Source organism: Gymnogyps californianus, chromosome 8 (assembly GCF_018139145.2).
Source record: "Gymnogyps californianus isolate 813 chromosome 8, ASM1813914v2, whole genome shotgun sequence".
Lineage (NCBI taxonomy): Eukaryota > Metazoa > Chordata > Aves > Accipitriformes > Cathartidae > Gymnogyps > Gymnogyps californianus.
The window spans coordinates 3,218,784-3,362,962 of record NC_059478.1 but is presented as its reverse complement, the minus strand read 5'-3'; the positions used below and the strand labels follow the sequence as shown (position 1 = coordinate 3,362,962).

At 40.6% G+C, this 144,179-nt stretch overlaps 4 protein-coding genes across 6 annotated transcripts; 2 read left to right on the top strand and 2 right to left on the bottom strand.

The window, feature by feature from the left end:
* The first annotated feature begins 23,415 nt into the window (after nt 1-23,415).
* On the top strand, nt 23,416-47,589 carry RNF2 (ring finger protein 2). 2 transcript variants are annotated; one of them, XM_050900893.1, is made up of 7 exons: nt 23,416-23,462; nt 41,016-41,104; nt 41,478-41,638; nt 42,874-43,089; nt 43,908-44,180; nt 45,318-45,489; nt 46,444-47,589. In XM_050900893.1, the coding sequence occupies exons 2-7, from the start codon at nt 41,018-41,020 to the stop codon at nt 46,543-46,545; spliced, it is 1,011 nt and encodes a 336-aa protein (XP_050756850.1). In that variant the 5' UTR covers nt 23,416-23,462; nt 41,016-41,017; the 3' UTR covers nt 46,546-47,589. The 2 variants fall into 2 exon arrangements, with proteins under 2 accessions (XP_050756850.1, XP_050756849.1); XM_050900892.1 differs by lacking the exon at nt 23,416-23,462 and adding an exon at nt 35,141-35,198.
* Nucleotides 47,590-51,374: 3,785 nt separating this feature from the next.
* TRMT1L (tRNA methyltransferase 1 like) lies at nt 51,375-72,532 on the bottom strand. The gene is given in 17 exon segments (XM_050900891.1): nt 51,375-52,439; nt 52,442-52,578; nt 52,701-52,827; nt 53,250-53,309; nt 53,991-54,157; nt 54,949-55,027; nt 56,395-56,585; nt 57,849-58,061; nt 58,994-59,240; nt 60,328-60,407; nt 61,484-61,607; nt 63,488-63,617; nt 64,170-64,234; nt 65,294-65,407; nt 67,250-67,360; nt 68,516-68,668; nt 72,390-72,532. Coding segments are annotated over 17 exon segments (2,301 nt in total). The 5' UTR covers nt 72,517-72,532; the 3' UTR covers nt 51,375-52,263.
* Nucleotides 72,533-72,779: 247 nt separating this feature from the next.
* On the top strand, nt 72,780-112,727 carry SWT1 (SWT1 RNA endoribonuclease homolog). 2 transcript variants are annotated; one of them, XM_050900889.1, is made up of 19 exons: nt 72,781-72,950; nt 73,851-73,925; nt 77,407-77,465; nt 79,036-79,789; nt 81,141-81,206; nt 81,334-81,390; nt 82,034-82,163; nt 82,299-82,400; nt 83,980-84,168; nt 84,734-84,827; nt 86,115-86,251; nt 87,087-87,238; nt 88,506-88,644; nt 89,786-89,931; nt 91,359-91,567; nt 93,256-93,384; nt 104,295-104,361; nt 105,263-105,327; nt 112,547-112,727. In XM_050900889.1, exons 2-19 carry the CDS (start codon nt 73,860-73,862, stop codon nt 112,650-112,652), a joined length of 2,667 nt encoding a protein of 888 aa, XP_050756846.1. In that variant the 5' UTR covers nt 72,781-72,950; nt 73,851-73,859; the 3' UTR covers nt 112,653-112,727. The 2 variants fall into 2 exon arrangements, with proteins under 2 accessions (XP_050756847.1, XP_050756846.1); XM_050900890.1 differs by lacking the exons at nt 104,295-104,361; nt 105,263-105,327; nt 112,547-112,727 and adding an exon at nt 94,537-94,625 and having other exon boundaries at nt 72,780-72,950.
* Nucleotides 112,728-114,871: 2,144 nt separating this feature from the next.
* Nucleotides 114,872-126,310, bottom strand: IVNS1ABP (influenza virus NS1A binding protein). The gene is made up of 14 exons (XM_050900672.1): nt 126,151-126,310; nt 124,672-124,798; nt 124,162-124,331; nt 124,000-124,075; nt 123,051-123,224; nt 122,528-122,653; nt 121,035-121,142; nt 118,772-118,898; nt 117,987-118,211; nt 117,703-117,824; nt 117,393-117,519; nt 117,173-117,304; nt 116,834-117,007; nt 114,872-116,330 (listed from the first exon to the last, which is right to left on the bottom strand). Exons 2-14 carry the CDS (start codon nt 124,780-124,782, stop codon nt 116,077-116,079), a joined length of 1,926 nt encoding a protein of 641 aa, XP_050756629.1. The 5' UTR covers nt 124,783-124,798; nt 126,151-126,310; the 3' UTR covers nt 114,872-116,076.
* Between the last annotated feature and the right edge of the window lie 17,869 nt (nt 126,311-144,179).

Sequence of the window (144,179 nt, the reverse complement as noted above, 5' to 3'; positions counted from 1 at the left end):
TCTGGGCACATGCTAGTTGTACCGAAGTATAACGGAGCAATTGTTTAACTACCCTGAGGAGACCACGTTCATCCAGAGCATCACTAAAACAGCGTTTCACAAGTCTATAGATATCTCAGCTGAGAATATAATACTAAATCCAACAGCACTTCTAGAGGTCAAATGTGAATCAGACTCTATTATCAATATATTTGGTTGTTAAGCTCTGCTTGAGCGCTTTGCACTTGCTCGCAGAGAGGTGGATGCTGTGGTTTGCTCGCTGCACACCTTTGAGCTGTGTGAGCAGACAACGATGAGGAAATACTGTTTACTGTCATGCATTTTAAAGGCGTTAACTCAAAGAATTTGGCCTCCGCTGAGTGTAGCGTATCTTTTATCAAATGTATTTGAGAAGCCTTTCATAATGTACAGTCACATGTAATATGCAAGTCAGCTCCAGGAGTCTGGAGAGATAAACTATGGAAAATTCATGAGCCGTAAACTGGATTGCTATTCTGTCTCGTCATTTAGCAGATGGAAATATGCCCAAACCCAGAAGCTTTATACCCAAGAACAGATGTCAGTGTGCATACTGAATGGGAAACCTCCCTGTCTAATTACAGCTAGGGTAAAAACAAAATGAGAACTGAACAGTTTTTTAATTATAACATTTATACTTCTGTAATACCTGATCCCCAAGATCCCCAAGCATTTCACAAATGCTAGCTAATTAAAGACCATAATGTTCCTTTTAAGATAGGGAAATGCTGTGTTTTAATGGCAAAGTCTGTATCTTAAGCATCTTAAAAAGATACCATGAGAAATGTGAGCAAAGTCAGGAACAGATATAAATGATTCTATTTCTATACTGCTTAATAAAAAAACCATCCTTCTCTAAGATAAGAAATTGGCCATGTTAGATTTTAGTCTGATGTAACATATCTGCACTGCAGCTATCAATGATAAAGTAATACCATCCAAACAAAAATACCACTGGAGGCAAAACAAATATTTCCCCACTTTTTCCTCTACGAAATTCTGATCTTTGAGGGTTTTTTTCCCTTTACTCTCCCAAAGAGTTCCTTCTCTAAACACCCGTTTTGTACTACATTGGAAAGGGCAACGTGATGGAGCTCTTCCATCCCATAGAGGAAGTGAACTCATGAGTGAACAGGACCAGGAGAAGCACCTCCTCCCCAACAAAGGAATGAAGATCTGTCTCCGCTGCCTCTGTGACTTCACTTGTGGCAGCCTGACATCAGGAGAGAGGTGGTTTCTTACATCACCAGAGTCCAAGCTTCACTCACAGTCTGTTCCCACAAGGCAGCCAGTGAAAGTACTGGGAGCTCTCGTACCCAAAAAGTGCAGTGCACAGCCACTACACTGCCTTATTTTGTATCAGCCTCCAACTCTCTTTTGGGAGGGAGGGAAAAGGAGGTTGTCTCCACAATCACTTCTTTATGATCTCCCTGCAGAGGGAACTGTAATGTAACCCTGATGTGGCACAGACATAGACATGACAACGAGATCCATCCTCAATGCAAACGGGCATACCATCGTAATAAACTTCCAGTGGTTGTTAGTCAAACACACGGTCCTGAACGCGACCACAGGGCTGACAAACTGCAGATGTGTCATCAGAGAGACTGATAAAAATCTTTGCCACGTTGTTGGCTACTTCTCCTGTGTACCACCACTCGTCTAATTGTAAATAAGACATGCCAAGGAACCAGTTGCTTTGACGTGCTGCATAATACCACTTGACTGTGCCCGTTGCTTTAGGGGGAACCGCAGGGTTCATCCTGTGTGTACTCTCCCACAACCTTCTCGGTTGCCTCAGAAACAGTTTGTTATCAAACAGAAGCATTTAAGTGAAATGCATCTGAAATCCATCGGGAGAGAAAAGTAATTATCCAAAACTACCTCACAAGATTTCTTCAAGGGAAAGTAGCCATTTTAAGACCGCTGACTTCTGTAAGCAGGACAACAAGGTGCTGTTGACAAGACAGCTGCAAATAAATAAAACCATCGCGGATAAATAATAATTATCTATTGCTAGAGGAAACTGTTAATCATTATTGTCTGAAAGCCAAAACCAGGTTGCAGAAAGTAGTACCGAGAAGACATGTCAGAAGATAAAAGCAGCCCTTTTCTCAGGACAGGCTTTTCGTTGAAATATATTCTGAATTGCTTTCATCTAAGTAACACAGAAAAATGTTATTCTTATGAGTTATTTTCAAAAGGTTAGAAGGAGGTCTTAAAATCTAGCTGCAAAAGATACTCTAAGAGAATCACAACTGTTCTGGCTGGAGAGCCAAAAATAATATTGTGATAAAATAGCATTAAAAAAAGTTAGAGTTGATTGTGCTTTAGCTACTACCCTAATTCTGAGAGACCAGCAAGAAGCACTGAAAACCCACAAACAGAAGAGTGGATTTTAATAGATTCTTAATCACAGAATCATGGAACAGCCCAGGTTGGAAGGGACCTCGAAAGATCATCTGGCCCAACCTTTCATGGGAAAGGGAGCCTAGATGAGATTATCTAGCACCCTGTGCAATTGCATCTTGAGAAACTCCTGCGATGGAGACTCTACCACATCCCTTGGGAGGTTGTTCCAGTGAATGATTGTTCTTACTATAAAAAATTTCTTTCTCATATCAAGACGAAATGAAAAAGCATGATGTGGAGACAGTATATGAAGTGCTACTATGTTCTAGGGAAGAGATAAAAATGGTGTTTATGGTCATTATTCAAAGAAAGAAATCAGATAAACCCCTTATTTTTGTAACTTCAGAAAGTATGGATGACAGTCTGAACTACTCTTGAAGGAGGAAAAGCAAGGCAAAGGTATATTTCAATAGCAGGCAGTATCTTGGTGGTAAAATTATACAATTTGTATCTCTATCTTTCACTAGTTCTGTGAAAGAACAGGGTTTAAAAGGTGGTGTGGGTCAAAATGTAATCAGGCCACTGGGTACACAACCTAATGCAGGAGGAGGCTTTGCTGGCTGCCTTCCTCACTCCTTATTTTCTTCCCAATTATTTGGTTTTGCCATTCAACATGTAAACAACATTCATTTGAATACTCATTGAATACCAGTGCTCATAAAATACCAAATTGTAAATAACATTCATCATTTTACCCTGCTTGGTTGCAAATTGTTCATAAATGTCAATTTTGTCCACAGAAGTGAATCTGATTCATAATCTGAGAGATTTTTGAAACTTTTCAGCAATGAAATGTTCTCATAATGTATTAATGGTGACATGTCAGAGTTCAGTAGTTCTCCACTCGCATTTAATAAATATCTATATATACACCTAGCTCATGGCGAGGTAAGGCTAGACGTTAGCATTCCTACAAATCTAGAATTTCCATCCTTGGTATCCAAACAGCACACATCTTGTTCCTCAAAAATAAATACTTTTTAGTGGAAAGGTAGAAAACTTGGGGTAAAACCTCTTTTTTCTTAGTTATCAAAGAGCGAGGTGGGGTCACAAAAGCTATGCTGTAAATGAGGGCTAGAAGATTTTCCCTCTTTTGACACCTGAGATTCTTGAGTTGGAGGATTTAAGCAGCTGGGCCTTAAAGACACTAGATAAGCAAAACATAAGAATGATGCTTACATAGAATTGCTTCTCAAAAATTAGGAGAATAGTGCATTGCCAATGGTATACACTCGAGAGAAGGTATGTTCTTTTCTTTCCTATCCTATCCGTAAGGGCCCTTCAGTGTGTCTTAGGTTTCCAGTTCACATGGAGTACAACCAAAAACTTGTAAATATATTCTGAGCAAGTTATACTCTTTATAACAAAACACACAAGCTCTTAGTACTTAGGGCATATTACCAACTTGCATGTCAAGGCTGCTTTTTAAAAACAGGTTCTAAAATTGATTTATTACAAAGAAACGGATTCTCTCAAGTACAGCTCTAGACAGCGGCTGTGGAGAAGGAATAGCATTCTGCACACCATAAGTACTTAAGTAGAAAAATCCTCTGAAACCAGTGACCTCACAAGAACGAGAGACTTCGCCTTACCTTAACTTTGAAATCATTTATCTTCAAGCCCTGTGGTGAAAAAGTTCCCCTGGTCTTCTCTCCTTCCCTCTCTGGTTTTACTGCCCAAGTGCTGTTGGCCCTGTCACCTGCATGTCAGGAGCCTAATGAGAACACTGTTTTAAGCTTGCTCTTTTGATGTCAGCCTTGTGACTCTTTGAAGCTGGAGTCTGCTTTTGGAAGGCTGGAGGTGCAATGCTGGATCTAGAAGAACAGGAAAGTAAGGAGATGCAGCAAACCCAATACAAACGGGAATTGGTAAGGAGGAAACTCTTATTGTTAGGACGTGACATGGGACTAAGGGCATTTGGGAAAGGCATAAAGACTCTGAATAGGGATGTGAAATTCAGAATCTAAGATGTGACTCTTGATTTTATTTCCTATAAAATAAGGAATCCTAGAGCTGAGAATCACCTCCAGCTGTTGCATACTCCATTTGCCTGTCCCAGTGGCCAAGTAATTACAGGGTTTTGTATGTATGTAAATTAAAATAAATTACATGTGTTGAACTTGTCTTGTTTACTAAATACACAAATCATATTTGATAAATTCAAACACCATTTCCTCTCTGCTTAGTCACTAGGTTATGAAATCTGTTAAACAACACAGCTAGAGGTGATCATTCCTGCTCTGCTGCCATTAGAGGCTGTATTTTAATTAGTTAGGACATTCATGTCAAAGCAGCTAACGTACAGACCTTTGCAAATTAATTGTTGAAGCAAGCTTCCTCATTGTCAAATAAGACACACTGATTTGTTCCCTCACCTTGAAACAGAGGTGGCGTATAGAAACCAGTAAATAAAACCACGGTTGACTGCACTTCCACTGGCTAGTCCTCACACAGCTACAGAAGAGCAAACAAGAAGGCACGGCTCAATCTGTTGATCTCAGCAGAAAATCCAGGATAAAAATCCGTCTGTTAGAGATCCAATGGATTCTTTACTGCCTCAAATGGGCAGCCACACCTGCTTGGGAAGACAAAAAGAAAAACCTTCATAAGTGGTGGAAATGAGTTTATAGGGTGGGATTTGCAGGAGGCAGCATTAAAGGCTTTCAGCTCAGGTAACAGAGGAAGGCTCAAGGCATCCCGCTGTCTTTGAACAGACTTTAGTGAGGCAAGACATCAAAAGCTAGAAATTAGACATGTCATTTTTGCTTCTTAATTAAGTAAATTGTAGTGTGACTCTACTTAGAGGAGTAAGAAATTCTGTTTCCATTTGATTAACAAAGATGTGACCGAAACTTTCTTCCCAAGTGAGCTGATGTTCATGTATTATTAACTACCCTTCAAAAGTACAGCAGACATATGCTGCAGAAGCTGAATGATCCTGCAGACATGATTAACGAAGGAGAGGACTAAATCCCCACGACATCTGGATTTGCTTCTTCTGGGCACAGATGGTTTTGGTTGCTTTTTATTCCGAGTATATTCATTAAGACTAAGGACGGGGTTTAAACACAGCCTTCCTGTTCCAAGTCTCCATTTTCCATGGAGAACCTTCTCATCGGGAGCCTATCCAAGAAGGCATATGTAGTGATTGAAATGGGATTTGCTAAACCATCTTGCACACTGAATGGGCTGCAAGAGTTCAAAAGGAGGTACACAAAGGAAAGCTGAATAGTTTGGATTTTTGATATTTTTTCCCTCTCTCTCAGAAGTGATTGTCTTGTCTGCTTCATTTTCTTTCTAGATGATTTTATAAAAACCTTAGCACTCCTAGGTTTTTAACTTACAGTAAATAGACCCCAAAATGTTTACAAGTTTTTCTGTTCATTAAGTTTAAATGCTCAGAGCATAAGTCCATCCATCCAAGCCTAGCTTCTGACATGGGAAAATCACACAGCGATAAGCCTTCACAACAAAGGACACAATGTACTAATCATGTCAGTGGGTGAGGTACCCGCTGATCCTCGTAATCCTGTTAGCCTCGTGCTCCTCTCCAGCTCATCTGCAGTCACACAAGAATTTGCCCAGACAAGAGAAGGACATCACCTACTCGATGGCACCAGCACATCCACGGGGCAGGTCCCCCATTCCTGCTCTGTCACGATATGTTTGTTAATGGCGCAGGATCTGCCACAGTAAGGCTGACTGGTATATAAATTGCAACAAGCATCTTACAATGAAGCAGGAAGCAAGAATCTTAGCAACTAATTATTACCAAGATTTATTTGGGTAGTACTATCTTGACACAGAGTTTTTGATTGTCCTTTAGGAGAGCAAATGTAATTAACTGGTATATTACTTAACCTCTGCACTGACTTTCTTACGCTTACTGTGTTGCTCTTCTAGTTGTTGATGTGGGTAACAAGTAATCTGCTTTTTTAGCTTGTTACCTGGCTTGGGTTCTCTCTAGCTAGCATCTTTACAGCAGTTGCTGTATCTTGTGAAACTTACGTATGTCCATCTATAACAAAATGGGTTGCATTAGCTTCGCTTTATTATACATTCTTCTGTGTTAACTCATGCTAAAAAAACAATTTTAAAAAAGAGAAAAGTAAACTCCTGCATTATTGTTGTGCAACTCATATACACGTCAAGTGCCTAGCCAAGCTAGCAGTGTCTGTTACATCTCTTAAAATAGTTAACATTAATTTGTATAACACCAAACACCCTGGTTTGCTGTAGAAGCAGTGCAAAATACAGTCTCAATCCATGGAAATTAGAAAGTATCCAATATCTCCTTTTGCTCTAAATTGAGCATTTTTATATAATAGCGATCTACTTAGAATTGACAAACTCTATTAAATCACTAGTAAGTCTGGTTTTTTTCAAAGCAAGTTAAATGTCAATTTTTATTTGGCTTTTATATGAAAGCATAATGCTTATTAAAAAAATTGCTTGCTTTCATATACACATCCATCATTGCAAGTCCAGCTGTTTTCCTGTACTGTATTGAACATAACGGCATATTTACTGCATTAAAGCAGCCCTCTGCAGAAAAAAAAAGGATCATTTTATTACTTTTTTTGATGATGTTTAGCAGAAACCTATATTCTCCTAGTTATCTATGCCGTTCAACTTTACCAGATTGGTTTTGACCGCAGTCGGTTGCAATAATGTTTGTAAGTGAAATGCAACTATTGCTTTTCCTTCCTTTTCTATTTCATAATAAAGTCAGTATTTCCGTAGGCACTGGAATCCTCATTTGCCTGACATGAGAGAAAATAACAACATTCTTCTGTTATCCCAACTTTGAACCATGACGATTAGAAGTATTATCATAGATCACAGAAAAATCTAGGTTGGAAGGGACTTCTGGAGACCATCTGGTCCAAACTTCTGCTGGAAGGAGGGCCATCGAGTTAGGTTGTCCAGGGCTCTGTCAAGCCAAGTCTTGAATATTTCCAGTGAGGGAAATTCTACCACTTCACTGGCAACCTATTCCAATGTTTAATTGTTCTCATAGTGGATTTTTTTTACTTACATCCAGACAGAATTTCTCCTTGAAGCAACTTGTTTGTATCAGCCTTAATGTGTTTTCCCTTGATGTGTTCAGATACGCAAATTAGTGCTTGCCTGTCTAAATAACCAACAAAAGAAACAGCAGTGGCCTTGTTTTATTTCTGATGTCGTGCTGGATATTTAGTAATTGAACTACCTGAAGGCTAGCTTTTGTCCAAGTCTTTCATTCCCCTTTGCACAGCCTGCATAAGTACTGGACAGAATTGGGTGGTCTTTAAGTACTCTGTCAAGTAGCAGAGAACCAAGGAACACAGAAGTGGGCAGGAGGTTGAAATCGAGGGCATTAATGTCCTACAACAGCCACCCACCCCACTTTAAAATGAAGTTTTTCAAGGACTTTGCCTATACAGTATAATTGAGCTGTAGAAGTCCCAGCCACTGCCTGAAGGCCTGTATTCGACCCTCATTTTGTGCACATACATCACCGCTGTAGACTGAAAGCATTATGCAAAACTAACCTTGTAGTCCTGCCAACAATTACCTGTTACTTGGCACACTGCCCAGAATAAAATCTTGCAAAATTTTAGACTCTAGTCTCCATTTCTCTGGTATATTTCTATAGGTATTTAAACAACTGCCAAAAAAAAAAAAAAAAAAGAGACGATAAAAATGTTTAGATTATGGAATAAGCATGCATAATGGTTTGGCTACGGTTCCCTTCTCTTTCCCCAAATACTTGAAAGAATAACAAGAGGAAATACTAAAAAGAACCAGCAATCTAAACAAAGGTTGTGAGGTCAAGCTCTCACTTGCTCCTCCTGCCTTCCCTTTATCGCTGCTAGCCACTTGGCTGCTGGCTCTCAGCTGAAGGGATTGGTTGCATTGTTAGTCCATGAACAAAAACAATAAACGACAAAAAAAGATTCTGTGGGTGCCCGGAGATATCTTGAGCTGTTCCAGGGTTTTGTCTCGTGCAAAATGAAAATGCTCTGAAAACAAGGAAAAATAAACTGAAGTTCATGTACATGAAGTACATGAAGTACCAGCCTTAACTCTGGTCACCATCAATGGTAGTTATCACTAGAACAAGTTGCACAGATGACAGCTATGTCAGATGTATCTGCAAGGGATGGTGAGGAAAAGCGCCGCATTAGCTTGGCAGGACTGTAATTGCAGGTATTGGGGAGGCAGCGGTGGAGGAAAGACACAAAGATGAGTTACAAAGATTTTCACTAGTGGGGCACAAAGGTCTTCCTGCCAACAGGTTGTCATAGCAGTGAAATAGGAGAGAAGTTTGAATATGTGAATTTAAAGATAGCCCAGTGGAAGTTTTGCATCAAGTGGCAACCTGCACAGATAGGTGAAGGACTGCAAAAGTCCACCAAGCGTGAAGATGTTTCTAGGAAGCACACTACATTTGAGGATAGGACAGGTATAGGTAGCTGCCACTCAGTGCAGTCCACGTAAATGCTGGATTTGGTACTGCAAAAGGAGCCGGTAGACCCTGTCTGACAGTGGTCCTGTGTCCTGTTTCCTGAATGTTTCTGCTGTCTGCAAAGTGCAGGCACCTCGTACTGCTACAGCCCTGAAAATAAACAGAGACGAAGTTGTAACCTAGTCGCATGTTGCCTAATTCAATATTCTGGGAGCACAGACAGCCAACGCTAACTGTATCAACTTACACTCTTTGTAAGTGAATTTTCTAGCTTAACAAGGAACTAGTTCACTGCAGAGACTGGTATCACACGGCTGTAACTGCAGTACGAGTGTGGCACAATAAAAATAAAGGAAGCGATACAGTTCCTACTGGGTTTGCTCTCACACATCTAAAGATTATACTTCTAACTGATCAAAGGCTGGAGTTGCAGACATGAATGACAAGAATCAGATTTTCGCTCGATATTCATATATCCTGACTGTTGCAATGCATGTTGAATGCACTAGCTACCAAAATCATGGGTGCTCAGTTGTCCACTCTAACTCTCTAAGGTTATGCAAAATATAACCTCAACCAAAACTTAAAACTAGCTGTTCTCTTCCTATTTTATTAAGAAGTTAGCACACCAAAAGTTAGTCCTTGCTATCTGGCGCCCTCTCCCGCACGTTTACTTGTGTAGGCTGTGCTGGTTAGAGAGAATCTCCCACAACCACCTCCTCCTCTAGTAAGGTCTCTCAGTACAAAAGTCCCTCCTGATCCAGCAAACCTTACCTCCCTGTTGTTCAGATACCTAGGTTCTGGCCACTCATTACACTCCAAAAGGCTCCCAGGCAACCTTAACTCTTCATCAACAAAGCTATCAGGCAATTAGTTTTCCTTACAAAGCAAAATTATTCCTAGCATCCTCAACTTACCATAGTCCAGCTCTCCACTGGTTGCCACTGGTTTATTGACAACAATTACCCTTACCACAAAACGCACTGAGCAGGTATCAGTGTCTTTACCTCCTCAAGGTAATCTCTCTAACTCTTCTACCTTTCCCTTCATAGAGTTCAGCTGAAGTTGAAGCAAACTGATCTGAGCGTCACTGCCTCCTCACCATCACCAACCACCTCCAGCCTTCTTGCTACTCCATCTCTGTAGTAAGGCAGCAATAGCTGCGTAGCAGTGATTGTCCCTGCACTCGGTAGAGGCAAGAAAAAGCAGTGTCTCTGTTCCAAATCTGTTTTGCACAGAAGGACCACTGCGTCTGCAACAGAGGAAGTTCAGAGAGGTGTGACTTGACCTCTGCCTCCTGGCGGCAGGTTCTCTGGTCATCCAGTTGAGACTGTTATAATCTGAAACAGTAGCTCTGAGATGATAGAAATTTTGCTCCACGTATGGGTGCTCTTCCCCTAGTGTGAGAGAGAATGAACCCACCTCTTTATCTGGAGATGAGAATCTATGGTCCCGACTCCCACAAAAGGCAAGGAATGGGGCACAAACCCTGAGGAGTTTCAGAATTCATATAAGAGGAAACAATATGGGGCTAGCACTTAATCACCACATTGCTACATTCTCCTCTCACGGGCTGATTGCCAAACCACTTTCTCTTCCGATTCCTTCCTCCCTGTTGTCTTTTTTACACTCTGTCAAGTCATTCGCACTGCTTCCTCATCCCCGCTCAGTGTTCCAAGACTTCTCTTTGTCATATTTTTCTAGTTTATCATCAAAAATCTGCAAGAAGCTAAGAAGAAGAGAAACTGTGTCTTAGAGAACAACACAGAGAATGCTTTGACTTTTGGCTAATGCTTTGCTGCTATGTTTACTGTATTTGATCTGTTTTAGAAGGCTTTTTACTTGTAGGTTGGGGATGAGAAGTAAACGCCTGTTTTCAGTAAAAATTCATAGATACTGTCCATTTCTGTAGGCATCTGAAAAAATCTTTCTGCAGGGTGGCATCTTTGATTATTCTCTGATCAATGGCGACACAATACTACTGTAAATTCTTTCACAAGAAAGTACATTAAAAACTTGTTTTCAGCTGCTTTGTGGAAACGGGAGTGTACTCTATAGTTTCTTTGTCCAAGAACTCTATATCACTGACTTCTTTAGACACAGATTTTTTTTTTCCTATAGGCTTCTTGGACCAGTGCTGAGTGACAGGATGAAGCCTCCTAAAAATGCACTTGTAATTTTTGTTTGTCTGACTAACCTACCATGCGATGTTATGTTATGTCTCCTAGGTGAATAATATAGTGTGGCTCCAACTGTTCCTGCTGGAGGTAAGTGTTTAGGACCAGGACATGTGCTAAGCCTGGAAGTTTGTGAAAGCTATTTCTATACTTGTGTTGTGGATTTAGGTCGTCCCTCCCCCCAAAACCTCCTGATGCACACCAACCCACTAGACTTTTGCAAAATAAACCACTGAAAGTAGTGGGAAAAGGAACCCACAAAGTTTCATGAACTGAAACCACCTACTGTATGATTTACTTCAGCATACCTGTTCCTGAAACAGAGTAGGCAGTTCTGTAAAGAATACAAAAGAACGTAACAAAGCTTCCAACAATGCCTACTCTTGTATGGTAGTAAATGGTTTTGTATCTATTGACAGTTTCCTCCCACTACCACTTAGCTTATTACTAGTGATGCCTGGAACTCCTTTCAAACAGTATTCTTTAAATTGTTTCCAGGGTTTGAAGTAGGCTTGTTTTAACTTTTCTTAAGGAAGCGTTCTCTATTGTTGCTAAATTATTACCAAAAAAACTGACTTTTGTGGCTCACGGAAAAAAACAGACGTCAACTTTCTCCCACCTGCTTCCACTAACTTCAAGGTGTTTCAAAATCTTTAGCTTTGACCTTTGAGAAAATGTAGTATTCAAAGCGACTCATGTTCTTTTTGAAAGTAGGTATGATTTATGCATCTTAATCATGTAGATACTACGGAATCACTACCTGAAGAGAATCACTACATTCTATTTCCTTCCTTCCTTCCTTTCTTTACCCTCATTTTTTTTATTCTGAAGTTGTAATTGAAACAGTTTAAAAAAAAAAACCAAAACACAACAAACCCAAAACTAATGAAGATCTGTTTTTAAGAACTTACAATCAGGTTTTTGTCTTTCTGATTAAATCTGTCAAATCATACCTTCTGCAATTTCTCTTCCTTAGCTTTCTAAGCTCAACTTCAAATTGTATGGTAGCTTACTTTTACAAGTTTGGACCCAGGCAGAAATCTAGAACTTCAGCTTTAGCGTACTCTATACATCTAACTTAGGGATGATTCAGAGGACCAAAGCTATCTTGCTAGCTTAGTCCATTCAGAGGCATGTGAAGACAGAGGGGGCAATTCAGAATACCTAAAGTAGGTGCTTAGAGCACATTGTGTGGAAAAAAATCCCAGCTTAACGTTACGAGTACAAAAAAAAAAGCTTCTTTGGCCTGTTAGTCACCCTTGAGCATTCTCTATTCTGCATTCATTGCAATGCCTCTCTTTTCCAGTCAGTCACATTGGCTACATAATAGAAGAGTTCTTTAGTGCTTCTAATTTTTATTGTCATTGTGTCCCACTGTTATGTTAATTAGATTAAACCAGACTCCCACTGAGGCTGTAACAATGATAAACATTGTAGTAATCTGTCAGCTCTCTCTGACAGCACTTTCGATGGCTTTGTAAATGTGCTGCCCCAACAGACCACACCGCTGTGTAATGTAAATAATCTGTTTTGATCACGCTTGCTCACATATGTTGCAATAAACAATATAGAAAAATAAATTCATAATGACTGGGAACCTGAGGCACATTATCAATCTTTCCAATCAACTAACCACGAAGAGGGTAATGGAAACAGAATAATTTTAAACATGTATTAATACTGCCATTTTTTAACGATACAATGCAAATATTGTGGGGAATTATCTCCTGTCAGAAGTTTAAAATGACTGTACATTAATACTTATCGTTTTCTTTGTCTGGAAAGATTGGCTTGTTCCATTTTTCCCTCTTTGCCTTAAGTAGGTTGTAGCCTTTCCACTGCTTGTTCTAAAGATAATAATAAATTCTGACAACTTTTAACATAGACCCTCAGTTCTACGGGATTTCACTTCCATGCAGTTAACTTCTAAATCCATATTCTGACAGATTTCATCTGAGAAAAAGAGAACAATGCAAGAGTAAGTGCTGAACTGCCTTTCTTGTCTTGCTGTATGAAGACATTCAGCAACAAGGCACTCCTCATTATCAGACCATATTGAGAAGTAGGGTGGACTTCATAAACGCAGGGTCTTTACATGTAACATGGAAACCATTATAACAAATAGTGATGCGCTTCTCACTAGCCTTTTGCCTCATTTAACTGAATCCAAAACGTTTAAGTCTTCTGTATCCAGCGTGTGTGTGTGCATGTATGGACATACATATCTGCTGTGTTCATAAACCTGTATTACACATCTCATTTCTCCTCTTACTGCAAATTTGAACCAGATGTGTGAGGCTGTAGAGAATAGGTGTAGGCTATTTTTCTCTAAACTGTGTTCTTGCTCGTCATTTGGAAGGCAAAAATTTTCCAAATAGCAGAAACACAGACTTTAAAAACAAGTAATGACATACAGCCAAGATCTCACTTTTCCATCCCTTAGCCTGAAAATAATGAAAGAAGAGTGGAGGTGGAACCCAAAAAGGAAGATTATTTCTTCTTTAGACCTCTACCCTAACATAATGCCTGCCCCCAGCACCTATCAAAGTCCACTACAGATCCCTAATTCATAAGGCTGTTCAGAAGTTTATCTGACAATTGTTATCTTTGTCTTCAGGTGTGGGAGCCGATTCACAAACCTTAAGTGACTTGCTTAGGTTCACATAGGCAGTCTGTAGTACAAGTGGAAATTGGGCTGGGCCTCCTTGGAAAGAAACTCTCTAACTGCAAAATCCTATTTAATATGTTGGACTGAAATGTGAGTGTGTGCAATATGTATTCCCACCCCCAAATAAATTAGAGCTCAGATCTATGTGCCCCAAATTCAAGGGCTGTCCAGACTATAGCAGCAGGACTGTCTTTGAGTTAAACAACTCTTAGTGTTTATGAGAAAAGAGCTGTGTTACAAAGAAGTGGGCAGAATTGCTTTGGTGAGTCACATGCTGACTTGGAACAAGAACACAGCTGGCATACACCTATTTTTCACAATTTCTTGAGGTCACTGCTGAAGTTCAAATAATGGAAAAACCAGATGAGTTAAAAGAAAACCTCTTTGAATTATATTTGAAACACATAGCTCAGGGGTAGTCTTGCAAAATTTAACCAGCCTCTGAAAAGTATGGCACAATCATCTGTTCAGCTTCTCCACTTATAGAAACTAGCCCACACTTGATGATACAGTCGCATGGGGATCGCCTGCTTTGACCAGCTACAAAACAAGGTAAGTCTGTGCTATGCGAAATCCTTTAAAATAAGGTATAAGAAGAGGGAAGGAGTAGTCATTCATTTGCTGTAAGCGGTGCTTAAGCCAGGGATGACTAAAACTGTATCCTGATGGGGTTTTTTTTCAGGATTTTTTCCCCCTCTCCTCTTCTTTGCCTGCTTCTGTCCTTATCCTTGACTGTCCATTTAAAAATATACTTTTCTTCATCACTTTTTAAATGGCCTTGTAGAGATAAACACAACAGACCAATACATCCTCATACTTATGTACCTCTTGCGTGCTTTTCAGTGCAAGCATAAACCTTCAACAAGTTCAGCAAAAGTGCTCTTGGTTGGGCCATTCACTGGCAGAAAAAACCTCTGTATTTGCAGAACTAATAATTGCAGGGAAAAAAAAAAATCTATATTTGATTGTATCTGTTTCATATAGCTACAATTACAAATGTGACTAAACTTATTTGTGCCCTCCTTTAGAGAGATCTTTGCGTATGCTATGAAGACAGAGTAAGATACTTCGTTCTACTATTGTCTGATGTGGAAAAACTCCGCAAGAGGGCACCAGATAGTCATCTTAAATATCATCCAGGCAGCTATTGATAAAAAACTGTTACTTGCACCTAATTCGAGATAATAGCTGTATTAACCAACTACAAGTTAGGCCTTCAATATAGAAACATTCAGTGGCAAGTTCAGTGTTTCCATCTACACTCAGCTTGTAGTTTGCTGCTTCTGTTTTGGATCCCAAGGAGAGCTTGTATGCAGGCATTGCTTCTACCTACAAACATTGCCCCGTTTCTAATCTTACTGCCATGCTGTCTCGTGTCACATACCTAAAATATTGCACATACCTAAAATATTGCCTAGAGCTCTAGGATGAGAACAGCGATTGTTAAATTTGTTTTCCAGGGCACAGCACAGTTTTTTCACCACAAATGAGAAGTTCATCAGTGCAAGAGACAGCTTTATTATGGGTTAGTCTCAGTCTGTAGAGCTATTCCCCCAAACAGTACCACCGTCCATGCTTCAAAGGCCTTTGACCTTCTCTTTGCAATGCGCATATATAGTTATTTTAAAAAAAACCCACACAACTATTTCAAAACACTGTGTACAGAATTTCCCCTACGGGAAATGACATTCGATAGGTGTTAATCACACTTGTTTCCTTACTGCAGAGGACAGGACATTGCAAACAGATTTGCTGAATCACAAATTAAAAAGTTGTAAAAATGGTTTTATCATGTCCCTATTTCTGTTCAAATTACCTCTGCTAGGCACGGGAGCTGAAGCATTCTGCATTATTCTTTCCCCTGAGACTACTTAGATCCTTCTGAAAGTAAGTGCAAAATCTCCTCAACTATTTTGAAGAAACAAGAAGGTAAAAAACAAACTAAAAAATTATCTCTTTCCCCTCAATCCACTTATTATAATGCAAAAGGTAAATAAAGTAGTAAAAAAGGAGTTACAGGAAAAACAGATGCAGCTTGGCACCTAGCCTGGATTCTGTCTTATTTACTGCCCCTTTTGCAGAGAAAGGTGACCACAGGAATAGCTTCTATTTCACTAAAGCATTTTGAAAAGTCATCCTTTAGCAAATCTAACAGAGAAATGTTAAAAGTCTTTAAAGCAGATTTACAATGATTCATTTGTAATTATTTTGAAACAACTGCTTAATTGCAGAAGCCCCTGCACAGCACATGAAACTAGCCTTGGCCCCTAGCTGTGACACTAGTGAGAAGCGTGTTATGGGATGGCAGGACTTTGTCCCTCAAGAAGAGAAGAAAGGATTAAGAATCTTTATTGCACGTGGCTATGAGAGAACAGAAGAAGGTCAGTGACAGTTTCCCAGTCACACACACACTCTAATCTCCTTCAAATGGGAACAAAAATGCTCAGTGGGAAAGTGAAGAATACTCCCAGGCTAGGAGTATTAAGTCTTAGAGCAGTCACTCTGAGAAAAGAGTGGAGTTCTTTTTCTGGTTTTGTTTCTAGACATATTCTTAATTAGACAACTCATTTGACTTAGCATTCAAGAAGAACAACATTTTATTGCTTTCCTAGTTGCTTATAGTTACCACTCTTTTGTCTTTATCTCCCGCTCTGGATTTCTGGGAATGGAAGGGTATCCATTAGCTTATCTTTTGTAGCCTGAATTTTGAAGTGTATCCGTTAGCTACACGGAACAGGTCATAACGCACAACATCCCACAAGTAGAAGAAAATCACATGTGTTCAGTGTGTTACTCTCATCCCTTGAAATAAGCTGGACAAGAATAAATTGTGTTATCAGAGATTAAATCACTAGTGAATTCAAGGCAAAAAAGTTCAGTGTACTCTGAAAGTATAGCTTAGAGGACAAGCAAGTAGGACCAGACAGCTAGCTTCACGTGCAAGAATCTACACCAGAATGTAAACTAGCAACAGTCAAGTCACACCTATGTTAGGGTACCTGAACGGCTGTAAACACTGTCAGAAAGTTGCTACTTTGGGCAGATAAACAGCTTCTATCTATTCAGTCCTAATTTTCTTTGGCAGCACATGCAAGAAGAAACAATGATTACCTTTGGTTTTGTTGTGGCTAAACAATAAGTTTTAGATAAATGGAATGAATTCTCTTCTCTTACCGTATTAAAGGGATAAAGGAAATGTCTAAAATAAAGTTCCCACCAAATGAAAATATTTTTAATAAGCTAATTACCTGATTAAATAATTATATTCTTTGTCGCCCTGCATTTCTACACCTGTTAATATACTGTCTTAAATATCAAATTCAGAATTAATACCAGCCATTAAGTGCATGCTACCCCACTCCAGAAGTCCAAATTAAGCATGTCTTTACAAATGATACCTCTAATTATCCAGCTTTGTTATTTCAGTCAAATGTCTTAATATGCCTTAAAGACATTTCACAAACTAAGGAGACATAAAATGTCAATTCAAAGTAGGAATATTGTAAAAACATTGTGTATTTTCGAGCACAAGCCCTAAGGCTATAGATTTTGTAAATACGTTTTTTTCAGTCTAAGTGAGTTTGGGGTTTTGCCTTTTGAAACGTTTAAGAATCTGAATTTCATATACTAACTTTTTCCTTTGTATGGCCTTTTCTGTAATTCGGGGGTGTGCTATTTTGAACTGTCTTTCATTTTTTAAATTGGCAAAATCTTTTGATCACTGCCTGAAACTTCATTTTATGAAATAGATAATATTATCTTGCAGCTGCTCCTGAAGTTCTTGGCTAGTTTTGACCTCTGTTTTTACTTTGCTGATATGATTACTTTCAGAACCATGCAGTTTAATGGTGTTATGAAAACACTGTCTGGAAAATACTAAATATTTCTGAATTACTACCAGTTACTGATACCACTGTAATACTGTTGTTCACCAGTTGTGGTTGTGTGATTGTTTGGCTTGTATCTACACTGGAATACTTCATGCCCATACAACTACCAAAGCTATTAGACTATATTGCCAGTTAAGAGTTGAGATAATTTTTTTCCTACACTTTCTCTCATCTTTGCCTTCTTATAAGCAATTTGCATTAGAGAACTTGGCCTGATACTGTTTCCACTGGTGAAAGATTTTATGCCCCTTCTTGCTCGAAACCTGTTGCCATTCTGCACGCTGTTTAAGAAGTGCATTGCAGTCATGAGTTTTTTAAGGCTTTATTAGGGTCAGACACATCAACATTTTTAGGATACTTTGGAGGGGAAAACAAGTCTCTGACCCTTCCTAAAAAAGATCCACTGTTACTATCTGCTCCCATCTCTGCTACTCCTAGCTCATTCAGGACTTACAAACCGCTATTTTTAGCAATATCTTTCCCTCTTGGGTCAGCATTGATTGTCCAAATGCTGGCTACATATTGGTTTTCAGTGACTTTTTTGAAAGCAAGAACTTAACAATGGTGGGGCCTGAATACTGAAGATCCTGTAATGTCTCATGCAAAACTTCTTTTCCAAAGGAATAAAGCTGACAGAATCCCTAATCTGTGCATTTTGATCCTTAAGTAACATGGACTCTGCTACAATTCCCATTTATTCATGTTACCTCTCTGAGTAGTTAATATGCTACAGCTTCTCCTTCCCACTTATTTTTGTCTACAAGTCTCAAAATAAAGCCACAGTCTTTTCAAAGTTCTGCAAATATATTACCAGGGTATTATCCTACCTATCAGTCCAGGAAATTAATACAGATTATAGCAGAGCTGACTGTTTCTGAAACACATTGACTTATTTTCATCACCTACACAAACAAGCATCCCGAATGCGTGACTCACTACCGAAACAGATGATAAGCCTATGTCTCCAGATGTTTATTACTGCTGAGCATAACCTACTACACCGTTAGGAAGTACATCCAAAGTAACTCCTTACACTTATCTTCAAGATGCCCATTTGAATGTTGCATAAGGTGATGTAACTTCTGCCTTGGCATGAAAGGTACCTTCCATCACTGATTACTTTGGGTCTAGTAAACTCAGCTACAGCCCTACTTCAAACAAAATGCCTTCATGAAAGTGAACTATCACTTGATGGAAGGGCTTAATTCCTGCCTTTACCATACCTTTTTGCAACACTCTTATGATCCAGAAACGAGCTTTTCCTCTGGATTGCCACTGGACATTTTCACCAGATTGTTACAGCTCTAGCAAGAGGAAGAGGTACATTGCAGTTACAGCCGCACTGCAGCAATGTCACATCAGTCCATCTACCTGTGCCAACGGCGCCTGTCAGTTCAAGATGCCATTGTCAAGCAAACGTTTCTTGTTAAGGTAACTTAGTGTAGTTTTGAAGCTGGAATAAACACTAGTATCACATGCAAGTATACAGAAGGTTTTCTTGTATTCTGAACTTCCTCTAGAATGTGACCTGCCACAATAAAATCTGTGCTGAGCCATCTTGTTTAATTTCCCTCCTTTCCCATTCATAATATTGAACATTTTTCATTAAAGATCACACAGCCTGCTTGCCTCTGCCTTATTTTTGAAGAATCTAAATCTTAAATCGGAGCAAAAACATCAATTCTGAGTCACTGTTGGTTCAGAAGAACAACCTCAGTGCCCTTTCTTCCTGCCTCGCTTATATCTGATTTGGTCCTAAGAAAGGCTGCTTTGGATACACTTTGTAACCTGCACAAAGGGTAGATGCCTCAGAAATCTCTCTTGCTGTGTTTGACAGGGGCAGCCAGCACGGGAAAAAGGATTGAGTATTTTACTAATGCTAGGGCAGACAACTCTCTCAGCCTACCTGGGACACCACCAATTACCTGCCACCAAGCCACTGCCCATTTATTTTTCCCTTGCTATCATTTATTTATACACTCATCTTTCTTGACCATAATGTACCACAGCAGAGTAACGCACCAACATGGACATTTCCTCCTACCTTCTCCCACCTTTTGTGTATTATTTACAGCTCCCTGCCTCCAGACTTTTAAAACGCGAGTACTTTATTCTCTTTTTTCTTCTCTCTCTATACTGGTTTCTAAAAGGCAATGAATGGGTGACCTTCAATCACTTTAACAGGTAATAAATATTTTACCTGGAAGGAGGACATGGAAACAGCATGTCTCAGTTGACTGGAGTAATTTTCTTTACTATTATTTTGCTGCTGCAAGGAGCAGAAGAAATGTTTCCATTACACCAGGAACAGTGGAAACCACGAGCTGATGAAAGCTTTTTCAGCTATCATGCTGTATGGTTTTTCTACCTGCTGCAGAGAAAGCTGCAAAGAACAAAAACGCTCACAAATGCAAAGGTTTGAAATACAATATTATCCATATCCCAGGCCTCCTTGTCTGCACTGGGAGTGCAGAATCACAGGATGACGGGATAACTTGGGCTGGAGGTGACCCTGTCCAACCTCCCACCCAAAGCAGGTCAGCTCTGGGGTCAGACCAGGTTGCTCAGGGCTTGATCCAGTTGGGTCTTGAAAATCTCCAAGAATGGAGATGGCACAACCTCTCTGGGCAAACTGTGCTGCTGCTTGAGTGTCCTCACGGGGAATAGGTCTTCCCTGCATTCAGTCCAAACCTTTCTTGTTTCAGTTTATTGTCACCTCTCACCTTGCTCCCTTGCAACACTGAGAAAAGCCTGGCTCCATATTCTCAATAACCTCATAGTAAGGGGTTGGATGCTGTAGGGTCCCCGAAACCTTCTCTGCCCCAGGCTGACCAAGCCCCACTCCCGTGGCCTCTCCTCCCAGGGCAAGTGCTCCAGACCAAACCACCCTGGGGGCCTCCCTGACCTCGCTCCAGTTTGTCAATGCCTTTCCCGTACTAGGAGCCCAAAACCAGACGCGGTATCTGGATGTGATCTAACGAGTGCTGAGCAGAAGGGACTAATCTTCCCCTTGATCTCCTGGCCATGCCCCTGTTTGTGCCACCCAGGATGCTGGTCCCAGGGCCTTCACCGCAGAGGCAGTAGTGTCCTGGCTCCTGCGCCGAGCAGGGTACCTGGTATGGAGCAGAACTATGCATCTGCACCACATTTTTTCCCCTGAACAGGAAACCTTCTTCATGTTGATGTCTTGGCAGACTAACAGCCTGCACTTGAAAAGCATTTGGCGGTCTTTTTTTACATCCTTAAAAGTAGCAAGAACACTACATTGCAGAGAAGATCCATGGTGCTACTATTAAATGGTAAATTCAGGAAATATAAAACAAAATCAAATAAATATTCTTCTAAATATGGTGAGCTGGACACCACTAGCACAACGTAACTCTGTTGAATTTCTTTTTGTCTCCCTTTCAGCAAAATGTTCTTAAAAATATTTATAGTTTGTTAATTTACATGCCACTGTATAGTTTTGCATTTTACCAGATGCTTCCAACCCACCTTGCACTCCATCTGCCTTTGGAGATCTGCCTTCCTTACAACTGCACGCTTTCATTTTGCAAATCTTATTTTTGCAGCATTCAATGACGTAATATTCATTTAGCTTTTTTCATCTCAAAAAAATTGTACTAACAGTGGTACATTAACATAGGAACTTCTTCACTCACCGCAGTACTGCAGACAATTAACAAGTGAAGCAATTTTCACCGAACGACACTTTCTGGTACAGCAATAGCTTGACAGATGACGTCTTCCTTTCCTCGGCACTGATGAACAGGCTGAAACATCAGAGAAATTTCAGTCATTAATTCTGACTAGTTTCATTCTAAAGAGAGGAACTCTCTTTTTCTCTTCTGTACCAGCTTTGAACTTTAACATTTAAAGAGCTCAACACAACCCACTTAAGAAAAATCACTCTTTAAAAAAAACTAATCAAGAACAAAAAAGGGCTGTTAAATCCTGTCCCCAGTTGACTCCCTCTGAGATTTAGCGAGACATTTGATCACACTTAGAAAACAGAGATGTTATTGCTGACTACCTTATCAAGCTCTTGTGAGGATTTAATTATATAGGTTGCGGTGTAGGTCACAAGGAGCGTGGGGGAGTGAAAGCCACTACGTAAAAATAGTTGCTTAGGACGACCAGGAATAACCTGACATAGGCTAGAATTTCTTAAAAATATGTGAAATTTTGCAAAGAGGGAAAAAGTACAAACCAGGACTTTGTTAATATCCCAATTATGAAAATATTAACTGTAAAACTCTAGCAAAACTTAAAATACTCCATATTGAATTGCTTTAAATACTCCATACTGAATAATCTTAAATGATGTTGCTGCATCATTAAAGACTGAAGTATTAATTCAAATTTACGTCTCACAAGGTGATCTCTGTTCACTTTTTACTCACACCATATTTAATTACACTAAGCGTATTGCTTTGCTTTTGCTATAAAACAGTTAATGACAAGACCAATAAAGGCACCACTGAAGACCCAAAGCTCATAAAAACTATCTTAATTTAACAAACATTAAAACGCAGACACCAGAAGACAAATGCTTATTTCACGTTACGACCGCAGAGCGGGCTTGAGACACTTGAAAACATCTAATGTGCATTTTTGTATCTTAAATACAAGCACACCGAGTCTTGCTTCAGTCTCTGACCCTTGTTTGAGGAGCGTCAAGATGGCAGCATGCCTTTACGTTGGGCTTGGTGCTACACTGCCCCAGCCTCACGGTTCAGTCCGGCCCGGGGGACCAGCTTCGTCTCACGGCCTACAAACGGCAGGCACGTTCCTCTCTTCAGAAAGGCGGCCGAGAGCAAGACCGGTCAAGAGCTGTGGAGTTCAGAGTGCACGTTCAGGGAGAAAAGCCCAGCAAAGGCCAGCCAGGGGCCACGCGTTTGGGCCACTGGGTCCTGAGGCTGGCGGATGCACTCTTGCCCAAAGACAATTTAATAACCTCACTCCATCGCTTCACCTGGCGACGAGACGCAAGCGGCTGCTCGGGGTCAGTCCAGACTTCAGGCAGGACACCACCGCCGCCGCCATCCCTCCCGCCTTGCTCGTCACGGAGGTTCCCGCACTGCCTCACGCCGGCCCGCCAGCTCCCGGCCGGGCACCGGCACTGCGGGAGTCTCAGCCCCGCGGCCCCCGTCCCCTCCTCGGCGGCGCTGAGTGGAAAATACGAGATCGCACCGATCGCCCACCGCGGCTTTACCTCAGGGAGCGCGGCCCTCATCCCCCCGCCGACCCCCTCCCACCAGGCGACACCGCTGGCGGCGGGCGCCGCTCCAGGCCCGCGGCGCCGGCTCGGGGCAGGGGGCCGCGGCCGGCTTGAGGGCTTAGCCCCGGTGCGGGCCGTTAATGGAGAGGGGCCGTGGCGCGGGAGAGCGAGGGCCGCGGGCTGAGGTAAGGGAGGGCGGCGGTGGGGAGCCCCGCCGGGCTCGGTGCCGCATCGCCCGGCGCTCGGGACCAGCGGCGGGGGAAGGGGAGTGGGAGAGCGGCGCTGGCGCTAACAGCGGCGGGGAGCCGGGGGCCGGGCGGCCCCAGCGGAGGTGTGGGGAAGGCGGGGAAAGGAGCGAGCGGCCCCCAGCCGCCGCCGCGCCCCGGCGGGGAGGGAGGGGAAGGAGGGCGCTGGGCGGCCCGGTCTCGGCAGCCCCATCCGCGCTCCCCCTGCCCAGCCCCGGCCATGAATATGTAACTCCCCTCTATTTCCCGAGCTCCATTGCGGAGGCTGCCGCTCGCCATATTGTGCTGCTGGGGCTGCGGCTTCACCGCCGGCGAGAGAGGGCGACGGGAGCGAGCGGCGCAGTGAGGCGCGGCGGCCTGAGGCGGGAGCCCGGCGGGCGGTGAGCGCAGGGCGGCGGGCCGGGGCCGGTTCCGCGGCCGGGGCGGCTGCGGTCGCGGTCGCTGCCGCCGGGTCTCTCCCCCTAGTGGGGCAGGGCATGGTGCGGAGCCGCCGGCTGCGGCGAGGTGCCCGGTGCCGGGAGCGGTGCCCGACCCTGGTGCGGGGGAGGCGGAGGAGGGGCTGCGCCTCCCTGCGGTGGCTGTTATGCGGGGTGGGGGTGTCCCGCAGTGGGCTCCCCTCCAGGCTGGGCGGGGGAGGGCTGTCCGGGGACGAGCCGTGGTCGGGCTCCCCCGGCCCCGGCTGGGCAGTCGCCACGCAGGTGGGTGCGCTGCCCGCCCCGGCGTCGGGCAGCTCCGCTCGCCGTGAAGCCCTCCTGACAGGCTGCCCCCGCCGGGCCGGGGCTGCTCGCCCCCCCGCCTGCCGGCCCCGCATGCTGGGGGGGGGGGGGCTGCCGGGGCCGGCGGTGGGGCCGCGGGACGTGCCCAGACCCCTTCTGCTTCCCCCCCAGCCTGGCACCTTCGGCGTTGCTGCAGGGGCGCGGGGAGCTCCGCAAGCCCAGAGCCATCTCTGGGGGGGCCGGCGTTTGGCCGCGAAGCCCGGAGGTGCGGGAATATATATATATATGCATGCGTGTGTATATGTATGTGCACACGCACACTGCAAGCTGCAGGGAGAGGTACCACACGCAGCTCTCTATCACAACCGCATACCGTTAACACCAACCCGGAGAGCGAGGCATTGCCAAATGCCTTACTTGGGAAGGGAGAGCTGATTAACAGAGTCACGAGCTGTTATTGTTGGTTTTATAAATTGCCCCTGCTTAAAATACAATCTTCAATACGGTTTATTGCTCTGCATTCCCCGTCTTTTGTTTCTCTTAAAGCCCGTGCGCATCACCGTGCTGAACAGTATTTGCAAGGTGTGATGCTGATAAACTGGTACTGGGAACGACGTGACTGCTCTTGTGAAAATGTCATCGTTTCCAACAGGGCATCAGGTGGAGAAAGACGCTGTATCGGGAGCTGTAGATGTGTCTTCTCCCTTCACACTCGCTCTCACTGCTTCCGATATGAATTTAGCACTTGTTTCTTGCCAACTTTTATACTCTGTGGTAGCTGGCTCTTCGAAATCATTTGCTTCCTTGGACCCACCCCATGGCATAGCGTATATGTGAAATGAATGCTCTGAGCAATATTCTTCTTGGGATTTTTGTGAAGCTATTTGTTTTTTAGACCCTCTTCTGTGGAAAATAATTGGATCAAGTGCCTAATTCCATAGAAATCCAGAGGACAGCTAGTGGAGAAGGATGATTTCCAGTATGATAAATCATAATCCAGTCCTGTTTGGAAGTGGTTATAGCCCTATGTAATAACTATGCATTGCACGCAGGCTTTTAAGGATTAAAGGAAATCGCTTGCATTTGAAAAAATGTGACTGGTGTGCAGGTGAAATTATTCTTGCTTGGGGAAAATTCTTTAATCAAATATGTGATTCATTCAGTGACAAAGACTCAATTTGTCACAGGAGTTCCCTGCAGAGGTACTCTCATTTGTATTCATCTATGTTTTCATTAAAAACTTTTGTAATGAGATAATTTGACATTTTTATACATCATGTCAAGCTCAGAGCTGGCATTCAACTTGTCAGCTACGACAGAGGCGCTCACTTTGAAAGCAGCGGATATCGATAAGCAGTATATTTTGCATTAAAAGATATACTTGTTTGAAGGATTAGCTTTGTCAGTTGTTTGGAGATGGGAGGCATTTTCACTGGACAGATGTTAGCGTAAGGTGCAGTTTCGGGTAGCAAGCTTTGCGGCTGGATCTGACTGTTACGGTGCGCTTCAGTGATGATACTTAAATAAGTTTAGAACATCTTTAGACCTTATTGACCCTGTGAGTTGTCATTTACAATGTTTAGTAAATACCCTATTGTTTTCTGCATTCAGCTTCATAATAATAATGGGACACAGATTTTGCATTGGAGGAGTTTTTTAACTTCTTCAGTGGCTAAAATTTTGACCTTTGGCTTCAAAGCTTTGAAACACCAGCGCTGCTGCAGCTGCCAAGAAAAGCACTGCCTGTCATGTCTTAGAGTTGAAATAATACGCAAGCGCCAGTGAAATAAATTGCATGGGGCTCCCTTTATCAATGACACTTGGTGTTTTAAGAGTGATGCATGGTAATGGGTTGAGTATAAAGACTTGGTTGGGCATCTTGGGTGATTAGAGCAGAATTCTGGCATTTTCAGGGCTGTGTTACCATGAAATAGAAATATGGTTGGCACTTGTAGGAAAGCCATCAGTCTTATATGTGAAATAGATGGTGGGATACGTGAATTTCTTCAGCTTTCTTTAAACGTTTCTCTTTCCCTTACTGAACAAAAAGAATGCAGTGGGGGGAAAAAAGGCATGGGGAAAAGGGAGCTTCAAAAATGAGACAGAAGTCTGCAACTACTCAGTTGTATTTTTCTTAAAAGGAGCACTGGATCTACTGTTACTGAGGCATCAGTTCAGAGAACATGCATGAAAGAAGTATCAGAGTAAAAGGATTCCTTCCTTTTTTTTTTTTTTTTGCTTAAATACCCTTTATGTATTTTTACTGAATATATCAGCAGTTTTATAATGATGCAAATAAAGAGGAAAGAGATTGGAGAAGGGATGACGTTGAACCTAAAGTTGGTTCTGCTTGTTGGTGAAAAAACCTGGCCTTTGAAGCTGACCTTAAATTCTTAATTTTCTGAGGAACGAGCAGCGTTTGATATTTTGGAGCTGTTTAGACCTGTTGCAGTGGAGAAATATTTTAGGAATTATCCCTGTCTGCTTTCCCCCCACTTCTGGATCATGGAGCTCTCTTGCGAACAGCTGGGAGTTAGCACTAGTCTTCTGCTAACTAATTAAAAACCTAATCCATTCTTTACTCTTCACCGCTCAGGGATAAAATTAAACTATTTTGGATGATTACTGGGTTTAAACTGTGTACGTATTGCTCCTGCAGTACTGTTTACGAAATGTACAGTTTTATTTGAGAGGGTGTCCTTAAAACACAAATTGTTGTTAGCTGTCACCCAGCTTTAGATGAAAGCTGTCTGGTTGCCAAATTAACAATTTTGTTTCTATATATTTATTGTAGCTATTAAGTCAATCATACATAAGATGACTTGGGTCTTTCTTTTTGTCTCTCAAGTGTTGTGGGGGAGTTTATTTTCTGTTTATTAATAACCAAGCCGTCTTTTGTTCTCATGAAGAAAATTATATCACTATTGGTTGTGGCTAGCTTCACTATGATAACTGGTAAGTGGATGAGAATTTTTGTGGCTAACATAGCTCTGGAAAAAACTGAAAACCAAGCATATTGCTTGATCTGATATTCTCAGAATTTCTCCCACAATATAAACTCATTAGAATACTACTGCTTACTGCCATTTATATTAATAAATGTGATGGATAGTAGGTATGTTGTATGCTGAAGGGAAGGATAACAAAGTGGCTCACTTGATGTGATCCCAGTAGCCCGGGGAGAGCAGTACACGTGATTTACAGGCTTGAGCTTCTACGATGTTTCTTAAAATTTGCTTAGAAGCATCTTGGATCCTGTAGCACTGTAGCAAAGCAGCCAAAGCAGTAGTCCAAGAAGCTGATGAGCAGGCTTTCATTTTTTCTGCTGGTGAAATGAAAAATAACAAACCCACGTTGGTTTCCCAATGGAAGCGGAAGCAGATCTGTGCTGGCTCCTAAAGCATTGCAGTTCAGGGTCTAGCGTGGTCATTTCAACGTGCCTTCAGTTTTACGCTGTCTCGGCAACTAGATGGTGAGCGAGCTGTTCTGCCCTGGGCTCAGGAGGGGCATCCGAGGGCTGGAACAGCCACCGCAGTGCAGTGAGGGGAGCAGGAGGTACAGCTCCGAAGAGTATTCTAACAAATTAACTATGGAAGTAATGTATCAGTTCTGTAGCTTCTGTTTATTAGGATCCTGTTAAAGTTATCCTCACGTTTGCAGTTGAACAGAGCTCAGGTTTTGATGCTGTCAGTGCCTGACACCACCACAACCGTCAGGAAGGAACATAAAAGCTTTGACTACACATACCTCTGGCAGGATTTTTTTTTATCTCGGTGAGCACAGTGTTGTATTAAAACTGCAAAGTCCTGAAGGTGAAATTGAATCGGTGTGTTTCATTATCACCACCAAAAGTGGGTTGAGCTGTTGGGTAAAAACGAGCTGTGGGTTTTTTTTCCTCTGGTGTAACTGTAGCTATAGAAGTGATTTCTACGAGCACAGTCATCAGTCAAGGACTGCGTTTCTCCATGTTCCCAATATAAAAACTGAAAGTAGAAGGCTAGTTTTCTAGAGACCTAACCTTTGCTGCTGAACTAGTAACAGCACTTGTGGAGATGGGAAAGATAATTTGAATTGTAGTGCAATTATGTTCATAGGATTTCTATTAAAATGTACGGCAAACTAAAAGGCTAACAACAGGGGTAGTGAAATGATCAAACTTAACCTTTATTGATTGAAGCGGTTGGTTCTCGCTTTCAGCAGCTGTTATTTCAGGGAGACAGCAAGAAATTGGTTAGCCTCAAAAAATGTGCCAGCAGTGCTGTGAGGGTAAGAAAGTACTGTAAAAACAAAAGCGCTGGTTTTGAAGCATAATTCTGTGGCAAGGGGGTACACTCCACCATAGCAGGGTACGTGGTGTTTTGCTACAGTCACATCCATGTAAATGTGGTCTGTTACTGCAGACTGTGAGGTCCAGTGTACTACAAACATGCTACTAGACAATGAATTTAAAAAAAAAAAAAAAAAGTCTGATTAAAAACTTCCTAAGGCAACGTGTATCATTCCTGGCCTGTTTGTATGTATTTAGTTGCTGTGACAGATTCAACTTCTCTGGAGTTTGAAGGTTTACTTTTGTTTGCTCCTAAAAGTTTTCAATCCTTATCCCTCCTACTCTCATCTGATACAGCACTGAAATGAATTTTAGGCAGGATTTTAGAAAGGCATTTTTGCTTTTCTCCTTCACAGTCGGTTATTGATTCTGAAGTCTAAGGTTGATTTAACTCTAAGAGCTTAAGAACTTCATTAAGAACTACAGTAGCGTGCTTCATAATACGAGAAACTGCATAAAATTTGACAAATAACAGAGAAAACGGCAATTCTACTTGGTCCCCCACAGAGTTCTGCTTAATGTTGTTACTTCACAGGGCTAAATTATGGCTTAGTAATGGCTGTTTTGCTTTTTATGTAAATTGTAGGCGAAGGTCTCTGGCAAATTTTAGGTCAGGTGCTTGGCTGATTTATTGTCCCACATGAGGAGTGAAAAGCTACTGTTCCTGTAACAGTTTTGTTTTCACTCCTGGCAGAAGGTGTTACTGTTGTATCATATTTTAGTACTCACTTTGGACACGGTATAGATGGTGTGAAAGGGTAAGTACCAGGATTTTTTAGCTTTAATGATTAAAATAATCCTACTACCTGTTGCACTAGGATAGTGGGCAATGTTTGCTTTTTTTTTTTTTTGTACCAAAACCTGAAAAGTTTTCTACTTAATCCCTCTAAGACAAAAAAATCCAAGCTTTTTAGTTTAGGAATAGTCTGGTTTTGGAATGTGATGAGTTTCAGCATTTATAGGTATGACAGCTAGAGGAAGACGGGTGAATTCTGGACTACCTGGAGGCAACTAACATGATACAGAGAGAGCTCTCTGCAAATGTTGTGGTAATTTTGTGTATTCCAGTTTTTGTAGCTCAGGAGGTGTCCAGGAGGGGTATGATACAGAACTGTAAATAAGAAGTTGAACACTAAGGACTGAGTTATCGACAATAATGGAATGATCCAGGAGGCAGTGTGAAGAGGCCACTCATGCCCCTAGCAGGGAATATAGAACTCATTAGAATAAACTCGAATTTGAGCATCAGCTACATAAGAGCAATGTACATGAACATAAAGTGCTTATATGCTATTATACTTTACTGCTATAAATATACAGAGAAGCACCAACTTAAAATCACACACTTCTGTCATGTCCAAAAGTACGTGACCGTTCTTAACACTGTGATAAAACAGCCTTGAGTATGATCAAAAGTTTAATTTGATACTTTTTTTCCTTAATACTCGACATCTAAAACAGGAGGATTATCTCTCTTTGGTCTCTTCTGTGAGCGTTAGATTCATTGAATTCCTCCATAGGTGTACATATGTATAGCAGATGGTTTGTATGAGGTCATAGCACAAATGTTTCTAAAGGCCAGGATGAGCAGCTTGACGGCCAGATTGGAAATGCTGCCGTACTCCATGGATCAATTCATTTCAGGTCTGGTAAATTGTGAATGGCAATTAACTGAAAGATCCCACGTCTTAAGGCACCAGGCAAAATGCTTGCTTCCTTAGGAGGATCAATACAGTGAAGAAGCTGTAAAAGACCATGTGCTAGCAAGCTAGTGTGTTTCAGACATGCCAGTATGGGTTTGGTTTTTTTTTTCCCCTCTGTCAGATGTCATCTGTCGGTAGCCTACTGGGCATTTCATAATCACAGCATTAGGTCTTGTTACTTGGTTTTCAAGGAAGGATTTTTTTTATGTTGAAGAGAAATGCCTATTAAGTTCATGGGGCAGGTTGTGGGAAAATGGGAGTTTAGGACTAGTTATCAGGAAAACTAAAAACTCGGAACTAGTGTGACTGAGAGGGACAATCGTGTTGGGAAAGTGTCTGTAGTGTTACCGACTGTCGAGGCTGTTAAACTGCGCCGGTACCTTGAATTTCTCTGCATTCCTCAGTTTTATTGGCTGCTTTGGGACATTTTTGAGTCTGTGGTCTTGAATTAATTATACAACTTTTCTTTTTTTTTTTTTTTTTTTTTTTTTCCCTCCTGGCTGGTAGAGCTCTAGGGCAGAAATGAGGTTGTCTCTCTTTGCTAACTGCTCTTTATAGACTGACAAACTTTGGATTTCTCAGTTTGACCATCTGAAAATGCAGAGCTTTATGATACTTGCTTTGGGAATAAACGCAGCTTCCCTAATTTTTATGTACTTCCAGTGCTGAGTGCCATAAAGTAACTTCTCATGTAGTCGAGTCTCTTCTGGATGAAAAGCTTTGCTGTTGAAAGTAATGGGCTAAGAGGAAAAAGTATGAGTCTTTCTAGGGTGACCTTTACAATGGATTTCAATGAGCTTCACATTTTGAGAAATCTAGACTCAATTTTAAGTGGCAAATGAGAGAATCTGACAAACTGTCTTAAAGATTGTGTGCTTTCAAGCAGCCTGTAGAAATGCGTACTTACAACTTCTCCTAATATCCATTCTGATGACGCAATACTATAGAGAAAAGGAGAATACGTTATTCTTTCATCCAGAACAGGCTGGATTTGTATTTTAAATGTAGAACTTGGCACAACCTTGAGTGTGGGGAACATCTGGCACTCATGTATGTACAAATAATTTTATTGTATTAGTAACTTCTTCATTGTGCTAGTCGATCAGTTATCTAACATTCAGTGGGTGTTGGATGTACCCATCTGAAAGTAAAATTTGTGTTTCATTTTAATATTAGTTTTCTGGTTTTGTTATAGTTAAATTGTTTTCTCGGCCATAGTGGGGCTATATTGATATAATTGATCAAAACATTTGAATGTTAATCTCTTCATTTCCTTCTGTAAAGAAAGTAGGAAAATAGGAGGGCGAGGAACCAGATGGAAACATTGTTAAAATGGGATTGTCAGGATGGGTATCACGTTGTGTCTGTTTCTCAGTGTGCATCATGCTATCCTTCAAGTGTAACTGCAATTGGAATGACTTAAGGTAGGGAAAGGGTAGACCTGATTTAAGTTGTTTCATCACATTAAACATCGACCGTAACATGCACCGCAGTCAGATTGCTTGCATTAATATACATTATTATTTACGGTAATGTGTGGCCTCAGGATAGTCCCCAACCGTTCTTTATTTTCATACATTTTTCTTCAGACTTAGTTTCTGTTTATTTTGTTTACCTCAAAAACAGGTTTCCAGGTTTACTTTTTAAGAATGAAATACAGAACCCCTTAAAAATGGAGCTGGGAAAAAAGGAGAGAGGATACCTAACTATGTGAGTGCCTTGTGGCTAATAGCTTTCCTAAGGTACGGGCTATAACGTCAGCCTTCAAGCAATCACAAATGCAGTCTTTGTAGCATTATTCACTTGTCCAGGGAAGAGTGTAAGGGCAGCAGTGGAATCTGCAGTGGAGGTAGCTCTCTGGGTTGACAGGATCTTTGCTCTTGCAGTAGGTTTGAAGAGAGGTGGAAGAGTGGAGGCTTCCTGCGGTGCTCTGGAGGCTTTGGGTCGTTGCAGGGGGACGTAGGGGTAACAGTGCCTTTCCTTGGGGTGTTTGGGAAGGAACTGGGGGAGGACTGTGCTGGCATTTGTGAGGGTTTTTTGGGGGAGTGAAGGTGGTGGTTAGGCTTGTAATGATGCGACAGTTTTAAACACACGCTACCGAAGCCCAGTTCAGGATCCAAGGACGATGCCCTGACAAGAATCTGATTCCTTTCTTATTTCCCAGCAACACTGTTGCACCTGGAGTTGCTGGTGTGCTGGTTTCATCTCTTTCATGGAGCATATAACAACAAGCTGTAGCTATGTCTCTTCTCCCTCGTTTTTTTTTTTCTAATTCAGTATTTCTATCCCACAAATATAGTCCAAGGACGTGTTTGTTTGCAAGCTGTTATATCGTAAGGGTGGAAAGCACGGTGTAAATACTCATTATGTGTTATCAGATTTGACTTCTGGAGCATGTAATTGCTATTTGAAGTTTCAGCTTCATAGGTTGTATTAATTTGGCATCTTTAATAGTCTTTTAATTGGCTTTGATTGTGCTTTGCAGATGATAGACTTCTAGTTAATGTGTACGAAAGTATTTTAAACACTGGCTTTGTGTAAGCGTTGCTAACCACTCATTTTTAAACGTAGTAGGCATTTACAAAGGAGCTCGCTTACATTACTGTAGAGTATTAACTGATAAAGTGGTTGGTAATAATTTTGAAATTAGCCCATGGATGTACTTTTAGGCGTCCTGTGGTAGTAGGTGAAACTATTCCCTTGATAACATTCATTTTGTAATCTACATCTGATTCTCATGAATTTGCAGATTGACTACTAATCTGTCACCACTTACAGCTCTATTCTAACAGCTACAAATGCTAAATTTGGGCAGATACCTTCAGCTCTCAAGAGGCCTGCTTTTCAGTAGGTGGTCAAAACCCAAGGCATTTTTGCTTGCTGTTGGTCAATTTAAGTGTACATACAGGAAAGAGAAACTGTATTCTCAGAAAACATTTGTGTGGTGTTTTGGGGCTTATTTGTTAATTCTCCAATTTAGACAAAAATACCTAGTTGTGAATTTTACTGCTGATTCCACAAGTTCTCGGAAGATACTTAAGGAAAGGGTTCTATTTCTTACATATGTGGTTATATCATGTGTTTACAGAGGAAACTCCCATCTTAAGCAGACTTGCTGGATATTTTTATAACATACTAGGTATCTGAAGGCCCAATTCCCTTGGTGCTGTTTTCACACAGTTCAAACAAATGGATTCCACTTTGTATAAAGCTAGTGGTCACTGTAGTCCCAGAAAAGCCTTCTGATGTTTCTTTTGTGGGTAAGGAGGATGTTCATATAATCATATTCAGCCCCATAGATTGTAAAAGGGGTATGGAGTAGGAGAAGGTCCTGTTCAGGTTTCTTCAGCTTTTTATTATGGCAATGCTTTATTGGCTGATCAGTGTTAGTTGCCGTTGGCTTTGCTTGGCTGTGTCACTTTCTCTACAGCAAAACTAAGTATAAATGTCTCTGATAGTGAGATAACCCCATGATTAGAATAATTTGGGTTGGAAGAGATCTCCAGAGATCGTCTGATACAACCTCCTGGGAAGAACAGGGCCAATTAGATCAGGTTGTTCACAACCACGTCCAGTCAAGTGTGACTGTCTCCAAGAGTGGACATCCCACAACCTCTCTGAAGTGACCTTTTAGTAGTGATCCTTTTGCTGTGGCTTTATGCTTTCAGTATAGAAGTAGTTTCCCCTATGAATTTTACTGCTGGACGCTCACCAGTTTATTCTGTCTGTTTGTATGCCTTTTGCCATGGCAAATACTTTCTCATTTTGGTTTTGGTAGCTTATGTAATTGTTGCTTTATGTCTGGCTCATGGTATGAGTCCACAGCACAAGCTCCTAAAGATTTTAAACGGGGTTTTAATGACTGTAAGAGATGATAATGGATACTGAATCATATCTTATCTCTTAGATGTCTGCAGGACTGACAACTTGAACCTTGCATGTTGGAGGTAAGCTGCACTACAGAGGCGCTGTGTTTTGATTGCAACTCTGAACATGAATCGATGAGGTTGAATTTGTTGTTAGCATAGATCATGACTGATTGTGTCAAGAGAAGATGACTGCACACATGGCTAATATAATATTGAATTCAATTAGCAAATATAAAGAAGTGAAAACCTTCCCAGTAAGGGACGTTGTGACATTGAACTTGATATTGGGAGGACAAGGACTGATAGCTGAATGAACTAAAAACACTTTTACTAAAGAGACATTCCTCTCTCAAGCTTATCCCCTTTTGAGATCAGTATATAATTATAATGAGTGCAATATAAACTCACCGAGAGACAATTTGAGGAGTGGTGACAATATGAGTAACCAAGCAGAAGAGGAAGGGGAGGCACAGACAAATGCACTGACATAGTTGTTCAGGATCATCGAGCAGTTAATTTCAGAGCTGGGAACAAAATGAGCTCCAGGCCAGAACCTGATTCCGCTGTCTCCCAGGGATTTTGAGATCCAGAGGTGGAAAAAAACTTCAGAAAAGAGTGAATACTAAAAGTACTAGATTGTAACAGAGTACTAGTTGTCCTAGATTACAACTGGATGTAAAGCAATCTGAGCTGCCGGTGAACTGCAGTGAAGATTAATTCCTTCAAATAGTGTCTATCCAGAAATGTGTTGGGTCTTTTTTTTTTTCCAAATCAAGCTCTTAGCCAGAAAGTAAAAGCAGAAAAAACTTAAATTTCAGAATGCTTTAATTGAATAAATTGAAATGGATGATTGAATTGAATACTTGTCAAAACATGCAATTTGTCCCTAATACTAGTTACAGTATCAGAGAGAGTAAAACGTAAAACTCTAATCCTGTTAAGCTTCCAAGTAACTGCACTATGATACCTGTTTTTAAAAGAACTAATCCTTTGGAAAAAAAAAAAAAGGGAATGGTTGAAGGTGCTGTTGAACTTGGCATACCAAATAGAGGTCTAACTCTCTTACTGTTTTAAGTCTAAATATTTACCTTTTAAAACTTGGAACAAAAATCAGTTGATTTCTAAGGATTTAATACTGTGTAAAAATGTGTGTATTATTTTTTTTAAAGAGCCTGATGCAATTTTTTTCCTGAAGAGTGTTTTTTCATGAAAGTATCAGAGATCAGTACACTGTTTTGAGTTAAATAGCAGCTGGTACGGTTATGGCCACACCTGAGCTGGGTTTGTGGGTTATCTCTTTCAGCTGCTTGGTACCATTCCACCCTTTCTCAGATCTCAAGGTGTGCTGACACAACCACACGTGCAGTTGCTCTTTAGCCTCTGCCTGGGCTAAAATAGGCACTGCAAAGCGTTTTGGAGAAGAATTCAAGTTGTGAGGGATCTCTGATGGCATCCAGTAGAAAGTCCCCCGCTCCCTGGTTAAAGCAGGACCACCATCAAGGTTAGTTCCAAGCTAGAGCTAAGGAAATCTTCAATTTTCACAAGTGACAAGTTGTGAGAAATAAGACTAAGGAGCGATTATACGTTGGTGAATCTAAGGGTGGGAAACCTCTGAAAAGGTAAAGTAGGGAAGAGCAGGAGCAGCGACACGCTGCTGCTGAGCTCCTCCTTTGGCTGCCTTGTAGCCAGAACAGCCTGCCTGCCCGCAGCTCTGAGTGGTCTGAAGCGTACTGGTTGCCAGATGGATTTTATTTTTACTGGACAGTTTCAGGAATGGGATACCCAAATGCCCAACCTACTGTGACTCAAGACTACATTTGAGCAAATAATTAAGTGTGTTTCAGTATAAGAGCTTGTGAAGTGGATGTGTGTGACAAGTGCGGATGTTGCTCTGCTGGAGTTTTTTTCTAAGCGCCTTGGAAGGACTCTGGCATAAATTCCCCAGTCAGTAAGCAGGCAGGAGATCAGAGGGGCTTCGCTGATGGGGTCTTTCACACTGTTATTTTTTCCTATAACTGTCGGCCTGTTTTCCAGTGCTTCAGGAACAAGACTTATTTTGTTGTTATGTCTTGAAACCCCAGCCATTTGTCTTCAAATTTGTTTTGGAAAATAGTCTACAGATGGATGAGCACAAAGAACGAGATTGCATAAGCCCTGTTTTCCAAGGAAATCAGGCTTAAATAGCAAGTCTTTCAAATGAAGTGATGCGGTGCTTTTTACTGAAGCCGGCAGGTTCATCTCCCAGCTCTAGTTAGGGAGCTATTCCACTTGTGGATAAAGTTTGGTTATATAAAGTTGATCAAAAGTTTCCAAATCTCCTTAAGAACAGCAGAGGTGGGTTTTGTTTTCTTTTGTTTTTAATGTTCTGGCAACGTGGAGAACTGAGAAACATCCTGAGTACAAAGAAATCAAAATTTACACATTCTGATAGTCTTCAGCAATCTCCATGTTTCATCTTCCAGTTTCTTCTATAAAAGACACGAAGCAACTAAGCAAGTTTTATGAGTAAATACTAAATGTTAGCTTGTTTCCCTTTTTTCAGATGCTGCTTGGAACTAGGCAGTGACAAGGAATCAAACCTGAAGAGATTCATAACATTTCTGGTTTTCAGATTTGTAATACGTTCTTTTGGTTATATCAGTCAGCTCTTGCTTTGATAGCGACAGATGTGCATACTCCGTAATTACGAAGTTTGTGCTTAAGAGTTTTACTGTGCTTGAAGACTGAGTCGGTCTGAAGGATTGCAGGTGTCGTTATATTGGTTAGGGGTTTGGGGTTTTTTTTAATGACTGAGAAGAGTGGCCCTCTGGCTATAGCATAAATCACAACAGCTAGTACTTGTTAGCGGCTCCGAGAGAAAGGTGTTTGATCTGCCTACAGGAATGTGGCTTCTCCCCTTCATGTTGTCACATGACTGGTTGCTTTCCTCTTATATCCAGAGGGTGTAGACAAGTCATAAAGGTAAAAAAATGATAAAAAGTATGAAGTTGTGGTGTGTTAGAAGTTTTTTCAAAAACTTAATGATGAAAGAAGGCTCTTGGGGGGTATCTGACTTCACATTGTTCCTAATGCTAGCACGTGTGACCTGTGAAGAAGAGATCCAGTCTTCTTCATTTATAAAGTGGAAAAGATCTGAAATGTTGAATAGCTGAAAACTTAAGTTAGGTATTGTTGTGATCAAATCGCTTCATATTTTGAGTTGGAAAAATGAGCATGAGAAAATGTTATGTAAGACTTTAAAAAAAAAAAAAGCTGAAAGGGATGCAGAGGAATAGTGAACTGTCAGTGAAGATGCAACTGATCTTAAGAATGTGAGATTTCAGTGGAACAAATTTCCAGACTGAAGAATAAATGTGAGGCTTTATATTTATTCTGTATCTTCTCTCCCCTTGCCAGTAGTAGTTAATAAAAAGTCTGTTGTAACTTCTGTCTAGAAACTTTCCACTTTATATTTTTCACTCTGAACAAAGTGTCAACAACAGGAAAAAATCTTTCTTTGGCTCATGAAAGACTTCTAATTTTGTAGCTTTAGAGAGGATCAGCTAGTCTGGCCTGCACCATCCAGGATTTCTGTTAGCAGATGCCTGCTTCAAATCTAGTAGCAGTGGACCGTCCTAAAAGAAAACTGAACTAAGGAGTAATCTTTGTATTATTATTGCAGGCTGTGAATGTCTTGGCACTGTCAGAACAGCTAGAAAAAGCCCTTCTTTTGGATTCACCTTCGTGCCAGGCAAGGAGAGCTGGAGATGGTCTGTCCACAGCAATTCAGCTCCACAGCTAGCACAAAGACAGAGAGAATGGTGGAGTCCAGTCCAGTAGTGTCTTGCTCGTTAGGGTTTTTTCTGCTGGAGACCAACAGATTAAATGACACCTGAAAATGAACTAAGCAGTGCTGTTTGGGATGTGCTTTGAAAATGACTGCCTACAAAGAGTGCTTGCTTACTTAAAACAGATGTCAGTATAGCTGCCTAACTATTTGCTGTTAAACCTGAGAGGAAGGGGCCTCTTGCTCTCCTCCTGCTTGGTTGCAAAGCTTGACTTGAGAGTCAGCTAACTGTAGAGGTTTTTCCTACCTCCGTTCCCCAAGCGAACGGAGAAGATCAGTCATTGATGAGAACATCTAAAGAGATGGTTTACTGGCTATGATTTTGAGACTGCTAGTTGATACTTGGTGGCTGTTAACGTGATCAGTGCAATTTTAGGTCAAAATGCCTCTCCTGGTTGTGGAGTTTGATCTTTGATACTGGTGCCAGCTGTTGATGTTGCTGTACTAGATTTCAGCAGTGTGAAGAAATGTAATCCAATCTGATGTCCAACGATGTCATAAGGAAGAGAAGTCAAGCCTCATTCACATGCATTTTTCAGGCCCAATATAGATCTGGAAATTGTAGGGGAACAGGGAAAAAAAGCTAAGGAGGCTTATTTATTGATCATCAAGCAGATTAAAAACTCCATGCAGTGTCATTGTGATTTTTTTGTTGTTGTTGATTTTGGGGGGGTAGGGGGGTGGTGTGCTTTTCAGCATGTTTGAATTGACCATGTTTCCACTGTTCTTCAGATTTCGGCTTTGGACATACCAAAGGCAGAGGAGGTGTTTGCTAGCGATAAAGTGGACTCTGTGGATCTCTCCAGCTTTCAGCTAGCTTTAAGGCCAGTGTTTTTCCTCTTAAAATTTGAAAAAAGCTATCACTGCAGACCTTAGAGTGAGAATGAAGCACTCAGCATCTCAGATTAGAAGCCTTTAGAATAAAGCTGGTCAATTATTTATCATGACATTTGTACCCTGTCTTCTGCAGTGTAGCCTCAGGCTTGTAGGCAAGGCTGCAATATAAATGATAGTGTTAATACATTTGTTCTCCGGATTGATAGGTTTGCTGACAGTCTGGCACCTGGAGAGCTGCCGTTCTGTGTCAGCAAGCGTAAGCACGCACGTTTAGGCAAGATATTACTTGTGCATGCGATGCTTTCTTTACTATGGGGCCGCTTAGATGAGCTCTTTACTGTGATGGACCCGCGTCATGTTGGGAGCAGGCTTTTCTGTTAAGAGAGGCTGGATTTACTGGAATTTAGTTGTCTTAATCTGCTGCAGTCTGTGCGCTTCAGCAGATTTTGGGAAGGGTGTGAATGATTAGCAGCTTCGCGAATTTCTCTCAGTAGTTGAAATGATAGTTAATTAAATGTGTCAGCTTTAAAAGCACTCAAGAGTAGTATCCAGTGCAGAAACTGAATAATAATGTTGGGCCTCTGTTAGAACAACCGACTGGCAACAACATATAACAAAAATCCTTACCCCGAAGGACTTGACTTCCTGTACGCCTGGAATTACCTTAAATAATAGTGGAAATTAGAACACAGAGAAGTACTATTTCCTTTCTTTGCCACTAGTACACTTTTCAACATTGCTTCTTTGCTGCGATGTGTCACTTGATACCATCAATAAATTCATATGTCTGAGTAATTTAAATAAAATATGCAGAATCCTGACAGGACAGTCCAATGCTCGGCCAGACTGGGAGCTGACAGTCTGTACCTGGGTCGTGGTGGCTTGTCACTTTTAATGGGAAAGTAAGTTCCTAACTGGACATCTTACTTTTCTGATCCACACAGAGGAACATGTCTCTTGTGACAAGGAACTGTATTTTTAGGGCACAATATTTATATAGTAAAAATTGGAGTTGACAGTCTGTCATCTCCTAATTATTTCTTTTGATGCCTCTTCAGACCCTTATTACTTATTAGACATAATAGTGGACATGGCTACTTTATGTCAGGCTTCCCCCCCCCCTTTTTCATAAGGTGAGAAAACTCTAATTTCTGTGCCTGGATAAAAGTAGATATAATAATCTTTGCTGCACTGCTTCTCTTGCTTTTCCCTCAACAATTAATTAAAGCTTATAAAGTAACCTTGTTCTCCAGAGAGGTTGACCCTTTTCATATAGAACTTGATGAATTGGAAACTGGATTATAATGTACCTGGTAGATGCCAACAGAATCTGCGTTTGGCTGCTGATTTGAAGGGTCTGGAAATACAAAACTAGATTTTTAAAAAAGTGATAAAAGAAAGGAAGAAAGCACTTCTGCTTTTTCCACCTAGTAGAAATGTCTGCAACTGCACTCTTGCCTCTTACACGGTTACATCTATTTTTTTAAACATACCACACAGTCTGGGATAAGTTTTCCGGCTTCAAGGCAGGCATTTTTTGAGAGATGGGGAGGATTGCCCCCTCTTCCCCAGTGTGAATATATTTTCTGTTCAGAAACATCATTTTCTTCTGCCGTTTTGACCTGACTTTCTTTCACATGTCTGCGGTGACCACGTGTGGTAGTTCTGCCTCATCTCATACAATAATCCCCAAATTTTGATGGGAGAGCATTACAGTTTCTCTGCGTGGTCTTTTTGGTTTTTGTGTGTGTTTGTGTTATTTATGTTTGTTTGTTTTTTAATGAAAAGGTGATGCGTGCCTTTGCCTGTAAGCAAATTCTGCAGCAGCGGTTGTGGAGCCTATCAGTTGTCTGTTGAGTGCAGTTATTTCTAGCCCAGGCCATTTCCAGGAACACATGGCTACCGCTACTGATACAAAAAAATGAGCGAAACCCTGATAATGTGTGTATGACTTGGGTTTCTGAAACTTAAAAACTTCTGACTTCTCCCCCCGCCACGTCCTTGCAATCAGGTGCACACCCACTGAAGCCCAGCGGGATTGCGCAGGAAAACTGGACCTCTTGATTGCAATTACCCAGTGACTAGGTTTACTGGATCTTTCAGTATTCTCTCAAATTCTGGTTGGAAGCCCCTAGCAATGCATTTCCAGGAGGAACAAGAAAGGCATTACAGCGTGCTCCCAGCGAACATGTTTAGCTAGTTTTCTGTGTGCGTGTATAATTTTGACCTTCCGCTCGGTTAGGAAGCAGACCGTACTTGACCCATATGCACGTTTGTAAGTGGATGTTTTATGAATGTTTTCCGCATCAGGCGGCATTTGCAGCTTTCGCACCACACAGCCAAAGCTTTACGGCCTTCGCTTGCGTGTCACGTTTGTTTAACAACCTTAATTGTTTTTTGCAAAGTGTTCATGGCTGACTGACTCCCTCAGTTTTTCTGGAGTGGTACAGAGCACGGGATTATCCATGCGTAACGCAGTGGAGCCCGGTACTTGGATGAACAAGTGTTCTCCCTGTACTTCTGCTTGGTTGGCACAGAGACCGTGGTGTCTGCATGGCCCCGGGGACGCGCCTGAGAAGCCTGCTCGGGAGAGGGAGCTGGCTCCTGTAGCCAGATGTACGTGAGCGTGCAACTTGTTTCTCTTTTTCTTCCCAGCCATGTCTCAAGCCGTGCAGACGAATGGGACGCAACCTTTAAGCAAAACATGGGAGCTCAGTTTGTACGAATTGCAAAGAACGCCTCAGGTAATACCTGCTAAAGAGCTGGCCTTTATGGCAGGGCTTTTTTTAATACGTTTGAGAACGTGAAGCTTGATGTTTAAGATTTTTCTTTTTCCTTGAGGAGTGTTAACTGCCTATTCTAAACGATACAATATTTAAAAAAAAAAATCCTTCCAAAACAAAACCTCTCTCATAATATTTAAAAAAAAAAAAAAGTTTGATCGTTATTTCTTTTTTCCTTTCTTTAGCAGCAGGTGCGTGTGTGCTTGATGTGGTTGTGCATGTATCTTGTTTTGTCTTTTTACTGTGTTTCTCTTTAAAAGAACAGTAAAACATCCAATTTCTGTGAGGAAGTTACTGAACTCCATTAAAGAACTTTTACTTTATTTTACGCTAGGAAGCAATCACCGACGGCTTGGAAATAGTGGTGTCACCCAGGAGCCTGCACAGTGAACTGATGTGTCCCATCTGTTTGGATATGTTAAAAAACACCATGACGACAAAAGAGTGTTTGCATCGCTTCTGTGCTGACTGTATCATTACAGCCCTCAGGAGTGGGTATGTAAATATTATTACAGGGAAAAGGGATTTCACTTAAGATGAAAATGTGATCAAGGAAATCCTTTAAGTCCTGGGTGTCGATGTGGAACAGTTACGTGCCTGTGCACTGCAAGCTTCTGAACATGTGGCACATCTTTCGTATTGCGTTCTTAGGTGTTCAGCCATCTGTGGCAGACCAGATCTGGTTTTTTCCTCATATGAAAAATCATCCCATAACTTTGTTTCTTGCAAGGAGCTGAAAACCGCTTTTCTCTTCTTTTTTTTTTTCTTTTTTCTTTTTTTTTTTCAATCCAGTAACAGCAACACAAAAATACACTACATTACTTACAAAAATGAGTCTCATTTCCCTTATTCTTCCTTTTCCTAATAATAAATTGCAAATTGTGTGGCCTTTCAGCAGTAGTCCTGCTTCCAAGCTTCACTACTGAAACAACCTACGCTAAAGTACAAATAATTTTTCTTGTATTCCTCAGTTACAAGTTTATATTTTCCTAAAAGCAACAGAATTCTGAGGTAACCAACAGCAATTAAGTCAATGATGTGAGTATCTATTTCTGATAATGGCCATTACCTGGCTTCAGAGGTCACACTTCATTTGCTGTCCCGGTGTAAATTCTGATGAGTAATTGGCAAAAATACATTAGAGGGAAACAAGGAAACGATCAGGAGTAAAGATGCCAGTGTTTCAGCTATTGAGGCCTCTTCCTCTTACAGGAAAAAAAATTGTGTGAGCCTGACATTTTAGTTAAATGAGAAGAAACTGGTAGGAAGGACAAGGCTGTTTTAGTTTTCCCGGTAATTAGGGCTTGAACTAACTAGTGCTTGAACTATAGAATAGGTTCCTTAATCTTTGTTTTGTCCTGCGAGTGCTAGGAAGACTATGCCTTAATATAATTGCCATTAGACATGCATTTTTTTCTAGGTGAAAATCCATCCAGAGGGTTAAGGGAGGAACCGTTTTGCAGAGTGGAACTTTTGAACTCTTCGGTCTAAATACAGTTTGCTCAAACATACTTTAAAAAAAAAAAAAATTAAGCAGGGAGATACATGTTTGGGGTTTTTGTTTAAGTATCTGGCACTACCTGATCTGTCAAAAGATAGAAGCCCCATTCCAGATTTACTCTAAATACTGAGCCTTGGTGAGCACTTTGACTAAGAATTGCAGCGTTAGGGCAGACTTTTGTTATTGCCGGAGAGTTAGTATTGTTTTCTTCCTTCTTGTTCACGTCCAGCAACAAAGAATGTCCCACGTGTCGTAAAAAGCTAGTTTCAAAAAGATCACTGAGGCCAGATCCCAATTTTGATGCTCTCATCAGTAAAATTTATCCAAGCCGAGATGAATATGAAGCTCATCAGGAGAGAGTGCTAGCAAGAATCAGCAAGCACAATAACCAGCAAGCTTTAAGTCACAGCATTGAGGAAGGATTAAAGATTCAGGCTATGAACAGGTACGTAATCCACGTAATTTGTCCACATGTAACCTTGTTTGCCTTAACGCTAAAAATAAACGGTCTGTCCTCACTCCCCGTATAGCTTGAGATTCCTCTTCTCTCCTCTGAAGTCTGCCAAAATAATTGTTAACCTTTGGCAAAATGCTTTCTAACCGTTTGTCTGCTAGTCGAAACCTTTGTATCGCTCCCTGCAACTTCTGTGGCAGCCTGATGTAGACAGCAGATTTCAGCTTAGCTTTATTATTAGATAATAAACCGTAAGACAATGAATCCTGTACCATAAATATAAATGCACGCAGCGCCAGAACTTGGGTTTTAGTTGCGAGTTAATTCACAAGGCTGGAATATATGGTGTTCACACAGCAGTGAAATGCTGGGCGTGCATTTAAACCTAAGAGAGCCAGCTGGGAAAGAGGCCCCAAACTTTATGTTGTGGTGAAGCATGGTGTGATTTGTATTTTTAATCATGCGTGGATTCATATTTAGATGAAAATAATGGTCTGAAATTGCCTGAAAAGTAAAAATTACTGTATGAAGTTAAAAATGATCTTAAAACATGTCTACAAGGTGTTTGAGGGATAGGAAAAAATCCATAGTCTTGTCTATGAGTATCTTTTTATAAGAAAGAATGCTTTTTGCTTTTTTTTTTTTAAAACTTTAAATATCTCTCAAACGTTTAGTGCTTGTGTGTGCGTATGTCTAACTTTTGGCATGATGGAGCCAGCAGAGGGAGGAGTTGTACACGCATTGTGGGCCTGTACGTTGGGTGAATTCCGAATGCGGATTAGCGTTTATTTCTCCCTATTTCTGGTCAGGTTACAGAGGGGCAAGAAACAACAGATTGAGAATGGCAGCGGAGCAGAAGATAACGGTGACAGTTCACACTGTAGCAATGCCTCAACACACAGCAATCAGGAAGCGGGGCCTAGTAATAAGAGGACCAAAACGTCGGATGACTCTGGGCTAGAACTGGACAATAACAACACAACTGTGGCAATAGACCCCGTAATGGATGGTGCTAGTGAAATCGAATTGGTCTTCAGGCCTCATCCGACCCTCATGGAGAACGATGACAGCGCACAGACGAGGTAAATGTCTTCTATTCCTCTTCATCTAGTCTGCTGTTGTTTTCTGTTGCTTTTGTTTTCTATCACTCCTTGGGGCTTTTTAAGATCAATTTACTTCGGTCATACCACATCCTGTTTAACCATATGCACTCTTTCCCTCCTTCCATTGCAAGTCAGGTAGATAGTACTGCTCAACTATTATCAGGAATGCACTAACAATTTGGTTTAAGCCTTTGATCACAAATAAAGATGTTTTTAAGGGTTTCTAGCACTGCAGTTCACAGTAGGTACTAGGAAGAAGGTATAATATCAGCCCCTTTCTACTTATAAGATTCTTTGGGAATAAACAAACCTTGCGTAAGTGTCAGCAGGTTTTGGAGCAGCTTTGTGTCAGCGGGATTTGTAGGCTGGAAGCTTTTCCTGGCATTTTTTTTCATGATCCAGTCCAAGCACAGACTGCAGATTTTCGATCACAGCAATGAGCAGTCTCGTGGAGTTTCTTCAGGTCTCTTCCAGCTTTCTCTCCTGATGAGACATCCCTCTGTAGTGCCTATAAATATATTATAAGCTTCAGCCAGCTTTTCTTTTTGGTTTGGAATTGCAAGGGAGTTCTGGGGGTTGTTCTGAAAGGCAAAGGGAAAGCTAAGTTCTGGGAGAGGCCTCTGCAGCGTTTGTGTCAGCCTGTAATTCTTGCACGAAAAATTGAAGTGAGAACAGATAGTGAGACGATAAGGAAGAGTCCCTTTAATGAGGGGCAGGGAGCGTCGCGTGTACAGCTCTCGCACCTTACGGCTTTCCGTCCAGGCACTTCAGCCTGTATCTATGCTCGGAAGATTTCAGCAGTCCTGAGTTCTCAAAACCCCTTGACAACCTGTCATTAGGGTTTTTTTTTATTTCGAGCAGATGACAGGGCAGTGCTGGCTTCTCTCTACAAAGAGCAGGAGGGCCTGTGGGAGAAGTGTCAAAAAGATGTAAGGACACTTTGGAACACTGTAATTTGGTAAGCTGCTTGCACGTCTTGGGTGAAAGCAATGAATATTCTTGTTTGTGAGCTCTCTTTTACAGGCCTTTTCACACTCGATGCTTACTATTTGGAGGTGTTCCAGGTGTCTTTTTCCCATACCTGCAACTCAAACATCTTTGTGGTTGTTGTCGCAGATATATCAAGACCTCAGGCAATGCCACCGTTGATCACTTGTCCAAGTACCTAGCTGTGAGGTTGGCTTTGGAGGAGCTTCGTAGCAAAGGAGAATCAAACCAGATGAACCTTGACACGGCCAGTGAGAAGCAGTATACCATTTACATTGCTACCGCCAACGGGCAGTTCACTGTAAGTAGAACTTCCGCATAAGAGTAAAACTGAGCATCAATACATCTCTGATACAGATTTGATTAAAATCCGCTCAGCTGGACTTCTCCTGAGTTGGCTTTGGGATAAAATTCATAGCACCAGGTTGTTTATTCAGAAGCAGATTTTAGGAAAATGTATACAGCAAAAGCTTAGTTAGTAGAAAAGGAGGCATATAAATTACTTGGGAAAAATCCAGTGATGCCAGCAACTACTGGCTGACTTATGCTGTTATTTTACAGTCAAAATTGAAGAGGAAAAGTATTACTTCATCTGAGAATCTAGTTTCAAGAGCAGATAGCTCTAGCACCAGGAAGCGTCTGTTGTAAGGTGGCGTTTCTCCACTTCCATGTAGGCTTCCAGTATTCCACTATGAAACAGCTGTGAGTACACTTAGGGAAGAATCCCTCCTCTCAGTTGCCGACTTCAGAATATACAGATACAACAACAAGGCAGTATCGCAGTCAGATTGAACTCCGAGCCTGGTCTTACACTTGGGCGTTTAGCTGACTAAAATAAGTCTTCTGGTTAAGAGACGGGCAGATGCTTTGCGGTAAGAGTCTATTTCAAACAGCTTTCAAACATGACTACAGACCGTCCCTTAGACAAAAGCAGAGATGCTTCTGGTGTAAATACACATCTACTACTCCCTTTGTTTGCAGAGAGAGGGAGGAGGAAAACGGAAGCTCACTTTACTTACAACTACGTTCGCTTTGCAAGAGTGTTTTTCGGTGCTATTTTAGTGAGATCAGCAGGCGTTCAGAGTATCTTGCATCGTTGCTTTTTGACGCCGAGTGGTTAGCTAATAACTTGTGCCACGCGATCGGTGACTTCTTTAAGTCAGTGCATTCCTCTGATTGAAGTAGTCTGTTTCTACAGCACTACCCGTGCAAGCCCTCAGATTGATTTCATTTCTGTTTTGGTGTTCTCTTCTAGGTATTAAATGGGTCATTTTCCTTGGAACTGGTCAGTGAGAAGTACTGGAAAGTGAACAAACCCATGGAACTGTACTATGCACCAACAAAGGAACATAAATAAGCTGTGCTGGAAAACTGAGATGGGACTCGCTCTTTTTATAGCTATGACTTCTTTAATATTAAAAGAAGGCACCACCATTATCTTCATGGACAATACACGTGATGCCTTCAGGCTCTCTCAGTATACTTATTAATATGATTAGACAGTATTCTGGGTTGTATTTAATTTAGTCTTTGTTTTGGGTTTTTGGTTTTTCCCTAGGAGACTAAATGACCTTCTCCAGTGCATTCCAGTGTTTGACATGCTTTTTTGTTCCTAATGCATGATAACTGAACGAGTGTTCCGGTTTGGAATGTCTTAATTTTGTCCAGGTAAATCTGGATTTCTAATACATTTGACACAGTTATAGTAGCCTCTGTGAAGTATTGAGCATTGGATGGCTAAGTAAGTCTATTCAATAGTAACATATGCCAAGGAATGTGTTAAAATGTTGTAATTTGCTCATGGTTATCCATATAAAAGACTGGTAGAGAATTGATTTCTGATAGTCTTGCAGCTAGAGGTAATCTGATTCCCTAGAAAAGATTGATTAGTCATTTTCTTGTGAACAAACAGAGCTGTAGTGAGAAAACTGACACTTTAAATCCTTGCTCTTTACTGGGCTTAATACTTCAGTGCAAGGTGATTCATGAGATGATCGGTTTTGCTTTTTAAGGAATATTTCAGTCAAAAAACCCCCAAACAACCCAAACCCGTAACTCTTCCCCGTGTAGAACGTGCCGGTCTTGATGCACATTGCAGCTTCCCCTCTGGCCCCTGTTGCAGTGTTAGCCTGTCCTCACAAGCTTAACTGAAGAAAATCTTCTGGAAGTTTTACAGCCCTACTCTGTGCCCTACAAGAACAGATTTTTACTGTGAATGTATTAGAATGTTCTGTAAAGAACTGTCCTGAAAACTTTTTTTTAAAGCAAATCCCCAAAATTCCAGCACGTGGACATAATGCAACATCAAAATGCTTTGCTTTATGGAATTTGTGCCACCCCGGCTGTGAGCTTATCCGGGCTTCAGTTTGAGTAGGGAGGGCTTCAGCTGTAAGGTGCTCGAAGATGGATTTTTTTTTTTTTTTTTTAAAACCTCCCCCCCCCCCCCTTTTTTTTTTGCCATAGCTTTAACAAACGTGGCTTAGCACTTTGGAAGACAATTTTAGTACTTGACAAAGTTTACCATTTAGTGTCTTAAATTTAGGTTCAAGTTGTAAAACTTGGCAGTAGGCTGTTGTGTCAAGTCCAGTAGCTACTGTTCATTTGCATGTTAAACTCCTCTTCCCTCGCTCTGGACCTTGCTGTCGCTTCATGGGGGTCGCTTTACCTATTAGCGTTCTGTCTTAAGGGAAATGATGTTAGCGTGAGATTCCCTTTGCTGTAAGACTTGCTGATGAAGCCTTCACCCGTTTGCACCTGAAGCTAGAAGCAAAAAACGTTGCCGATGATAGGTGAGAGGTAATCTACTTCAAACCAGACGGTATTGTTCCTTCTTTGTCTTGCCCGTAGTTAGACTGTTTTTGGCATGTGGTACGTAAATATTCAGATGCTCGGGGATTCCCTTGGGAAGGAAGAACCCTTCCATCGCTTCTGTCTTTTGAGCCTAGCACTTGTAAATACGTGTCCATTCCGACTGCTGTTTCGGATCAGCTTTATCCTGATGTGAAAACTGCACAGGCTTCTTCGAGTAACTTAATTCTTTTCTCTTACTGGAAAGACTTGGGGTTTTGTGACATGAAACGGAAGTTTTCAGGCCCCAGAACACAGAGGGGGCAGTTTTTAAGGAAATACGTTATTCCTGACTTTCTGGTGAAACGTTGCATTGTATAGAGTAGTAGTGCATGTCCACTAAATATAATCGGGGGGGTGGGGGAGCGGTGATTATAAATGCTTTAAAATTTATGGGGAAACTTCTAGATTAGTTGCAGCATCCCTTCCCATTGTGATAGCTAAGGTAATGTCCAGTCCCTTAAGCAAGAGAGGTGTTTGTGAAGCTGAGCAGTCTGTCTAGGAGCTGTCTGTCACTTTGTCCCCAGTTCTTTAAAAAGCGTGGGAGAATGTGAAGCTTTTATTTTCATGTTGTAGTGGATTTACTGAATATTTATGTTCTTTAAATATTATATATATAATGTAGTTGTTTGATTAAACCATTGATTGCACTGTGACTCTTTAGTGCTATAAACTATTTTATTTTTCAAAATGACTTTACTCTTCCACCTTTTAAAGCCATATTATTTTTTAAGTACGCAACGTGCGTTAGGTACGGGTAAGCCTAATAGCTCTAGTATCCAACTAAAGTCGCCCTGAAATTCTCAAATTGACAATAAAAGGAAAAATGTTATCAACAACCTATTGAAAATTCCAGTGCTGCTTCCTCTTATAATTCATAAAAGAAACCCTTGGGACAGTTTTTGTTTGCTTGTTAGTGCTGCCGTGTTTGTGACTGTCCAGAGGGAAGGGTGAGTCGGTGCAGCTGACCTCCACCGGTGTTGATCCGAGTTGAGTCTGGCCCTGAGCACTGTGACGCTCCACCGAAACCAAGTGAACTCCTCCGCGTGTTACGTGCCTCGAATGAGAAACACAGAGGCACGCAGGAGGCAGCAGCTCGTCCAGTGACCTGTCTTGGGTGCTGCTGTGCTCATCAGATCCCATAGCTTGAGAAATGGGATGAAGGATTTTCACGCCACTTGGGTTAAACCCAGCAACTCGGTTGTGTTTAACTGTATATGAAGCAGGTTCAACAGAGAACAGTGTAGAACTGTAACGAATCGCTTGGGTTGAGGTAATTAAAAAAGGTGAAGTTCTGTGCCTTTCCTTCTTTTATCTCTACAGTTATTACAACTTTTAACCAGAAGGATGCACCTTGAGTTAAGAGGGAATGCTTGTGTACACTAAGAGTAGGGTTTCTTGAGATGTACTGAACTCAAGCGCTCTCTGATTGCAGGAGGAGGTCCCTTTCTGCCTGTACTCCTGCTGCTCGCTGTGCTGACCCCAATTTTCAGAGCCTTCTTTGAACAGCTTTAACCCTCTTAAAGCTTCCCTCAGTCACAGCTAAACAGAAAACACCCAGAGGGCTCATGTGCTCGTGGGCAGCTGCTCTCCGCTGTATGCGGTGGGTAGGTGGACATGTCCCAGCTAAAAAGCATTAGAGGTGCCACCGTACTACCCATACAGGTAACTAGATCATATCCTAAAACTTAATTTTCCATCATCCTCTGGTGTTTGTCCTCCGGCATGCTGATCAGCTGATAACCTCATCCTGGTTTCGGTACCCTAATGGTTTCAGCAGTTAATCAGTTCTGAGCTGCTGTTCGGCACAAGCCACGTGCAGTAACACCTCAGTCCGACAGAGATTTGTTGCATGTTGAAGGCCTGTCGTTAGTGACAGTGGCCCAGAGTGCCTGGCAAAGTACTACGCCAAGTACCAGCTCAGGCCTGGTGGTACAACGTGGGCCAGCCCTAAGAATTTAAAGAGAATCAGCAGTAACCTTGCCACCCACACCTGCATTATCCTGATTTATTTACTACTCTAATAGCCAACTGCAATGGCAATATGGATTACCCAAGTTGATCAAAACCGCTTTGGGTCACGCCGTTGTGCAGAGCGCTCGGCACTGCTGTGCTGTCGGTGACTTGTTTTGAGGCACAGCCAAGCAGACTGCTGTGTTCCCCAAACCCTGTTTCCGTGCAGCACGAGGACAGGGTACTAGTCATACCTTCTAATTAGAATCAAGAAATAACAAGGAGAAGCCCCCAAACAACAGCCTTGAGCCAACACCAGTGTTCTGTTAACTAATTATTGCAGGACTGACCCTACCTGATGAACAACTGAGACAGCTATTGAACAGAAAGAGAATTCTCGTAGGCCTGAGTTACAAACACCCCTTCTGCTGGTCACTTACAACGGGGAAAACTCCTCGTCCCAGATTAGAATGGCTTCTGCCCCTCTGACAGAGGAAACAAGCCCAAATTGGGTGGACAAGCCTGAACTTTGCTTTCTCTGTCCCTCTTTGTGCACAGCTGCAAACACCAAGGCATAGTTGCTTTGACTTGGAAAAGCTGCACAATACCTTCTGTTACTTAGGAGCTGTAAAAGTAATCAAAAACATTTCCCACAACAAGCTTCAGTTAGTTAAACTTTCTTTTTAGCCTCCTTTATTGTAACTGGAACACTCTCTTTTGCTCCAGTTAACGACTTTGTAACTGCTTCTATCCCACTTACATTAACGCTGAAGTGAGCAGTGTGTTATCATCTGCAAGCAAAGCCTTCCAACAGTCTCTCCACTTAAAACAAAAAACAACACTTAGTTCAGAACAACTAGGGAACACTAACTTTTCCTTCTCCTTGCATTTATCTTTCCCATTTGATCCAAAGTTATCTTTGGAAAAGAACTATAAGCACTAAATGTTTGAAGGAAACTTAGTCTGTTGCTGTATCACTGCTGCAGTGCAATCTATTATCCCTTTAGCGGACTCCTTTTTTTTTTTTTTTTTTATTTTATTTTATTAGAACAGAATGCAAATAACTCATTACCAAAGCAGTCCTGAATTTAAGATGGTATAAGAGGCAGTAACTTAATTCTGGCCTGACAGGAGCTTAGGAAGTTTTGCATGATCAGGAGCATATCAGTCATGGTGGTGCTCAACGAGAGAGAAGCAATACTCTCGTTGTGCAAGAATAACAACCCCTCATATTCTGCTCTTAAACCTAACACCGGGGGCCAGGCTGAACACCAAACCTGTGAGAAACTGGAGCGACCAGTTCAATTGTGCTCATCGTTCCCAATTCAAGTGAAATATACGGAGGTATCTGAACAAAGTTTGGGGGAAAGAAAGGACAAAGTCAACCTTATTTGGCTGGAGTGCTGCCATATATTTAAGGAAACCAGAACCAACTACCAACACACAGCATCTTTGCTCGTTCACAGAAGAGATCTTTTTAACAGCTAAGATTGTATTATTGACACATTCATAGCAAAACTTCACCTAGAACTTCAACTTGTGGTGCCTTGTCACTGTACCTTTTTGCAGTACACAAGCAAACGTAATCTCTGAACACACACACCTACCTAGGGTGACTGACACAACTCACTAAGGTTTGGTTATAAACTGAAGTTTCAGTAACAGTCTTGGAACCGTTCCTTTCCGTTCTCACTTGCGTTAGGTCCTTGCTTGTAGGCAGAACTATGAAACCAGAATGGAATGCCCAATTACGTGTGCAGCCTGGAGTCAGAAGTGCACCGAGTCGGGACTTTCTGGCTTGCTTAAACTCAGATCCCATTTTATCCCGTGATATTTTATCAGCTTAACGTGACCTCCCTCTGAATTGTAACCAGTCAGGTTTTAGGAATGATTTATTTTAGGAATATTCCGATTCATGTTAACCTCATGTTCAGAAATGCTTAAGACTTTTGGCCCCATCCACCCTTCTGGATTCTGTGCTAGCAATAAGGCTTTAACAAAGACTCAGGAGCAGCCACAGTGCCTCAGTGTGAAAGTGGATGTGAGCGTAAAAGCAAGTAACTGTCTCCCAGACCTTCTCCCAGTAACAGTACCTTGACCACACGCGCTGCGATCAGGGGTAAGTTCTGCTACGTAATTCTAAAACGTCTTCTCAAATTAAAATAGCAGGCAACTCAAGTTTTCAAAATCCAGTTTGGTAAGAAGTACTGGCTTACTTGAACAGGGTGTGCTTGCAAGTCTGTAGCATCACGCTCTATGAACAAAATGGTTCGCGTTAATCAGCTGCACAGTGAGTAGGGTAGTCTTTTGGGAACACGGCGGCAGCGACTCCAGATTTATCATCTTCCGGAAACTCGGCAGCTTCTGCCTTGCCATCTGCAGCAACTTGAACCTGTTCTCCTGCCTGGACATCTTCAGCTAGATGGACAGGGCCTTCTGCCTGCCCCCCGCGTACGTGGGAGTGCTGTACTTCATCAGAATAGTCTTAAATTGCGCCAAGGGCGCATTCGTGCGAACTCCCATAGGATCAAAGTGGGTTCTACTTACTCTGTATCCAGCTTCAGAGAGATAGTTTAAGAACTTATTTAACCTGAAAAAAAAACCCCAACACAACCATTTAAAAAGGAGTTAATACTGATCAGGCTGATTCAGTACAAGTTACGTATCAGTTGTCACGGTAATATAAGACTGGAACTTAAACGGAAACCTTACTTTGGCATGTTCATTCCTTTAATACTGTGTCTGTGGATATTGTAGTAAAATGCAGGGTGCTCAGCACTGCTCTCAGATTTTTGTCGCTTGGCTGCATTTCGAATCACTTCTTCACTTTTTCTTTTTCCTGGACCACAAAAAATGCCAGTGAAACCAGTGAATATTCAGTGAGGCCACAAAAAATGCCAGTGAAGCCAAAGACAGTACATACAAAAACCAGCCACATAGCAACTACACCTTTGTGTCTGCTTTTATAAGCTAGTATTTTGCGGAGTTAAAATCTAGCCTGAATTTAATTGACATGCCATTTTCAGTAATAAAAAGTGAAGTCAAAAAGGCTTCCTGGAGTATTTAGCATTCTGCTTTTACCAGTGAACATGATTCTGGAAGAAGGTAAAGTAAAATCAGTAGTCAGTGGGAAAATAAATCCTGAGTACCGGTATTGTTAAATTTAAAAAAAAAATATGTGAACACTAGGTTGGCTTAGCCATCACTTAAACTATGGTTTAATTTGAAACTGCTAGAGCTACACCAAAATGATCTACTTACCATGTACCAAGTAGGATTCTGCAGAAGTATTTGGTGTTTTAATATATACGCCACACTCTTCTAGAATACAATTAAAAGTCAAAATTAATTCTACTGTAAGAGAGTAAAATGGCAAAATGCCTTGGTTAAACAGAAAGAAAGAATGCCATATTCTGGCCTGAAGAAGGAAGTGTAGTAAGACGCATACATACGGGTAACTTTTACTTACTAACTCAGTAACTTGAATTTAGAGGGGATATTCAAAATACAATTTCATTTAACAGTAGAAGAGCATTCCCGCACAGAAAGCCGCTTCTTTTGGCACCCTGATTTGCAATCCCTGCGGAGTATGCAGAGCATGACAGCCGGAGTCCTCTCTTCCTAACAGCACGTGCTCTCAGGTTGGGATCGGGATACACCAAAGAACTAGCAGACACTTAGTATTTCCATCTCCTTCAGGGAACACGCTGGATTTCATGGCAGTCAACCTGCCTGCATTATGTTTATTTGGTTTAGGACCTCTCATACTGATTACAGATGTCTACATCCAGCGCTCTGCCTCTGACAGACCCTACTCTTTCTGCAGCACCAAAGACCATCTGACAAGAGCTGACAGGTCCCACGCTGCCATTCAAAGCAACAACCATTTTCTTGACCTTTTTATGTACACACTGCTGTTGGCAGTAAGTTATCGAAGAGCAGTACCTCTCTAAATCACCACAAAGCCAGTCCTTTTTGTGAACAGTCTGCCATTTTTCTTACCTTGTTTGTTCTCATCGTAAGGACTATGGGTAGAAAAGTGTTTTAAAGTTGTGCAGTCTGCTTCACAAACTAACGTCTTCAAAAGTGGCTGAGCTTCATCCAAACCATACTGGACAGCCTCGAACAGCATCCTTCTGAGGAATCCAGTGTTAAAGAGGGCTCCTGACCTGTGGAATACAAGACAAGTGAAAAGTTAAGACTTCTTAATGAAAGCAAAAAAGTTGCTCTAAAAATCTCTCACCCAAATTGATCAGCAATTATATTACACGGAAGTGCTGCATCAGGCTGACTGTGTTCTTAACTTAGTGATATTGAATTGCTTTGTTGCCAACGACAGTAACATCAGTCTCGTGTTAAATATCAAGATCTCAGCAATAGTAATTTTATTTCCGCCACTGACCTGCCCTACTACATTGAGCAAGTAATTTAATCCCCAGAAGACAGGTACTGTCAATTGTCAACCGTTTTTAATACTGCTTTGAAATGGTTAAAAGACTTAACAGAAGGATTTATTCTTGTTTCTCACAAGAGAAAATTCGAAGTATTAACTATCAAGCAGTGTATTATTTACTACCCTTAGCACATGTAAGGATTTACTAAATAAATTCTCCACAAGTATCAGGTACTAAACTGTTGCTTAACATTTGGCAACGAGAGGAACACACCGCCAGGTTCTCCTGCGCAGGATGTATTACATAAGTTGCGCTGAATGTGAAATTTAAAGCAAATTTCTTATTACTTATTAACCGGTTTGAACTCTACGAACAAAAGCAAAAACTGAATACCCTACTAAATTCAAATCAATTGTTTCCTGGATTCCTCCTGATTGCTATACCACCTTTTGTAGTGCTAAAATATCCAGCAGACTTGCCTTTTTATTATGTGACAGAATAGCTGACCTCCAGAGGTCCTTCCAACCTAAATTATTCTCCGATTCTGTACTGTGTTCTGAACTTACCAGAGAGGACCAAGAACTACTGCCGTCTTCCCGGGCATACTGCCGTGACAATCACAAGGCAGCTGCTGATAAGGGTTTTCTACAACAGAACAACAGGATTTAAGTTGTTTTGAAATAGTCAGCAATGCCTACTTTACTGGAGGGAGATGACATAGATACGAAGTAGTAGCTTACTTCAGTGGAGGTGTTCGGAAGGGCAAGCAACAGCAGAAGCGTGACACCATTCTCACTTCTGCCAAGCAGTGCTTTTGAGAATTTAGTGATTGATGACTTCATCTTTAATCATTGTTAAAACATTGAAGGAAAAAAACCAACAAACTAAAAAGCCACATAATTCCTATGTTTCTTGGCAGACTTCAAGTAACAAGGAAATTGTTAGCCTTCCTACACTTATATAAGTAGCTGTCCAGGTTAACAGTAAATAACAAAAAGAATTTCAGAGATCAGCCAATTACATCTACAAAATACAGCCCACCTACAAGTTTTCTAAGCCCTAAGTCAGCTCGCTTGCAAGTAAGGCATTAAGTAAACAATTCATTTACTAATTAAGATCTCTACCGTAACACTGTACTTATCGGTTACTCATTCTTGTTCTTAAAACTTTATCTAATTTTTTAAAAACTTTTTAATAACAAGCTCATTGCATGCTCATGTACCTGACTTTGAGCAGGGCAGTCAAAGACACCACCAGTTAGTAGTCAGATATCCAAGAACCTGTAGCTTTGAAACAAGGTTCTTCCTTTTCGATTCGTACAAACTACCATCTGGCTAGTAGCTACCTCCTAGCTTAATTTTTGTTTCCTACCTCTGCTAACTTGCGTACAGAGACAGCCCACGAACAGTCGACTTTTAACCTAGAGGCTGCCTTCACTTCCCACCAAGCGTTAGATGAATTACAGGAATGTTGCATACCTTTCCCACCACGCCTGCCAAGGTTATTTCCATCAGGCGTGTACAGATACTGCCCGAGGGCAGGCAGAATACACCCTCATCTGAGGGGAAGGCGATCCTGTTTAGTCCACTACATTTTAAGGGAACTGAAATGAACAGCAGAAAAGCAATCTGACACCGAAATCTATCAAGCTGCTACTGTATGGAGGAACCGAACGGTGGCAAAGACTGTCCCACTCTTCAGGGCCTTTGCTGAAAGGACAGATCCATGGGCCTATCAGGCATCCTGCCAGCTTCAGCAGCTACAGCTAGTTGGAATACGTCCCGTCTAGAAATAAATCCGGTACATGTACAGCAAAATCCATGCAGACAACCAATCTAACCCACTACCATAAAGCATGGTACCTTCTCCACCTTATACAATACACTCATTGTTACTCTAAAGGGAATTCTTACTTTACTAAAGGGATTTAAACATAAACAAGGCCTAAACAAGCACAAAACGGAGATACAGGAATCAGACCTTCTAGAAAGTACAAAGGAAAATCCATTTACCTTCTACCATATTACCCTCTTTCTGAAAAATTCTCTCTTCGCACCACTGGCAATGGATGAGGTATCTTATTTTCTTTGCTGAATCATCGGCAGGGGACGGTCCCCTTAAAACTCTGACCACTACTAGAACAAAATGTTCTAGAGCTACTGCGAGTAAAACTTCAATGCCTTTGTTACAGCGAGCGGCAGCTCTGTGAAGGAAAAACAAACACAAAACCACATTGTACTGAAGTCAGCAAACTAAGATTGCCACGGACACCTGAACCTGCTGAAAGATTCTTGAGCTCATCCACTTTCTAGAAAGAGATACAAAAGATCTGAGAAAGTGATGAGGAGAAAGTGGTGTTTCTTAAGTGCCTCGTTTTGTCTACTTCCTGTAAGGCTAAGCAAATCTTGTTTTACTTCTTTTTATCATGTCTAGAAATATTGGTCTGCCATCTACATCATCTTTCTATCCAAATACTTACCTGTTGCCAGGATATTGTAACAAAAAGTATAAACAAACTAAATGAAAATCCAAGAAAGCAGAAATGTAGAGGGGGACACATGATGGTAAACCATCGAGTGTTAATTGAGTAAGGACTGTGGGAAGGCAAGTGAGCAGTTCCTGAACAGGTAAGCACTGAGAAGGAAGAAGAAATCTTCAGGGAGTTGGAGCATGTAACCCAGAACACAATTAAAACTTTGCTTAAGCAGCATGTCTTTATCTAAGAATATTCTGCAGGGAGCAGCTTCACATATGCAGGGAGATAGAGAAGTAAAATCTAAACATACTCGGGTCAGTATTTGCGCTCTGGCATTCTGAAGACCTCTGCACACTTTATTTCATCCCCCTGTCTTTCCTGAGCAGTTGTCCCATCCTCTTGCCTGTATCTTTTTCCCCCCCAGTTAGGGACCAGGTTTCAGTCTTCATTTATTTAACAGACTGAATTTACTGAGAGTATCTATATGCAAATGACTGATTTCACAAGTTAGTAATTACATGTATCTTTTTAACGTCAAGCACGAGGATCTGAAGTGAACATCAGCTTCCACTGAAGCAAGTCTAACTGTAATGCTTAGCTAGAAGCCATTGAAGCAGCTTAATTAACATTTACAAAGTCCTATGCAGCACTAAAATGACAAAATTGGCAGAGGAATAAAAGAGTTCGCAGATAGGCAATTCTGGGTATTACTTTTTCTATTACCATCCCTCCCCACCACCAAAAAAACTCCCCACCATCCCAAACCCCTACCCTATTTATGCATTTTCACCTTGCCCAGTCTTTTAGTTTAAAATTTACATTATCCCATACCAGCACACATAAAATATGAAACATTAATTTTGTATCAAGAAGTCTGACTTTTAGAATTCAGGAATTCCGGAAACTGAACATGTACAACCCAAAGCAGCAGTCTTCAGTTTTTTGTCTCTAATCATTTTTTTACCATAATTTGAGCTGATTTACCAGTACCTTGTCACAGCAGCAATTACTATTCTGGCTGCCAGTTCCTTGTAGTACTCTGTTCTGACAATATTACATCCATAATGACGCAGGGCAACGTGTTGAGCCTTTGCATACAGAGAACTGATGTCTGTAGACGTCAATGACACAATTCCAAGATTTCTCACATTTCTAAAGGCAGAATCCAGATAATTGACAGAAGTTCCGAAGGGGTCCAAATGGCTGAAAAGAAAGGAACTATCACTGAGTATCTACAAATGCTCAAGGGTTTAGCTTTAAACTGAGGAAAACAAAAGGAGGAAACGGGACTAAAATTTACAGCACACCTCTCATGAATTACTCTGGAATCCTTAAGTGTCAAATTGCAAGAGCCAGGGAAGCACTGTGCTGGAAAATACACATCACCACAAAGCCAGCAAGTACCTTTTTTTTTTTTTTTTTGCATCCTGACCCACTGACTAATTCAAGTTACAAGAATATTGGCCCGATGCTTACCTTCATCCTTAAAACAAAGGGAAACTTCTAAAAACAAAAATACCTTCAAATGTATGCATTCCAGTTTACGTACTAAATAATTAGCCTAATTTTCAGCCTGAATACCTGCTGCTTAGATCTGGATGTTAATCAAGACAAAAAAAAAGCCAATCACTTATTTTGATGTCTGTATAGGTTTTGAATGTATGCATCTATAAACCCAACTTGGAAGAATTAGCCTACTTTAATTGAAAATGAATATGCTGCAAAATGGATTAAAACAGGAGATGCAATAAAGTCCTACACAACAACATGCAAAGGTATGAATTTTAAACTAATTAAAAGTTTTAAGGAAAAAAAAAGACTAATTTGACATTTCTCTTTATCAAACAGACAATGAAGTTACAAAAAAATAGTTTGGCTTAAAATTTTCCTGCACATTTATAGTCCATTCGGGATGTCAGAAGGGCTTAATATTTTTCCAGCGATTTCTAGAACATTTAAGATTAAAGTTCTGTTCCCACACCATTTCTGGGACAACAGAATTACATTTAAAATACCAAGTGACTGTTGGTTGATTCTTTCGTTCCAACTTCTCCAAATAGCCATATACTGGGAGATGGGGTGGGGTGCGTCATTATCAAACCAGAAAATTATTAACAGAAACATTCAACACTTACATAAAATCAAATGATCTCAAATGCATTATAACATTGGCATCCATTTTTGTCACCTCAATGGTGTCAGTATTTTCTTCTCCATCTCCCATAGCTTCATCATTGTCGTCTTCCTTAGTGTTCAGTTTCACCTTCATTTTGTTTAAAAGGCAGTTTTCCTGAATCATTGTCACAGAATTTTCATTACAATCATTAATTGTAACTTTCACAGAGCTTCTGAGATGCTTTGCCCATTGTAATCCCATTATACCTAAGGAAAGACAGAATTGTAACTCCGTGACAGAATAAGGAGTTGGTTTCTGGGTCGCTGAACTCGCTAAGAAAAAAATTCATCCTTTTAAATGCTTATAATACAGAAGTGTGTGTGATGCAAATTTTGTCATGTTCCTGCAAAAATCTGTTGGTGACCTTCTGCCTCAGCACAGAGTGACAATGTGGTATGTAAAGGGACAGTCTATTTGTCGCCTTCTTATATGATAATTGGGGCTACAGACCGAAAGACCTGTGCTTTCGGCAGCAAGCCGGACCCCACAATCTGCAGGGAAGCCCCTTGGCTTGTTTTACACTCTAGCGTAGCAGACAGACTCCTGTGACAGACCACCGTAAAACACAAACGTGAGGATAGGTACTGCAAAGATTTTTAGGCTGCCTCCAAGTGTTTGTTGCTGACTTCTGTAGTAAAGTCTACGATTATGTTGTAGAAGTGCAGGACAGGATGCGCTTGTGAAGTCTGGCCTACTTCAGAATGGTGATAAAGTCATTGTCAAGCATTTTTATGCAAAATGCTAAGCAGTTACTGCTGTTCTCAACTATGTCCTTAACTTCACAGTAGCTGGCTGATAATGAGGCAGCAATCCAGATCTCTTCAGATTTTTGTTCCAGATGGTTAATAGACACTGATATAACTACTTTACATTCAGTTCATGTTCAGAATTTCTGTAATCAATTAAGAGATGATTCTGATTAAGAAGCTTGGATTCATCACCATTTTTAAACCACAGGTTGATTTTACAGCCAAATTCCACAGCCACGGAGTCACAAGAGAGCTGTGACCTTGGACGCAAGTTTAGGAAGATGCCCTTTCATGGACATTAAGGCAACTGACTTTAAGGAGACCACTAAACTTTGATTCAATATTATTTACAGTCTTTTTAAAAGGCCTAATACCAGACTCTTGACGGCTGTTTTTTTTGTATGGAAGCTAATAACTGCCTGCCTAAGGAAGAAAATTGTTGTGTACCTCACATTATTTTTGAATACGTGACGTCAGTTACTACTGATTTCTGCAGCTTCATACTATTGGATATTAGCCAAAAGATTAAAGAAATTGACTTTACCGGTGGCACCAAAAGCATCCAAACATTCTATCGGTTTACGTTCCTCAGCTAGAACGGCGAGTGCGCAGAATATCAATTGCCTTGAAAATAAAAAAGAATGGTCATAGTAAGTTGAGACAATATTTTTCCTTCCTTTTCCTTATTTATTTCCTTTGAACATAATACTACAACATTTAAGCTAAACTCTATCGTTTACACGGAAGAACTGTAAATCAAAAACCTCAACTACCCTTAGAAGTTTAATTCTACAGCAGAATACTCATAAGGTAAGATCCTGAATCAACTTAATAGTTACTCTAACACTGGAAAAAGTGGCTAGCATTCAAAAGTAAATAGTGTTTTTCTTATTTTCCTAGCACAATCTGATACTACCCTACTAATGGCTCTGTGTTTAAAAAGACGTCAGAAATTACTGTAGAGCAATGAAATCCCACTGTGTTTGAGGAACAGGCCTTGTTCTTTTAGACATGGCCATAACCTTAGTTGCAATGGCCTCCTTCAGAGGCATGCCTTAGCTTTCACAGGCGTAGCTGAGCTAACTTTAAACCCGGAAACTCAAATATTAACAGCACTGAGAACGTGAGGGGTCAGCACGGGCTGAAGCGCAGTCCCATGCATTGGTGTCAATGCTCGCACCTTTCAGTTGTGGTACAGACACCATTTATGACTCTCCTTACATAAGACAATGTTTCTTCTTTCATCTTTTTTATCGCAAATAATGAGAAGACACTTGAGAGAATCTGAGTCCCAAAAGAAAAAGTCCTAGAATATGAAAACTGTAAATTATAGGTATGCCGCTGTTCAGTTAGAGGAGAGAGAGCAGTGACTATCCATAGTATTTTGTAGAAATTCACAGAAAAACATCTTAAAGTGTATACAATGAAGTTAGTTTTTAAGTGTGCTCCTTTCAAATCCTGTTCTTCTCCATAAACTACTCATTACAGAAAAATACTTAATTGCTTCAGAAATGACAGTATTTCCCATATAGTGTTCTTGGGTTTAAATATTATTTGTCAAGAAGCGTTTTCTGATGGAAAACTGTTTCTCCTGCCCTCTGAACAAATGTTTGCAAGGTTTGCTTTTCCAAACGCACGAGTATTTTTCACTACAAATTCACCACCCCTCTGGTACATCCTCCCACTCCCTGTTCTCTTACCTGTTGAGTTTCATTTTAGGATTAAAATAGGAATCTGTTTTCTGAGGTGTGGAGTAGTTGGGAAGAACCTGCACATCTGTGGCCGACTCTTTCAGCACTTCATGAGAAGACTTGGGAGCAGGAACTAAAAGAAAGTAATTGTGGGGGAAGGAAAGAGTTACTGAGAATTGAAATTAACATTAGCACATTTGATAAGTTGAATTGAAAATTTGCTCCCATATAGCAAGAAGTCTGGGTTATGCTGTAATCCAACTAGTACATGGATCAGTTAACAAGTATGTGGGGGGAAAAAAGCAGGCAACAATTTATCTTCTAGTCCTAAGAGTGGCAGATAAGTATCAAGCTGTACCACAATTTTCTTCCCATAAAACATCAGATTTGTTTCTCAGTTGGGCTCCCATGTATCCATTCAAATTTAAGAAAGCAAGCCCCTGAGCCTGAGGCTTAGCACATTTGTTTTGCATGTTCAAACATAACACGTTGCTAATTAATTAAAACCGTATTAACATAGCCCTGAATGTATATCAGTGAACTGCAAAAATCCCTCAAAATCCTTGATCTAATCTCTGTAAGTTATCAAACAGCTTCATGAAACGTGTATAGACACCACAAGCATAGGGACAATTTCAGCACTTAAGCTTTGTATAAAAGTCTGTGGCAAAACCAGCTTTCTGATTTACACCTGTAAACACATGCTGTCATTCCTGTGAGCGATTTATCCCCATCTAACAGTAGCAAAATTTACCCAGGAACGACCAGGAAAAATTCGTTAGCTATCAACGAGATACCTTTCAGTGCTCAGCCTGCCTATCTCTCAGTGCTTCAAATCACAGATTGTGTATCTGTGAACCGCTCTACCACGTGCTCCACGTTCATAGCCCCCAAGTGTTGCAGAAGTGCCTACAAAGCATGAAGTATCTGACCTCTGAGTTTCTCCTCTCCCCACGAGGAAAAATAGCCACATGCATTTTGTTAAAAAATGACAAATGGGCCATTCTTTACTTACAGCTCTGACGGGAACCATACAGAGATTAATATATTTCACAACACAAACTCTATTTAAGTTAAAGGTATGGAATATGGTATGGATGGTACTACTATCGCTCCTCAGACATGCAAACTGATGCCCAGACACTAAACTACTATTCCTAAACAGCATATTGGTAACAGAAAATAGTGTGAACCTCACAGCTCCCAGGATCATCTTTACTATATCGTATCTAGATAAAATCCATACATCTACACAAGAGACAAAGAAATCAGACTAATTTTCAACAGTAAGAGTCTGGGCTGTAGCAAAAAAACCTTAATTTTTACACACCAGCTAATCGATTATGTGCTTTTTATTTACAGATGTAGAGAACAGACAACTTGCAAAAATAAAGGAAATAAAATTAATTTTCAAGATTTGGCATTCCAATTATTTCAGATGTTTTCAATCTAGTTTATCCAAGTTTAGAAACAAAAGTCTAATTCCAGAAAAAATCAGGTGGGATTGTAATTTACCAAAGAACTACTGACACCTCTATCGCGACTCTCTGGGACTGAAAAAACATCAGCTTGTTTTGTGAACCCATGCTGATGCAGTTTGGATAAAAAGCAAAAGGATTTTTATATTGCAGAAAGATTTACTCTAGACTGTCTTATGAAGACAGACAGTGAAATACAGAGGCATGAAATCCTCTGTACAGATTTTGGTTTACGGATGCCATGTCCCCCCTTCTTTTGGAGACACAGAAGCCTGTATTTACAACATTACACTAACTGTGAAGGGAGTATTATTTATCAATAAGAACAGAGTAACTGGTCAATGCAGAGACTAAATCACAACACTGCTACATCTTTGAGGAAAAAAAAAGTTCTGAAATATTAAGGGCAGATTTCTCATTAGTAAAGCTAAATCTGTTTTGGAATTTTTCTCATGTCTCTCACCCACATATCATAGTTATTGCATGTGCTACATAGTATAAAAAGATTGAATGTTTTATGTAAGTCAGAAGCTACCTGTAATAAACCTTGATTCAGTTTCTCCTTTATTCACATGACGATTAATATGACCTATCATGTCAGTTCTTCGTGTGATAGTTGCTGAACAGATGATACAATGGTAATGGGCCCCCATCTTTGAAAATGTCTGTAAAATACAATACGTGTAGTTTCAGAATACATAAACACGGTTAAAGTAGAACTATACCTGAACACAGGCATATGAAGAAGTCATCTGTCTGTTACCTCTAGCGCATACAAAATATTTTGAATCTACAGCCACAGAGACTGTAGATAATCATACCCGCAGAGCCAGCACAGCACAGCTGTCCCGCCGCAGCACCACAACCAATTAAACGCTGCCAATACTCCGTATACTCAGCACACAGGGAAGGAACTGAGAGGCATCCATCGCCCGGCCTAATGAACCCTTCATCTCTTCCACACAAAGCTGCTGTTTACTCCAGTGACAGTGTTTTACATGATCTAGGCAGCTACCCACCAAAATGAGAGATACAACTACATTCAACTACTCAAGGGTTATATCAAATACTTACATTCTGGACCGATAAGCTTTTGGTATCCCACACCGGATAGCAAGACGTATTTTGCGACTAAGTAGATGGCAAAAGTTCCCCTAAATCACCCATTTCCCCCGCTTTGTAGGGTAACAAATATTTCTGTGATTCAGTGTTTTTACCTGGTCTCCAACGAGGTTTGGTTTTACTGGACGACAAGGTAAGTGACAGATGCACATTCTGTACCCTGGAAAACAAATTCTCGTCACATCACAGTACAGTAAGTAAACAGAATGTATATGTCCTATACCGCATGGTCTCATTTAAGATTCCCAAATACTGCCACAAGACAGCAATAAGAGAACATCACCAATTATTTGGTACATTCACCCTCTGCACAGAGAAATTTATCAGCTAATTATACATTTTAAATTTTAAAATGCACAGAAATTACACACAGGCAATTCATTTTAATGTCTATTCGCATTCCACAAAGCTATGTCGAGTCTTCAGACTATACAGTATAAAACTTTCAAAAGTACTTCTGAGTATTTTACCAAAGTATCATTACCTGGCTAAGAGACTTGTGTGAAGACTCCTATAAAACATATGTTTCACAGTTAAAAGAAAAACAAAAAACCAAAAAAGACACCTGCTAATGCATGCAGAAACAGAACTCCAGCCAGATCATTTTTAGTTTAACTTTAATCTTGTCCATCCTCTAATCAGTCATTTTATTTCCCGCAAACCCATACACCTAGTTCTTTAAAAAACACACACTGCTCACTTTCTTTTCTTTCTTAAACTTCTTGTAGGGATTTTGTTGCATCTTACAAGCAGATCACAGAGTTTGTTAAAAACCAGGTAAGGATACTAAATACTGATACTAAATAAATACTTTAAGTATTTATCTGAGACCATGGAATCTTTACAATGAGCCAAAAATGACTGCGCGCGCGCGTGTGTGTGTCTGATTATTAACAATATAGCCAAAACTTTTATTAAAGTAATTTTCATTATATACATATTTTAAATTTTATAGTAATTTTCATGACATGCCAAGCACTCATTGTTTTTTTAAATGAGAAAATGCACAACTGTAACTATTTGGGCATGTAGAAGAGCTATTTTACATTTACATCCTACATCCCAGGTCAAAATTCATTAGGTCAAAATATGGTTCTAATTCAGAGTTGGTAATAAGATGCTTAAGTCAAGAGGAATTTAAAAAGATGAAACACAGAACAATGTCCTACATGTCCACAATTTCTTCTAGTATTTACTATTCAAATAGGATTGCCATTACCTTCAAATTCAACAGAAACTTTCCAGTGCAAATTCTGAAGGTGACGATGGAGTTTATGACTATAGCAAGCTTTGAATTTCTCCTCAGGACACAATGGACAAGGCTTCTTTTCATCTGAAAATACAAATAAACAGGAAGTACGAGAAACATATGAAATGCAGTTACCACTCATGTTGAGATGCATGGTAAGAGAAAAAAGAATGCAGGTACTATCAATGGGAGTTAAAGATGAATTCCCCAGGGTATATTCTATTTCAGGCATACACAAACTTCAGATTTATGGATTGCTTCTTTCTACTCCATAGAATATAGACAAGAACCACTATTACTTTAAAGATCATTAACTTCTACAACCTTCAGTCTTTGTTTTCTAGTATTTTTTACTCCAGCAACATGAGGCTAACGCAACTTCTGAAGAGTACTGCAGAGTAACAGAATTTTATAGATGAAGTCTAGAGACTTGCAATGTTTCAAAAAACCCCAACTGAAAAGGTTAGAACAAGAATCTGTCTTTCCTCCTCCCGAATCTTTTAGATAAAACAAGCACCTGGTATCTTTTTAAGCTGCAAAAAAGATAATGTACTCTATGTTAAAATATTTTTTCTTCTTGGAAATCCTGCATAAGGGACAAAAAAGCAAAGGCAAGATTATCTGACATCAAAGGTGTTGAAGCACTTGAAGTACTAACCTAAATAAAAACTAGCTATTGGGAGACATATGCTGTAGAGCTGTACATAGGAATTATGTACCAGAGCATGCATACAGCTGAATGTCAAACAACCTCTCGTGCAGAATTTAGCAGAAAAGCTTCTAGGTGTTAGAATAGTACAGGATGAATACTGAAACTTGCCACACAACATGGGCATCGATAATAATCATTACTTGTCTTAGGCTTGCACAACAGTAAAATTCCTTTTTTATGAGTGGATTACTATGTCCATGCAGAGTCCCATGCCACTGAAGCCAACAGAGGCAGCCTACAGCTCGCCAAATAAATCACCAGTGCTCCCTAATGTTGATCAGCCTCTTTTACTGACTCACGATTTACTGAGTATCAAGTACAAGAGGTGATGGTAATAAATACAAGTCAGTCCATTAACACACATAGCAGAAGAATGCTACATCCATGGCAGAAGAAAAAAAATTACTATTGAGAATAGGCAAGGGAATAACGAGTTTCTTATCACTACCATGGATTTACATATAACTCAACTCAGCAACAGCTACAAGTAACAGACTTATGAGATACTTATGAACTCTCCTTATTAAAAATGGCACAAACTCTCTACAGAAGTTTTTTGGCATATTTGTTAGTAAAATTAAACAGAGGCAAACTATTATTTCCATCAGTGGCCACTCTAAAAGATGATTAAGGCGCAAGAGCTGTGTGATGCAGAGCCTATGTGGACCCTGATGTTTTTCTTGATCTGTGAATAAAAACTAGTTTCAGTTGCAAGGGCTGCCACTACCAGCACTAAATACATACATGTAATCAGAGAAAAACTAACAGTCGTAATAAAGACACTTTGCAGTCTTAAAGCAATCCTCCAATCTACATCTGGATCACAAATGAATACAGAGTGGGGGAAAAAAAAAGAAGAAAGCATTCAAAATAGAACACATATTTATTTAAACTGATATTTAAACACTGCAAAGACAACAATTAGCTTCCCTGTTACCGTGACACTTCAAGTAAAATAAAAATGAGACTAAGCTGCTGATGAATAGCTATAATTAACATTTTGTTGATCCATGCACACTGCCAACATTAGAAATGCTACAATGCAAAGGAAAAAGATGGAAAGGAATCATTAAGGCCTTAAATTTACTGAATGCTTAACATTCGATAAGCAAGGGAACAAATCATAAAGCTATTTTTTATGAAACCCCTAGTCTTCAAGCATTATAAATATATGTAATGTGTTAAAAATAAAAACCAAGAAAAAACGTAAATACCTGTAACATGAAGATCTGTGTTCTGGGATACTGCCATGGTAAACTCACCTTCTTTCAGGTCAGCTAGTTTCTCTAGATCAGCAAGATGTCTTTGAATTGAAATATGTTTCTCTAAAAAGCAGAGATATTTAGAAGTTAAACATTCTTAGTTAAAAAATTGTTTTTATTTTACTGCTATTTTTCTATGCATCATTTCAAGTCTAACACTATTAGAAAACTATAGTGTCAACTGGAATACTTGTTTGTATCTGTTAACTTCCATGGTAGAAGGAATGACTGCAGAATTAATCCCCAGAATGGTTCTTTGATAAGATCCGTCTATTTCCATATATTTCTACTTGCTTTTTAATGCTGACACACATCAAATTTCTCAAATTGGAAAGATCTTAATTTGAAAAAACAAGCTGAAAAGATCAAGTCACATTCCATTTACTCCTGATTTTACTGCCCGGCATCGTTAGTGAATGCAAATCATGCACAAAGCAGTATAAAAACATCCTATGAACTGTCTGGCAAAACTAAAACATCAGCTAGAAGTGGACCAGTTGTAAGTAACAATTATTCACTGTATAGCCAGGATACATTAAATTCTACCACTTTTTTTTTCCCCCTTAGGACGCTGTTTAGGAGACTGATTTTTCAACTTAGCAGTCAATGGGAACAGTGGAGAATTTGCTCAAAACAAGAGAATTAGCTTATCCAATAAATCAGCTTTATTGGTTTCAGCACACAGAACATTCCAGTTTACAGTAATACTGATTCTGTAGTGATTTTAAACCTTTACGATGTTTTTACAAGATTAGTCTTCAGGCTTTCTTACGTGAAACAAAGATAGCAATTGATCAATGTGCTCAAGATACAGAGGTGAGTTTTAAAGGTAGGGTTAAAAGCAATTCCTAGCTTTTAATTTCTGCACTTAGATACAATAGATTTTCTCTGCTCTCTGTGGTGCTTTTAGCATCAGAGACTGATGTAGATCATACCTCATCTAACCTTGACTTCTCTTCTGTCACTGTGTATGCGAATTTCTGCAGTGATTTCTAGAAATGTTACTAAGGGGAAAATGGCATCTCATTTGAAAGAGATTTGCAATGCCTTAGGAAAATACTTTATTCAGATGCATTGGAAAAAGTATCGCATACCTATCGGATGTATGGAAAATGAGATTTCACACATTCCCTTTACCTTTCTTCCCCACTGTTTCTACTTTTTCTCCTCCTTTCCTCCAGCACACAACACAAATATTCTTAGAGTTTATTAGCAAACCTCTTGGATAATCAGATGATACATCCAAAATGTTGCTATCGGATTCCCTTGTGGATTCTTCCTCCGTTCCTTTTTCTTCAGTTTCCAATTCTGACTCAGTAACTTTCACATCCAGGTTGTTGCTCTTCACTTTTCCAGAGACAACCACGCCATCTTAACAAAATAAAACAAACAAAAAACCAGTAAAAGTGTTGTTGATATAAATATGTTCATTTGTTTCTAATAATTTGGTGCTTCTAAAAGGCAAAAATGACTACTAGTGTGAAGGAGAAAAAAAAAATATATAAACAGTATGTTGGAGAATAATATGAGATTAATTATCACTTATCCTGGGAAACCACTGTGAAGTAATGCCATCCTGGACAGACGAAATTATTTGCCCATCTGTATCATCAGATGTTTAAAGCTAACAAATAATATTTACATGTTATTTTCTGGCAAAATGCAGTGCTATCAAGACAAAGCAGGCAAGGAGGAGGTCCAAATACTGATAACAATATACTAGCGGCTAAGAATATTTGAAAACAGAAGTTTAGAACTGGTTATGAGTAGCTGAACAACCTGAAAAAAGGAAGGGAGTAAGGAAGGAATTTGCTATCATCAGGGGCCGTGATGAGGGTTAAGTGCTGGTGCCATCAGCATTTGCAAATGATTTCTCTGGGGCAGCGCAGAGATGGGCCTACTGAAGAATTTCAAAAGGACTTCAGAGGCTGAGTGATTGGGCAATAAAATGACAAAAAATAGTCAAGTGGTGCACTTTGGGGAAAAAAACTAATTTTGATTTCACATATGAATGCATGGACTCTGAGCTGAGCATCACCAGTCAGGACCACCACCATGGGATTTCAAAATCCAGTTTTGACGAAAGGAAGAGGTGTAAATCCTCACAAGCGGTGGGTCCCTCTCCCCACCAACTGACATCAGAAGTACTAGGAAAGGATGCAGAAAGCCACGCTCAGCCTGCACACTGAACGGTATCGCCCCTGGTCCCCCAAGCTTCGAAGGGACAGGTAGAACCAGGAAAGTTTAAAAAAGGGATGACAAGAAATAACAAAGCTCTGGCTTTGCTTCTTAGCTATTGAGAAGCAGCAGAGCAAGCTACGACTTTTCAGCCTGGATACGACAGTTGTCTATAAGATCGTGAGATGCAGAGAGAGCACAGAAATCAACCACTCACTGTCTATTCCAACACAAAAACTGGGATGCACCACATGGAGCTATCAGCTGGAAGTTGAGAGTGGAAGAATGTTCTCCACATGACCCCCTGTTAACGCTGCGGACCTCCCCACCACAGGCTGCTGCGGATGGTGCAAGTCTACGAGTGCCAAAGTGAGAATTTTATGGAGGAGAAATCCACTATGGGATTTTAAATACAAACCCATGACCTTTGGCTCAAGAAAATGGGGAGTAACAAACTGTTTTGTGTTTGAAGATATTTCTGGAGGATGCATTAATGTATGGTTGCTCTGTTCTGCTACTCTTCCCTAGCCATCTACTCCTGGCCACTACTGAAGACAAAATAAGGGCTGGAAGGATCTTACAGCAGTTCTTACGATTCCCCTGGGGTTTTTTGTTTGTTTGCTTTTAAACATTGCAGTTGGATACAAATCTTTGCTATTATACAAAAACAGAAAGAGGAAATGGAAGGAATACCTCAGGACAGGGGTTAGAGAAATTGTTTAGAAAGACAGAAGCACAGAGTAAAATTCTTCTACTTACCTTAAAATATATCAAGACCAGCATTGCTACTCAGAGAGCGTTGCTGTATTTCTCACAGATCTATTTTTAAGCTGACAACTCACCTGAGACAGACTAGTATTTCCTACCTACTTGTCAATTAAAAAGTTGCAAGCCTGGTGATAGTTTCTACACACTTTAACAACAGAAAGACAGAAAGAAAACGAAGAAGTAAAAGGATTTTTGGTAAGAAATCCGTAAGAACAATGATTATGACTACACGTGCTGTGAGAAAAACTGGTAACACTGTTACAAAAATGCACAGTGAGAGCCTAGCAGTGACCAAAGCCCACCAGAGTTGGACTGTCTGCATCTTCAGAGGAAGTGTATAGGTTAAAATGGTTGAAAAAGAGAGTATGCGTATATGTACATATAGTTTGTATATACATCTACATGAAGAGAGGTAAACTTTCACACTAAATGATTAAGAAAAGCAGGCTGCTACCGAAGCAAGATTGCAGGATTTTTAAAATGCCCGTCAGGAATCACTGACTATGCACAAACATACTAATGCTTCCAAGAGCCTAAATTATACCTTTTTTTTTTATTTATTTATTAGAAGAGTCAGTTCAACTGTAAGACTGCAGTAGCAAATGACTGGCATCAATGCCACATATATGGCACGGCTGGAAAACTGGCACAACCAGTTTAAACACATTTGGCAGAAAATACTGAGGAGAAAACGTATGGGGCAGAGATGGCATGCCACACATCATATCCCCATCTGTGGTGGTGCAGACCCCCTGGGCCACGTTGCGATGCCAGGACCAGCCAAGATTTTGTTCTTGTTTTGGCTACTAGTGCAGTGAGTTGGGACAATCCAGTACTTTCTTGTCCTGGCTACGGTACAGTGAGTTAAGACGATCAGCACTCCCTAACCGTACCTGAAACTCCTGTTGCCTGGAACCATACCTGAAACTCCTGCTCCCTGGATCGTGGCCTGCCCTGGAAGGTGCCAGAATTACCTGACTAGAATTGTGGCTAGAACGGAAATACACTGACCAAAGTCAATCATCTCCCAATCCTATAAACAGCGATCCTAAGTGAGACCCTTTGAGCGCTCCGGGATCGCAGCAGGCCGTGACCCAGTATCTCCCCCTGAGCTGGGACGCCTCTCAGGGTATATTTCGCAAGGATTTTGAAGATCGTCCGCTGATAGATGCTGACGAAGGAGAATAGCGAGTAATTCACTACAATTAGATTTCGCGAAGTTTCAAAGATCATTCGGTACCAATAATTTATTAGAATTGGCAAAGAGAAAAATTTTGATCATAGGTTAACCTCTATAGCTCTGTGTGTGTGCGCGATTCGATTTAGCAAACTTTGTAGTGTGCATTATAGCAAATTTTATTAAATCACTCTGATAATTGGCTGATGATTAAGTATTGTTAAAAATCATACGACCTAATCTTGTGATTTACTGTACTAGCGCTAATAAATCTTAAATTGCTGCTACCTCAAAGTTGTGCCGGATCCTACATCACCCATTCGCGACAAATTGGCATAGTCGGCGGGATCCTAAATCAGAATCCGCGACACCATCCCACCTCCAACAGGCCCTGGTTTGTAATGGGACCTTGTGGACCACGGCTTGAAAGAATAAAAGATCATCAGCAGCAACAACAAAAAAATACCTCATTGGACTTAAAGGGAGGAAAGGGCGACCCAAGTCCTGGTTTCGCTGTTTCAAAGCTCCCCGAGCAGGCAGGGAGGCGCCGAGGCCAAGCCTCAGCCCCCGGGCCGGGCCGCCGCAGGGAGCACGTGTGGCCCCGCTGCCTGCCCCGCACCGGCCCAATGCGACACAAAGTCGGTAAAACGGGGAAAACCGGGCTCCCCTCACCTCGCAGGGCTTTCATGGCGCAGGTGGAGGGAGAAAGGAGACGGCACGAAGGCGGCTCCCGGCGCCCCGCTGTAAATTCAAACCCCCACGGGGTTCTCTCAAGGCGCTTCTCCCTCCCGCGCCTCCGCATGGCGCCCGCCCGCCCGCTCTCAGCACCTCCCGGGCACGGCGGGGCCGCGCACACCCGGGAAGAGGGGCAGCAGCCGGGCGCCGCGCCGCTCCCCTCAGAGCGGGACGGAGGGCCCGGCTCCCACCACACCGCCCGCTCACGGCCCCCCCCCCACGCCCGGCCCTCACTGAGCGCTGCGGTCTCGCCGCCGCCTTCGGGGTTCTCCTCATCGTCGTCGTCCTCCTCCCGCCCCGGCTGCCTCCGCTCTGGGGACAGCCGCGCCAGCGAGGCCTCCGCAGCCTCCTCCGCTGCCATCTTCTCCGGAGACAGCCCGGCGGCGGGCGAAGGGAGGCGAGTCGAGGCAGAGGGACGCGCCGCCGTACCCACACGCCTCTTCTCCGGGAGGGAGGCGGGCGGGGAGGCACGGCGGTGGCGGCCCGGCACGTACGGCGGGAGAGGAGGCGGGCCGGCACCGCCTACATTTCCCAGAGCGCCTCGGGGCTCCAGCTCCCGGGCCCCCGGGCCTTGCCCAGCGCGCCCCGCGGCGGGGAGGGGCCGGGGCAGCGGCAGCTGCCGGAGGCGAGCAGCGCGGTGGGCTCTGCCTGACGGGGAAGCCCCTGACCCGAGAGCGGGGCCGCTGCTCGGGGTACCCCGGAGGCCCCTCCGCCAGGACCGTCCGTTCCTGAGGCCGCCCGGGGCGGCGGGGCGCGGAGCCGTTGCCCGCCTCGAGCTTCAACGTCGACGGGAGGGTGCGTCCGAGCTGGCTGGCTGTGAGGCGGGGCCGCCCCTGTGCCCTGCTGCCGGGGAGGCGAAGGAGGGAGCGGAAGGGAAGGGAGGGAGGGAGGGAGGGAGTGTGCCGGCAGCTGCCGGGTGGGGTGGGGGAAGGCCGGCCGGCTTGTGCTCCGAAGGGCCCCGGGGGCTCGCCCTGTATTTGCCCTTTCTTCACGCGTGGGGTTGGGGGCAGGAGGCTGCCGCCCCTTTGGTCGTGGCGGAGCGGCAGCTCCTCTTCCTTCGGTCGCTTCAACCCGCCCATGTTGAAGGCTGTCTTAAAGAGCCGTGTGTTTATTGAGTCTTCCCTGCTTTATGGCTGAGCGACTTCTGTGGCTTACCTGTTTAGGCAGTTGACCTGTACTCTAGGAATTCACCTCTAGAGCTTTGGGAGCTTCTGGTGAAGCTTTCTTACAGCCCTCTTAAACCTCTTCTTGTTCGGGGCAGGCTCGCAGGACTAGTTTGTGTAGAGGGAGGTGTAGCTGTTGCGAGATGTCATGATATTACCTCCGCCCCGGGGCGGGGGGGAGGCTGGCTAAGGCGAGATGGAACTCCAACTATATAGTTGGAACTGCTTTAAAACTTGGCGGTTGTATGACTAAATGTTAAAGGATGTTTGTCTCTATTAGTCTGGTATGTTTGCTGGTACAAAATACGTGTCTCTGGAGCAGATGGTAAAATAATTGCCATCTTTTTTTCTGTGAAGTTCTCCTAGTGAGATGTGAATAATTAACCCTGTTGAAATCTGCCGTGGCTATGTAACGAGAAGACAAGAGAAGCGTATTACAGTATTTTTTCTCTATGCTGTTAAAATTTATTTTTTATACCAGCTGGAAATAAAAACTTGAAATAAATAATAATGGCAACGCTGTTTTCCTTAGGATTTGAAGATGTCTAAAAAGAAACTGAAGAAATTAACTGGAAAGGAAGACTGTTTGGATGGCCAGGATGACAAAGTAGGAACAGCTGTATTATTACTGTTATCATTATTTTAATTCAAACCCCCACATTCAAGAGAAAAACATGAATTGTTTAGCAGTCTTGTGATAGAAGGATGAATCAAATTTAAAGGTGGGGTCATTAAGAATAGCAGGAGGGTTGAATTCGTCAGATAACTAGCTTATGTTTTTCTCCGGAGGCTATGAGTAGTGTGGGTATCAGAAAATAAGAGATTTTTTTTTTATTTTAGTATGTCTTCCTGGTTGAGGAAAGTTGAGCTTAAAACTGTTACCGAAACCATTACTGTTTTCCTGGATTGTTCTTTATCTTGGATCATATATCTTAATTTTCTGATTAATCACAAATTGTACTTGGCAGCATTTTAGCAAGCAACTCTTAAATATTTCCTTTTAACCACAAAGACATAAATCAATGACCAAAATTCTTAGTATACTCTGCTACATCTAGTACCAGTACTCTGGTACCAGATGTACTCTGGTACATCTGGTATCTAGTGAGTAAGCTTTCACTGAATTGCTTGCAAAATGCAGGTGTTACAAGGATGATAGTCTTTCTGGTCACACTTGTATGTAGCTTCCCATTCTTTTTTATCGTTTGTATGCCCTTCTGCGAAGTTATTGCCTGCCAGTAGTGTAATACATATCCAAGAAATCAGTAATTTAATAAATCTACACTTAAGTTTGCTAGATTTTTTTCCCTTGCATTTTGTAAGCTATATACGAAATAAAAGAGCTTTTACCTGTCTTATCATAAATGTCTCAAAAAATGTTTGGAAGTGTTTATAAGTAAGCGTGATATGGCCTTGTAAACTGAGTTATACATGTTAGAAGCCTTTTGCTCATGTAGAAAATGTTGTTCAAAGCCAAATATTTGTAACTATTTTTTCTCCTGAATTCCTTATTATTATTCAGTTTGTCTTTTAACATTGACTTATCCTAAGGTGGTGGGTTTTTTTACTTCTGTAATACAAAGGGTAAAAACTTGGCTTAAAACCTCATACTATAGCTGTATTGCCATTGCTAATCCCTATACCAGTTTGAAGAATACAGAGTTTTAACTGTTGCATGAGTCTGTTTGAGACAGCATTAAATATTGCTATATGCAGACATTGACCAACACAAGCAACAGTGAGAACCCAAACTAATAATAGCAAAAAGATAAGGAAACCTCTGATTAGAAGCAAGTGTTTCTTTAGTGTGATCACACTATGGATAAGAGGTATCTTCAGCTCTTACAGGTGAGAGTAAGCCATTTAAGTAGAGTCATATTTAGGCGTGATTGTGTGGGAGCTTTAGGAGTTTTTTGGTGTGGTGTAAGCATGACCACAGGTTACAGAAAACTTTATGCCTGTTGGCTTTTAGCGGTTTGGCATATAATTCCGTAAGTATGAGTGAAAGGACATTTGTCGCAGTATAAATTAGAACAGCTTTACACAGAGCAGTCTGGAGGAGTCTGCACAGCTGCCTCTGGGTAAGATGTCCTGGGTAGCACCAGGTGATATGATAGCCATGGGATTGTAAATAGAACACCTAAACCAGTCTGCTCCAAGAGGATATTTACCCCAAACTGATAATGCTAAGAGGAAAGTAATAGTAAGAAAGTCTGCTTAAGATGGCTAAATTAAGTGGAAAATCAGGGAATTATCAAGAGACTTTTGAGAAAAGAAGGAGCTAGATTGAAAAGAAATACTAAAAACATCATGAAAACTCATGGTTCTGGGGGAATAGGCCTTGAAGAGAGGAAAGTGGTAACTGAGCAGCAGTCAAACTGGGCTTGCTACTGCCAGAAGTTGTCCCACCAGCATCATGACCTCCACCTACCTGGATGGAGCATCTTCACTGCCAGACGCTGTCAGTAGCCTGCATTCCAGCTGGTGGAGTGACAGTACAGGGGGGACATCCCGTAGGGTCCCACACCTTGGGGCTGTGTACATGACCTCGTGGGGGGCCTTTCTCACCAGCATGTGCATTAGCAGGTTGTAGGAAGTGGTATGGCTGCACACACAACTGGAGCACCCACGTCTTCAGCGGCATGAGTGTGTGTGTGCCAAAGTGTATCATGTAGGTGTGTGAGATTAAACCTTTCTGATACCAAAGTCGTCTGATCTGGTATCATTTTGCAATTGTCTATTATTATAGTTTTTCTGTTGTATTGCTAGTATTGATCCTGAGTGTGTAGTTCACTGATTGCCAGTTAATTGAGTGGTTAAATTGAGTGGTTAATAAACCAGTAAAACACTTCGATTCCTATTTGATTATAATCATGTGAGTTGAACAGGTCTTCCTGCAGCAAGTTGCATTAATATGATTCTCAGTGGCAGCAGCCTTTAACAGCCTCCTAAGTTACGATTTCATTGGTTTTGCTGCTGTTACAACTCCAGAACCAACCACAGGCAGAAGTTCTCAAAATTTCCTTACTTCATTAGGACTCCACTGGTTTCTGCAACCCTTTTATTTTTTAATGAAGTGCTTTCTAATGTGGAAGTAAAATAGCTAAGGCCTCATAGGCCTTTGCAGGCCTCTCTGGTTAGGAGAATCTCTGCAGCAGTGACCTAATGGCCTCACTGGGTCAGCATGACCCAATTATTGAAGGAGGGAATTATTTGTAAAAGGATATACTGTCTGGAGCTTCCTTATCTGAAGTAATCCATATGTTACTGTTCTCTGTTGCCATTTCCTACACTCTGCTGTAGTTTTGGGAGAACTGAGTCATATAACCCAAAGGTGTATAAAAATTAACTGCCTTATTGGGCAGAGTTCATAGCAGCAGAGTCTGTCATTTTGCTGCTCTCTGTTCTCTCCCATAGCTGCAATAATAAACTGCTTTCTGTTCTGACCTGATCAAAGTTGTCTTCCAGTTATTCCGCAACATGAATGCGACGCAGCTGGCAATATAGATATGCCAAGCAGTGCTATAACTGCTTTCTAAACAAGGACTGTTCAAGTTATTTGTTTGGGGACTATCTTTACTCTTAACCAGGCCTATGTAACTGCAGTTTCACACTGTTCCACCTAATTAGTAAATCTGATGAGAATTAATAACACATCTCTTCTGCACAAAAACCTCCCATAGCAATATCCTCTCTTTGGCCTTACCTGGGGGTAGCTGGAAGCAGTCTTCAGGTAACTTTCTTTTCCCTAAGAATTTTTATAAATATACAAAAATGTATATTTTACATACTGATATACTTGTAAAGTATATGAAACACATGAATCCTAAGTGTGTTTGATTAGTTGAGCTTTCTCTATTTATAACCCAGGACTGTGCGCTGCATTCAGTTTTTCCCCTTGTGTTGTTCTTAAATACAACAAAATCTAAATACTAAATTATAGCAAGGTATGTGGCTGCCTTTTTCAAGGTTAACTTATTCAAAATCATAGTGAATCTAGTGTGAAATAATAGCTTGTTCCATGTTATGAAGGCTTTTTTTTAACTGTAGTTTCCTCTATAAGCCCTTGGGTTTTTTCTTTCTTTCAGAACTCTGAAGACACAAGATCTTATAACCATACTATGAAAGGAGAGACAGAATTTCAGAGGTAAATTCTTGCTCTGTCATTAAATGGAACTACTTAAAAATAAAACAATCACAGACTTTTTTTAATACTGAATTTAAGAATTTTGTTCGACTTGTTCACCAAATAAACTATGTATTTTAACTGATGAAGTGTTGGCATTGCATTAATGAGTGGATTCTGTCTAAGCTGGACAGTTTGAGATAGTTGAGAAGACAGGGTTCAGAATTATTTTTTTTTAACTCTAATGTATGCTAGTACACTTCAAATAAGGTAGGAATTATGCTTCCAACACTGCTGTCATAAAAAGATCTTTTTGTTGGTGGTGTTTTGAGCACTACCTTGTTGGTCTGTATTGCATATTACACGTTTTGCTAGCAAAAAAAGGCTCCAGTGAAGTCTGGAGGATAGTTCTGCAGTGAACTTAGTACTTTTAATAGATTCCTGTAGTCCTGAAATCATTGATTTCTCCTGATGCTTGAAGTAATTGATTCGAATGCAAAGAAAGCAGTCTTTCGCCTTGAGTGTAGCAAATGTAAAGAGTGTTTGAAAACTACTTCATATAAAGTGAGAATGTTCTCATGAATCCCGAGATGGAAAAGCTTTGGATTGTTTCTAAATCTTTGCAGTTTCTCTATTAGATTGGAGTTGTAAGTCGTAGGATATTTGGCTGCATGTATACATGCTGTTAAGCACTGTTTGTTAATATAGTTATGATATAACCATAAAACAGTAACTGTGTTTGTGCCAAAACTCTGTCCAGTCCAGTACCCCATCCCTGACAGTGGCCAGTAGGACTTGCACAGGAAGGAGTATGTGAAACGAGACAAGTACAAAATGATTTTTCCTCTTGTACACCCTCCCAGCTTCTAAGAACCAGTTAGGGGTCTCCTAAGTCAGAAGTTGGATGCCAATCAGGGCATTTAAGTTACCTGTCCTACATGAGTTTGTCAAATGGCCTTTACCTCCCCAACATTTTTGACAACACTATAATAGAGTAGGGTAGAAACTTTCTTTGGATATTTTAAACTTAGTGTATGGTAAATTTATTGAGTATTTTCTCTGCTCTTATAAGAAAGTTTCCTATTCAGTTTTCAAGTCATTCATGATTTCTGTAGAATGTTACTATATTCCCATCAATCATTCCTTTTCCAAGTTCTCCAGTCTGTTTATCCTGCACTGTTTGAAAGCTGTGCAGTGTTTGGCGCTGAACTGCTTCACACTTGAATTTTAGGGTGACACGCCTCATATATCATTAAACTACTGTTAAAACTTATCTGTGTGATAAGATGAAACTAGACTTTGTAGGGCATGTCTCAAACCAACAGATAATGAATGCAGAAAAAGCTTTTTCTCAATTTTGTAAGCTAAAATAGCTGTACAGCTAGGAAAAATGTAAATACTAAAAATGCTGTGTCAAACTATGTTAAAGGACAGATGTTCCTGCAAGTTCATATTTAAGAACATACCCAACTGGTGCTCATAAATACTTAGCTGTAGCTGCCTAAATCAATGCAGGCTTTTTGTTTGTTTGTTTTGTTCTTTTACATTAACTCAGCTAAATTACATTACTTTTTTCATAATGTTTTGAAAGATTCAAAATAGAGAAAGATGGGCAAGAGAAGAAGCGAGACCAAAGTTCTAATATTTCTCATGGCACTGATGGAAGATCCCAAGGAAAATCTCCAAATAGAAGCAAAACCACAGACAATTCTCTAATCCAAACTGAAAAACAAAAGAGAATAGTTATCCAATTTAAAGCCAAAGAAATTAAACATGGAAAAAGTACACGCACTCCTGATGTAGTGACTACTAGCAGGGAAAGTTACAACAAAAGTCGTTTTGATGGAACAGAAGGAAGAAGAGTCTGGCATAGCTTTGCAGTTCAGAGGGACAAGGCACTGAAGAAAAAGAGAGAGAAAGTTGAACTCTGCAAACTAAAGTTAAAAGCGGAACAAACTATGTTGGAAAAATTTAAGTCATCTGTGTACGATTCACATGTACCATGTAAAAAGGCAAATGGATCAAAAAAACAGAGTGAAGATGTTGGAATTCCAAAAAAGCCATCTGACAACTCTACAGGGACTGTGCGTGATGATAGGCCTTGCACTAAGAAGCCAAATACATTATCTAGGACTTGGGAAGAAGAGTATGAAGAAGAATATAAGGAGTTTTCTAAGAAAACACGGCATGTGAATAAACATACAGCATCACATTATTCAACTGAAACACCACAACGATGGGACTCTTGTAAACAGAAAAAACAGGATGCTGGTTCTGATCAAGCTACTGGTAATTCAGGGACTGAAGAGGGGGACTTTGAAGCCACAGCGTTATGTTTTAAGCAGGTAATGAGAACCCAATTCTTTGTATTATGGAGGTAGATGTTTCAGGCTAGTTTCTGAATGGCAGGCAGTTTTTATATAAGCAGACTGTCTCCTTACAGATTTGAAACAGGATCTCATCGCTAACTGGATGGATTTTTCTGGTCCTGATGTATACCACGTTAAAATGTTGCTCTGCTCTGCTCAATGGTTAAACAAACTAGAAGAATAAAGGTCTTGCGTATTAGGACTGTGTCTGCACATATGCTTTCATAGCTTCACTTTGCTGCTGGGGCTGTGGAATACTTCAATTTAGGTATAAGTCAGCAGAATTTTTTTTGAGCTGACATGGTTATATCATTTTTTGAATGAATAAACTGAACCAATGAAAACTTGCCTGCCAAACAGGTGCTCATTGCTGGCAAAGTGATGCCAGGAGAACTTGTTGTAGATCTAGGACTAAATTTGTACGTTTCCTGCAGAACTTCACGTTTGGCTGTGATCAGTGTGTTTCTGAGCTCTAGCTTGTGTTTGGCTCTGCACCTCAACTTTCTCTTGAGCGTGCTTACTTTGTTGTTCTCGTTTAATATGCCCAGTGTTTTTGGAGATTTCAGTTCACGTTACGGTAGCGCGATCATTTTGTGTGTATGCAAAGATAGTAATTACATACAGAATTGTTGAGGTTGGAAGGCACCTCTGGAGATCGTCTAGTCCAGCCCCCTTGCTCAAGCAGGGTCAGCTAGAGTAGGTTGCCCAGGACTAGGTCCAGTCAGGTTTTTATATCTCTAAGAACAGAGACTCCACAACCTCTCTGGGCAGTCTGTTCAAGCACCTTCACTGTAAAAAAGTGGGGGTTTTAATGCTCAGATGGAATTTGCTGTGTTTCAGTTTGTGCCCATTGCCTCTTGTCTTGGCACTGGGCACTGCTAAGAGTCTGGTTCCATCTTGGTTATACCCTCCCATCAGATATTTATAAACATTGATAAGACTCCCCCTTCTCTTCTTCAGGCCAAACAGTCCCGACTCTTTCAGCCTCTTGTATGACATGGCCCAGTCCTTTAATCATCTTAGTGACCCTTTGCTCAATGCACTCCATTAAATTCATGTATGTCTTGTACTGGGAAGCCCAGAGCAAGAATAACATAGTCGCAAACCCACAAGAGATTGGAAAAACAGGCTTACTGTGTAAACTGCTATGTTTATTTTAAGAGAAAGCCATCCTTCTAAGCCCTTTTGAAATGATACTGTAGATGCTTCATCATGGATATCAAAAATATGTTTTATGTTACGTATTCAATTCACTTGGGAATATTCAGTGTTCTCTAAAAAGCACTCTAAAAGTTTGTGTTCTACTTCTGTTCCTACTTGTTTCTAGAATTTTGAGCTCCCGTGCACGTCTGACTCCTACCAAGAAGGTGAGGACATAAAGTCTGTCCAAAAGGTTAGTGACATACTTGTTTTAACACTAAAGAGCTATATTCTGAAACTCTTGACATGGGGATCACTTGTTCCTCAGTCTTCCTTGATGTTTTGTGTTGTTGGTATGGTTTTTTAAATTCTTCCTACAGAGCTTTGAAGTCTTTCCACCCCTTCAAGACAGTCAGAACCAAGAAACAGACCAAGAGGTTAGTAATGCTTTAATTTAACACTTGTAAGTTGTATTAAAACTCACGGCACCGAGGTTGTGTAGCTGGACAATTCCATGACCTTTCCCAATATTTTGCATTTTTGGCTTATGATCTACACTTCAAAAATCGTGGAGCATTTTTTTCAAATACTAAACAAACTTGCTAAAGTACTGCTAATCGAGAACTTTCTGAGATAGAAAGATTGCCTTTCTGTTATTCTTTGAAATGTAGGGGACGTTCGTAGTTGCTTACATACTCTAGCTATCTCATTTTCCATCCTCTAAATTTCAAGTTGGAAGAGAGAGGGGTTTTTATTTTTTTTTTTAGGAAAAAGCTGTCAGGAAACTTGCAGTCTATGTAGCAAAAAATGGAACAAAGTTTTTGGGTACCAGGTAGAAAGGTCATAAACAAATCTTCCTTCTAGGCTGTATTTTGGATGTCTTTTGTGGACTTCTTATAGTGGAGGATGTGCAGAAGGTTCTCATGGCTTTACATTTGCTGTACCGACTTAAAATTTTTCATGCTTCATTTTTAGTCAGTTTTAACACAACAGCATTAATGCGAAAGTATCTTTTTTGGGAGCAATTCATAAGTGATTACTTACAATTGATTTCATACATGCAGATTTTTTTCATTGTAGATGCAGATAGTTGAAGATTTGCATGTTGCTCGTGTTCAGAAGAGGATGGCGCTGTCTGTAGTACAGACTTGTGGAGAACTTACAAGTATGGAAATAGATCTTCCAGAACAGGATTTAAATATTTCTGCTGGTATGTCATGATTTGATGTTCTTTGGTATCTAATTGCAACTAGTTATTACAGTCAGTTAGTGGTCTGAGTAGAGAGTACACAACTGATTTTTTCACAACTGTTTTGTTTTTTTTTTTTTCTCTTTTGTCCCCCAGAGTCTTTTACTTCTGGTCTGAACATATTAGTGGTGATTGACACAAATATAATGATTAGTCACCTTGAGTTTGTCAGATCCCTGAAATCTGAGGATATACCAGGTATGTGAATACATGGTGATCAATAAGACATTTTAAGAAAAAACAGGTGTTGTAAGAACTTCAGGCTACATGAACTAAAACAAACCTGGGCTCCTTAAAAAGGCAGCAGGTTTCCTATAGAGGCAGAAGGCTCACACTTAAGAGGCTGGTTCTGTGAACCCAAATAGGCTGCCTTTTAAGGAAAGTTCAGCTATGAAAGTAGAACCTACTATGCTTGTAGCTACGTACTTACAGAGAATCATGGTCAATGTTCCCAGGAATGTGCATGAATTCTTAGAGGTAAATAAGTCTTACCTATTGTAAGAACATACTTTTAAGCATTTAATCCATTACTAATGGTAATGATGTTTTCTACTCTCTTTTTAGGATTTTTTTTTTTCTAGAAATCTAAAAACATTTAAAATCTGATAAGCAGTCAGTCGGTGCTTTATTTGTGTCTTGGTAAAGGTCACAGAATTCAAAAAATGTGTGAGCAATTTCTCAGGAATTCAGATTGCAGACCCTGACTTTAATGTTTGGCTTTAATATGTTGTGAAGCTGTTAGTGATTTAGTGTTAGCAGGATTAGGATTGTCCGTGTCAGTTGTTGGTAGACATATTTGGAATCTATCAAAATGCTTAGGGTGCTTTGATGCTTTCAGCTAATGAATACACTTGTTCTGGTCACCTGGAAAATAACTTTAGTAAAGGCCTGAGTAGCTTTCAAGAGTGTGTCGGACTGTATTTCTCTTTCCCGTATTAGGAATGGTGTTGCATTGTGTACACTGGGATGCCTTTTTTAGAATATTGCAGCTCCCAATTTCTGGTCCTGCACCAGACCCATTATGCTCAGAAAGTTACTGATTCCTGACCTATTTATTACAAAGCAGATGGATATTAATGTGGGTTTTTTTGAATTGTATTCTTATAATGTGACTGAGAAAGAAAACAGTTGAAGTATTTGTCATGGGTGGACCAACAGAACAGTCATTAAATTTCTGATTTACCACGTATTTCATGTATAATAGTTTTAAAGTTCAGACCATACTTACATACAAATAAAACCATGGTCCACTATCCGTACTTCCTGTTCCTGGCTTAGGAATGGTGGTTGGCAATTAGCACAAACCATTGCTCCTTTTGTTTGGTGATTGTTTTGGCACAGTAACTGTTGTGGTCATTTAGGTATTTTCAGCCTGTTACTTCAGCTGCTGTCACCTTGCTTTAACATCTTGCAGTGAGTGTGTGGCAAGATCGTAATTCCTGCAAATATATTTTATAATATTGCTACACACTGTTGTCAAAGTATTCTGTTGATTAAAATTGAGTCTTCCTTTTGTTTGCCTAATACTGTCGTTTTTACATATAACCAATGTAGTGCCAGTTTGAGGTTCGATTAGAAAGAGGGAACTTGGCCTTTTTCAGTTGTTCATTTTTTAATGCTAGATACTCTTGAGCATGGAATATGAAAACTACTGGCAAAAAAGATAAGTGTGAACTGACATAAATATGATGTTTGAATTAAAAGTTATCTGTAGTCGTTTTCGTGGCTCTTCAAAATATCTTTGTGTTTTGGTTGTGGTTTTTATTTTTCCTTCCAGGCGTTGGCAGACTTGCATTAATAATTCCCTGGGTCGTTCTACAAGAGCTGGACAACTTGAAGAAGGGGAAAATGTTGCAGCATGTTCGGGACAAAGCTATCCCTGCAGTCCAGTTCATCTACATGTGTCTCAAAAACCAAGATTCAAAATTGTGGGGGCAATCCATGCAGCTTGCTTCTCAAAAAATATGTAATATATGTGCAATCAATTTGTTTTGGGTACTTAATCCTAGTGTGAACCTTAGCACTAAATTTTGAGTTTAATACAGTCTTCACTCTGCAGTTTGCTAATTAAAATTAGCTAATAGCTTACAGCAGCCTTCAGAGCATATGCAAGGCTATAGTATGCAAATACCTTATTCAGATTAGTGCTTTGTTCACTATTGTTTTATCAATTGTTTCTTGCTTTTAGCAACATCTGTTGGTGAGTGGGGGATTACTTAATGAAAATTCATCTAGTTGCTTTTACCTATGAGCTAAGAGTATGTTGTGCGCTTTTGCTTTTGACTCGATCATCACAAAATCTAACATACTCAAATTTACGTGTGGCTCGCTTGACATTTTCTGGCACAACCATAGCTTTTTTGAGTGGAGTAGTACCTAAGAATTCAAAGTTCAGATTTGTGTTTAGATTACACTTCTCTGTCCTTGTTTGGGGAGTATTAAATTTAAAAACAGTACCATGACTACACTGAAGTATTTGTTATGTTGAGTTACTTCTGAACACGTCAGCACTGTCTTAACTAAATTTGCAGATGGCCTGAGTGACGAGAACAATGACGATCGTGTTTTACAGTGTTGTCTGCAGTATCAGAACCTCTTTCCTCAAGCTGTTGTCATACTCTGCACGTGAGTTCCTGTGTGGTTTTAGGTCTCTTATGAGGTGTAAGTTAGTCTCATGCCAAATACACTATTTTCAGATCATATCTTAAAATGAAGAGCTGTTTCTGAAGTAAGCTTTTTGAAGAGCAATCACCCTCTTAAAAGCTAGAGTAGAAGGATATAATAAAACACAAAGATTGTAGACTTAATCACCTTCATGTGCTTGAGGCCTGAAGTAGAATTAAGTTTACTCAATATTCAATTCTAAAACTTTTTAAGGCGTAGCTTTCTCAGATTTTATTTCAATTTCTCATAATATTACTGGAGTTACAAAATAGAAAAAAATATTTGTATTAGTGATTGAGATCCAGGTAGAGACTTTGTTTCTGCTCACCTGGTTGGGAACAATGACAACCATTGTCAAGGGTTAATCTTAGAAAGAGGGAAGATGGCAATAGGTTTGCCTCTGTTCTTGTTTTGTGAGGATAACAGCTGACTTGTGAGTATTGATTCTCAATATTATACAAGTCACATGAAGCTCATTTTTAAAGGGCTAATATTCCTTGACAGGTACTGTAAACAGCTTGCTTTGCTAGAACCATTTGCTGCGTAGTTTCAGTAAGTGGGGTTAAGATGCTAGGCATCAGTTGATTTAAGTTGACATGTGTGGGTTGGGTTGCTGCTGAAAATACTATTTCAGTCACAGTATTGGTAGGACTATTGATAATGATTTTAGGTTTCTCTGAGTAAAGAAAAAGAGGTGACTTCAGAAGTGCTTTTCATCTGAAAATCCCTTTATCTTTATCAATATAAGCAATGGGAATTTTTGAGAAAGTACTAGGATCCAACTTTGTACTGCATCTTTATAGTAGTTCTGCTGGAGCAGTGTATGCCTCAGGGCGGCATCTAGGACAATGATTTGAGCAGTAGAACAGTAAAAAAGGGTGTCGAAAATGAGAATTTATTGTAGCAATCGAATAAGATATTACTGTCTTAGAATTATTGCCTTGTTTGGATTCTAAGATCATAGCAACTAGGCATCATTGCTGTAGTATTTATAGCTGTTTTTTTCTTAAAGCAAACCTAGAGCCTGAAACATTTTTCACTATGTTTCTAATTTTTTCAGAATAGATGCTTTAGTTAATTCTCTGGTTTAACTTTTTTGAACTGCTTCTAATTGCTTGAGAAAGAAAACTTTGTGTATAATGAAGCTCACAAAATAAGCTTATGAAAGAATTTTTTCAGTGTGTTGCTTTTATTACTTGCTATGCAGTAATGTCAGTTTTATGTCAACAATTAATTCTCTTCTCCTAGGGATGATAAAAATTTATGTAATAAAGCCATTGTGAGTGAGGTCAAGGCATTCTGCAAAGCTGATTTGGTTACTGCTCTACAGAATCTGAACGTAAACAGGCACCAGAACTGCGTTCAGCTGCAACAGTCAAAATGTGGTAAGTTTGTTTAATGTGTTTGTATACATATGCTGGTTTTTGAGACATGTAATAATCAGTGTAGGAGAGGGAGAATAGTTTCTACTATAACTTCAGTTTTCATATGCTTTGAATCCTTAGGAATGCTTTTTGTTTGGAGCAGATTTTTTTATTTTCAAAGGTAAATGGTTTTCTGAAAGTTTGCAACATTTATTAAAACATCTGTCTCATAGAGTTCTAGGAAATTCAAATATGACATATTTTTGTTTTATAGAAAAAACACAGCATGAATTTCCTGTGTTTATAGTCATTTAAAAGGTGTCCTGAACTTTTTAGGACTGAAAAGAGGTGTTTCCAGTTGAGCCAGTTTAGGTCCTATTCTTAGTAGTTATAAAATTCAGAATGCTAAGATCCCTCCTTACATGTTATGCTAATACCTTTACCTGCATCCCAAACAGTAGAACTTGATTCTTGGGTTGCCTGTTCATTTTTCCAAAGATACAAATACAGCTTACAGTATTAAGAAGTGATCTTCTTGTACTTGCTGATAACCCCACTGGCTGTATATAATCTAAGTTATTTAAGGAAAAAAGAAATATAGAGTAAGATCACAAATTAATAACGCTCTGGGGAAATTAATCTTGGTTAGTAGCTCATAATTAAAAATACCCACAGTACAAGTGGGTATAACTAGAAATACTCGAAACCTAATTAGATGTAGTCCATCTGCTTTATAATATAAATAGAAAGTGCAGTCTGTCTTTATTTATGGGGACAAGTTATTTGTGTGCTATCAACATAAATTAGATATAGAAACAGTTGCAATAAGTACGTTTTGTTATCATTGATTCGACAGATACAGAATTCGAGAAAAGAGAAAGAGGTGATGCTAGTCTTACTGCGCGATTCCCAAATATACTTCCAGACCTTGAAAAGAACTTAGGAGAAGCTTTATCTTGTATTTTGGAGACTGAAATGAAAATTGCATTTGGAAACCTATGGATGGAGGTGGTTTCTTATGTCATTTTGCTTGATATTTCAAGTATTAAGAGGTTTAAATGTCCTTGGGTATTTTAATGATATTAGTACCTGTGCTAAGCCAAACAGCGAAGTCATCTAGTTCATTAACATAATAGTTCACTGACAGTCAACAGTTCAGTGTTCAGTTTTACCATTTCATTTTATAACAAGATTATTCTATTTGACCAGTAATGACTGTGCAGTATTTTAATAGTCTTTTAATAATATGGTAACAGAGGTGCTGGCTGTTCAGTATGAATTTTCAGAACTCTCTTTATTAGTTGCATTACATTTCTATTTCAACTTTTCTAGTAGGGTTAAATCACTGCATTGTAAATATGTCCTTCAAGAAATTATTTCATACGTTTTATATAATATTGAGGCACTGTTGTTGCAGGCACTTCTTCCCCATCAGAACAGATGTTTTTAGGTACCACATGGATAAAACTGTTCACAGCTAAATTGGTTACAATGCAGATACAGAATTACAAGAGTGTTAACGAGAACCTCCAAACACTCACTCTTTCAAAAGTATTGTTAACAGAAAATAAATACTCTCGTACAAGGCACTTTCAAATTATCCATGCTTTGGTTTAGGTTCCATTTTATAGCTGGTAGGGATTAGAATTTATTGCCGATAAGCCTCTGTGGCTTTCAAAAAAAAAAAAATCATTTCCATGGGATCACTGTTGTGCCACAAGATAGAGCTTTGATTAGCTTTTAGGCACTTCCGATTAACTTAATTGATTTCTGTTAACATCTTTTCAAACTCTGGTTTCACTTTGTAGTAATAAATTTCAATTTTATTGCAATATGCATATATTACTTCACGTATATATAGTCACAGCTAGGAAAAGTGTGTTTATTTTTACTTTTTTAACAATACTAGAAAATCAAAGGCATATCTACTGTTGATCTGGCTTTTGTACACAAGTAACACATTAAATCACTTTAGGAGATAACTCAAGAGTATTTGGAGCGTTTGAGGAAAGGGGAGCCAAAATCATGAAAGTGATTGTACATTGAACACTTCTACATGAGCATCACTGTTTAACCCATGATGCTGCTGAATCAAATCTTTTTTAATAGATAAACTTGTTAAATCTGAATATAGCCTTATTTCTGAAGAATCATTGAAATTCCACTTCAGCAAGCACAAATCATAACATTATTGAAGAATAGAGCAGTTGTGATATGTGTAAGAATATGTCTATATTGAAATCAGCCTTTGAATTTATAACATACTATCTTTCAGATACTGTATCTGAAGCCACCATGGACATTAGCAAACTTGCTGAAGTGTTATAAAAAACACTGGATGGCTGTTTTTGGTTATGTTGTGCCAAGGAGTTTACTTTCAACCGTTGAATGTCTCTATAAACATCTTTGTACGGGTAAGAATCTCTGAGAACGTTAATTGTAAACTTGTAAAAAAACTCACTCTTCTGGTTTTGGTAGTTACGGAAGTAGATACTTTGAAAAGGCACGTACTCTGTATGTTTAAATAGTAATGTGTTCCATCCTCTTCTGCTTTTTTTTTTCAATTTGAGATTATCCAAATGGAGCCATACCTTGGACAGTCTTATCTACTTTTGTATTGAGCCACAATTTATTCCCAGGATGGGTGACAAAATCCCAACACTGTTTTTGTAGTCTTAAAGCCAGAATTGAACTGAAATTGATGAGCTATGAATTACATTTAAAAAAAAAAAAAAAGGAAAGAAAAAAAGAAAGCTTGTGTCAAGATCAAGTCTGTCCAGGCTCTGGTCCCAGATGGTCTAAATATCACCTGCAAAAATAATGAAAATGATTTCTGAAATGTTTCTTTCTTATTTCTTTCTTTTTTTTTTTTTTTAATTCAGTATTCTGCTGGGTTTTTGTCTACTTTTTATAAAAAGACAGTAAAAGCAAATGCACGGACGCTGTCAGGCATGTAAGAATTTATTTCACACATTAGTACGTACCTGCAAAAAACAGGGGAAAAACATTTTAGTGAATATATATAGTAACGGTCACCAAAGTCTCTGAACTATTTTTAAAAAGCAAATAATCTTTCTCCCTCCTTTGCCACCATGTTATGTGTGGTCAAATGATCTGCATTTGCCAAATAAATTATGGAGGAGTAAAGACTACTTAATGTGGTAGATGAGGGCAGGGAGGCTTGTTTTCAAAAAAAGCCAACCAAAAACCCCCAACTTTTCAATTACTTAAAGATGTCTTTAAGAATTTGATTTTAACAGATATACCTCTTTTGGGATATTGCTGTTCTGCAGAATTATTTTAGATATGCCAGTTGATCCTCTTGCCAGATCCTGGGATAAATTTGGAAGATTTGATTAAGAAGTGAGAAATCTTAACCTCACGTTTCTCTTGAGACTGTTTTATCTAATGCTTCTGAACCATTTTCAAGGCTTTTTATGTGCTTCGGTTAATCCAGATATTTGAGTATTAAATTTGCCTCCTAAGATTGGTAACTCCTGACATTTAATACTCTTTGTTTTTTTTCTATTTCCCATATTAATGTCTAAATATCAGATAAACCAGTTGACTCCTCAACAGTGCGTATCTTGCTCCAGGAATCCAAAAAATTATTCCATGCTTTCAGTTCAAGGTCAGACTATAATGGTGTGCTTCCCCAGGCTTACGCTGAAGTGAATAAGCTATACCAAACACTTACACAGGTAAGGGGAGCTTTAGTATTTGTTCACCTAACATCTTCTTGAAGTTGCTCCATGCTCCTATTATAAACTTGGCTTAGATTTCTAAATTATTCCCATAATTTCAACAAATTATTGCAGGAAATGTTGTTGCTAGAGTGTTTTCAAAATTAATAGACGCCAAATTTAACTTTTATTTTCATGTCGCAGATGTCTGCCTTTATGTATATGCTTGGCAGGCTTTTTTTTTTCCCCTAATAGAAATGTGTTAATATCAGGAGGGTGACTGAAAAACATCATTTAGCTGCTTTCAGGAAAAATGTCTTGGTTTTCTGTTGTGTTTGTAGCTGATGGAAAAGGGCCTTAAAGATTAAGATTAAAATTAAAATTGTTGTTTCTACTTCTGATGTTGATCCAATACTACTGTTCCTAGGTGTGCTATTTCAGCTTTCATTGTCTTGGTAGCTGTGGTGCTATACATGAAGTCACGTGCTTTGTGATAGTTAATGGGGGATGTTCTGACACCTTTTGTGTTCTGAGAAGTATGTCTTTACTTCCAGCTCATCTCTGAGTTGCTGTGGAAGAAATTTTAGTGTCTTGATTTGTGGTTACTGTTAGTTCTATATGTAATGGCATAAAAAATGGAATAATGAGCATGGATGACTTGAAATATTTCTAAATATGGGAAAGAATGCAGGTCAGAATATCTGTAAGAAGTTCTCTTCAGTTTTGGAGAAAGCTGAAGGGGAAAGGAAGAACAAGGTGGTCAAGGAGAGGAAGAATGATCTGACTGTCTACTGTGTGTAAGAGTCTACTCTTACACACAGTCTACTGTGTGAGTCTTGTCTACTGTGAGAGTCTTGATTGTCTACTGTGCTGTAACTTCTGCGTGCATTGCAGTCAGCCACTTAGTCCAACGTTCTGTGAACGGTGCTGCCATAAGAAGCACGCTTTCTGTCTGAAAGCCTTTCCTCCTGTCCTTATCCGGACAGGTGTCTGACTTCACGAAGAACTGCCCTTGTACAGACTAGGTTGTGCCACATCAGTTTCACTTTACCTGGACAAATTTTCTGAACCAGTTTACCGAATGAGTAGATGAATACTTCGTGCTGTTGCAGAGGAAAATGTGCCATCAGTCATGGGATAGGGAGTAAGAGTAAGAAGCAGTTCTTATTTATACCAGCTTACCATGTCTGGGAAGCTTTGGCATAGGGTTTCCCTTCACTTCAGTTTCCTATCTGTAGAAATACCAATATATACATATAGAAGAAAGACTTGGTGAAAGACTGAGAGATGCTTTAGATGCGGAGACTGTAATAAAGATGGTTATGACTAGAAGAGTTCAGCCTTGCTTTTTTGAGCATTGCTTTAAAAAATATATAAAGCGTTCAAGTTTTCTTAAGTTAGGAACCAAATACATTCATTATTTGTTTGCTAAACTGTTTTATAAGGTGAGGTCAGACAGTGAGCAGGATTTATCAGAAGACATCATGGTTCTTTCAGAAAATGCTGTATGTGAAAAAATGGAAGCAATGACACCAAATCTGCAAAGCTCTGAGGAAAAAAAGTTACATCCAAGCTTTCATGTGGCTCAAGAAAACAGGCACCAGGAAATCTGGTCAGTCCTTGAAGGTGTATGGAATACAATAAACTTGTACAGGTACGGTATGCTAAAGAAGTTCAGAACTTCTACATAACTTTCCATAATTTTCCAACAAACGCACTTTAGAAATTGCTTTTTTTTCCCCTATGTTAAAGAAGAAGCTGTTAGTAATTAATCAAAACTCACAAAAAAAAAAAAATGACACAACTTGTCGCACAAAGTTAGGAGCCTGTAAATTGTTATGTGGATGCAGTCAGTGATCTGTCTAGTCTGCTGGTCTTTTTCTGGACAGTGGCTGCAATACGTTGCCTTAGAGAATGGTGTTGAAAACCCTGTAAGAGCCACAAATGCGAGACATCCATGGAAATCTCATCTTTATCCATAAAGATGCATTCAAGCTCTAAGTTTTCTTGTGGTTATTTTCTTTCCAAATCCTGTGGAGGTGTACTAGCTTATGCAAAATTGTTTACTTTTTTAAAAAACTTTAATCAATTTGAAATATAATAAATTTTCTTGTTAAGCAAAATCCTTCACTCTATAAAATCCACATGCAGAATCTAGTGATGAATTTCCTTTCTCATATAAACTTGAAATTGCAGAAAATTAAACCTCCCTCCATCTAGATGTTTTACCATTGTTTTTATTTCGGTTATTTTTGAAAAATCTGCTTGAAAATCACTGAGATGCCATACTTTTGGATGCTATCACAAAATCTGAATAGATACAGTGTTTTCTTCTTGTAGTCTTAATCTGAAATCTTTTCAAAGGAGGGACTCTGAGTTATGTCAGGCACAAAGAACTCCATTATTGGTGGTCTGTTAAGGACTTGCCTAATAAGCAGTGATAATAACTCCACCAATGCATTTCTACACTGGCATTTGAATGTACGATAGAGCTGCACCAGCATACTCCTCTTGGCTTACACCAGTGCACATTAATCTGAATTGAAGCTGGTTAGGAATTGGCTTGGTGTGGTGTTCAGGTCAGCTGAGGACATGCACCAGGGAACAGTCTCAGTGTGTTCTCTTACTGGGATAGTAATCGTGTACTCAAAGGTTTCATATAGGCACCGAGGAAAAACTCTTTGAAGTGTACCACTTTATAATGAAAATGCAACTGAACTGTTGGCTCTTGCCCACCTATTAAGGACCGTGCTGTGAAAAGAGAATAAAATTTTAGAATCAAAGGTCACTTCACACTCTTCTTGCTCCTGTCAAGAAAATACTACTTACCTCGCGCCTGTGGGGATAATTCTTCATGAGCGCGCTGCAGCTCGTCGTCCCAACACAGCCATTGCAGGGAAGGTGTCAAGCCCATTCCAGTAAATCTGGAAAATGAAGCTGCTTGAAAAATTGATGGAAAGCACTTTACTTTGTCTTCTTTTAACCTAACAGTTCTCTTCTAAGAGAGGCTTACTCAGGTGTACTCATGCATGAAGAGACTGTTTCATTCTCAAGTGAAGTTTAATGATAAATCTCTTTAAGTCAGAGGTGAAATACTGTTACAGAATACAGTTGCCAAGGAAAATTTTAGACAGGGAAGAACAATTGTAGGGTGTGGTCTTTCTACCATTTATTCTAAGACTACTTCAGATAACATGGTTTTAGTAGATATTTACATTTGACCTTGGTTTTTTTTAATAGTCAAAATACAGTGCGTACAATAGATGACTGGGTTTCTCTGAATTTTGAGGGGTTTTATGAACTGCTTTTCAATGTCTCTTCTTTGTTTCTTTTTAATATTAGTATTGAAATTTTCCAAAAGTTGGACCCCAACACAGTAACTGTGACTGCAAAGTCTTCGTTGGAAGAAGCTTTTTTAGGTCTGCAGAAACTGTTAGCGGCTGTGAATGATATCCGTGAAGGAATTAGTAGGTAAGCATTTAAGCTAGTCATAAAAGCTAGTGATAGTAACAGTCACCTGAAGTCATAAAAGTCACTGAAATCTTTTGATGCCAAACTACAATTTATTATGTGTGCTTAGTTACATGATTTTCAGTAAAAATGTTGGTATCAAGGCTACCTAGAACCATTTCTTGGTAGCAAAAGAATAAGAAACTGTTGCAGACATTCAGATCTCTTGTAGTGAATTTTCTCTTTTATGACTTGGGATTTGTTTTCCAGTATTTGATGACAAGCCACTCGCCTCTGCTCAGAGTGTAACAGGAGCTATGACATGATTAACTAATAGATTAGCTCTGATGACAAGAACTTTGAATAATTCAGAACATTTGTTTTTCAACTGCGAGGCCCACTGGAATTGGGGCAAATTTCCGATATAGTGAAGGACATAAAGTTTTGGGACTTTGCTGTTACCTATTCTAGAGTATTCTTCATGAGTCAAACCCTATATTGCAGCAGTAACAATGACAATCAATCAGCTGGACTCTCAGTTTAGGAAGGATAATATTCCCTCTGTCTTCCTTCTCCTTTTTTTAAAGAGTGCAGAATAATAAAAATCAAGCTCTGGAAAGAATAAGGTATCTCCTGTGTAGTCTTAGTTTAGTCCTTTTTTTATAACAATGAAGTTTATTCACCAGCAGGAACAGCCATAGAAGAATGCTTTAAATTGTCACGCTTACGATTGTGGAGTTCCTCAGTTTCCCATTGACTTTAAAGAGTGTTTGTAGGAACTGATTTGTAATTGTGGTTAAAGTTCCAGTAACTGCCGTGAGGATCCTGAAGTGTTACAGGCCGTGAATCTGAGTGGCTGGAGCTATTTAATTTGGGAAAACAACACCACTTCGCACACTTTTTTTGCACAGTAACGATTAAAATAGGTTAGAAAACTGTGAAATGGATGCATCCAAACGATTGGGCTTGCCCTGCACATTAACAATCTGCCTTTCGAGGAAATGTTGAGGTATATTACATTTCTACTGTAGACTGTTACAGCTTTGTTAGAGATTATCTAATAAGCATATAATTTTTTTCAAGAAGTGTCTTTTCTATCATTCTACCATAGTAGTGAGCTTTTAAACTTGCATTATCAGTACTTAGCGATGTTCATTACAACCTTTTCTGAAGTTTCACAGTCCTTATGCTATCGTTATCACAACAGTCCTGCCAAGTATGGTTATCCCAGCTGTAAAGTGTGAGGTCTGACCTGTGAAGGCACTTCAGAAGTCTGGAGCAGGGATCTGGAGCTCTGTCACTTGGGACTTGAGCTAGTTTTCATCTGTAACTGCTTGAGTATTTCTCTTTTTCAATAAAAATTATGATAGAATTGTGCAAACATTTGCTTCACTTGTCACCACTCCCAAATAAGTTTTTTTTCATTATGGTCAAAAGAATATTTCTTTAATTAAAGTGTTTGAGTAAAACATATATTCTGTAAGTCCCAAACAAGCTTCAAGGTACACGCATGTGAAGTAGTGTGTTCACATGAGCATAAAAGACCATCCCTGCAATAGTAGTATTATAGCCGAAGTTCTAGGCCTGATTTTTTTCTGTACAGCACACTAATAGTGGGATAAATCCATTCAAAGAATTGTCTGTCTTTCAAAGATAAATGGTCTAAATATTATGAAAGAAGAAACAGAAAAATATGGGTAGAAATGTGAGCTGGAGCAGCTTGGTGTAATTGATTCATTTTCATTGCTGATTGTTTGTCTTTTTTCTCTAAAGATTGTTTTAATAAAGCAGGTTACTGCTAAACTTGGTTCTTTGCATTCCAGTCCTAAAGTTCTTGCAATGAATCCTGTGGTATCAGTTTATATATGTGGTGGATGAGATTTAATGGGAATATGGTGCTTCAAGATCGTTATTTCTGTGTTACAGAGGTGTTTCATTAAAACTTTGTGTGGCAATAACAAAAGACGTTTTTTATTTCTTTTAGTGAAAGCTACTTACCTCCTGTATTTCCCCTTATGGGAGAGCTCTGTAAAAATACAAAGGTCTAACAATGTATCAGAGAAATCTATTTTACAGATGATGTACTTTCTTGATTAGAGCCATTAGAGTATCTGGAGCAAAGATAAACAGGATTCTGCCATTTGACTTTATTTGAAATGGAGAGGCTATTTTCTGTTCCGTGTGATTACCGTGACGCTCAATAACATTTATGAAATGGCTTTAAAAATTCCTTTCATACTTTTTAGAATTTTCTTTTCTACCACTCAACTGAAATACACTGTTTATGCATCCAGGATGATTCTCGGAGTGGAGTAATTTTCCTGCACGGTTGCATTTGGAAATGCCTGCTCTGAGTTTGTTCTGCAGGTTTGCAATAGGGGGCATCGTGGAGCAAGAAATTCAGAGACACTACCATGTACTCTTCTGTTCTAGTCTTGAGTGTAGGTATTTAAGTTAGTTGGAGACTTCGGAGTAAGTTTTCCAAAGAGTCGGAAGCCGTATTTATGAATCATTGTAGGTTTATGTGTATTACAGAGTATTAAAACAAAAAGTCTGGCGTTTTCAAAAGCGAGAGGCAGGCTCATTTTGCCTATGTCGCTCAGCCTTTCTAAAACTGAACTTAGAGTATATTTATTTTTCTTGATTTTTGAAAAAATTCCTTTCAGTGACTTATAGTTAATCGAATGGTGTGATTGCAGAAAAGGAGGCATCTGGAGAAAAAGTAGTGAAAAAGCTCTAGCTTGAATATTTGGAGGTAATACAGCTTTTAGTGATGAAATACAAGTGTTTTCTGTGTTACCTTCTATTCCTTGCTGTCCAGAACAAAGAATAGAGAAACTGTCTTGTGGAAGTTTGGAAGTTTTACAAATAAGTTACATGGAAAGTTCAACTGCATTAGAAGTTCAGGTTTTCAGACTGTTAAAAACAATTAGAAAAGCACAATCACACTTCTTGAGATGTGTGTAATGATACCCTTCCTCATTAAAAAAAATACTACACTAGTGGCACTACTACAGCTATTCAGACTTGATGACCAGGACATGTTTATGACAAATACAGATATTAAAAAAAGAAAAAAAAAAAAAAAGCTGTTTCATGGGAGAGGTCTTACTAACAGCTTTTTGCATCTTACCCTATTTTTGTAACTTTTATCATACCATATAGATTTTTAATTTTATCTTTGCTTCTTCCTCTAACAATATTGGTAGCAGAACGGTATTTATACTGCAAAATACTGCATGCCATAAATGTTTTGCAGTACTTCAGCTTAAAAATGAAGACAGTAACTAGTATAGTTAGCAGCTGTGGATAACCTACCTGCTTCTTTTGGCAGCAGGAATGTATTTAAACAAGTATGTGTTAGTTGTCTCATCAAATATAGCTGATCCTCGCAGCCATTGTAGTATCAGTGTGTTCCTGAGACTTACTCACTTAAAAAGTGAGCATGAAATACCTATTTTCCACTTTTGACAGCAGAGGGTATTATATATGTTGATGTATATTACATTGACTAGCAATGAACAAAGATTATTAAACCCCTGAAATTTATACTTCAAGTCAAATTATAAAACCGTGACATGTTTTTAAATAATTTTGGATTGAATAATATTTCTGACTGTTTTCAGTGAAGGTTTACACTTGTATTTCTGTGGTGTATTATTTGGGTTGGGTGTTATTTGGAACTAGTTACCTAGAGGACCTAATTTAAGGACTCTTAAATTAAACCTTTAAAATAAATTAAAATAATTATCTTCAAAAAACTTTTTAAAATAATTTCTTGGTTTTCGAGTAGCTCTTTGAGGCAACAAGAAGTATTTCTAGAACTCAGAGTTTTCAAGTTTGTGCCAAATCTTTCATCACTTGTAGAAGTTCTTCCACTGATTCTGCTGGAAGATGTTTGGGCCCTTCATCTTTGGAGAGAAGAGAGGTTTAAGTACTTACCACAGATAATTAACTCTTACAGATCTTGTTCTAAGAAGTGCAGAATGCCTTGCAAGGTATCGCTGCTGGGGGTGTATATACTTAAGATGTATTTGACTGTATACTTAAGTTACATCATAACTTCTCTCCACTTTCTGTGTGCAGGATGGGTTTCTCTCTTAACCCATTGAAATTACTGCGTGCACCAACACCAGCAGAAGGCTGGAAGTACTTGTAGGTTTTCACGATCAGTCATCTGAAACATATTTTGTGTCTTGTTGCTGTCAAATCTTCCCATTAACGTACTGGTTGGAATATTGGCTACAGATAGCTTCCTTACCCTTTCAAAGGCTTCAGCAGCAGCATTTAAATGTATCTGTAGGGGTTTACATTAGCCAACGTTTTCCCTTGGCCGAATATAACTTCTGATTCAAAGGTTTATATGCACCCCTAGGGAATTTTACATGGCTTCATGTTCCCTGCCCCAGTTACTTTTAGATAAGAAATCCTTGTTAACAGAAAAAGAAAGTTTAGTCTTTGGTGAATTGATATAGTTATTTCTAGTTTGATTTTTTTTCATCTGTTTGCTAAGAAATAATTGTTTTGTTCACATGCCAACTTTAAAATCACTCACAATTTACCTCATATACTCTTAGATACAATACTCATAATATTTATACTAATATAGTGTCAGCTGTAAAAATATTTATCTGTTACTTACTGCAGTAAGGAACCTGAATTCTGCTTTTCTAATATTTTATCTAAATGGAATTTCTCTCAAATTCCCAATGATTTTGTTTGTTTGGAAAGCACTGATTTAAACGAGGACTCCATAAATGTTTGTAAATTAAAAGTAGGATTGTTTTAAGATCTCAGTGGTGCAGGAAAGCGTTACTGTATCAGAACTGATCACTGAATTGAATATTTTGGGAGTAAATAATTTAAAACCAGTTCTACAGTTTTACTAATTTAAAAACAGAATTCTACAGATGTAGAGAAACTGTCTTCTCTTTGTTTATTCAGCTGGTCAATGGAGGAGCTGAGATTTCTTTTTCTTGGTGTCTAGTTAGAAAATTGTCTTCCTTCCCTTGAACTGCCATGGCATTTAGTAGTTTCTGTCGTAAAGTCTCTAGATTAAGAGCTCTACTGTTAATCTTCCTCCTCATGCAGTCTCCTTCTAGAAATAAAATGGAGATTCACTCCCAGTTCAAAAAGTATTAGACTTCCCTATCACTAGTTGTTTAATTTTTATTTTTTTATTTATTTAGGTGAAACCTGAAATGTTCTTGACCCACTAAAGGAGAACAGTTAGATTACTTTAAATGTAAATTTCAGCCTCAGAGTGCTGGGCTTTGTGCATTTTTTCCAAGGTAAACAGAATTTACTATGAATGAAGAACAGGTATTGGAAATACCACATTTAAACATTATACGACACGGGCATGGTTCCCTCTTCCTTTTCTTAGTGGCAGATCTGGCTAACGGTGCTACCCATCATCTCTCTTCTGATCTTTGAACGAGATGTGTAACATAATTTGCGTAACTCACAAATTGTGAGCAAGAGGAGGATTTATAACCTCCTCCCACGGAGCGTTTTGACCACCCACAGTCAGATTGGCACAGCCGAGAGCAGGATTACGGTTGGATGAGCCGTAAGGCATCTTGCAGAGAGGTGTCGTCTGTAGAAATGTCCCTCCCCAGGGGTCAGCACTAATGTGGAAACATCCCCTTGGTTACTAAGAAAACCACTTTACGTCAGTAATAGCATTTCTGAAGCTCATCTTTCTGTAGTATTGTATCCTTTAGTTTAATTATTATGTCTGGTATAGTTGAAAATGTGCAGTATCTGACAAAAGGTTTTCTCCTGGTTCTAGCGTTTCCTTTCCTACATGGATTCTTTGCCATCTCCTATTACATTTGAACTTACCTACAGTCTTCTCTGCTGCCAGGGTCCAAATTTGTCCTTTACCCTTCTGCTTATTTTAATGAGAGCTGTAAGAAATTAAAAAGTTTCAAGACCTCTGCCTCTGTCAAATACAGCTGAAATTGGCCGGTGCTTAACAAGGTGCAGGGCAGAGGTGATGCTGTGGCAGCTGCTTAAGCCTTGTTGCCTTCAAACCAGTCTAAAAAGCAGAAAAGTTTGAATAAATGAGTTAGTGTTGTAAAAGCCATGATCCTTTCTGACCTTGTAAAGCTAGAGAATAAGCGTCTAGACAAAGTGGCACTAGGATCTGACATCTGAAGTACTTCCACAATAGAAGAAAGCATGAGCTTGACTTTTTTGGGGGAAAAATCCCCTTAATTTTCCAATAGGTTGATGTTGAACAAAACTCTGGCATGTGTTGATCGTTGTAACACCAGTTTGAGTCCCTTATTGCAGTGCAGTGTAATGAGGAATTGTTAACAAGCTGCATGGAAGTTTTGTTTTTCCATTTCTCATCTTTTTTGCTTCCCTGATATTCTGACAGTGAGGTTAAATGGGGCTTTTAATGGGTTAAGCTGACTTTTATACAATTAAGTCATATGCCTTTTTGATTAACTGCACGGATTTATTGAATTAGTTAATGCTTTACGACAGTCTTATCAGTCTTACGCCACAGGCAATTACATAGAACTGTTAAAGAGGAATGGCTCAGTGTGGCAAATACTGCGATACAGAGGTTGTTTGGCCAGATTTGAGAGTGACTACCACGTAGTTTCATATGACTTTTATCCATATGCTTTACTTGTCATTGCCCAGGATTTTAGTGTTTGTGAGCAGCTGGCAGGCTGACCTGCTTTTACTGCCAGATTGTCTTGTAGGTTGGTGGTTTTTTTTTTTTTCCTTCTATTTGATAAGTTAATTTTCTGATCCTTTCCAAATAGACTTTGCATGTTTCCCAGGTCTTCTCTATGCACAAGTGAGGAACCACATCGTGAGCTATTTCCTATCCATTTCCATTTTTGATTATCGTATCTTACACTGTATGCATATATTGGGCATCAGATAAGTGACAGGACAGTAGGTAAAGAAACGTTCTGAGTGGTTTGGGAAGGCCTGTTGCTTATGAGATAGAAATCATTAAGTCTGGCTCTCTCCTTTCTTCCTTCTGCTTCAAGAACAATATCTAACCTCCGTGTTGTGGCTGGTACCGATAGTCACTTTTGGTGTCTTTCTATGGCATGCTCTTCTCTACCTCATGTACTAAATATTTTCAGAAAACTGCATAGAACCATACTATAGTTTTTAGCTTAATCAACAAATTGCATTTTAGTGGCAATCCAGCTTTCATGTCACCCAGCATCTTTGCCAACACCTGCTCAGAGCATGATGTTTGGATTAATTAAAAGTTGCAGTACATAACGGGGGGTCGTCTGTAGTTTGGTTTTGCATGGCTGTGCTCATAGGAAAGGCAGAGTGATTCAGTGGATTTCCACCCTCTGCTTTTGAAATACGTTTGATGTCATGTTGAGAGAGAAGAAAAAGCAGTGGTTAATATTGCAGTGGTCACAATACTGAGATTCAGATTGCTTGTTAGCAGAGTTTTGCATAAGAGCCCATTTACTTCATGTATTATTAATTTAGAGGGTGTTCTCTAGGCATAGTTCTGTAGCTGAGGCAGACTGTTTTTCACTGAGAAACTTTGATGAAAATGAGATCAACTTGATTTAATGAAGTAATAGATGCAGAGTCGATGTGCATACAAACATGTCCAGATTTCCTAATGTACATCTTCTCTTAAAATTTCTATTTTCCGTAACACAGTATGGTGGCTACAGGAGACCAAAGGAACATAAAATGATTAAAACCAGTAGACAGCAGCGGTGGTGTGAAATCATTGCTCTGCAGACAGGAATGTGTTACAGTTTTCTACAGAGAAATATATTCTAAGGCTGGAGCTTGTATTCCGGTTCCTATTTAGTTGAAAACAGCAATAAGCATGTTTTATGAATGCTGACCTGTTAAGAATTTGTGGGGGAAGTTACGGTGCAAGCTGTTCTCTCACCAGCTTCTTTTCAGTACTCCGTGTGTAGCAATGGTTCTTCCTTGAAAACAACAAATGTCTTTTATTTGAAGATATTGTAAAGCTTTGAGCCAAATGTCAGACTTCTCATTTCATGTTATAAACCCAGAAGCAATTGTTGTCATAATCCAAGCAAACGCCATAAAATAAGTTACAGGATTTAACATTAAGTTACTTGTATGCTTATTTACACATTTTACTTTGTTTTTTTTTTTTCCAAAGAACCAGAAGCATAGCCAGTTTGTACATCCACCTGAGGTCTGGTCACTTTTCGTGAGCTAAACCAATAATGTTAGGCGTTTGCTAGTACGCTTTAGTCACCGGTACAAAAATAAGTATGTTTTCCAATTTGATGTCCTGACAAGAAATGAATATGAAGAGTGGTGAGGGTTACCTTACTGAGTGCCTAAAGGGCATAGTCTGGGAAGCATCAATGGAATAATTTTTGGATTAATGGATGTCTGTAGCATCCTAACTGGTGTCAAGATTCAGATTCTCTAGTAATCGTTAAAAAGTGCTCCCTTCAGTGAGAAAAGATCAAATACAGTGTATGTGATGCTGGTGGTGTTACGTTTGTTAAGGGAAAGGAAATGTGGGTGGTGTGTTGGCTGCTTTCATACTCACAGTACAATTAAAGATCTGTGCAAAACCAGGGTCTAAAAATGACCTTGGAATTACAGTCTAATACTGCTTCGAAAATGACTTTCAAACTGCTTTTCTTTCAATGTGGCCTTGCTAAGAACTTGGAAATGAAACTTGGAAGTTTCTAGCCACTGCTCTGCCCTGGGAAGTTAGGAGTCAGGCGGACAGAAATAGCCGCGCTGAGGTGCCGTATAGTCAAAGGGAAAGGCAGCACCGTTTAATCCTGCCTTCCACTCTGCTCTCAGTCTCTTTCTTCACCTTTTCCTAGCTCGTACGTACATTTTTCTTCCACAAAATCCAGAAGCCCATAATTAATACGGGTCTTTCTCTCACCAGCCGCCCTTTCCCCCCACCCTCCATCCTTCCTACCGAAAGCTTACCTGGCTGGGTTTCCCACCAGCAGCTCAACTGTGGCAGCAGTCTTACTTACCCAACACCCTTGCGTATGTGTCCTTGGCACAGCAGGGGAAAAAACAGCGATGAACATATTTTGCCCCAACATATTGCGTAGCAACTCGTAATGGCCTTCAGGTGAAGTTATTAGTAATATCTTACCTTTTATGTTTTGTACGGTTCTGCATTCAGTTTTATGAAAACAAACATGCAAGCTTTCCTCCTTTCTGCATGAAATCGAAGGCAGAGTGGTACAAAAATCATCAGCAATAGAAATCACACTTTCCCAGGCTCGGGTATACTCATTTATTTCTGTTGGAGATGACTGATGCGATAGCTAAAGCTGATGTATTGTCCCATGCAGACAGGGTTGCTGGCTTACGGCTACATGGAGCTGGTCGGTGGGAATCTTAGCTGCGATGCAGTTCAGGCTGCCAAGATTCCCAGCGTTTCCAAGGATGTTTGCCAAATTGTCTCTGCCGGGGTTTTACGCTGTCAAAGCTGATAGCTTTCTCACTGAGGTAGCAGTTCAAGGCTTCAAGGTATTTTTAGGAAAACTAGCCAACTGGTTCTCTTGCTGACTTTTAGTTGGCAGGTTAAGTGTTTTAGTTTAAGAAAAAAATTCTGGGTACGTCTTCTTACGAAGGGGGAAAGAATGTGTGACTAACTTTTGTAACAGTGATAATTCCTATGAAAAATCATGAGGAAAACAAGCAGCGGATTTACTAGTTACAATAAATCCTGTGGTGTGTCACGGTCTTCCAGCCTGTTTAAAATACAGTGTCTTTTTTAACTGGGATTTTTAACTTATTCTGTTAGTTTTCTGTTGTTTTTCAATTCCTAATTAATTCATTTATAAAGGCTTACAGCTTGCAAGGGGAGGGAGGGGAGAATTTGGGCACTTTCCCATGGGAAAGTAAATAGAGCTTCCCAAAAAAGATTTTTTTCAATTCCCCCCCCAATCCAGTCATTTTCTTAATCATTATTTACACACTTAAAACTTAAGGCAGAATTTTATCAGTATTTCTTAATATATGTAAAGTGTTACATGGTTTTTAATGTAGATTTTAATGTACATTTTGTAATGTTTAAGAGGGTTCCATTTTTTCCTAGTGAATGCAAATGAAGTTACACTGAGGTATTACTGAATTATATCTGCTTACGTAGATTAGGATAATTAATTTTTGAGAGAATCACTTCCTTACTGGATCATTTTTGGAGCCTTGTGGAAAAGGGTGTACGTCTCTCAGAACTTCACAGCACCTTACGGAGAGACCAAAGCTGATGCTTTCTTCTGCGGGTGGTATCTCCGCTTGTAACGTGGTGACCAGGGACTAGATTTTGGGGAAGACTGAAATGTCGCTGGCTGCTGTGTGCACTCGTGGCTAAATAAAATCCCAGTATTTCACACGATACTAGGTTCTTCATAAAGACACCTCTCTTCAGCTGTCAAATCCCATTTTCACTTCTCAGTATCGGGTGGGAATTGGTTATTATTAGAAGTGGCAAAAATGGTATGTAAATTGTAGCGTTTGAGCTGTACATTTAGAATACTGGAGGGAAGGAGTTAAAGCGTTAGCTGGTGTGGGAAAGTTTTGTGTTGCGTGTCACTTTTCTGTTGCTCCACATTAATACAGCAGGCTTTGCTTATGTGAAACAAAAGGCTTTTAATTATTGCTGGTTTTCTTCCTGTCTATATAGAGAAATTGCTCATAAAAACATCAGTTGAATTTTTAATTAGGAAAAACCTTCATAGAAAGTCCTTTCAGAAATAATAAGCTCATTTAATTCTTTTAGAGGAGTGGAAAGGGATGAGTGGAAGGGAAAATTCTTCAAAGATCAGAATTTCCTTTTTGTTTAAAGAAAGTAATTAGATTTTTTTTTTTTTCCATCAAGCATTTCTGACTATTTTAACTCTTCCATAGAATCCTTTTATACTTGCTTAAAAAATCCCAAAACTTTTCTTTTTCAGAATTTTGACCCCAACCAGTAGTTTCCAAGATATTTGGACCCTCTATAACTTCCTCATAAGCAACGAGGTAGGAAGTTTTCTTTAATGTTTTCTCAGATACACTTCAGTTACAGTTTCTTATTTGAAGTAGTTATGAGGTTAGCTGTCCCATCGTTGTGTTTCCACTGAGCTAGAATTTTGAAGATCTGCTCTTATTTATTACGTGTTGGACATAAAAATAGATTTTTGGTTGCTGCCTACCAAAGGCTATTTGAATCTCTACTGGTATTTGAGTTGCTCGCGTGACTTTCTGAGCGCTCACTTGTTGTGAATGACTCACTGTCGAGAGTAAAAAGCCTTGAAGCTGAAGTCACCACAACATCCCTAGCCTAGTCATTTTAAGAAGAGAGTACATTGCATTAGGTAGTTCCATGGGGAATACTGGCTGTAGTTCACAGAAAAAAAGAGAAATTGAAATTACCAGTTATTCATCAAGTTTTAACTGATTTGTGCTGAAAGCTTTTAAGAAGAGAAATTGAAATGAATGCTTGCAGTAGAATAGAGGTATTTTTCCATTTAGTATATTACGTAGTTCAGATTTGCAGTCCTCTCCTATACAGGAAAATATATTTGGTGTTTGGGCCTCTACATATATTTGTGGAATTAGCACCAGTCAGAACTTCATTTGCTATAGAACTATAGGGTAAATTAAGAGGGGAGGAAGAATTATTTAAGGTCTTTTAGATTTGTGCAGAAATTATTAGAAAATGGAGCTGGAGTGATATCTATCACTCCCATTATATACAATCATGATTGTTCATTTGTAATATTTGATTTTATAATACATAGTGTGACTTTTTCATGTACTGTCTCAACTTGAGGGCCTGTTAGGTAATACATTAACCGTATCTGTTCTACCAGCTGTATAATTTTAATCGATATGTGATACTTGGTAAATTACTATGTTAATTCTTTGTTCTTTGTTTTAGATAAATAACAGTATAAAATTCACTGCTGAGGAGCTTTATGAGTGTGTTTCACAAGAGCTATATCGGTAAGCCAATTACTGACCACATCAGATGGGTTTTGAGACAGCGTTTTAGCATGTACTGTATTAACCAAAGTACCATAAGAGAAATCGCTTGGATAAATAAAAAAATCGCCATTTGTAGGAGGGGCATAGGGAAGGTGAGTGGGGATGTCCCCCCCCCCCCCTTTTTTTTTTTAAATGACCTACTATTACAACAGAGTAGAAGAGGACAGAAATTAAATGAGGGATGAGCCATTAGCATCTACACAGTGATTTTCAGCTGTTTGAGGTGAGATGTTTGGTCCCTCTTTCCTCTACCAGTTTTGAATTCATGGCTTAGTGGCAGACAATTTGATTATAACTGAAATTCTGTTTTGGTGAGGTATTTCTTGTAACAGAACTCGTTATTATATGAACTTTGCTTAAATCAGCAGAGGAAAAAACCCTGCGATTCTCAAGGTGATTCAAGTGATCGAACTGTACCATGAAAAGCGGCATGTCTGCAGTTGCTGTGCTACATTGTGGCCGTCGTTACTAAAGTCATAAATTAAGCCATTGTCTGTTACTAAGCCGTTTGTAAGTACAATTAGAAAAAAAGGAGAAACAAACGTAGGATTCCAAGTACTTGTTTCCATTTTAGGAGGCTTTTTTAAAGTTCAGCCACAGGAAAATAAAAGTTCTGTTGTGCAGCTGAGTTAAAGGCCTTGAAAGCATTAATTTAAAAATGAGTGTCATGCAAGCCTTACAGTTCTTTACAGTAAAGTTTCTGGCTCATCAAAGGTTTCTTTCTGAATTTGTGTAATTGAGGGCTTGTAAGTCCCCGTTCTGTCAGGTTTTTAAATGCCATAATGGTTTTTTTAATAAATCTTAAGTGGATAATAAAAGACAGGTAAATATTTTCTTTGATGTCGCTGTTCTAGGGATATGAATTAGCTGTAACTTGCCAGGATATGAAGCATGGTTCCATCAGCTGTGTAAAAGGCTTGCAGATTATTTTAATCTGAGTAGGCAAACTATTCTAAAAAATGTTCCTTTGCCTGGATTGATACTGATTTCCGAAATCTTCTGTGAATTTGAAAGGGCAAATTGCTAGGTCAGGGGAGAAAAGTTATGCAGGGAGGGAGAGATTCAATCTATGTATCAGTAGAGAAAAGCAGTTTAGAAGCTTAACTGTCTTGAGTCGATGATCGGCACTTCTGTAGTTCTCACATTTTCAGACATTTGTGGACATCTCCATCATTGTCTGTATAAAATCTACAGCGTACATACAGCCTTTGCTACTGTGCAAAGGGTAGCAAGGGAACTGCAGTTGCTTGATGTTTGAAAGGTGTCCCTAGGTCCGTATTTTATCAGAAAGCCCAAAAACTTGGACCATTGTCGTGAATTCTGTGTGCCACAGTAGATTTCATGGCCAAAACAAACACTCTCACCAGAACTTTGGTTTTTCTGGATGAGCGGTACGGGGTGAGGGTGACATTTTTGTTACATGTAAGTTACGTCCTTTGAAGACATATAAAGCAAATGAAGCGAAGATTAAGATCTGTTGCTATAAATTCAATCCACAGATTTTCAAAGTACTACTAATGTCTAATTGTTGTTCTCAGTTAGGACAGCAATGAAACTATTTGGTATTAAAGAAGTGAAATAAAATATGACTCCACCCAGTAAAGCAGAGATGCTAAATGAGGTTTTAAAAGCACTCAATTAAAAAGAGATGTTCCAAGAGCAAAGGCACAGGAAAAGAGGCTGCTTTAAGGCAGGCTGAGTTACTTGTGCTTTGGCAGAAACGTGCTGAACAAAGTGTTTCCCCCTGCTTCAATTACCAGCGAACGTTTTTACTTCAACCTTGCCTCTGAATTCTTTGGGAGATAAATTCCTGTTTAGAATATTTGTACTCTGACTGTTCCTTTTTTAGGATACACCAAAGATGCCCTTGTCTTGAAATTTTGATCCAAAGGGTTTCTTCTTATCTGGAGAAGGAAAAGGACTCCTTGGAGCTAAATAGCCAAAGCGACATGCACAATTCTCCCTGCTTTCATGTCCCTAAGTGGTACCATAGGCTTTGGTATCACAGTAGCGTTTAGAAGATGCCAGCCAAGGACTAGGGTCCAGATCTTTAGCATATAAATGGAACAAAAAGACTGCCCCTGCCCCAGAGATCCACTGTAACTATTTTTTTGTGCCTTCAACAAATTCACAAAATAAGTTTTTTCCATCAGAAACTCTTACATTACTTTTTTTTTATTTATTTTTTTCTGAACTTGCCTGCTAGTTGCCTGGTAGCTTCCAGTCTTCCTCTCACAGATCTGAGTAGTGTTGACCTCAGACCTCTCCTTTTTTGGTGGGGTTACCCCCCCCCGCCGTTGCTTCCACATGTCCCCTGTCCTTATATTGATAGGGACTGGAGATGTGGTGAGAGCAAAGCCCCGTAACAAGACAAAAAATGCCCACTGCACGGAGTCAGATCTGTCACAGTTAGCATCGCTGTTAGGGGGCAAGGCAGGAGCCTGCGAGGGAGGAGACGGGGTTGTACAAAGGTAGCAAAGGGCAGGCCTGGCCGCTAATTTCTTCCTCCGTACAGACTCCTCAGGCCTGATAAAGCGCGTTTATGGAAATCCTAGCCTGGTGAATCTTTCTTAATTGGAATGTCGTTTTTTGCCGCCTTGTCGTGGTTTAACCCCAGCCAGCAGCCAAGCACCATGCCGCCGCTCCCTCACTGCCCCCTGCCCCAGCTCCGAGTGGGTGGGGAGGAGAATCGGGGAAAAAAGGTAGAACTCGTGGGTTGAGATAAGAATGGTTTAATAACTAAAGTAAAATATAATACTAACAATAATAATGATGAAATATAATAATAATAATAGTAGTGAAAAGGAATATAAGAAAAAAGAAGCGGGGGGGGGGGGAGGAAAAAAAGCCAGTGATGCACAATGCAATTGCTCACCACCCGCTGACCAATGCCCCAGCAGCGATCCGCCCCTCCTGGCCAACTCCCCCCAGTTTATATACTGGGCATGACATTCCATGGTATGGAATACCCCTTTGGCTAGTTGGGGTCAGCTGCCCCGGCCGTGCTCCCTCCCAGCTCCTTGCACCCCTGCTTGCTGGCAGAGCATGGGAAACTGAAAAGTCCTTGGCTTAAGATAAGCGCTACTTAGCAACAACTAAACCATCAGCGTGTTATCAACATCATTCTCACACTAAATCCAAAACTGTACCAGCTACTAAGAAGAAAACTAACTCTGTCCCAGCTGAAACCAGGACACTTCTGAATAGTGGGAACACACCACAGTCCTGAGCTGCTTCAGCAGAAGAATTAGGTAGATTAAGGGCGGTTTAGTTAAAGCCCTTGTTTCTTCCTCCCTCCCTTCCCATTCAGGTGCGCACGGCGGGCAGTAGGGTTGCTGGATTGGAAGAAGAGTTTCAGAGAGGTCACTGTAGTTCTTATGGCAAGCAGCTAATGTGAAGACTTAAAGTTACCCGTTTGGTAGTTTCTGAGGCTTTTGAATTGTCACTGTTCAGCAGTGAGCAGTTTGTATCACTTAATAAATGACAATTTGATGGAAAGGGTAAGTGGTAGAAAGAATTAGTCAAGCTTTGTTTTGCAAGCCTGTGATCTTGTCTGAACTAAGAAAATACATTGTTTGGAGGCCTGGGCATCGAAGTAGATCGCTTGAAAGCTATGCATGACTTTCACACTGCTCTTTTTTTGCTGTTCCACCTGGTGCATCTACCTTACGGTGAACTAGCAAAGGAGGTGGAGGTGGCTGCGTTAGGCAGGGATTGGGAAGGTGCCGACGCCTCGGGTCTGGAACGGGCGCCGACAGCAGCGGTACCAGCGTGCTCTATCCCTGCGGCCAGGCGTTCCCCTGCTCGCCAGGGAGAGCACCCTGTGCCTCCCCCGTCCTACCGACCGTGGGGCCAGATCTGGGGTGTGGTGTGGTCAGAGTAACGGTGTGGTTTATTGTTCCGATACACAGTCTGTGGTGATGAAGCACAGGACTGCCCGGCGGACACCCTCGGGGAGTACTAACGGCATCATTTGCAAACCTTATCCCCTTTCCTGTTTCACGACGGTCCTTTTCAGTGCCCTGTACGTGTCCCTTTCTGCCAGCCTGGCACCCCTGGGTGTCCCACACCAGCGTCACACATTTCGGTGGAAGTTAGCCACAAGCCGGTACGCACCACTGGCTTTTTCAGGGCGCAGAAAGCAGCTCTCTTGACCTGTTTAACGTTATTTCTAGTTACTGTAGTAACTACATTTGAATTAACCTGTTGCACTGTTCTTGGGTATAAAAGTGTGCGTGTAGCATCATACTAGTTACCATTTTAACCGTTACTCAGTGGCCACTAGAATGATGTAGGGAAAATTTTAATTGAGATAAGGCTAATGAAATATTTGTGTCTCAGCTGAGATATTTTTCTGCGCTAGTTTTTAAGAACTCTTCTTGAAAACTGTCAGGGCACTCACTGCTGCGGAGGGTTTACAGCTTGTACTGCTGAGGTGTCCCGATGTTCGCTCTCGTTCCGTACACAGACTTGACTGATAGCCCGAGTAAGTACACTGTGTGCTTACTACTGGCTGCCCCATAGTGCCTAACTCGCCAGTGTCGAAACTGAGTCGAGGCGCAGTTTGTAGCTGATGAATGGCGCTTGTTCATCAGGAGGATGGATGTTCTTTCGTCAGCGTAGCTGTGCCAGTGCTATAGGTTATTGCCGGAGAAATGCTATACATTTAGACTGCTCTTTGTGGTAGAATTCATCTCCTGCTCTGTCGGGCTGATCTGCCGAGCTTCTCTTACCTGTGAGAGCAAAAAATACTGGGAGGGTGTGGTGTGTATCCTTGTAAAAGCATCCCATAGTTTGAATTGTATTAAAAAGAAATATATGTGTATATATATTACAAGAAGATGATCAAGTGGGGGAAAAAAAAAACCCAACAAACTAACCAATCTAGCTGTTGGATACAGACCTGCATCGATACGGGTATAAAGAAAATAATGTGTGTAAATTTGTGCTCAGCATAGTAAAAAAAAAATTACTTCAGAGTCTGGTCTGGTAGCCCGCAGGCTGCACTTGTGTAACTTAACCTCGCTGCTTTTCTCTTTTTTTGAGGAGTACCTTTTAAATGGTCTTTGGAGAAGGTATCTTTTGGAAAAGCAAAGCTCCAGAATGTTTTCTCTCTAATCGGGTTTAGATTCCTCTTTTGAAACAAAAGTCTCAAATCTGTGTAGTCAAGAGATTTACTTTGTGTGTAAATACATCATATGTAAACATCTGAAAGACGGTTTGAATTGAACCTTCCAAAATCCCCAGTCTGTCAAGAAAGCTGATATAAGTAACCTTGCAATGCTGATTATTTTTTAAAACTACCTTTACATAATACAATGAAAAGCAAAAAGCAAAAAGGAGCTTTGCCTGTTTGCCGAGCGGTGGGTTGGCTGTTTTAGGGTGTTCATATAAAATCCTTGCTTTTAGCAGCTTTAGAGCAAACGTCACTGCTACTTCTTGGATTTTGTGGAAATTGCCTTTTTGATTATACACATCACAACTGCATAGTTTGTCCTCTGCCATATCCCTTTTTAGTTCAAAATTGTATTAAATTGGATTTTGAGTCAGGACAACTGGTTTCAAGCTCTGTAGCCACTTCCCTAGTAGGAAGGCAACAAATAATTCCTAGTAGCTGCTGCTCCTCAGAGGTTACGTTTGGTTGCAAATACTAGAGAAGAGCCTGCAGAAGTCACCCAGCGGGTACCGTGCAGAGCGGTTGCTATTCCGTCAGTACCTCGTGTGCCGAGGGGCTGTCGTGAGGGTGTGAGTACGCAGGCGGGATACGCTGTACTAGGGCAGAGCGGGTGCTCCTTTGCCCCAGGGGAGATTTTTTTGCATCTCTTGCACGTCGTGCTCGTACAAGCAAGAACATCAAAACTTGTGCTAATTGTTTAAAATAACAATTTTGACGTATGCATGAGGTCATTTTTTAAACTCTTAGAATTCAGCTGCCCTGTCTCTGGTTGATTTCCCGCCCCCCCCAAGTGCAAGAGCAAGTATGTTTGCAAAATACTCAAGCTTAAGTATAGAAATGAGGATTTGGGGGTTTTTTTTCTTGCTGTTTACCATTTAACCGATTTCACCATCAAATTGCAAGTTCAAATAGAAAAACAGGAGCGGGTATTTTGGCAATTTTACAGCTGGGACAAAGGCAAACTGCGCAGGGAAGACTGGTCAGACTGCGTGAGCAAATCAAAATGCAGCAGACCTGCAGTGGCTCGGTGTCTGCACGTGATTTTTATGAAACTAGACATGGGGAGACGACATCCTGGATCTGGTCATTTTGCCACCATTTATTAAAGCACTCTGAGGGACGGAGGCTTTGTTTCGCTTTCTTTCAGAAGAACATTGAAATTGGAAAGGTTTCTCATGTGTTGAACTAGAGCGGCTGCTATTTAAACATTCAGCACCGTTTGCCAGCCCTGCCGTATGTTCCAAAACAGGAATTGCTGTGGTTACTGTACATCCATGCTTGGGGGGGTTTTTTGTTTCCAAAAAAATGTTTCTTATAGTACTTTTTTCTCAGTGCAGGTGTCCCATATTGAATGTGTGACCATCAGTCCCTTTAGGACTGGCTAATTTAAACAATATTTAACTTGTGCGAGCGTAAGATTGTAAAACGTTGTCTCTGGTTGGTGACGCTCCACAGATTATCAGAAAAATTACAGATGTCAGGCAAGTGCGAGAGGAACAGGACTAGCTGCTCCCAGAAAAGACTGAAGTCAGATTATCCCAGCAGCCTAAAATCAGTCTCTGACCGTGCTGTAACTGTGGTTAAACTTGTTTCTACCTGCAACACACAAACCTGTACGAAATGTATAGTTGACTTGCAGCTTAAACGCATTCAGTAAAAACCAGTAATGTTTTATATTGGAAGGCTCGGTTTTGGGTTGAGAAGACTGAACTAATGCCCGCTGCGTGCCTCTTAGATTGTTCCTTTTTAAAGATTTCATTGCAGGATGCAGCTGGGAACACGTAATGATTAGCCAGCTCTGTAATAAACCTCACCTTTTGCTCTAAAGATAAAAATACACCTGGATTTCCAGAGGTACTGAGTATTCTCTGCTTTTGACAGAGTTAAAGCATGGTATTAGAATCCCTTTGAATGTTTTAAAGGAATATACCGAACCGTTCCTGTCTATAAAATGGGTCCATTGTGTCCTGATAACCTTTGTATCTATCTTCTCTTCCCTAGGGAAAGGTTAGAAGTCGGATGTTGCCAGCTGGCCCAGCTGGAACACACTATGAAGCAGTGTCACGCATCGGTTCACACGGAAGCCAAGAACCGGGGCTGGCTGTGACACTGGCGTCAAGGTTTGGAGCTGCGGGGCTCGCCCCCCGCGTTTTCCTCGTCCAGGCGAAGTCCGACTCCTCTGGGGGGTGTGAGGGAGATACTGGAGGAGCCAAAAAAATCTGCCGCCTTTTTTCTCGATGGTGCTGTTTTATATTTGAGTTGAAGGGAAAAAACCCGACTAGTTACATACGTACATTAAACATCAGAATTTCTGCTAAGAATCACAAGCTGCTAGAATTTTCTGTCTCGAGTGAGGGTCTCTGGAGCCATGCAGCTGGTTTGATGTACCGCAGATGTGCTGGGCTGGCATTCTAAGTTCCTGTCGTTTGCGTTAGGGGCTCTAAGGTCTGGTAACGGTTGTACAGGAAAATCCCCGTAAGGTGTTGTGTTTTGCTGTTACTTGAGAAGTGACGAGTGAGAAAAAAGAATGTATTTTGGCAGCTGGGGGTCTGAAAGGACTGAAGGGAAAGCAGCTGAATACGAAGCCAGGTACCTGTGACGCTTGCTACCCCTACGGACATGAAGGACTAAAACGCAGGCACAATGTAGGTATCCTGTGTAGTCAACTACGTAAAGCTTAAGCGAGGATATAGAATGGGGAAAGAAATGGCTTGATGCTCATTTTTTTTAAGAACAAAACAAAAAACCCGGCCTCACGCAGGTGTTTGTCCTGGACCTCTTTCCAGAGGGAAGGGATGTTTTCCCTCTGTTCCAGTACCTGCTTAATCTTCACGCAGCAGAAACCTGCTAGCAGCGCTCTGGGAAAACTCCTCATCCTTCTCTTTTGCCGCCTTCTCTCGTAAAGGCAGGAGCGGCTTTTCCCTCTGGGGTTATACTCCATGACTCGTCTCATCTCTGCTTTCCAGGCGACAGCTCTGTTCCAACGTACCGTTTGTTTGTTGCTTTCCAAAACCGCTTCAAGTCCATGAAACTTTCTAAAAGCCATTTCCAGTGCTGCTGTGGCCTTTAAAGCTACCTCTTCCATGTATGTATTTGTACAGAGACGAGATGACTGGCACAGTTCTAAAGTGTTTATTTTGATATTAACTTTTGAATGTCTTTGTAAAATCTTTATTGTAAAAATGTAATTTATCGTTACAGTAAACAGCAGTTAATTCTTGCACGGCCCTTTCTTTCAATAGCTCTGTTTTTCACTTGGCCCAATTACTGTGGATGCGAGTTTAATGCAGCTCTTGCCCCCAGACACTTCAAAGTCGGAAGTATTGGCTTGGTAGAGTTACTGTCGGAGCAACACTCATTTTAAGGGCTACTTCTGTTCAGTTGGTATCCCACAGTTGTGGGGTAAGTACCTTATGCTCAAATAAGCTTATGTTGGCAATTTGTATCATAAGTTGATCCAGCTCCTGGACTCGAGCACACCGTGTCCCTGTTTTAGCTCACATCTACTTTTGATACACCTCTGGGGAAGAGGGCTGAGACAGATTAAGACAACTACTTTGTTACTGCCTCTCATCCTGACTCTCCCTGTTCACATGCACCCAGCTTTACAGCTTGCAATAATCAGCAAGTTCTTGGGTCTGGTGTTGTCCTACTCCGGTGTAGAGATGTAGGAGTCTGCTCATGCCCCACTCCAGCAGGGCTGCCTTGCGTTATGTGAAACAACCTGTAGCAGAGGTCCTGTTACTAGTGCTGGGATCAGACAGCTGTAGTAAACTAAGAATGTGATGGTAACTGAAATTAGTGCCATCACCAGCGGCTTAGTTTCCTAAAACTACTTGACTAATGCTGAGGACCACAGCTGAATGAGCAGATCAAGTTCCTTACAATGGTGTTGGGTGTTTCTTTTCACCATGGTGTTACACACTTATATTTTCTTCAAGTTTCACTTTGCCCCTTTCTCATCTCACCTCTGGAGCACCACACTTCAATTTGCACAGAGCTTTCAGTAAACAGATCCTGAGAGCAGCCTGTAAGTAGGAAAATCTCCCTGAGACAACGGCGGTTGAGCTCTAGGAGCCAGGTGCTGGCTGCGTGCTCCGAGACCTTTACGCCTACTTCTGGAGGGTAACTCACAAATGGCAGGCAGGAGGTGTACGTCACGCTTCAGCCCCTCTCTGTTTCTACTCAAGGAGGGGTTCAGTTAAACATCCTACCTCGTTTGTCTTGTAGCTACATAGATTTGAAGCATCTAGTTCAATATCACAAACTTCTGTTTGTAAACTGTCTTGTTAAAGAAAAGGACACAAAGACACAGCACAGCAGTCCTGTGGTGCAAGGATTTCCCAAAGGTACCTTTAATGTGTTTGCAGCAGCAGCAAGCAGTCAGTGCTAGTTTTGGCACCAGGAGTTAGATGTGCAGCACTACACATTAGACACCAAGTCATCCTAACCAATGTTTTATCCATATGAATAGAGAAAGTGAACTAAAACATAGTACTATGAGCACATATGAAATCGAGTTATTTGTGTTCTATCACACTTTCAGCTTGTAATATTAGAAAAATGAACTTAAGACAGTTACTAATCAGATGAATACAGTTTCAGTGCCAACTGGCAAGAGTTTAAAAACCATGAGAAACCCCCCACACTGAAGTTTTTGTTTTACAAAGGTTAGCTCACCCATAGTAACAAAACTGCTGTACAGAAAGCACCCTCTGCATTCTTGTCCAAACAGCTGGAGCCAAAACAGTTCTCCCATCCTAGAAAGTCACAGCTATGTTATGTTCAGAAACTCCATTCAGCTCTAACGAAGGTGTTGCGTACTAAGTTACGATATCGTAGCAGAGGCAAAAGCTCAGAAGCTCACCTGCAGTGGTAAATCGCCTGGCCCACTCAGTCTCTATGAACTCCAAGGTTGTCTCTTTGCTTCAAGAACCATTTATCTGCCATTTTCATTTCAACAGATAAAATACTCTGCTGAGTATATAAAAACTGTTATAAAAAGGCAATCATAAAAGATAAGGTATTGGCAGGCATGTCAGCTTTTTTTAATAAAAAAAATAGCCATTATATCTATTTAAATAAGGCTTCTTGTTACAGATTGTTCCAGTTACTGAAGGAAAACAAGGCCTGATGAAAAAAAAAAACCAAACAAACTATCCCCCACAAACCTTACACTTCCTGCCCCGAGAACACATCCTACAGGAGAAGTCGTTTAATGTGCAAAGTGACAAACCAAACGCTGGGGGAAGCTCCTGAAATGATATGCCCAGTCTAGTTTCTCTTGCACTATCTTCAAAATCTTAAAAAAAAAAAAGCCCTAAAACAAAGTTCTAAAATACACAAAAAACCCTTCATCTCGATATTCTTTCCAAAACAAATATGTACAGCACATTAATATGCAATATGCAAAAGCTCTGTGTTGCTGTTGGCAACATCTATGCCCTCCCCAACCCTATTCACATGTGTACCTCTACTAAAACACAATTACATCACTAAGCCTGTTAGTTTGAAAAGGGAATTTAATTCGCTTAAAACTTGTAAATTTTTGTGTAGGGGCTCCATTCGTTTGACTCCGGATTGTAGACTTCAACTGTGTTCAAGAATTCATTGCCATCAAATCCCCCAACTGCATAAATAGTGTTTGCCACCGTCGTGATCCCGGCGTTGCTCCTCGGAGTAGTCATGCTTCCCATCATCTTCCACTCGTTCTTAGCAGGGTCGTACATCTCCACGCAGCTCACCGCGTGAGAGCCATCAAAGCCGCCGCCAACAAAGAGTTTTCCTATCAAAAGGAAACAAAGCAAATGCTTCAGTGCTAAGCACCAGCTGCGTTGCCAAACACAGCCCCCCTTCCGCGGAGACAAACTAAGCCAGAAGGAAGGAACTTCAGGTTTTCTCGCAGAAACCTCTGCCTTATTCAAGGTCTGAAGTTACAGTATTGACCTGCTCTGGGTCTCTCGATCATTAGAGCTGCCTGGAAGTTATTCCAGAGTAAGTGCAAAGTCCCAATTCAAACAGATGCAGTTCTAGAAGCTGCATGGTGATGTTCTGAAAAGAAAGAGGTGGGGGCAGATGTCCCAAAACAAAAACGAGAGGGTGTTTTGTTTTTCTGGTTACAGTTTTTAATTAAAATTGGAGGCACAGCCAGGTTCTTACTGTATTGTTTCCTCCCTGAGAAGGAACACAGCTTTGTATTCTACTTGCATCGTAGCTTAACATGAAAAAAAAAAAAAAAAAAAAAAAAGCATCGAGCACAAGAGGTTGCTTACGCCTGCGGAGGCCTACCGTCATGAACAGCCACTCCAGCTCCTCGTCGAGCCACGTTCATGGGTGCAATCAGGGTCCAAGTGTTGTTCTCCGGATTGTAACGCTCCACGCTATTCAGGCAGTTCCACGATTCCGCTCCTCCAATTATGTATAGAAATCCACCCAGCTCACACACTGCAGACTGATGTCTCCCTGCAATCAAACACCAGGAGTCAGAGCCCAGCACAGAAGTCATGCGCTAACAGTATGCCACAGCAGCTGAAACTGAAACAGTTTTTTTGTTTGGTTTGGTTTTAAACCTGCAGTTTTGCAATCGCCCTTTTCCCCCCTCCCTCCCAAACCACACAACAAACTTACGGATATTAAGGGGAGCACAGCTTGTCCAAGATTTTGTTACGGGATCAAACACATCACAGTTCTTAAGTCCCTTCTGGCCATAAGGATCTGAACCACCAACAATGTACAGTTTTCCATTCAGGGCACATACTCCTATTCATATAGGAAAGGATAATAAGTAAGCTAATAAATGAATAAATTTAAAAAAAACCCAACAGTCCATCAACTGCAGATGTGTTACCTGCATTGCAGCGATTGGTTCTCAGTTCCGGAACAGGAGTCCAGTCATCTATTTCTGGCTCATACATTTCTCCACAGCTCAAGTCATCTGAGTGACCGTTTGACCCACCCACAACATATAGCTGCCCCTAAATGGAAGAAACAAACATCTGCTTCGCATCCAAGTACACAACAATTCAAACCATTAGCACTGTACTAACGGTGTAAGGAGAGTTAAGCAACTTCTGTTACCATGTTGTACAGTTTGCCCTATTTGTCCCACCTACATTTACATAAGGTCCCATTTCATCTGATCTCCACCCACCACACACCATTAAAACTGCCATCTGGAACCGAGCTCTTGGTGTTCTCATCGGTGCAATGAAAGTCCAAGTGTCCTTTTGCGGATCGTAGCATTCCACTGTGCGCAAACACTCCTCTCGGTTATATCCACCTAAAAGCAAGAGGTCAGATGATACCACGTTTCCAAAGCCCAACTGCTTTGACGTTGAAGAACGCTGACTCTAATACAGCGTACAGAGTTAAGAAGCCACTGTCCACCCCCTCGCCCCCAAACTGAGCGAGTTGTTGAAAGAACTGTTACTATTTCTTTTACCTGCAGCGATTAGCTTGCCGTTAAGTTCAGCCGTGCCTAGTCCAGACCGAGCATACTGCATTGGAGACATGGGCTTCTCGATGAGATCATTTGGTTGAAGCTCAAAACTCAGACTCTTCAGCAGTCGTGGCGTGCTCGTGGGGGAGCTCTGAGGGCTGTTACGGCCGTGCAGGAATATCACGCACAGCACACCATCCAGAACAGCAAGACACAGGTAGGTGTTACCTGTCGTCAGGAGAAAAGGAGAGACCGCCAATGTAATACAGTTTTAGGTGACTAAGTGAATACCGACTAGGGTCTCCTCATTATGCTTCTCCCCTTCTAAGTGTGAAAACTTTATTTTTTCTGGTTACAGGTTCCAACTGTTAGCCTAGTTACTGAAAAATACAAGTTTTAGATTATTAATATAGTGCTCAAAGGACGCAAGACAGCCATCTAATGATGTGCTAGGAGAAAGTGTCCTTGCGCACCCACACAGCAAATAGCTCTGTTAATTAATTAGAGACTGCCTATCTCCTTAGGACCTTCTGGGTAAATTGTACACACCATGGGATTTGGGATGGCCCTGTCGATAAGGAATCCAGATGTAAGTGATCCCAGTTTGGTCCCAGTTATGTTAGAAACGTCCCACAAACTACTGGGCCAATTACTTGACTTGCATCATCAGTAAGAAAAAGCACTTCTGCATTCCTTACGGATGTTGAAGGAAATCCCCAGGGAGCGGGAGGTGGTAGGTACACAATACCAGACGTATCTTTTAGACAAACCCTGCCCCAGTTACTCACTTGAAGTTTTCTCTGAAGCAATGATTTTCCACTCGTGTTTAGGACTCTGAACAGCAGCATTTGGAGAAAGACTTCCAGAGGAGCTGCTACTAATCTGCTTGTGATCATTCTCACGTGGTGGCTTCTTCTGCAAAATCAAAAGGCAGCTACAGAAACCTAGCCAGAGACTACACCTCCTTCTACCTTTGCTTCTCTGAGCTAATACATAACTATTCAAGAGAACACTTCGTCTACCACCTCCGCAGAGCATCATTTATAGCACACCTAAATTTTCAACAGAACATCTGGCCTACTCCGCAAGAGCAGCCAAAAACCACCCTACGTCTTATCTGGGTACTCACTGCATCCTGATACTGCAGCTTTATACTGCTGGTGTCTGACTAGAAAACATTTCCAATTCCTAGAAGAGAGTATGCGTTACTAGCAGGATTTTCAAATGTAAGGAAAAACCTACATCCATTTGGAGAGAACCGATCTACAAACTAGAAGCCTCACTCGCAAGCTCTGCTTCTGGAACTTAATTATATAATGCTATTTGGAAGTGAATTAACTATTCTCTTCATTCCCTGCAGACAAATTAATTTCGCCTCAGTTCCTCTCTGTGCTCAGATTAGCTGTTTCTTGGATTTTACTCCCTTGATACTTCCCACTAACAGGAGATTTCTGCTTTCTTCTTCAATTAAATTTATACTGTAGCTTACATTATTTTGCTCAATTAAGAAAAACCCCCAAATTTCACATTTCAGATTACACTGCACAGTTGGCTGGGTTGTTCAGGCTTTTTCTGAACCAAACACAAAAAAAGTTAACATTCCGTCTATTCTGTTCAGCAGCAAAGTTTATGACCGCAGTACCCAGTTTGCGATGCTTGCACAGTTCCCTGGAGCCTGATCTCTATGGAAACTGTCGTAAGACTTCTGAAATACATCATCTAACTCATAGATAACCTTACACAGGAGAGTTTCATTGCTATACTCAGCTCACCATGAAAATCAATTCATTTGTGGATAGCGGTTTTGTTATTTCTGCATCTTCATCCAATTAACAGCTTATTCTCTTATCCTTCAATTGACTCGACAGTTACAGAAGTTACAAACTTTTGTAATTCAAAAATGTAAAAGTTACAATTTTTTCAGGACTGTCATCTGTGGGTTTTCTGGTGTTAGTTCTCTCAACTGTTTAGAATGTCTAAAGTTGGCAATTCTTATTATCAGAAAGGATTTAAAAAAAGAAAAAGTTGAGAACTCTTGGCCTTATTTCTGAAAACAAACTTTTTGAACGTTCACCTCTCAGCTTCTAAGTCTTACAAGGCATAGTATCCAAAGGTGGTGAAGTCTGTGAAGGCTTACTAAAAGCAATTAAGAAACTGGAAAATTAGCTGGCTTTTCATTTTCCTCTCTTTTCCCTTCTAAAATCCATGTTCTGGGATGGAGAGTGTTTTACATAAACATTTGTTAAAAATTTCAAGAAGTATACTTTTGTATCAGCACATTCCACTGTTACAAGTTAAAATACTACAATATAGTTGCTTCTAACTCGGTGAATTTAAACAACCTTAATTTGTATGAAGCAATTGATAATTTACATCTATTAGCCCTTTTTTATTCTTTGTTTCTTAAACAGCCTCCATTGTGTTAAGCCGTGTGTTTTTCCAGGAGCTGGGAATGATTACATCTGGCTAGAGCTAAAAAAAAAAAAAAAATAAATCCCAAAAAGCACAAGACTGATTTGTACACAGTCAAAGCATCGGCTATCTCTAGATCAGAATTATCTACTACTGCTTTTTAAAATCTCTCTTGCACATTACCAGGGCAGCTGAACAAAAGAAACGGATGCTGGCAGCTGAAGCATTAGAACTTACGTCTGGAATCTTTTTCTGTGCCAAAATTTAGCAGATGCATTCTCCACTGCAAGCCAAGCAGTCCGTGATTCTTTACAGTCTCTTGAATACCTCTACAAAGCCACAGCTGACTTGCCACAGCTGACTGCTTTCCTACCTCTTCTTTCTTCTAACAGCCTAAGATTTATTTTGAAGTCAAACCTAAAGCACTCCGTTTTGCAAAGGCTTAGAGGCAAGTCTGCCGAAGAACCAGAAGCGGAGACTCAATCGTCGCCTCCAGCAGTTTCGAGAAAGACTTTCTCGTCACGCCTTTCTCCATGAAAGCTACTGCTGCCTTCTCTGCTAACAGTACACAAGACTTCAGGTGTGCTGTAAACTGCTCCAGTCTGTCTGGGGTTACCTGAGACTGTCTGCAATTTGTACCTGCACAAACTGAATGTGGTCATCATCACTGCCATACACCTCAGCCTGTCCATCTAGCAGATTTCCATCAAGCAGCTTGTGATCAGCTGAGTAGTACAGCGTTTGAACCTGCAAAAACAACAACAGAATACCCATGTGGCTACTGTCTCCATTGCTACTTAGCTACAGGCAGATTACAAAAGGCAGTCGCCAGCATACTTCTCGTCATCTCATCTCAATCTAGCAGAATGACAAAACTAAAAGGAAGCAGATGTCATGGTGGCAATCTTCAAACATGGGATGAAGGTTCCTTACTTTCTCAGCTTGAGAGAAATCTTCGTTTTCCAAGGACTTCTACTGTTTTTCCAGCACAGAAACATTAGACAAGCAAAAGGCACATTAATTTGCAGAATTACACAAATTCACAAATCTCATGCAAGCATTTTCGTTATCCCCGCAAACAAGTTTTCTGCTTTGAAAAGTACACATATTTATCTCGATCAGAAAAAGTTAAGAGAAGCCAACAGTGGACTCTAAAAGAAAGGTATGGGAATGAGGGAAGACAACACAAATCTAAGTTCTGGAGGAAACTGTTGTCCACAACTAAACATCAGATGCAACTGTTTCAATGAAATGCATCTGAATTTCAACATGATCAAAGCTTTTAAAAATGAGTTTTTCCAAGAGGAAATATACACTTGAGAATATACGACAGTATCAACATGTACTTTTGCCTATACAAGTGTTTCCGAAGATCTATTGTGCTTGTAATAACAAACTTGGAAAATTTTGATGTTTCATGGGTTTCTGTAAAGTCCATTTTCTCTAGCCAATTAAAAATTTAGACTCCCCACTACTTTTTCCATTAAGCACTGCCCAGGCTACATCTAGTATTACTATTCATGAGTAAAGCCATTTAATAACACACAACTTTCAAAATAATGTATCCTGTAAAGGAGTAAGTAAACACCATTAAATCATCATCATCGTTCTCTGCCCACAGCGGATTTTCTTAGGAGAACTGGGGCAGGACTGCTGCTTCTGTACGTGTCAATACACTTGAGGTTTCTTCTTGGTTCTTCAGCCTTGGTATCCTAGTTTTGTTAATAAACCTATGGGGAGATAAATCAACGGGGAGGAACAACCATTAGAAGCTTTTACCTACTTCGCATTTACAAGCAAAACCTGCAAAGGAAAACATTAAGAATCTACGGCAAGTTTCAGTACCACCTCCCCAATTCTAAAGCAAGATACACGCCACTTTGAGGTTACTATACAGCACGTAGTGAGCAAAAAAGGAAAGCGGAAGACCAGACTGAACAGTTCATTCAGCTCACCTGAACACCCCCCCAGTTTCTCAGCTTAGGGGTACCTACAGTAAAATTTAAATTCTTTAGGGTCATAGTTAAAAAAGGGAAAAAAAATTAAAAAAATGAAAAGAAAAAGGGATCATCCTTCATATTGACTTTAAAAAAGAAAAAAAAAAGTTTAATCCCATTTTCTTAAAGACTAACCTCTTCCATTAGATCTTCCAGGCTGTCTCCATTCTCCCAGATGCTGCGCTGTACCCAGTTGATTACCTTTGTGTACAATTTGCCATTGCTGGGTAGGCCAACATTGTCTTCCAGCATTACTTCAAGCTTGAATTAGAAGAGAAAAGGATGATTTACTCTATAGGTATTATTACCCTTGTATTTGTAGCATACTGTACTGTACGTAGTGAGCATTACTCTCACTTTACCACAGAGCTAGAAAACACTACCTACGAGTAACTTTCAGCCTGTGCCACTGAAGCTAGGAAGCACATTTAAGTACAACTGCAGTTATCTTTTATGCTTAGAAAGGATGACAGTATGTATTCTCTACAGTTAAGGTTCACAGTAGTATAAATATTATACAGATCCAGAAATTTCACACTGTTGATAGAATTCAGTACACCAAGTTTTCCTGCTCCTGAAAAGGAAGCCATAATAGTTGCTCCTTGGGTTGCTTTTTGGAAATCACGTACCAGAAGGCAGTCTACAAACTTAAGCTAACCTTTAACCGTGGAAGTTTAAGAAATTCCTCCTGTTCTGAAATCTGTAAAAGATGTTCCTGAATGTAGCCATCGATCTTGTTCAACAAACGCAAGTCTCCCATACAACTTGCAAAGTTTCGGTAAGAGATGCAGCTCTGAACATCCATCTTGGAGAGCAAATAGTCACCACAAACCTTTTAAGAAAAAAGGCTACATCTTAGTTTACAAGTAGACAGGATTTTTATATGTTTAAATTATCCATCCCAACATACAGCAACAGCTGTTTTCTAACTGCAGAATAGTGACTGTCCGTTGTCATCCCCTCCCCGTGCTAGAAGCTGTAAACGAAACTGTTTGTTCAACGAAGCTGTTGCCTTCCATAGGAATATACACATACTAAAAGTCATACACATTTGAAAGCTACTCATATATACATTGACCCCATGCTTTTCTATTGAACACCTGTTCAAAACTGCTTATCTGCAGTCAAATGAAGGTAAGAAACCCAATCCCCTTGTCAAAGGTATCCCCATTTGCGGCAAGACTAAGTATTTCTAAAGTCAAGCTCTACCAAACTTATGTTCAGGAGTGTGTGGATTATTCTTTTTTCACATTTCACTGCCACAGATTCACAGGTTTAATTGTGCCCCGCAACGCAACGAAGCACGCCACTCTTCCACGAACCTGAAGGTAAGTAACCAGCTGTGATTCAGAAGCCGTTTTGCTTACACGGGTGCAAAAATACAAAACTTAACTTCAGAGAACCCTTCAGCACAAAGATAACACAAGTGGAAGCAATGCATACCGATGTCACTCAAATCAATACAATGCTAATGAACATCTAAAGAAGCTCATCTGCTGAGCACTTTTTCCACAGAATCATCATTTTTTGTCTCATTAACACCAAAAAGCATAATGCTGTCAGCCTGAGAAAGCAGAATGGACTTCCAAAAGAGGTGAGAACTGTACCTGCTTCACTCTCTCCATCTTCAACTTCTTTGCTGCAGAGTATACATCTTTCACCAGTTCTTTATCGGCTTTTAACCTGTTAAAGAAAGAAATTCATCTTTATTATTTTCATTTTTTAAATTAAAAAGTCTACTCTCTCCGGTTTCTGTGAAAACTACTTACTGAGCAGTATAGGCATAATTCAACAGAACTTCAACAGCTTCTGGATTGAGATCATCAAATTTAACATGGGAAATTCCATGAGAATCACTATCACTATTGAAGATTTCAAACAGGTAGGGACTGCAGCAAGCTAGCACGGCTCGGTGCGCCAACATCTCATGTCCACATACCTTTATTTAAAACACAAATAAGAAACCCACGTGCTGGTAAGACTTTTTTTAAAGTATGTTTGTATTATAGTAGTATAAAGGTCTACCCAAGTGAATGTCACAGTTCAAATCAATTTTTCAAATCAATACAGTCTCCAATTTAAGTCAGCTGAAAAAAATGTTAGCGTCGCTTCTCTCAAAGTATATCTGGTTTGGGTTTTTTTTTTTTTTTAAGTACGCATTTTTCAGAAAAATCAGATTCTAAAATCTCATGCCTCACAATCAACGAGGCACATAGCATTACGTAGCGTAACAAAAACCCACCACATTCAACCATCATATTCGGACAGAAAACAGGTACCTGGAGACGGACATCGCAGAACTGACCACTTTTACGTAAGGCATTTAGTTTGGCAACAGATGACTCGATGAAGTTTTCATCTTCAAACATCAAATATCCATTAGGAATCATTTTGGTGTTGGTCTGGCTGAAAACAGAATGTGTAAAGTTTACAGATACAACATTCTGCTGCAGTACAGAAGTACTATTAACACATTGTTTGCAAACAAACATTCATGAGGAATTTTAAATAAATAAATAAATAAAGCAAGCTCAAAAAAAAGCCTAGACAAGTGCTACTGTTGATGAGTACATGTTGACAACGATCCTTTGGATGGACTGGATTAATGATTTTTCAGAGACTGAGGCCACAACTTTTAACTTATCCACATCACTTCAGTAGGTACCAACTCCAAAACTACATGCTGAACCTGTGCTAGCTCCGTGGGAGCAAGTTGGAAACCACTGGATTACACAAGAAGCTTCATTCCCCTCTATAAAGATCGGATTTGGTAGATTCATCACTATTTTCTGCTCACTGCATGAATCTGTCATACTGGTCAGCTTCATTTTTTGCACAGACCCCAAAACCAGCTACACTGAAAAATAAGAACTGAGAATTTGAAGTAACTAGTGAAGTAGAATAGGTATAGAAATAGGTTTTTTGTTTCATTTTATGAGTAATGACTTAATTAAATATTTTAGAGTAGCTGGAAGTCATGAAAGAACACTAGCACCAACAAAACAGACAGAATTAAATATATTCTGAACAACGACTGTGTATTTTAAGTCATCACGAAGCTGAAACAACTTCCCCTGAAGATCTTACCCATATACAAACATACCACCTCAGGTAAATTGGACCAAGACTGGAAAAATGACTTCAGGAAACTAACTTTTGAATTTGGAAGCTATTTTATAGCTCATTTAATTGATTCTTTTTTTAGTTAAGCACTTTTAGGAAAAGTCCACTTTCCAAATAGGAAGCTAATTGAGAATACTAAAATATGAACCTGAGGTGACCTAATGAATTTGAAATAATTAAAAAAAAAAAAAAAAAAATCAATCAAATTTGTAAGTTTGAGATGCTAACATACGCAAAAGTATACTTTCCTCAACAATTTTAAAGGAAAGAATATGTGGGATACTACTAACGTTACCAGCAACAATTTATATTTCCATCTGAAGTATAAGAAAATTCTGAAGATCAGACTAAACAAGAAAACCCCCAAAGTAGAAAAAGGGGACAGCAAAAATCAGTAATAAAAATAGCAAGCCCCACACAAAATAATTCTAGTGTTAATCCATTTAAATTCACTTACTACTGAAAGCATTTGACCCTAAACTGGCAACAACAATCTTACTTACAAAGATCATTATCCATTTGTGTATACTTTCATTTGTTGTGTTTTATTAAAAAAAGGACAGCAAGGTTTTAAAGTCGCAGAATTTCAGCAAAAGTATTAACTATTGTATACGCAGCCAACAGTATCAACTTACCTAGCAAATATATTACTGTAAATTTTTAACTGGGAGATCTTAAAATAATCCAATGGTATCACTGTGTTAAAACAGAGCACTTCAGTTTTGGTATCTTCTGACAGGGAAGATGTTTGTTGAAATGCAAAAGCAGATGTGTCTTTGCAGCTGCAATACGGATTCCAAAACTATCAGGCTTGAAGATGATGTAATAAAGTCCTTAAGAGCTATAGACATGAATTTCTTCTGTGATAATCATGCATCATAATCTGCAATAAAGGAGAAGTTATCAAGTAAGGACAATAGATAGCACTACCATATATTTCAGATGAAACTTTAATAGTGTCTTAAAGTAGAAGTTCCTGACCCAAACAAACAAGTTTTTCTTCACAAAAGGAAAACAGCCTGAAAAATTCTGTATTGACGCCAATACATTCTCATGCCTAACGAGAGGTCATCCACATCAATTTTTATACCCACAGAGACAAGAAAGTGGCCAAATCAGTGCTTAGAGAAAGAGTTAGAACAGCTGAATCCCATTTTAGACAATTCCTTACCAACTCTAACCTTCAGCACTTCCTATATCTAGATCATTATTGCTTGCTTACACAAGTAGATAACGCCTAAGTAACACAACAAAAATGACTACATTTTAAAAAAGAAACCAATCCACATGCCTCCTACCTTTTGCTTTTCCTGTACTCATCTACTTATATCCTTCTTCTACTGAATGCCTAAAATGGACTGAAGATGGATTAAGGACATGTCTGAAATGACTGGGCATGTCTCCAGTCTTCGATACTTCCAAAAAAATTATGAAGTCAGAAATCGCTATTTCAATGATAACTTTCTTTGACAAAAAGTCTCTTTGCTACCCTGCAAACAGAATCTGTTAAGTTCTGGTCAAGCTCTGCCCTGGCAGTGCAGATTGGGGTAGTTTTGCTGGGATTCTGCATGCAGGTGGGCTGTTTATGCTGGGCTTTTTGGGGGAGGGGAGAAGAGGAGGAGGAGCAGCAGTGGGGAGGGAGCAGGGAACAAACACCCACTCTGGAACTTTCCATGACCCTGATGCCACCTCAGGAAAACATCAATCACTTCGTCCACTTGAGTTCCCCACTGCAGTTCCAAAACTATATTTGTATCTACAGATTAAATGCCACATTGGGAATACAGTTTCCTAAAAATAGGTGCAGCTCATTTCTCCTTGTCAAAAATTCAAAGTCACCTATGCCGTAGGCAAGAGAGCCTCGCGACCCTACTGCCTGGCCAGCGCTTACACACGGGGTCACTTTGGCAGGAACTGTACCTCCCTTGGTCTCTAAGTAGATCAGCAGCTCAAGCGGGAGGCTGATTCTCAAGAGCGGCAGGGGGCATTATCCCACAACATACCAGCTCCACAGGAAAACTGCTTCCATCCTTAACAGCTTCTTGCAACCCTGAAGACAGAATATTTCAGCCAGCAGATAACCGCGTAGAAATAAATAATGTTAATTAAGTTTGCCTACTAGAACAGACACAAACACATGCATATAAAGAAGGAAACAACTGCTCCAGAGCAGCAGTGGTGCCTGTCTGTAATATAGTACCTCTGAATGCAGGGAGGACTACAGGAACAGTACCCCGGGGACTACAACTTTCTACAACATAGTTTAATGTCAGCATACTTTGCTAGGAAAAAATCTCAAAGATTAAATGTATGTTCTTTTTATAATCCTACAGGCAAGTTATGAAACTGAAATCAAGCTCTATTTACCAAATACTATTTAACTAAGCATTTGGAAGTCAACACTTCTTCTCTTGTTGGTACAACTGGTATAACCATTTCAGTTTCTAAAGCAGTCAAAACATTTCACTTCTCAAAAACAGAAGCAAACAGTCTGATGTCCACAATTCCCCCAAAGATTCACCTCAGCTGAAACATTCTGTTGTTCAAAGATGCAGAGGTATTATTTCAACACAAGTGTTGCAATGAATTAGCTTATAAAGAAAGTTATGAGAATCCATTAGAAGGTATGCTTCACCAAGACTATCCACGAATATACAAGAGAATTATCACCAAGAGACCTCTGACTTTATCATTTCAGATTTTAAACCTTCCATTTCTGTTGTAGGAATTATCCAGACATGATGGCCACGCTTACGTAGCCAAATGTAAACTACAGGAGGCATCTAAAAAGGAAAGTCAAGGGGGACAAGCTCTGAGTTCCAGGCAGGAGTTGTACTGGGAGGTCAGTACAGCGTCAGACCATTTTGGTGAAAAGGCTTGGACCAACCCAGTCACCACTTGCTTGATTCTGAGCAGAAAGCGACACATCAGGTTATCCATCTTGCTCACACTGGTTTTAAACCAGCTTTTTCTCGACTGCCAGGTCTCTCAAAGAAGTTCTGCTGTTAACTGAGTAGAGGTCCATAATTACCAAAGCAAATGAAATGTATATCGCTACCACAGTTCAGACAAACAGGCTACTGGTCTGCTCACGCATCACATTATGCATTCCCCCATTCAATATTCATTGGGATGGCTGTTAATTACCAGTATTGAGGCTTTGGGGAGATTTCAAGTTACACGACAACTATTCAAACAATTTCAACTAAATTCCAGAATCATCCTCGTTCGGTTTACATCTCTGGACATCTTTTGTCATATCCTCCTGTAACGGAAGAACTTTATTTCAAGTGCAGTGTTTTAACTTTGCCTGATGTACTTGCTTATGACCTTCAAGACCTAAAAGGGGCATCCAAAATAGTTCTGGACTGAAATAGAAGATTTGTCTTTTAAAGTGCTCCTTTGTGCATGAGGTCAAAACTACACATTTTGCATTTACGCACCTAATAATATTGTCCAATCTGAATATCTAGGAATTTGAACATCTTCATTATTGCCACAAAGTTTCAATACTGTTGTGTGTGAACCATGCCTAATATTACTACTCAAAATGCATTAAATAGCACAAGCATATTCATTACTTTCTGCATTCCTTTTGGTTTGGTATGCTACTGCTACAACAGAAGCCAAACAATCAGCCAAAATTCAATGAAAAGCCAAGAATGCTGGATTTTCTGCATTAAAGGTTATAAACACGTACTGCAAACAAATTCCTTTCTTAAATTATTTAAAAAATCTAAATCACTTTGTCATTACCTTCTCCCCCCTTGCTTATAGTTGCTTCTAGCTCACCATATCAAGAGCTGTCAGTGGCTTTTTTTACAATTTTCCAGGATTTTAAGTTTTTTTAAACCAAGTGTGATGTTCACAGATCACTGTCAGCCAGGTAAAGCATGAAGTCTGATGCCTCTGAAATGATTACTTTTGAAGCTCCATCAAAATACACTTATTTAAACACGTTAAAGCTACAGAATTAGCATTCCAGAATAAGAACAACACATTTCACTTGAGAAAATTCTTACTTGAGAGCAGGCCCATTTCCTGCACTTATTTTTAAAAAATAAGAGTAATATATAAACTCTGGATTTCCATTCTAGTTTTAATGCTAAAGATTGACACTGGTGTTGAGCCTGGAGACACCACCTTCAATCAAGAGTCGATCACGCTAGGTATAATACTGCAAAGGACCGAGACAGGCCAGAAGCCATGAAGCATTCACATGGTGTGTTTCGATGATATGGCTGTACCCAAGTAGAGGAACGCCAGTACTCAAATGTCTGCCCACCTGCTTGATTTAAACATAATTGTGTTTCCTAAACACTTACTGTTCTGCACAGACTGAGATTTTCATTTGCTACATATATGTACCACTGGACCATGAAAGAGTCACGACTCATAATACACTCAGAGATAAACTGTTGCACATAACTGACTTCCAGAAGAGAAATTTCCCCCCTTTAAATAAACTCATCTTTCCATTTCACTGTGTATACGTTTAAAGTGCATTTAAGAGACTCACCTAAATAACAATGATACTAAGTCTCCTCATCCTATCCTCTTACATGTATCTTGCAAATGCAAATACTACTGAAATACGATTAGCTCAGTTACAAGAGCAAATAAATGTCATAATTAATACACTTTAATTGTGTTTAGAATTTAGGATCTGTTCATCTTGATTCTTTTTTTAAACAGTTGTTCACTGCAGAAAACATTCCAACATTTAAAAAACCTGCTGCAAGATGATGACTGTTGAATTTATCCGAGATTAAAAACCGTTACCATGCCCTAGGACTCCACTGCAGCGCCACTTTCAGGGGACATACGAGCTGTGGTGTCAGGTGAGGTACCAAGACAACAGGTCCCAGAGCCACGTACTGAGGCAAAAGTCACCTTGCCCGTGACCTAACAATACAGCTAGTATTTATTTTTCCTCCCATCCGAGAACTCTTATCTTTAGTATAGTCCATTGGTACTTTCCATGTGCAGTATTTCATTTAAAAAGTAAACAAAGCCCTTGCTTTGTGCCAATTTTGCACAACCTTTTTTGTCAGATCAAGGTATTACCTCTTCAACTCACAAGTAAAACACTAGCTTGGGGGAGACGCTTTTTAATCTTTTCATTGAAAGTCGATACTTGTTGATATAATGACGGACACTTGATTGACACATGTTGGTAAAGTGAAACAAAAATGGAATTTAACACCACAGTTGGTGCTTTTTAGTTGCTAAAGGCTTTCTGGCTTTTCACAGCCCAGTTCAGAAGAAATGTAGGTCACACCTATGACTACTCATAGTCCATTACCTGTACCAGAAGATAAAACCAGATGTCCTCAAAAATTTTCTTTCATACATCAGCATTTATTTATGGTAAAACCACACGATCCTTTCATGTCTGAGTTTGCATTTGGGCAAAAACATCATAGACCAAGACATATCTCAACATACTTTACACCACTAAACAGGCTCAACTTCTTTACACTGGTGATTTAAAATAAGAGTCATAGAATTTATGTCAATTTTGGTTTGCATATTCACTTTTCAGTTGTTTTCCACTAAAGATTTAGTCTCATTGATAACTACGACTTGTAAACAAAACTGTTCTGTTTCACTGCAAATTGGCCTCAGTTGTGTGCCCACCCCAAAGTGAGGAGAGAGGGAGAGAGTATTTGCTATATACCAGTTAAGAATTGAAGGGGAAGGAAAAAGTACTATAGACACTTTCCAAAACCTTTTACACATAATCCAAGAAGATGTAATACTTGGACTGTCCTCTATAGAGGGCAAGCCTAGAGAGCTCTTTCAAACACATATTTATGTATGTAGACTTAAAAAAAATTATAAGAAACAGGTTTTAAGCTTGAATGTTCCTTGCGCTTTCAACCACAACTCTCACCTGCAACACACCAGCTGCCCATTTAGTACTCATTTCCAGTGCTATCCCCCCCCATGCTTTTGATACACTGTTTCACTGAGTCTTAGCACTGGTCATTACATCCCCTTTCCATACTGGTTCTGCATTTCCTCTTCTTTTCCACATTATCCTTTTTTTGTTGTTGTCACAGTCTTTATCTACACCTCTTTTTCTACCCTTTGCCTCACATGCACTCTCTTAAAATCTGCGCTCTTTCCTTCCCCCCCCTCCATATGGGTTTCTTTTTTCTACTAACACACACTTCCCACAGTTCTTCAAACATTTGTCACACAATCAGCAAACTGTTGGGTTTTTTGTTTGTGTGTCGTCGTTGTCTCCCACTCCCCATTCTGGGCAGTTTTTGCCTTTCTTACCGTCTCCTGCTCCTTAAGAACTCAAGCTGAGGGAAACAAAATTAGACCTATTTACAGCAGCTAAAGTACTGTTTCCTAACCGGAAAGTATTCCCTGACTGTCGCATCCTGTGCTCCAGGAGTTAGGCTTGTGGCTACAAAATCCACTTTCTAAAATTAAACCAATCTCATCATCAAAGCACCACATCCTGCTTGGTTTCTTATTTTGCAGATCCCTGACAGAAGAGGATAAATGTGGTGTCTACACACCCATCACTGGAAACAAAAAAAATCCTCCCCTTCACAAGCCACAACAAATAAGGAGAGTGACATGATACTGAATTTCCACTAGTCTGTCACCGCTTAGTCTTGCTATCCTTCTCCTCAGTAAATAACTCGGATGCCTCGCCTCTCACTTCATCAACATTTTTCCACCCTGCATGAAATTGTGACCAATTCAGTTTTATGTCTATGGGAATCGTGGGTGAAGGAACAGTGAAGCTGTCAATGCGAAGATATTTTCTACCTTGAAGCACTTCTGAAAAATTCTAAAAAGCTGCTGGCAATTTTTGCATGCAGGCAGAAAATACTGTACTTCTCTCACCCCCTCCCAAAAAAAACGCCCTTCTGGTCATTCATACTCATCACCTTTCTCCAGAAGCACTAATGTGGACTGACAGCCACTGGTTTCGCTGTATTATCTCCTATTTCCTAGAACTGCTATAGATGACAGGGAGGGTCATGACATTGGCAATCAGCTGTCAGCACATGTTCTTCAGCCCGAAAGGGCTATTTTCTTCACTCAAAGTCCAGGATTTCTGCGGTTCTCTTTTTCCCCCACTTACTATAGAGGGTTTAAGAAAGGTGCCACCACGCGATTGCAGCGTGGCACTTGGAAAGGCACGCAGGCAACGCCTGACCTTGCAACAATACCCACCCGCGTGGGGAACACCTGATTTTCTGGGCTGGGGGCTACACGACATTCCCACCGGCCGCTGGTGCCCATGCAGGGCCACGGCAGCGCCGCCGACTCCCCCCCCCCCAGCCCCGGCAACCCCCCGCCCCCGCGGGGGACGAGGGCCGGCAGCCTGAGGGAATCAATCTCACGCCATCCAGGCCATTTATACAACTTCGCCTCGATGAGCATAGCAACTTCGAGATTTGGCCAGCCTTTGAGAAACGGGCTCCAAATAAGCAAGGAAAAGGCGCGGAGCCAGAGCGGGCTCCTGTTCCTCCAGCCGAGAGCGCGGGGAGGGCACGGTGCGACGGGACGGGCCGCTACCGTGGGGCCCGCCCCGCCCGCCAGCAGCCCCGGGCCGCCGCCATCCCCAGCGCCGAGCGCGGAACAAAGAGCGGCGGGGCCGGGGCGGCGCAGCGCCCGGCCGCCCCCGGCCTCATGGCGCTGCCCGCCCCCCGCCCCATGCCGCCGCCCTTCCCCTCGCAGCCGGCGCGGGCCGCGTCTGGGCCGGCCGCCCGGGACGTCCCGCTGGGGCCCGCTGCCGCCGCTCCGCCGTACCTGGTGCCTCTCAGCGTAGACGATGCTGTTCATATTGGGAGCCTCCAGGCTGAGGGGGAAGCCGACGCGGAGACGCAGCCCCAGCCCGCCGGGAAGGAAGGGCGCAGGGAGAGCGAGGCGAGGCGCTGCTGACGGAGAAAGGGGCAGCGGGAGCGGAGCGGAGGAACGACGCCGACGGGTCCGCCGCGGGAGCAGGACGATTCCCCTCACACCGCCTGCGCGGGCGCGGCACTGCGCCCCGTAACCCTCCGCCTCCGGCGGGGCGGGCGGGAGGCGGCGCTGAGGGGGCCGGCATCGCTCCGCCGAGAAACAAGTCCGTCCGCGCCCCTCCCTCCGCTGGCGGAGTGGGGGGGGGGGAAGGCGGCGAAGGCGGGAAGGCGGGAGCGCTGCGGGACGGGCCCTCCCGCCTGCGCCTGAGGGAGCGGCGGTTGGCGGCGGCGCCGTTAGTGGCGGCCGCGGGGCGGGAAAAGCAGCCGGGTCTGGAAGGGCTCGGGGCGGGTGAGGGGAGGGATGCGCAGGCTCGGGAGAAGCCGGGGCTGAGCCGCCCGTGCCGCGCTGGGCCACGTTTCTCCGAGTAACTGCCACCGCATTCGTTACTCGGAGCTCTCGGCCACAAGCTCACCCGGTTCGACAGTTTTATTTTTCGAGCCTGGTGTCGCCTTTTCTCCTCAGCGATGACTTCCTCTCATCGCTCAGATCTGTAAGTTCAAGGCGTCATATCTGCTTAACCAAAAAATACCATATTTAATGCTGGAAACTCTCCCTGGCAGCCTGTCCTGCGTGCGCAGGGGGCCAGGCCGTGCTCCATCCCGCCTCTGGCTCCAGCACCCCTGAATCGTTCTGGGAAAGGCATTTTCCCATCTGGATGAGAAATATCCACACACACACACACTTTTCACGATAAATCCTATCTTGCTAGGCAAAGTAGTTTTAAAACATCACCGCTGATAAATAAGGGGTGTTTAAAGTCGTCTGTTTGTTACGTGTTTGCATGCTAGATAGCGTAATGGGTTTCTGATTCATGGCTGGGGCCCTGAGTGCTGCTGCAATATCATAATAAATAAAACATGGAGCTGGATCAAGTCTGAGGTTCCTTGCTTGCTTCCTGATTTAAAACGCCAAGGTCACCTGGAAGGCAGCAATATGCTTCCCCCCCCGCTTTCTCCTGATTCGGAGGCCGCCTCGGTCAGAAACTAGGAAACCCATGGCAGATTGTGTTAGATACAGCTTCAGTGTCTCAGCTGTCAAATATGTATGACATATGATAATATTTACTCTAACATTCTTCAAGAATCTCGGTGGAGAAGCACATTTCAAAACACTTGAAGTTGGATGATTCTGAGGTTTCAAGCAGAAAGTGCTTCAAAATACTGAAAATAATGGTCTTGTCTCATCAGAAGTCAGCAGAGGCATTAAGCTATAGGGATATTCCTCACCTACGTGAATTCCTCCATCTCTGGAGACATATATGATAGCACAGTGCCCATGCTGCAGCCGGGCCCTCTCTTCGGCTTCTCATTTTGCCAGCAGCAAACAGGACCGTCTCAACTTCTCCCCTCTCTCTGATACGTTTCCACTCCCTCCTCCTCTCAATTTTTACATCACCAGCCACACCTCAGTGCCTTACCTTCCCACTCTCTGCATTCTTTTTGAATGAAGCTTCTTATTAGGGCCGTGCTAATCAAAGGCACTCGTGGTAAAGCTGGGAGGGAGAGGGAGGTGAAGACAAGAGACAGGAACTATGATCAAATAAAACGGTGCTGGGGTTGTTCCTTAATTAAGTAAATCTCAGGATTACGCAAGCTGCTGTTCCAGTATTCTTAGGAAAGGAGATGTCTTTATGAATCACCATCAGTTTTCATTATCAGCCACTGCAAGTGACGTCAAAGAGCAAGCAATAGCATCTTCCCGACAGCACAGAGTTAGCAGATGGGTGTTTCCAGTTCTTTTCACATAGATCCCCATGACAGGGGAACATGTTTGGGATTTTGCTAGGCTGGGAGCTCAGGCAGTGTCTCCTCTGGGCAGGTTGCATTCTGATCACCCAAACTCACCTCCCACTGAAAAAAAGTTTTTTTTTTCTCTGCTTCTTGCTTTGTAATCAACATGAAATTAGTTTACATCATTAAAACACCATTGTTCCAGCTGAGATGTGATTATCTAGGTGTCCCTGCCCATGGCAGGGGGGTTGGAACTAGATGATCTTTAAGGTCCCTTCCAACCCAAACCATTCTATGATTCTAGGGTATTTCCTATGATGATGTTACAGCCTTCTATAACATGCAAATACCTTATTTTCAATTTGCTAGATATTTTGCAGTCCTTCCCAATGAAACTTATGCTACAATCGTAATTGATTTCTGAAGAAGAACACTTTATTGAAAGGGACCAGTGGGATCAAGTTGATGCTGGACAATTGAGTTACTGGGAGCTGAACCAGAAGAACTAGTTAGCACACGTGCCACCACCGGAGCAGTGATGTTCATTAGGGTCTTAGATCTCCTGGTTTGAGAACTGTCCTTCCCTGTAACAGATGTCGAGAACACTTCTTTAACAAAACCACTTCTCTAACAACACCGTATTTAAAAAAAAAAGAATAAAGTTATGCTTGTGGAGGCTCTGGAAGTTCTGCATACCTGTTGTCTCCCACCACGGAAGATAGAGTCTTCCTAATTAATGAGTGGAAAGCCCTCTCCTGAGAAGCCCTCTTGCCTTTCTTCCAAATGGTGTCTTACTCCTGAGTCAGGTGGTTTGTAGGTGTCCCTGACCCTGACGTGGCTCTTCTGCTGGTCTCTGTGTCATTGTAAGGGACTCCACATGTCTCGTCTAAAGATCTGATGTCTAAAGGAAAGGCTGAATTTGTTAACTCTGGATATTGCAAGGGCTTAGTGTCATAACATTAAACTCTGCTTCCGCCGAAGCTTCGTCATGAAGACCACCTGAGAGGGGAAAATTCTATATTTGGTGAAAGCAAAATATGTGGCTTAGATTGCTGCACTAAAAATGGAGGAAATGTAGAAAGAATACGTTAGTCCTAGAAGTAAGAACAGGACCTTTTTTCCTGTAAGCCGCTCTACAATATGTCTTTAAATCTAGCGTCACGTAGCGTTTCTCTTTGGACACAGATTAGTGTAGCTCGGTGAAGTGCACCACCTGAGCGAGGTACGCTAACGGTCAAGGATCTGGTCCGTCGTTTTCTTTTAAACAGAAAATTGTTTTTATGAACAAACAAAATGTTTTGTGAAACCAAATACAATTTAGTGAAACATCATTTATTATGTATATATTTAAAATATATATAGATATGTATTGCAACTGAAGGTTACTTGTGTTCTTCATAATTATCACATATACCAATCTACTCGTTCCATAACTTTTCCTTGCTGCATTTTGGGAAGATTTTCAATAATTCATAATGGTTGCAGAAATCCTTGTGTAGAACATGTTTTGTTGGTGCCTTGGCTCTCAGAGTCCTTAGCGGTGACATTTTAATGGTGTTTGGGGTGTAGAGGCTGTATCGGAATTAATGATGTGCGTTGGATTCTTTCCTGTAAATTCTGGCACGTCGTTTGCCATCTGGCTGTCTGATAACAGCTACTCCGAGGAGGGCAGTTCGTCTCCTTTCCTTTCCCTATTCTTAGGCAAAGCAATGATCATCTTGGATGAATTCTTTACTTAGGAGCAAAGATTGTAGGAAATTTAGATGCAGTATGAAAGAGTATTAAAAAGACCCGGTTTTAGTAGCTGTGGCCTTAAATTTTAAAGGCAGGTTCTCTATCAAGTCTCTATTCATCTTTCTTAAACAATGTAAGCAACTTTCGTTCTTCATTTCAGGAGACACCATTCTTCCACCACAGTGACCTTCCTTGATTTCAAATAGTTTTGTGTTGGACAGAAAGCCAGAGACTGTCTGGTTGTCCACACCAAGTTTATAAATTATGGCTTGTCTCATTTCCATTAAGCAAACAGAAGTCTTTTTAATTAATTCCATTGGATTAAGTCCATAGGAGACATACAGAGGATTCTGACAGAGCTGCTAGTTAATGTCTTAATAAAACCCCTCTTCTTCTGACTACCTGTCCTTGAAGGACAAACAAAACCACAGCTTTTAGGATGAAGCATCATGGGAGCTCCCAGCATAGAGAAAATAGCTACAATTTTTGGAAAATTATAGCTTTTATAGCTCTTTCAAGACAATTCTCACCAGGCAACTGTCAGCAGATCCATTCTGTGCATGGAGGTACTACCTTTATTTATGTTACAAGTTATTTTAGCTTGGCCTGGGACAGTCGTCACAGTGTTTGATTCAGATGTAACACCAATTTGCAAGTATGGATGTGCTTATGTAAACTGCATAGTAGTGTCCACAGAGCAGTATCTGTCCTGTCATCATTCTCTGAGCAAAGAAATCAAAATCTGATGTTCAAATCTGATTCCCCAGCAAATGTGGTGGGACGTATTAAGGAGACTTGCTTAAAGTCTGGTTCTTCGGACTGTGCATGTTCAAGAGCTTCTCAAGGGCTGGATCAGGAATCGGCCTTTTAAAAAATCTCTAGTTTATGGCTTTCCTGTAGAACCTGGAATTTCGTTATTGGTTCTTTAGGACTGGAAGCCTAGTTAAAATTAACTGAACTCTCCCCTGCTTTCCAGCTGTATTAATTTATGGTAGCTGCATGGTGATATTTGCAAACATATTCTACTTGTTCATTATAAAAACGCTGACTTGTTCCATACACCTGTATGTCTTTCTTGCTTCCATAAGGACAATAGTTTCTTTGGCTGAAACATCCTATTCAGAGTGTTACAATAAAAGGCTGTATAACAGTTTGCTCTTAAATTGTTTGCCTTCATGACCCTTAAGCTTTCTGCCAGCTTCTGACTGTGCATGCAAGTACAAGCTTTGTACTATTTGTCCTTGGTATTGCATTCACAAAATATGTGTGTTGGCTGTACTGCAGTCTGGTAGCTCCCAATTTGCTTTTCCTTCTTTTTTTTCCCCCCTGAAACTACATCATTACTTTCACTCATGGTCCTAATGAAAAATTAGAATGTAAAGAAAAAGAATTTCAAAATTTTCAATTACAAGAATGTTTCTTCAAATATTAAGAATGGTAGCACTGGGAAGTCTCTGGAAAACAAACAAACAAACACCTAATTGCCTCTAACCCAAAGGAAAGCTATGTTGGTGTGGGGCCATGCGGGCGAAAGAAAGGGAGATGTGTAAGTCCCGGCGGCTGCCTCTGGTGCCAAAGAATCGGTGACTCCTCTTATGCCACTGCAGCTGGAAAAAGCTGCTTCTTGCCAGTGGTGTGTCACTTACAGTTCTGCAGACTTTTACATCTGGTCATTAAGTGATGACTGTAATTAGAAACACTAGAATACAACATTGGTAGCAGGCACAGCGCCATCCTCACAGATTGGGAGATCGTGTCTGCGCTCCAAGACAGACCGTTTTCATTCCTGTGGCTGTGAGGAATACACTATCTGTCATCTCCATCTCCGAGACAGGTTAGCTTTTAAAATACCATAAAGGCTGTGAGTGCAGGAATGACCAGATAGTGATTTATCTGCTTTTCTGTGAAAGTAAAAGAGAATTAAACATCCTGTTCTATCGTGAGCTCAGAAAATGTTCCAGGCAATGACCAAAGATTTATACTACTAGGTCCAAAGCTCCTGTTGCGGTGCTTTTTTTTCAAGCAAAGCTCTTTTTTCAGCTTTTGCAGAAGAACACAGTGCCCTTCAATTTTGGTTGGTTTTTTTTTTTAATTAATGCTAACATCTAAAGCTAATGAGAACAAAATTAATTTAGGAGTTGGACTATGCATTTGTAATCTCTGCACAAGCAGAAGAGCAGCATTTTTTCTAAAGTCACTTTAACTCTGCTTATACGTTTTAGCCACAATAATGCTATGACTAACTTAATTTAAAAAAAGAAGAAGAAAAAGGTAGAAAAACCTTTATGTCCTGTGAAAGGAAAGCTATTCCCATTGTATATCCATGCTAGCAGGAAGGCAGAAGGTTAATAAGAAAGCCTCCTTTAGAGTTGTTTTTCAGATGTGCACAGGAACAAGCCAAAGATGAGCTATATTGTTTCTTGATCAAGAGCAATGGATTCATCTTAAAAATTCATAATTTATTCCAAAGAACACAGAAGTTTATTATAACTGTGTCCTCACTCGGTATTATGGTGCAGCTTGACAGTGTCTGAAAAAATAACCCTCTTTCTTACACATAGATCCTCTTCCATTTCATCAATGTCATGAGTTCATTCAACATGCGGGTTTTTTCTTTCACATTTGGGACAGGTCTCTCTTACTGGTATGATTTGTTTCCAAAAACATTGATAAGTGCTACAACCGGCCTGCCATAGATTGTAGGTTTTGGTAGGGCTGAGGAACGCTTCCGTGGAAATAAGATCTCTTTGAACCGAAGGTAGAGTTTAGCTGTCAGAGTTTGCATTGAAATGATTTCTTTCACATGACTCATGATACTTTGCAATTCTGTAACGCTTTCTGTTTGAAGACCTCAGAACTGTGTGTAAATTAATTCAGCAGCATAGAAATGCATAGGAGGAGATAACTATTTTATATTTATGCTTTGCTTTTTGCTGTTGTTTGTTTTCACAGATGAGTGGACTGCATGAAGAGAACTGTCTGATTTGCCTGAGATCACAAAAGTGCAAGAACTGGCAGCACTGACAGAAAGTAAGTTTTCCAACTCTTGAATCTAGAGAGAATACAATAAAATGAAAATCGGGGCAGTCTGCTCATCAGAATTTCTGCAAGCGCAGCGTATGGTGTGCGTCCGATGCGTGGCACGCTATTCTGGGGATGACCCGAAATACCTGGGAGGGAATAAAGAGAGGGAGCTGCAGCAGAAAGCAAATGATGGGAATGATATTTAAGAGCAGGTTGGAGAACTGCCTGTGATTTTAACAGCTGGTTGTGCTCAGCCATGCTGAACCGCTTCCAGCGCAGCCCTGACTGTAGCATTGGTAATTCCAGCGTATCAACCCAAGTGCTCCCTCCTGAGATCTGTGCGGGGGCTGGATCTTTGCTGCCTGGAACTCCTCCGTTCTGCAGGGGCGGTAACTACCTGTGTCTTCAGAGGCTCTCTCCTCTCCTTGGAGCCTTGAAGAGGCTGGGGCTCACTGGAAGGGATATGGGGGACAGGGGCTGTATAAGGAATGCTACAACAGCTTGGGGCTAGAAGGACTTCATTATACTCCTTATTGCAGTGGGATTTGCTGTAACAGTTGGGCTCGAAGGATAACTGAGGCAGCTGAGGCCCCTCTGCTTGCATGCTTCCTTTGAAAACTGAGCAGGTCACTGTTTCTAGCTTTTATTTTTTTCATATTCAGCTGGTAGCTTCTGATTGCAATGCTAATACGAGCAAATCTCTGACAATTTAAATGGGAGATGTTCATGTTTAATATCTGTAGTGTGACCTGTTTATACTTAAGGAAATTGTCACCATTAAAATAAAAGGACACAAGTAACTGCAAATTTCTCCTTAATGAGAATATTCAGTTTAAATACAAGTAAACAGGAACAAAGCAGTCTTATTTTAGAGCTAGTCAGCCCACATATTGATTTAATCAGGAATCAGTTCATGCACAGAAGCAACCTTAGGTTGCCAACACCTTGTAATGCAGTCACAGAAAATCTGCATAATCAAGATACCGTGCACTTTGAAGACATGCACACAAGTGTAAATAGGACGAGCACCGAAAGGTTTATGGAAGATAGAGCAGCACAGGGGGAAATTGTAAAAGAGCACATTTGGAGCAAGAAATACTGTTCCTGCAGCACCGGTGTCCCTTCAAGAATCTGAATTACTGCACAGCCTTGAGAGGAGACAAAAAGCCTGCAGACATTTAAAATTCCGGCATGATGGCTGCCAATGGGAATGAGCTAAATGCAACAAGAGTATGTAACGTACACTCAGTGTCACGTATATCTGCTCTCCTGAGGACTGCAAATTCCATTATAAGGTCATACATCTCACTTTCTGGCTCCATCCTTTTAGCACAGAGAACGATAACTGCTACAGGCTGCCTCGTGTTGCACTAGAGTATTAATAGTGTCGTTATCTGGCCAAACACTGCAGTGAAATGTCCAGTTTATTTCTTTAAATCTATATATGTATATGTGCATTGCATAGTGCCATTCTTTTGTGTTGTATATTAACATACCAGGATACTCAGGAGAGGAAGTTAAACAATAAACTCAATTTTTATTAAGATGAAATACTGTATTTTGGCCCTCACGTTAAGGACTCAGTTATTTTATTATCATACGTAAGATGAAGAGTTTGTAACATGCTGATATATAAATGTTTATGGTGCCAAGGTAATTACTGATGCTGTGATAGCCATGTGTATTTTGTTCCAGCTTCAAAGCTCTTCAGCCACCCCTACCAGTCAACATCAAGTTCCTACTCCTATTATAGTTAAAAGCAAGGTTACCTTTGAACTCTGTGGGAACAAGAACTGGCCCCTTGGATAATTGTGTGAAATAATAGACTTTAGTAACATTTACTTCACTCATCGGATCAGCCCTGTGAGTTGATTTGAACCAAATTACTCAGGTAGCTGCAGCACGGTTTACTTACGGTTTTACATTTTTAATTATCGTGCAAGTCTCTAACATTAGGAATGATATGTATTTAGGAAAGAGAGAAAAAGGTGTTAGTGGTTTTCTACAAGCAGTGTTCAGGTAATACACACAGACCAAAAAAACCGTACAGCCACTCCAAAATACATAGTGTGTATTCAGCTTTTGTGAATTCTAGTAGTTACTAGAGCAAACAAAGCAGATGCTCATTTTATATCAGTCCAAAGAAACGTTTTCACTTTGTATCACTGAGGCCTGAAGTTCTGAAAAGAAACTGAGAATGTTGTCTTGCTTTTCCCCCAAAGAAATTAACTGATAATCTATCTTCATCTCTTAATTTTTGCCTCTTGTTCTTTTCTCTTGTTTTCTCTTGTTCATTTATGGTCTGTCTTCTGAATGTCCTTTCTTCAGTAATTTTCATTGTCTGCTTTTATGTGACTTGGCAAAACCCAAGGTGATAAATTACTGACTCTTCATTAGAGAGAACAATCACCAGTGGCTCTACTCTTGCCGTACTTTTATGAGATGCCTTATCTTTCCCTTTCGCTTATAAATGAATGAGATCTGAAATGTGTTTGATGGGAAAGGGGAAGTGACATAACCATTTATAAAGTCGCAGCCACAATGTTGAGGAGGAAAACAAGTTTAAAATCTGTAAGTGAAAGCTGGATCCCTTTTGGTTTTGTAGTCATTCCCTTTTTGTGAGTGAATCAGGATTATGCCCCGTCATTATTTGGAATTCTACTATAGTTATTTTCTTGAAGTTTTCCCCACTGGAATATCTGACCCCATCACCAAGATTAATGATTGCAGTCTCCCAACAACTCAGAGAGATTTATAGACCTCATTTTACAGCTTAAGAAACTGAGGCTCAAAAAGGCTAAGTCATTGGTTCCAGTTACAAAGGAAGAATGTAGCAAAATTGTGAGTTAAATTTGGATCACCCAAGTCTTATATCAACACTTTCACCCTAAAGCTATTGTTCTGTTGTGATGCAAAGAATAATATAAGTAAGTGACTCATGCATGTATGCTTCTTTTTTATATAACCATTTAGAAGAGGACCACCTTACGAATATGAATAACCCAGAATGTTTTTAAGGAGGAGATATCCAGAAAGATGTATTATCGTTTGGATAAGATTAAAAACTTGAGATTTTTTAAGTCATCCGTGAAGGCTGATGGCCAAAACAACTGGCTAGCTGCAGGTATTGCTGTAGTATCTTCCTATACTTCCTAGCTACCTCTTCGAAAAATTAAATGTATATTTGGTGAAAGAATGGGTAATGGCGTGATCGTAGTGAAAAGTCTGGTGGAGGAAATAAAAGAAGGAAACAGTCTCAAGCTTTCCAGGATTTCTGAATTTCAGAATTAAAAAGCCAAACCAAAACAAAAAGTCAGAATGAAGGAGATATTATTTGACACTTTGTGATATCTTTCCTTTCAGCTGTAGGCCTCGCATGATTTTCCTTTACCCTTCTCCACCTACAGACTCAACTCACCTTCATCCACAAAATAACTCTCCTGACGAATTTGACTTTGCCAGTCCTGACTCCTCCTTACCTTAGGACTTGCTGAGCTCATTATTATCCACAGCCATTTTTTCCAGTCTCCGTTCACATTCCCAGGCACACCTCTAGCTCCACTGCCTGAAAACCCTTCATTTATTACCAAACCTCTCAACACCGCTCACTTCTGAACTCTCTCTGCATGCTCCCAAGCCCCTTGCCGCCTCCCTCCCTTACTCAGAGTTTAGGCCAGAGAAGCAGCTGGTGAAGTTCGATGTTATTCCTCCACAAACCCACTGACAGATGCAGAAACACTTGCTCTCCTATCTCAGACCACCTGCGCTGTGCATGCAGCTGCTGCCGTATCTAGAGGAACAGGAGATCAGGCAGCAAGAAAACTATTCCTAGATATGGAAAACATGTGTTCTGAGTCTGTGTGGTTGAAGAAAGTCAGCTCTGCGGAAAAAGCCTGCATCCTTCACCTTCTGCCTCCTCTTCATGCTGTGGGACTGGGAGTACTGGATGAGAATCAGATGCACTGCAGATTTCAGGGACTAGCATGGCATTGCCGTGCGCTTTTGGATAGGTGGTGCGCTTCACTCTCAGGGGATTGTGATTTTGGTGGTGGATGCATGATTCAAATGGGTGAAATACAGAAAATGAGCTAAAGAGGAAGAGATACAAGCTGCAGCTGTACTAACTTTCCCTTCAGGAGAATGGGAAAGGATGAGAATATCAGCTGTCAGAAGAAGGGATCCCT

What these genes read in the sequence shown, in the direction of transcription:
- SWT1 (XM_050900889.1), top strand. Translation starts at nt 73,860, where the DNA reads ATGTCTAAAAAGAAACTGAAGAAATTAACTGGAAAGGAAGACTGTTTG. An exon ending in GGATTTAAATATTTCTGCTG is followed by an intron (nt 82,164 to 82,298) that starts GTATGTCATGAT and finishes TTTGTCCCCCAG; the next exon opens with AGTCTTTTACTTCTGGTCTG. An exon ending in TTGGAAACCTATGGATGGAG is followed by an intron (nt 87,239 to 88,505) that starts GTGGTTTCTTAT and finishes ACTATCTTTCAG; the next exon opens with ATACTGTATCTGAAGCCACC.
- RNF2 (XM_050900892.1), top strand. Translation starts at nt 35,144, where the DNA reads ATGGCATCCAGTAGAAAGTCCCCCGCTCCCTGGTTAAAGCAGGACCAC. An exon ending in GATGACAGCGCACAGACGAG is followed by an intron (nt 44,181 to 45,317) that starts GTAAATGTCTTC and finishes TTGTTGTCGCAG; the next exon opens with ATATATCAAGACCTCAGGCA. An exon ending in CCGCCAACGGGCAGTTCACT is followed by an intron (nt 45,490 to 46,443) that starts GTAAGTAGAACT and finishes GTTCTCTTCTAG; the next exon opens with GTATTAAATGGGTCATTTTC.
- IVNS1ABP (XM_050900672.1), bottom strand. Translation starts at nt 124,782, where the DNA reads ATGATTCCTAATGGATATTTGATGTTTGAAGATGAAAACTTCATCGAG. An exon ending in TTAAACTTCCACGGTTAAAG is followed by an intron (nt 122,654 to 123,050) that starts GTTAGCTTAAGT and finishes TTCTAATTCAAG; the next exon opens with CTTGAAGTAATGCTGGAAGA. An exon ending in CGGCAAGCTAATCGCTGCAG is followed by an intron (nt 117,825 to 117,986) that starts GTAAAAGAAATA and finishes TCTTGCTTTTAG; the next exon opens with GTGGATATAACCGAGAGGAG.